At 40.7% G+C, this 125848-nt stretch overlaps 3 protein-coding genes across 11 annotated transcripts; 2 read left to right on the top strand and 1 right to left on the bottom strand.

Moving 5' to 3' along the window:
• The first annotated feature begins 28964 nt into the window (after window positions 1–28964).
• Window positions 28965–45095, top strand: LOC141948758 (epidermal retinol dehydrogenase 2-like). Of its 4 annotated transcripts, none has more exons than XR_012630545.1 (8): window positions 28965–29089; window positions 32046–32389; window positions 37705–37836; window positions 38843–38942; window positions 40110–40254; window positions 40807–40932; window positions 41465–43358; window positions 44406–45095. XR_012630545.1 is itself a non-coding variant. In XM_074881599.1 (8 exons), the coding sequence occupies exons 3-8, from the start codon at window positions 32069–32071 to the stop codon at window positions 41556–41558; spliced, it is 918 nt and encodes a 305-aa protein (XP_074737700.1). In that variant the 5' UTR covers window positions 29012–29089; window positions 30792–30910; window positions 32046–32068; the 3' UTR covers window positions 41559–45095. The 4 variants fall into 4 exon arrangements, 3 of the variants coding, with proteins under 3 accessions (XP_074737691.1, XP_074737700.1, XP_074737709.1); XM_074881599.1 differs by adding an exon at window positions 30792–30910 and having other exon boundaries at window positions 29012–29089; window positions 41465–45095; XM_074881590.1 differs by having other exon boundaries at window positions 41465–45095.
• A 20216-nt stretch (window positions 45096–65311) lies between these two features.
• On the bottom strand, window positions 65312–70155 carry CHCHD7 (coiled-coil-helix-coiled-coil-helix domain containing 7). Its single transcript, XM_074881578.1, has 4 exons — window positions 69950–70155; window positions 67035–67112; window positions 66374–66472; window positions 65312–65559 (listed from the first exon to the last, which is right to left on the bottom strand). The coding sequence occupies exons 2-4, from the start codon at window positions 67086–67088 to the stop codon at window positions 65458–65460; spliced, it is 255 nt and encodes an 84-aa protein (XP_074737679.1). The 5' UTR covers window positions 67089–67112; window positions 69950–70155; the 3' UTR covers window positions 65312–65457.
• Window positions 70156–70282: 127 nt separating this feature from the next.
• Window positions 70283–120497, top strand: PLAG1 (PLAG1 zinc finger). Of its 6 annotated transcripts, none has more exons than XM_074881547.1 (5): window positions 70283–70498; window positions 93646–93732; window positions 111621–111720; window positions 115587–115945; window positions 116530–120497. In XM_074881547.1, exons 4-5 carry the CDS (start codon window positions 115704–115706, stop codon window positions 117791–117793), a joined length of 1506 nt encoding a protein of 501 aa, XP_074737648.1. In that variant the 5' UTR covers window positions 70283–70498; window positions 93646–93732; window positions 111621–111720; window positions 115587–115703; the 3' UTR covers window positions 117794–120497. The 6 variants fall into 6 exon arrangements, with proteins under 6 accessions (XP_074737648.1, XP_074737623.1, XP_074737656.1 ...); XM_074881539.1 differs by lacking the exon at window positions 70283–70498 and adding an exon at window positions 89669–91626 and having other exon boundaries at window positions 93646–93718; XM_074881522.1 differs by lacking the exon at window positions 93646–93732.
• The last annotated feature ends 5351 nt before the right edge of the window (window positions 120498–125848 follow it).

Genomic DNA, 125848 nt, shown 5'->3' with positions numbered 1-125848 from the left:
GAAAATGTGACCTGCCAGGATGTGACGTCCGCATGGTATCTGAATAACCCGGCTAGAGCTCCCCCCCACTGCTGGGGAAACTTAACCCTATCCTGGTTAAACCAGGACAGTCCCACACCTGAGGAAGATGGGAAATCAAGATGGCATGCAAACATGGTGGAGTGAGTCAGTATGGGATAGTAGCTCCTGCAGGCTTCATACTGAGACCCTGTGGGAAAGGGTAAGAACATACAAAGAGTAAGAAAAGCTCCAGGAAAGATTCTGTGGCAACTCTGGAATTTACTTAGAGTCTAAAAGAAAATAAGCTTCAATTAACAGTAGCTAGACTCGATACCTTCTTTATTATCTAAGGTTACAGAAGTGTGATCTCCAGCCTGCCCTTTAGAGTTCAGTGAATCTCCATATGAGTTAAGCAACTGCAAATTAAGCTGTGAAGCTCTCAGTTGAACTGTGAATGCTTTAGGGGGGAGTGCTACAAAATTGTATTTCCATAGAGAAAAGGTGGTATATGTCAATTATAACTTGTGTTTGCATGGCAGTGTCTGCAATGGTCAAAATGACCAATGGCCAGTAAAAAAGGGGTTCCTGTACAGAGACAGAGTTCATGCTTATTTATTTATGATTGAAAATGAGGCATGGAAATTCACTTACTCTCCTAGGTCCTTCATGAAACTTTGACAGGAATCTCTGTCACTAGGTTTCCAAGATACTGATTCCGCTGCACACTTTTCTTTTAAGGGCACACAACTCTATTTATCACAAAAATGCCTTGCAACTTAAGTGTTAAATTTTTTTAAGTTTCTGCTGAATTCTCAAGAGGTAGAAGATGAAGGAAGATTAATTCTTATAAAAGGCAGAACATAAAAATATGGGCACTATCTTCATTTAGTTTTATTGCTTTATTAGTGTTCAGTTTTGCACTTTCTTATGAGAATGACACTTTTTTCGTTTGTGTATTCATGTGTTTTCCAAGTCTGCCTAAGAACTCTTGTCATGGATAACGAAGATGTAAGCTTGACAAAAAAAGTGGCATCTGGTAGAGAGAGTGGAGGCTGGAATTCACTGGGTAAGGAGTTTGGGGCTGAGGACAGAGGAGGACTAGGGGTGGTTTTGCAGGATTTAGGCCTCAATCATAAAATCTTCTCCAAGAGAAAAATTTTTACTATTTACAGTTTGTATGTCACGCCCTGTGGCAGTATTGCAAATGTTCAAATGGCAGAAACAAATATGTTTGAGGGAAAGGGTGCATTTACTTTCTAAACTCCATTTACATGTTGCTCAAAGAAGCGGATATCAAGGTTGCATCAGGACCAGCTTACAGCGTGGGAACTAGGCAACTTTCTGCTCAGCTTTGCGAGAGTTCTTTATACCTCACTCACCAGTGTGGCATTGGAGAGTCATTCCAAAATACATTAAGCAGCATGACTTCTTGCTTGTTGTATGCTGTTTGTTCTCTCATCTTCTTCCCAAGGGAAGATGCTTGAGCAGTGAAGCGTGGTCTTTTGATAGAGTAGGTTTTATTATAAATATGTATGGTGCCTCAGTGTTTTTGCTAGAGAAGGTCAAATAAATGTGACTTGTACTTTGAATGGAAGGTCAGGTTTGTGACTGTCCTTACATCCCAGGATATTTATTTCACAATCCCAGAGTGGTCTCCAAGAACATTCTGTCTCCTGGACAGACAACATTTATGACAGCATTTACCCCTACTGAGGTGGAGATAGAGAGCAAAGGGAATGGTCTGCAGGGACGGATGAGTGTAGTTGTCAACACTAAGCTGTAGATGCTTTTTGGCCATTGTGGGAAACCCTGCTGTGATGAGAAGGACCAAATCTTGCTTTTGACTTCTTTGTGGGAAGAGATTGTAGACAGCTGAGGACAGGTCTGATGATACAGTCAAAATAAACAGCACGGCTGAGGGCTTTTTATTCTAGGTGAATTGTTCTAAGTGCTGAAAAGCCTGGTGACCAAATACATTAGACTCTTGTAGTCCAGCCAGGAAGCAAGTGAAGCATGAATAACTGAGTAACATGTCACTGTCTGCCAGCATGGGATGGGGTCTTCTAGCCAATCAAAGATCATAGAAAGCATTACTCATGGGTAATGCTATGTCCGAACTTAGCACAATCAAGGAATGCACAATCAAGGAATGAAAAAAGACTTCTAAATTATAGATTCAGTTGATCAATTACAGATGTGGATCAGCTAACTCCAAAGTAGACTACATTTTGCACTCCTCAGAAAGGCTTTCCTCACATCATGATTCCTGCATGGGTTCTGTTTCACACAGCTGTTTTTCATCCTTGGGCTAACTTCGTCCAAGTACAGAGCCAACAAGACCGAAACAGCAGCATGGGTTGTACGGAGTAAGTAACAGACAGAGCAGTGTATCATTTACCTTTCTCTAGTACTTGACTTTATGCCACCCAATCAGTTTAGCATGATGATAAAAAAGATCCAAGAGATTGTTCTTGAACTCCACATGTGAACAGTCCCATAGTATCTAGCAATTATTCATCACTGCAAGCCTGCAGAAAGGACTTAAAGGAACTTAGTACATTCTCCAGCATCTTTCCCTTTCAGAGGAAACAACTTATTTTCATGGCTGACCATGTCAAGTGCTGCGCGAGGATATGGGAGGGTGTGAACGTGCTATAAGTAGTCATTTCTATTAATGTTAGTGACATTTAGCCACTCAAGCTAAATGGCTCTGTAGGTCAATGGCCAGGCCTGAGGTCAAGAATCCTATTTCTTCTGTAGAGTAAGTGCTTGCTTATTGGAACCCACAGGGGGCTGACATGTGGTCCACACCTGAGCTCTGTAATGTCTGCCATTCCATTTTCTTCAGTTAATTGACCATAATGAAAACTGAAGATTTAGTGACTGGAACAGTTAAATACAATGACCCTGTTTGAATTTTTTTTCCAATTCTTTTCAGCCATGAGAGTCCTTTACTTTCTTATTCACAGCACAGAACAAAGTAGCATTTGGTCAAAACAGATATTCTGTAGCATTGCTTTATATTTTGCACATCTTCATTGCAATGGAATAGAAAAAGTAATATCTGTTTACTAGTGGGTAGTTGTCTGCATAACTACTCAGGAATTTTTTGATAGGAAAATATAACTTGCATCAGCAATATTTCTTGACTGAAGATACTGTGAATGGTAAATGTGCAATGTACACATTGTTGCAATTCTGTCAGAAGATTATTAAAGCAATGCAAACAAAGCAAACAAATTCTATATTCCAGAAATATTGGAATATTTCTGGTTCAGTTGTCCATTTCCATTCATATCATTCAATATATCTCTGCCTATACTAAGCAGAGGCAATATCTGTTTCCTATAAATGACTGACACCAGAATAAAGATAGAATTTCATATGCTTTACAGAAACTACTACATTGTCTTACAGATCTGTTGTTCTTCGTTGAGGGAATCAAGAAGCCTACAGACAAGGGAGAAGTAGTTAACACAGTCTATATGGATTTAAAAAAGACATTTGACAAGATTTTAAAAATACACTCACAAGGGCTAGCAGGAAAAGCCCTTGTGTCATTACAATTGTTCAAAAAAATAGGAGTCATAGGAGTAAATGCCAACTGTCTCAGACTACACAGAGCATCTCTAGGACCTGTGCTCAGATCCAAAGTGTTCATCATATCTGAAATGACCACAAAAAGGTGTGACTCAGATATGGTGTGCTGCTGATGCTGTTATACGTGTAAGAATGAGGGCTGAAAATGAACTACAGAAGACCTTCAGGAGATTGAGTGACTAAGTATGAAGATAGCAGAGGAAGTTACATTTATATAAACAAATGTAAAATGATACACAAAACCACAATCCTAACTTTGCATACAAATCTAATGGTGGCCCTAAATTGGCTATTACTACTAAGGAGTGAGATTTTAAAGATATAGTAGGTAGTTACACAAAAATATCAACACAAACATCAAATATCAGTGCTGAATGATGATTTATTTTTAAATGAAAGGGAATGCTATTAATTATTAGGAAATTAATACTGAGCAAGACAAAAAAAGTCATTGTGCCACTGTGTAAGAACAATTATGTATATTATGAATACCAAGAGAATGACTGAAAGGACGTAGCAGAAATGAAAAGGTAGAGAGAAACCTAGCAAGGATAATTTTGAATGAGCGGCCTTCCTATAAAGAAGAGGTAGAATACGTTAAGATTACTAATCTGGGTGAGGAAACAGCTGAGAATATGATAAGAGATCCAGAAACCAAGGGTGGCATGAAGAAGGTGAATAGAGAATTTGTTCTAAAACATCTAGAAGACATCAAATGCTACTAGCAACAAAATGCACTGTAGATACAAACAATTAGTTGAGAACTGTCAGTGTTAGGTTAAGGGTTGGACTAGGTGATCTTCAAGGTCTTTTCCAACCTAGATGATTCTGTGATTCTGTGTATACCATTATAGCTTCTTTTTCATCAGAAGGACAGCTGCAAACTCATAAATAATCTTGGACCCTAGATGAGCAGTTTTTATGGTACTTGAATCTTGAAGCAACACTTCAATGTTTGCCACTGACCGAGTCTTCTTTATGTCTAGTGAGTCACCTGAGAAACCACATTCTCTTGACTCCTTGCAGATACATACAACTATGGACATTTTTGTGTTGCAACAAGCATGTGAATAATAAGTAGGATGTCAAGTTGCTGATGTCTACAAATTTAAATTCTCTTCTTCTCAAAAATGGGGTGGCCTCACAGAACCATCCCTGACCTGTACTGTCCTTGAAACCATGGCCATGCATTGTTTGGGACAATGCTGACTGGTAAGGACAAAAACCACTAATAATGCCACAGTGTAGATGGCCATGGGAGAATGCTCAGGCTCTGATGCTGTTTTCTTTACTAGTACAGATGCAGACACTGATAGATTAAGAGGAAAACCAAGGGTATGATGCATCTTTGCACAGTCCCAGGGGAGCCACGGAAGGCTGTGGTGACTGATCACTTCCTTCTTGTGATTCGTGTCCACTTGCTGTAGAACTTTTAAAAGACTCACAGTGCAGAGGTGGTTTCTATTCTTGTTTATGGAGCACCTATCCGCAAGTAAACTGGGATGAGGACTGTAGGGGCTTCACAGATATTTTTGTTTTAAATCTGTGCCATATAGACATCTATCAACAGCCAAAGAATGATAGCAGTGGTTCTTTGTAATCATTGTACAGTCCAGAACTGTGTGAATGATGTCACTGTGTTTGGAATTCCTAAATCACATGAAAAATATTCATGGGCTGTAGTAAGTGCAGCTGAACTTTGCCAGCTTTCATTTCAGGCAGGCAGAATTATCTTTTCTTTTTCACAGAACTTATCACAGAATCATAGACACGTTGACTGGAAGGTGTCTCTGGAGGTTTCTAACCCAACTTCCCACTCAACACAAACCTGGTCAGCCAGGGCTTTGGCTGTCTGAGCCTTGAAAATTGGAAGGAGATTCCTCCAGCTCCCTGGACTCACTCTGTAGTGCTGCACTATCAGTCTAATAAAGAAGTTTTTCTTAATGTGCACCCTGAACATCCCAGGCCACAGTCTGTTGTTATTGCACCTTGTTATTAGATGATTAGATGAGGGCAATAACTTCCCAGAATCTGCTGGCCATGCTCCTCCCAGCGTAGCCCACTATGCAGTTTGCCTCACTGTCTGCCAGAACAGTCTTGGCTCACATTTGACTCCTATTTATCCCCCGTAACACTCAGGTCTTTTCCAGCAGGGTTGCTACTCAGCCTGTAAGTATCCCTCTGCTGATAGAGGAGCATGTCTTTGTCTCCATAAAAATGGACATGTTGCATTTTCCACCACATATTCAAACACTGAACAGGATTCAGCCCTTTTGTGACACAGTTAATGTCAAAGTTCAGGTGAAAGGAATGTGAATTAACCAATGGGTCAGCAATTATGATTTTGTTTAGATAGGACATGCATCAGGAACCCAAAATGTGTCAACTTACTGTAGACCTCATCTGTCCTTGTTTTCAACTGATGACTGCACAGAAAATGGCTCAGAATAAGAAGCATAATTCTGTTTTCTTAACATGTCCTGTGGAAAAAAAAAAAAAAAAAAGTCGCTTTCTGACAATAAGGTTCCTAACAAGTTGAATATATTCATCCAGCTCTACTACCATCTTTTTAAACAGACAATTAATTTACCACATAAAATGTGTGAAGTGGGGTATTCTCCTGTGCTCAAGCATTGTATAAATTGCCAATCTTATGACAAGATGTCAGATAGTTCACTGCTATTACAATCTGTTCTTTACCTGATTCAGAATGGTAAAAGCCTCTCACCGAGCTTGTGAGTATATTTGGTTATACTGTATGAGGCTGTGACTGTGTAATCACTTTGATATTTGGTTTCAGTAAATACCAAGTAGCACATATGTTGACAGCTAGATTTGGTTTTGCAGACCAGTCGAAGACCAGCATCTTGTTTTCAGCAGGGAAGAAGACAGAAGAACTTAAACCTACAATCCATTCCCTAGGAACTGGAAACTCTTCTGAAGAAAAAATTGTACACAGAAGATCAGCAACATACAGAAGACAGAAAAAAATTTTAATACATCCCTATAATTCAGAAGCCAGGTTTACCGACTATAGATCTGCAGTGAAATGCCTAGAAAACCACACAGCAGACTTTCACCTTGACAGTGCCTTTCCTTCCTTCTGATGTTTCAGCATCAGGGCACTGTTCAGATGCTCTGAGTGAAAAATGGTGCCTCTCCCCTATCATTTGTCCAGACAGTATGTGTTTTGCTCAGACTTCTCCCCATCACTGTAGCCATGTCTACATCATGCCCGTGTTGTTCTTTTTTCATTGTGGAATAAGCTCTTGACCTCTGTATTCTACACTTCTATTTAGTTATGAAACAACCAGAAGCAGAAATCACGGCAACTGAGGCCAAAACTGACCAAGTTTTTGCTGGATAACCAGGCAGTGTCGTGCCCCGTCCTACTGGATAGAAAGTTTTTCTGGTGAATTGAGGTTTTTGGAGCCTGACTGAGCTGTGCATACAGGCTGAAAGGAGGGGATACACTGTGCTCCCTTCAACACCACTACCTGGGGCAGTCACACCAGTAGGCCTCAGCCATCCCTGTCAGGTAGGCTGAAATTTCTTCTTTTCCACTCAGTCCAGTTTTATCTCTTTTCTAAATTTCATAGCCCACTTTGTTTTAATGCATCCAGCAATGACTAAATCAGAGTTCTTCCTACAGTCCCTAAGAGGGCCAGCCTGGAGGTTAACCTTCTTTTCATCCCACTCAAAACCATTTCTCTCAGATGAGCCAAACCCCATACAGCATTGCCTGCTCCTACTTTACCCTCCGACACACTAAAGCCCATCTCTCATGCGTTTACAGCAGAGCACCACAACATCTTTCCTATACCATCATCTCCCACAGCATGCAAAGTCCTCATCCTACCAACCAGCCACACTAGGGCTCGTAGAGCAGGACGGGAACCATGGCACTGCTCTTGCCACCAGTGGGGGACCATTAGCAGGACCTTGTGTGGAGCCTGCTTCTACCTGCAGCCTATGGCACTACCCACAACACATTAGTGTCTAAATTATGCCACCTTCCACACTGAAATGAAGGAGAATCTTCCTCTGCCAAAGCCTTGATATTTTGCTCTTGATTCCTTTAAAATCTGGTGTTACCGTAAGACATTTAAGATAATTCATTGCTACAGATTGTGTTGATACAGGTGGTAGAATAAGAGTTTTCTGTTTAGATTATTATTGACTGTGAATTTGCACTGAAATCAGTGACCAAATTTCTACACATTCTTTAGTCATTCACACTTTTCCAAATCAGCTGAGGGAAGGGGCTGTGGAAAGGAAAAGGAATGGAGAAGTGCCTAAAAGGCAGGCATCTTCTGGTAATGGCATTCCATCTTCCCATTCTTAGCCAGGCTTTTGCAAGTCAAGTGATAGAAAAGATCAGGCATCAAGAACATTCAGCACTTGTAAATCTTTTGGTTTGACAGTCTGGCTACACCTCTATGAAGTTCTCCTCAAGATAGTGCTGAAAGTGTGTTACACCTCAGTCACACTCCCCTGACTCTGCACCTTATAAGGTCCAAAGAATTTCCTTGACTGATGACTTTTATTAGAGCACAAGGGACAATGTTAACATTGGAAAAAATTATAACATACCTTCGGAGACTGATAGCCACAAAAAAAACGAAGCCCCAAGAAATTCGGTTTCTTTTTCTGAAACTTCTTAAAGAATAAAAAAACATCTGAGTTTCCAGAACACAGATTTTATATCTTTCTTTCCTTGGGGTTTTTTGTTTGGTTTTCTTTTTCCTTGGGTTTTTGTTTGGTTGGTTGGTTTGTTGTTTGGGTTTTTTTTAAGAGGAAGATAGTTCTCTTATTTTGTTTTGGACTCTTGCCAACTGACTTCCAGTTTTTCTACCATTTGTTCTGCTAATTCAACAATGCCCAGTAGGTGGCCTCAGTGTATAATGTATTTCTTTACTCTTTTTTATTAATTCTGCATTGCTTTTTTCATTGCAACAATTTTATTTTAGTTAGAAGCTCCTGCTTTTGATCACTTATTTTCAACATTTCATCATCAGCTATTTGTTAAGGACTAATCCCTTTAAATATTACTCCTCTGTTGGTGAAAAAAAAAAATCATTTGATTTCTGGAGTGCAACTAATGCCTTGGAAAAAAGAACAAACAAGATCCATACAGTTCTTCTCTGGTTTAGCGATACCACCCATATATTTCTTGATCCTCCCTTTATCTCTCATTTTACATTCCTCAGGACTTAGAGAAACATTTTCTTCAGAGAATATGACATATTATCCAGGTCCAGACAGACATACACATATGGGCTGAGAAATATGGCAGACCCCTGGAGTCTTCTGCTCTGGATCTTTCGAAGAGCTATTGCTGACTCTTGTTCTCCCACATCTCCATCTTCAGAACTCAATTAACTTTTAGAATACAGTCAGCCCCCACTTACGAACACGGGTGTTACCTACATTCGTCATCCTGTGAGAATGCCCTTTCAGATAGAGGGAGGTTCTTTTGATATGAAAAGTGTGAAATGCATTCTTAACTGATTGAAGATCTTAATTATCTTATTTCTTGTTCTTGTGGGAAATGTTTCTTAGTTTCTAGGTGAGCAAGAATACCTATAGCTGTGATCACTAACAACATATTTGCAGCTTTTTGTATTTTCAAAGACCAGAATGAATTAAATGCAAGTATTTAAGACATATTCAAAGTCACGTAGCTACCCATTGACACAAAATAGGAAATTCTGATCTGTGCCAGTTAGTGGAGTCACTTCTATATTTTGTCTTGATGAGACTCTGTATTCATTGTACCTTGCCATACATTGTGCAGTAAATCCTGTAACACAAGATCAGTTGTCATTTTCTACAATGAAAGAAATGCCAGTAGTATATTTGTGAAATATATTTGCCCATGAAGTATATTTGTCTATCATGGACCCCTCCCCCCCAAACTTCCTGACCCTATTTTTTGTATATAATTGGTATGTAAACTCAGTCTTTGGCTACTGCCAGTAAGCTAATAAGACAGACAGTCTTATAGTTTCCCTACCATAATGAGGCCTGAAACCAATTTGGCTAGGATCAAGGAAATATGAAGCCTCCAAATATTTCTGGAATTGCCTCACTATAAACTTTTTCAAAAAGGCAGATTGAAATGTCCTATAATAGATGTGACTGTTTGCATCAAGAAGCAGATATTTTTAGATTCATGTTAACAAGGGCTTCCTATGGAGAAATTGGTGTCTGGTCCTATCGTACCCTAACACCACTCTCAGCTAAGCTTGGGATCTTCATTGCCCAACAATGTGGTCCCAGTATGGTCTTCACTTAAGGCTCTGTTTACATGGGGACACTAAGGAAAATGTCTGGTAAAGACAAAATAACTAGTCGATGTACATAAGTGAGGCTTTATTACATTTTCATTCATAAAAGGCAGTTTTATTTCACAGTAGGCTAAGATACGGTGACCCAAGTTACAATGAATGAGAGCATCCTCATAGAGGTTTAGTGCAACCTAGCATATGTGCATTAGTTTATTTCATTTTACATTCCTGAGTGTCCCAGTGCAGGCAAGTCCTAAGAAAACAACGTTAGCCGAAATGAAAACTTGGGTTTGCATTTGTCCCCTCCATAGCCTGCTCTGCTACCATGGAGACAGACAGCTCTGTCAGAATCTAGTAATCTCATCTTCAAAGAAACAAAAACATTCTTGGTGAAAGAGCCTGCAAAGCTATACTGGCCCTAAATGTGATCTTGCACCCTTCATTGAAATACCACTTCATCACAAAAGGAAACAGAACCACTCTCTGCCACCCTTGTTTTCTTCTTGTCTCTTTCTCTGAACGGTAATCAGAGCTCCTACATTGTAAATTGCTCCACGGGCAGCACAACTAATGAGTCCTGCAAAACCCCAGCAGCACTATCATAGCACCCCTGTCCTCTCTCCTGCATCCTTTCTGCTCCTCAGTGCAACTCTTGCAACTCTTCCCCAACAAGGCAGGACCCTGCAATACCTTCAGTCCACCTTTGCAATCCGAGCTCAGGCTACTTAGTTCACACTCTCGTTGTCTCCTCTCCATAGCTCCTGCTGGTTTGGCTGCGGACTGACAGCACCCTCTCCAGATAGCACTGGAGGACTGGCCAAGCCTTGGCTGCCTCTCGGAGCAGGCAGTGACTCAGTTCTTCCTGCATTTCCCTCAGTTCAACTCTCTTCTCTCCTACAACTCTTCACAAAAAGTATGGAAATGTAACTTCTATGTCCTTCTGCCAAGTATTCCTGACTGGATTACTGGCGGGGCAGCCAAAAGACAGCCTTGTTAGTAATGTGTCATCGTGCTCAGAAACCAGGCCTGTGAGATGAGAGTCCTGGGGTCTCAACCCATACAAAAACCAGCTTTCCCTGTGCTCCCCATGAAGGGACTTCACCTCACTCCTTGTTTCTTTGTCTGTGTAACAGAAACATGAAATAACTTATCAAAAATAATGTTCAGAAAGGTGTTGGGAGTTTAAGACACTGATTGTATATTGGGAGACTGCTATTCTCTAGCACCAAAGAAAGAACAGAGTAGGTCTTTGGACTCTCAAGAACATACTAAAATGAAGAAATTAAAACTACATTCAAGTGCTTGGCGATATTTGTATTTTGGGGGTATATTCTGAATACTGAACATAACTTAGAAGGAACTCCAACTATTTTTGAAGAGAGAAGAAGTGACACATGGAAGTTATTTTCATGTTAGCTGGAGAGACATCGAAGGAAATGCAGATTTAACCCTCAGACTGGGAAGGACAAAACTGCAGCACATTCCACTTTCATGAGATTTAAATAAAGTCTCCTCTTCACCACAGATGAGTAGACAGAGCTCTCAAAAGCAATCACAGATCTCAGCTCTGTTCCTTCCAGAAGCTGCTGCCAGAAAATTTTGACCTCCCTGAAGCGTTTTATACCCATAAGGTTATACATGATTTGGGTGACTATAGTGATCACAAGCTCTTTGTTAACATACCTGTGCTGTGCATAAATTACTGAGGAGTCACTGACCTGGGCTCATCTTCCACCCAACACACTGATCTATCCAATCAACGTAGTGATTTAACTACTGCAATGCATTTTCCTTTCGATCAGATCTTGGTACAAATTTGCTAGGCTGAACATGAGAAGAGTCTCACCCTTTCTTCTTCAAAGAAAAATAATCAAGCTAATCACCTCATTATAAAGAGGCATCTCCAGATGCAGCACCTCAGGTAACCCAGAACTAACGAACCCTAAAGTAAAATGGTGTCTATGGTGTGTCCAGCAACAGAAAATGTGAGATGGAAAGCACCAGCTTTTTACACACTTACAACTTTGCCACTTGCAACAGTTCAACGGCAATTAAAGAGGGTGAGCTGGGAATGCTGCCTGGCATAAGGATGACCTATTTGGGGGAAAGGTGAGCAGGTAAGTGGAAAGTAGAGGGATGTCCCCAATACACTGTCAGGGTTTGGCAGAGTTAGACCAAATTTTATTTCTCTCACTGGCCCTAACATATTTTAGCTATTTCAAAGTATGACCATTAGCCCTGTTCTACTATGGAGAGGTATACAGGGAGAGGAAGGATCAGACTAGGATCACATACCAGCTATGCACCACATTCAGTTTCACTCAATACTGAGTTAAGATACACACCAAAACCACCTAAATTCTGCTCTCTTTGAGCAACTGTAGTTTAATTCACATAAATATATTTTGTCTGTGACGATCGTAGATATTGTTCTGGAACTGAGGCTCCAACACTGACTCCATCTCATTGCTAAATCTAAGCACACATTTACATGAGACATATTAAACCAAAGCATCCCACACAGCTGTGAACTCAAACTTTTAGTCTGGTGCCCAGAATTAACCCTGTTAAATTTTGCAACTGTTTATTTTATTCTCAGCCACATAACTCTTACACAAAGTTATACTTTCACAGGCCTACCATGGACCCCCACAATCCCCTCGTCCCTGTACATCAGCAGCCCTTACAAGACCACATGACTTCACCACTGACACATGGTATAGAATTTGGCTTTGGACATTCTAGATCCCTTAGGGAATCTCTCTTGTCTTCTTTTGATCGTATAAATGGGGTGGATCATCTCATGCCCCAAATAACAGCTCCCTCAATATGCTTCAGCTAATCCTCTAACCCCTCAATTCAGTATCATCTAAAGATGGCGACACAGCTGGATACCAGCAGACAACTCCACGTGATTAATGCCTGTTCCAGGAGGCAGAGCTAAGGTTGCATTAGCATGTACCTTAATTCCTCACTCTGGTTTTCAGAGATCAGAGTGTTATTGAAAGAGTGTGAGACGTTACAGAGCAATTCTGACAATGTGTTAACGCATTTTTCTGCAGTGAAAACGGCAGGATTATTGACCTAATGGCCAAGCTTTTAAAATCACAAGCTCACCCACTTCCCCCTCACCCTTCCACATGCAATCCTCTCTTCCCTTCTGTCACCATCCCATTCAGAAAAATTGAAAGAGTTTATCTCTCATGAGTCTTTAATGCACTGCTGGCCCTGTTTTTCTGGTTTAGGGCTTATGCATGGTGTTCTTGTTTGCTGTAAACTGAGTCATAAGCCTACCAAGCTTGTATTTTACCTATGCAAACTATTCTGTAGAGTACAAAACATGTACATTTTTTCCATAAAATGAACCATGATTGTATTTGAAACTGATGTGGAATATTGGAAAATAACATCCTGCAAAGACTGTAGCCTCTTCCCGTTTCGACCTGCAACTGTGCTTCAAAGTGCTGCAAAACAGACAGTGAAATCTGAGCAGACATGGAGAAATGGGAGATGGATACCTTTATGACTCAGTTTGTGAGATTGTAATGTGCTTGTGCTCAGGACTTGTAAAAAGGTGTCTAATTTTTACAAGAAACACCTAGTACTGTGCTCTTGTCTTTATTGGAAAAATGAAAGCCCCCAAAAGTTGCATTTTCACAGTCAGTAAACAAAGAACAAGACTGTACAGAAAAGACGTAAGAAGTGCAAGTATTACAATAATATGGAGTGTAGTACATGCATGACTGGGGATAACAAACAAGGAAAATAAAGGGAAAAGGAACACATATTTAAATTAAAAATTAACATTTTACTTCAAGCACCAAGAGAAAGATAACCCATAAGGGAAGGAAATCTTCCCTTGCTAGTACACCTAGGTCTCAGAGAAGGTGTGCAACTCCAGTAGATGTGAACACGAGCTTAGGACTAGAGGAACATTGCCTTGGAAAGGAACATTTCTTTTCTCCTTTTAACAATAGTATAAAGTTATTTTACAGATGTATCTGTACAAGGTGATTTGATATGTTTTATTACTAAACTACATTGACCTATATGAGGTACATAAAACTATCTACTACTGATACAAAGTTATCTTATCCCATATGAGGTAATAAATACATACTGACTGTTTCAAATCTAAGGTGGCCTTTTGACTTCTGCCCACAGTGAGCTCCAGTTCGTATTTTACTCTGAGCCTTCTCATCTCAGGTGTCTTCCATTCACCTCCGGTTCCATCAGACCCTGAGAGACAGTCACCAGCAACTGGAACTCTAGCGAGGTTCGGTAAGGCTGAACACGGCATTATGACAACCTTGCCTGCTCCATTTCACACATGTTTAATTGCACAAATATGAAAGCCCAGGACTTCCTTATTACATTTGTCCCATTTTTCTTACATTTACATTTTGTTATGTATTAAATATCTTGGTGTAACCTTTTACTGTGGTTGCTACAGGTCCTAAACAAATGAAGGAATGCATCATTACATCTATGCACGGGGTGGCAGAACACACAAGATGAAGTTCACAGGATACATTGATAAAGAAGAAACAGGAGGAACCAAACAAAAGTGCAAATTTCTCGCAAGGACTTTCTACAAAGGGACATCAGAGACAAGATGCTGAGAACATATAAAACAAGTAATGGCTCCACTGGAAGGACTGATTAGTCTGGGAATTAGATCTGAAAACCAGACAGCACTGGGTCAGCTGTTCAGGACAGACAATTGCTGGTTCAACCGCTCAAGGAGCCACATGCCCTCCACTGCATAGATTTTTCACTTAAGATTTCACAGTCATAGGAGATTTAGATTTTAATATTAAAATTATGCACAGAGGAAATTCCTCTATGCTAGTACAAATGTATCTATCTTCTTTAAAATTAGATTGTTTTGTGAATCATATTAACCTATCAAATCTGAAACCTGTGTACTGCGCTGACCTCAGGTTTAGACATATCATGGACAGTTAAAGTAACAAGAATGTAAGTCTAAATATATAGGGATGAGATGAAACCTACCCTTTCCAATGTACTTCTTCATTCCCTGATATAGAATAGAATAGAATAGAATAGAATAGAATAGAATAGAATAGAATAGAATAGAATAGAATAGAATAGAATAGAATAGAATAGGATAAATTGGAAGGGACCTAAAACAATCATCTAGTCCAACTGCCTGACCACTTCAGGGCTGACCAAAAGTTAAAGCAAATTATTAAGGGCATTGTCCAAATGTCTCTTAAACACTGACAGGCTTGGGGCATTGACCACCTCTCTAGGAAGCCTGTTCCAGTGTTTGGCCACCCTCTCAGTGGTGAAGCACTGAAATGTTGTTCTTTTGCATGAAATGTGATTCATTTGTGGCTTTCTGTGACTCCACCCAGTATATGCTGTTAAAAGATAGGCATATGTAATTTCCAGCAACACTCAATGACCATCACCTCTTCAAACAGCCACTATATCTGAGTTATGGCACTCAAAAAGCTTTTTTTTTTTTTTTTTTATAGGGCCATCAGGAAATATTGTTCAGGATTATAAACTTGCTAGGGAATATGTTAAATGCTTCAGAGGAAAACTTAAAAAGACAAGCTAGTTTCAAAGTGTTTACAGTTCAATTTTCCATGTGGCAAAGCAAGTTTGCCAAACGTGAAGGAGGTTTACAGGGAAATACATGAAGTAAAAGCCAGTGGGACACCTGAACACTGTGAAGGTAGGATAAATATTTGACAGATGAAGAAACACAGGTCTCTTTCTCTTAAAAAAAAGGGGAAAAAAAAAAAAAAAAAAAGGCAAGCAAGCCACTGGGTGAATTGTTCTTGAGTACTTTGCCTCCTACCCAAATTTCATTCACGTTTCATTACACACAGAAACAGTCACATGAAAGTGAGATATACAACAAAAACAGGACTGATGAAGAGGTGGACAACAAACATTTGCAAATTGTGGAGACAGACCTAAATATTTGAATGTTCAGCAAGATGTACAAAGAGTAGATAAGTCAGCCATTATTTGTATGGGTTTGGAAAGAATTCTGCCTGTGGCCAAGGTACTCCCATAATTTCTTGTTAGAGGAGCTCTGCACTTTACAGTAACCTTTTAGTAAGTTTCAGTGGGTAACTTACTTAATGGTTGGCATCATTCAGGCCAGCACCCTCCCAGTGCCAAGGAAAAGAAATCAAAGAGGACTGATGCCAGTAAAATGTTGCTGCTCCCCACCAGCTCCTGTTCAGGTCCATGCAGCAGAAGGCTCTCTTATACTGCAGTCCTGACCTGTGTAAGTCAAGCTGGCAAAGCACGTTCCTATGTGCTTTATTATCCCAGCTTTGACTATGGTTGTTCTCCCTCCTCACTGAGGCTTCTCTGAGGGGGCAGCAGGCGTGTGCATCAGAGATCCTCCTGCCCATTTTCCAGACCTAACAAAAGGAATGAAGAAAGAAGCAGATCCTGCGGGTCATTAACACCACATTCTCCATTCTTATATCCCTGACATTTAAGAAGTTCTCTGGCTTTGCTGTACTGGGAACTGATCTGCTGCCAGCTTCTCATGATCTCCTACACATTTCATTGTCATGATATTCAAGCGTCTGGGCAACCTCCTCCGTGTAAAGTCTTTCCTTAGATTTCTGAAGTCAATGGGGAATAACTGAGACACAGATAACCATTTTAGCAATGGGACTGGCAAGTAAAGAATTGATTTTTAAGATTTAAAGAGGTGAAATTAAAAAAGTTGAAGAGGATAGTAAGGGGGAAAAGAATAAAGCAATACTCGGCTTCAGGAGTAGGAAGGACTGTTGAGTTTTGGGAGTGCTCAAGGTAGTAATGTGCAAAAAGGGAGTGGTGAGAAGAGCTGAGAACCCGTCCTTAAAAAGGTGTGCATGAGATACAGCCAAATGTCAAAGAGGTGATGCTTGGGAGACTGCTAGAATTACAACATGTAGTAAAATATGGATTGGCTAAGGATCTCCAAACTGTTTCACTGGAAGTAGATAGGATTCTCCTAAAGGAGGAGGGACCATGATCTGTTTCTGATACCAAAAGAGCTGAGGAAAGCATGACACCACCAAAGAAAGGTTGTGGGGAACACAAGGCAAGTCAGGAATTGTGGATGATTTAAGTCTTAAACATTACAGATGTGGAAAAAGAGATACCAGCCCTGGCAACATATAGAAGCAGGTCTGGTTGAAGTATCATAGAATCATAGCATGGTTTGGGTTGGAAGGGACCTTAAAGATCATCTAGTTCCAACCCCCTTGCCACAGGCAGGGACACCTTCCACTAGACCAGGTTACTTCAAGTCCCATCCAACCTGGCCTTGAACACTTCCAGGGAGGGGGCATCCACAACTTCTCTGGGCAACCTGTTCCAGTGCCTCACCACCCTCACAGAAAAGAATTTCTTTCTAGTATCTAATCTAACTCTACCCTCTTTCAGTTTAAAACCGTTACCCTTTGTTCTATCACTACACTCCCTGATCAAGAGTCCCTCCCCATCTTTCCTGTAGGCCCCCTTTAAGTACTGGGAGCTGCTATAAGGTCTCCCTGGAGCCTTCTCTTCTCCAGGCTGAACAACCCCAACTCACTCAGCCTGTTCTCATAGGGGAGGTGCTCCAGCCCCCTGATCATCTTCATGGCCCTCCTCTGGACCTGCTCAAGCAGGTCCATGTCCTTCTTGTGCTGGGGACCCCAGAGCTGGACACAGAACTGCAGGTGGGGTCTCATGAGAGCAGAGGGGGAGAATCACCTCCCTCGACCTGCTGGCCACACTTCTCTTGATGCAGCCCAAGATATGGTTGGCTTTCTCAGCTGTGAGTGCACATGGCTGGTTCATATTTGTAATATGGCCTGTAACATCGAATACCGGGCACTGTAAAACTGAGGGTGGAAACCTGCTTACATCTAAGCATCCAGGTGATTTTCTCACTCATGGAAATGTCTTCATCGGGGCACACCTAAGCTTTAGGCTCAGAAAAAACATTTCAGGACCCAAGTTACAGCATCAGATGCCTATAGCTTTACCAGGTGTCATTGCTCAGCTGCCATCGACGTACGCAAGTTTATCCACCCCCAGGTACGTGACGGAGCTTTGCGCCGAGATCGAACCGCCGGCGCCAAAACGCCCCACTCCCTCCGGCGCAGCCAGCAGGTGCCATTTTGTGGTACCAGAGGCCCGAACACCTCACGCAGCCTTCGCAGAGGCGCCCCCGGCGATGCCGAGCCTCCCGGCGCGCAGGCCAGCCTCCCGAGGGGCCGGCGAGCGGCGGGACGGCGGCGGCCGCCGTAGCCTGTGCCCGCGGCCGCCCTCGGCCCGCCATCGCCCCGCGAAACCACTCGCGCCCTCTCCCACGGCCCGCGCCCCGCCGGCCCACGGCCCGCGCCGCCACTATGTTTCCCAGCAGCCCCGGCGGGGAAGCGGCGCGGGGGCTGCTGGGAGCGCGCCCCAACGGCCGCCCGTGTAGGGGGGCTCGGGGCCGGGAGGGGGCGGTCTCCCGCCTTCCCCTGCCTGTGGGGGGGCGCCGTTTGCACTAACCGGTGCCGACCGGCACCTGCGGCTGCCGGCGAAAGTCGGCGGGTGGCAGATAACGTTGCGTAAGGGATTACGTGTGGGTTGAGGGGGGCTGGTGCGTGACAGCGAGACGCGACAAGGGGCTCAGCCCCCCTCCTCCGCCTCCTGGTTTTCCGGAGCATCAACGGCTTGATGCACCACAGGAAGGAAGGGGAGGGGTTTTCTCAGCTGTAGGTGCAGACCTACAGGAGGGGGAGAGCCCACCGCCTCAGGAAAGGCAGTCCGCTCGCCCAGTCCGCCTTCCGACTGGGACCAGTAACGGTAGCGCCAGTCAGTGCAGAGGAGGTTTTCAGCTGGCTCCCAGGTGGTTGTATGGGGGAAGCAGCTCCTTCCTTTTGAGGGCTGTGGTACTTCAGAGGTCGATTTTAAAAATCATTTATTAAATTTACGGTCTCTATAATCACTTCACAGACATCCTGGAGAGGAACGGCTGTTAGAGGATTGCCGTGCCAGTGTGCTGTCACTGCGTTTATGGGCATTTGTTCCAAAGACAGTTCAGGCCCTGGGAGGCAGATGCTATGGCTGTGCACCACTCTGCAGCGACTTGCAGCAGACCCTTGCCTGCTTCTTACGTGACCTGAGATTAGCCGATAAACCACACATCTTTTTGTTTCTCATGGCTTTTTGGTCTTTTCTAGGAAAGACCAGGAATGTGAGATTGGTAGCTGGGCTGCCTCTTTGGCAATAGCTTCCTGACCACCTGGTTTTCTCACCCAACTTTATGCCAAATATGAAAAGGCAGTTTAACAAATCACTGTAAACAAGAAAAAACTGTACCCACAAGTATTTGGGAGTGCAAATAAACAAATGCAGACAACATGAAAATAAGGCTGACATGAAACTTCAAAGCTATGTTTTGGTTGCTTCTAACTGGAAACCTTTGGGACAACACTGCACAAGCTGGCCTTTTTGCTTTGCTCACAAAGTTAGTAGATCACTGTTTTTCTTGAAGAAGTTTGGGTGGCCTGCCGAAGAAAAAAAAAAGATGGATGTCTCTGTTGGACATGATTGGAAGCTTTTTCCCACCTTCCTTACTGATCTTTCCTTCTTAATATATTTATCCATCTCAGTTTGCAGATGCCTAGAAATTTTCCAGTGGAGCTACATGTCCCCATGTGGCAAATTTAAGCCCAGTGAGAAGAGGTTTACTTTTTTAGTTACTGTTGTCATGATGTTATGCATGATCCACAGGTGACACAATCCATGGATCACAGTTTAAAATGCAGCAGATAGGCTAATATACATTGTTTTCCAATTCAGTGGTACCTTAAATAATTAACCAGTTCTCCTAATTGCACAGTATAAATATTATGTGCCTATACTCTAATGCCTACAAAGGCAGGTAAGTCAGATAAAACCCTGAGATTTTAACTGTACATGGGTGACATACTAATATGGGCAAACTGAAAACGTGAACTTTACATACAAAATGCATTTTTTAGGGGAAATTCACACAGATTGGCTCAAAAGGCAGAAAAGCAACATTTCTGTAGTTATTCAGAAGCCCCCATAATATGTGAGCACATCCACTGCATTTGCTCCATTTATCCTTTGGGACCATTAAACACAAAACTATTTTCTGTGGCTTCAGAAGTCCCTGAACTGAATGTGTCTCTATGCACCGGGGAACTAGCACTTGTATGCTTTCCCTGTTCATACACCATTTTCCTAAGTACGTGCTGCTGGTTACCTGAGAAGTAAAATACTAGGTTAAATAGATGTTTTGTCTAACACAGTATGGCTGTTCTTCTGTAAAGAACTATTTTACAGCCAGTACTGGATAGGTACATGAATCAGTCGTGTCGGATCAGCTATGTAATTTAGCCTTCTGAAATGAAACGCTTCTTTCTTTAAACTGCTGCTCTGAACAATAAGAACATTCTCCACAATCACCTTATAAAGTGTTCAATACTCATACATGACTTAGCTGACTGCTGAATCTCTGAAAAGGGGCTTCTAGTAAGCGATTACTAGAAACACTGGTTAATAAGTACACTTTTATGGGTATGTATTTGTTTTACAAACAACCTTCATAAAAACATTACAATTTGCAGCAGGAAAATCAGTCTGATTTCCAGGACTAAGGGTGCTGAGGAAAAGGGCCATTTCTTTCCTTCCATTTATAACTTGAGGATGTTGTTCGCTTGTTATCACCTACTTCTTTACTGTGAAAAACTGAATAATCATTCACTTCATCCACACCATTAGAGAGTTTATATTCCTCTATCACACCCACCCCCCTCAACTCTCTTCCAAGCTGTTGAAATGTCTTTTAAGCAAAAGTTATTGCATACTGTAAGCAGCCTTATCCCTCTTCTGCAGACCTTTCAAGTTCTACTAGATCTTTTCTGAGATGAGGGGAAGATGCAGGGGAAATAGTCTTCACTCAGCATTGAAGATGAGGGTGCACTATGGATTTAAGTCATAGCATGATTATTGCTTTCTATTTTCTTAGCCATTTGTTCCCTGACAAACTATTCACTTCACATGTTAGTCTGACTTCCCAATGCTCCCAGAGCTCTTTCCCTAATTCAGGGAAAATAATTTTGGGTTTAAAAGCAAGCAATTGTCAGCCTGACAGATTTTGAAACAAACTCCAGTCTAAAACCAGGTTCAGTGGTCATGTTTTGTCCAAGCGTAATTTTCAGGGAACGGGAAGGAGGCTGAGGAAAATAACGTTAGTGGAACTATCCTTCAACTACAGGAAGTTAAATGGGCAACAGTGAAGCTTTTTAAAAATGGTTTTGTTTGGCTTTGAGCTATGGAATTAACACATTATAGATTTCAAGTCTAGCACAGAAAAATATTTCAGAAATTAAAATGAGCAATAGAAAGTACAGACATTTCAGAAAATATAAGGAACCTACCTCATATTCAGATAGATGAGAAATGCCACAGTGAGTGCTAAGATCATATCCTGCATTCAAAAGTAACCAAAAGAAAAGGGAAAAAAAAATCCGCCTCTGTAATATTGAGCTGATCTCATAGGATTCTCTGTGGGTGATGTTCCACACTTAGCTAGGTGAAGTCTGAAAAAAACCCCAAAACATCACAGAAGTCAAAATCTCCTGCATCTATTCAAAGTCAGCTGTGGAAAAGGTTTTAATTGAGCACTGTTTTTCCAGGTTTTCTAGTATAAAATACAGTAAAAGATAAAGGGCCACAAAAGCAGTGACCAGCTTTTTCCTTAGAGTTAGCTGAGAGTAAAGGTGTTCTGGACAGGTTTCCTTTCTTCATAACTTCGTTGAGATTTTTTTATCATAGCACTTTGTGTTGCTGTGGTATCCCATGCATCAGCCCTTTGTCACCTAACAACATGATGCTCAGTTTCATGCATCAAAACCCAGGTACAGACATTAAAATCAGAGCTGAAGTGTGACAACAGTGACTTTTTAAAATGTGAATCTTATATATTATACACAAAGATACAACAGTTTATTGTAGGAAGAATGTATTAACAAATGCAGTGGATGCATTTCAAACAAATGTAGGCAAATTGATGTAACAAAATCATCAAAGTGTAAATATAGTAACTAATATTCACCAAAATGTAGTACAACTTAAGAAATAGTTGGGAAATGCATCTAAAAGATCCAGACAGGATTCTTTTTCCCCTGCTTTTTATTTGAAATGTTTTTTTCTTTATACTCTCTAACTTTCTAACTCACAGAGCACTACATAGGCCAACAGTCTTGTTAGTACTCAAGACCTCAAAGTCCTGAACACAAATCATCTCCCTGGTTTAGATCAGAATTTTAAATCATGAAAACAGTCTCTTGCACTGCATGTAGTATCGTGTGTACCATGCAGCATAAGCATGTACCACGAAGGCACATCCGGAACAAGCTGGTGGAAATCAGGCCTGTACACCCTTATCTTCGTTTGGGAAGCTGTTCAACTTAAATAGACTATTAAGTGGGCCATAGGAATTCAAATCTGTAGATGTGGGAGAGTGACATTTAAGTTCAAAGCAAAGCTGGCAAAGCAAAGGTGATTTAAGCTCTGTTTCCTCAGATACCAGCTGGATCACTCAGAAAGTAGCAGGTTTGGGGCTCTTCTGAAGTAATCAGGGGAATGAAGTGAAACCTTGTCCAAGCCAGTACATTCCTGAAAATACTTCATGACCAATGTTCATGAATTTACAAAACAGTTTGGACAAAGCAGTTCCACCAGAAATTTTTATGTGTGGATTTTCTGCGCAGCTGAAGCCCCTAGTCATTTAGAAATGATAAAAGGGCAAGTTAAAATCCAAAAGCACCAGTGCTGGGATTCTGCAAATAGCAGAGACTCAAGGGTTAATGTCATTGCAGCTGGTAACTAAGTATGATATCATGGACATAAAAGTTAATATAAAAATATCAGCAGTTTGTCCCTTCATAGCATTTTTCTTCAGTTTACAGACCAATTAATGCAGAGAAATGTAGCAGCCTTTACTCCTCTCACAGCCATTCGCAGCATTACCTCAACTTCTGAGAAATACACAGTAAGCCAGAATTGACCATCACAAGATACACAGTATGTTCTGGCTTTCACGAAGTTTCACTGAGGGACAGAGGGTACTTTTTTCTTGTTGAGAGGCATTTAGTTCAGAATAGCTAAAAAACCTGATGCTTAATAATCACATCAGCTGGTATTCCAGAAAGCATGGTGCAGACCTGGAAACTCCGATCTCCTTGAGGCCTGTAAAACACAGAATAATAAAAGGACAGGGGAGCAAGGAACAAGTTTCCTTTTTTTTACGGTAGCTTACAGTGATACAAGTATGGAATGAGGCTGAACACTCAGAGAATTAGTGGCCACATGTTACAGAGTACATTAGAGTACTCTAAAAGTTCTGCACATCGCTGCCTCCAGGCTGTTTACCAGACAAAGAGCAACTGATTTTGAAAAGAAGGAAAAGCAGAGAAATGAAGGTTATGTCTGGCACAATATGATTTTTTCTTCATTTGATTATTTCTTCATTTTCTTCTCCCCCTATCATTTATCTCCACCTGCAGCTCCTACCTACCTGCAAGGCTGCCCCGACTTTCCATCAGGGCACAGATCTGCAAGCCCAGATGAGGTATTGGTTGTGGCTTCACCTGGAGTCTTCCCTCCAGTGCATGGAGGTTTAAATAAGATCTTTGATTTGTTATACTCTGCTGTTTCCATCCCATGTTCTCCTCCAATCCCTGCTTATTCCTGTATTAGAACACACGCTCCCACCCACTGCTTTCATATATACTCAATTAAAACCTTGCTAAGCTTTCTGTTAGCTGGCTATCAGCCTTGCTGCCTCATTTCCCAAACATCACTACAGACTTTGGATCTCTTTTGCGAGTTTTGCTTCCCTGCTGCGTCTCTAATTTTTCCATGTCAGAAAGCTTGCGTTATTCTTTATTAGGAAGAAATTTTTCCAAGTCCCAAATGGTAGGAAGCTGTCTCGCTCTGTTTACTATTCAGTGAGGATTATATTATTATGAATTACCTTTTTTTTTTTTTTCCAACTGGTCCCTTTAAATCCACCCTCATAGCCTGTACAGATCTGTATTGTAAATTATGTTTTAGCCCAAACTCCCCAAGTAACCACTCACATTCTTTTCATGGAAAAAGGAGATAAATCTCTTGTGGGCCACTTCTTCCTGCAGTACAGGCAGGTTCTATTAGTAGTAAAGATACTATGAGGAATATATACCATGGGCACCTAGGGGAGCATGCAAAACAGTGAGCAAAGAGCTACAAAGCAGCAGTCTCTTTGCAGCTGACCATGGCAGGCTACTGATCACTTGTGTTCGTTGTGCATCAAAGTTACAGCTTGTGCATTTGCTTGCAAATAAAATCCTAGCGGAGGGATCGGAAAATGTGACACTGCTAGACAAGGCCCTGATTAATAACACCACTTGGACACATACTTAATATTTGAGTATATGCTTTAACACTTCTGGATCACACTAGAATTACTTGCACCTTTTCTTTCATTTGTCTTGCTTTTCTGAATAAAGTGGGTCAGCTCTGGAGGCAGACGAGAGCTCAGCCAACGCTGTCTGCTTACCCGAGCGAGCCCTCAGCTGCCACTCCCAGCTAGTTTGTGCCAATGCATGTTTGGGATCAATAGACTGAGCACTTCTGCACCCAGAGGGGACCAGAGTGCGCCAATTCCATCCCCATTGTAGGGAGTTGGACTAGATGATCTTCAAGGTCTTTTCCAACCTAGACAATTCTGTGATTCTGTGAAAGAGGTGATGCTGCTGCTGCCATCCACTTCTATACTGCTGGGCAAGGGTAGGTAGGTATCGGCAAGGCCAGATACCTAAGCTGTACCCACTTGTCCAGCATGACTCAAAGCTCTGCAGATCTGATAAATAAATTATAACCAGGTATTTTCCATGTCCTCCTAGGGAGTGGAAAAATGTGGTTTTAGGACCTTCACACCATCATCGTCATAACCCTACTATAACAGAGGCTGGCACACGTTTCCATGACTGAGGGGCATACACCACTTTTACCAACAGCAAACACCAGTTACTTGTAAGCACTGATGTAGTTGCCTACACCCACAAGGAATAATTGGACTTTGTCATTAGATGACTACCGTAACAAGTATTCCTCTCTGAGTAAAGAACATAATTTCAGACACACCCCTGTCTATAATGCTACCTGTTGCCAAGGTTAGAGGGTTCTGCCCATGCCACACTTTCATGTCCCATGGGAACTTCAATTAAGTTAGTCTTGCCTTTCAGGCTTTCACGCCTCTTCCCATGCAACCCTCTGGGCTGTGTGGACATACAGTGAATTTGATCACAGAGCTGACCCAGATGAAGAAGCAAACCCCAGATATTTTCTTGCAAGGTTTTACTCATCAGTTCTGATGAGGTCCACCACACCGCAGTAAAATGCTCAGGGAATGAAAGACAAAGTGTCAGATCCTGACACCAACCATCATAATATAAACACAGCTTAACAGGCTGTGAACTCTGGTATCTGAGCATCCAATGGCCAAGTCATGATGATACTAAGTGCTGGCATGTTCCTCTTAGGAATTGTCCCTTCCTTAATTTGATTTGCAAGGGATAGAAGCATGCTATTCAGTGCAAGTAAATACCTTGAACAGATGTTAGTGCAGCACATCTCACCCCCCCACCCTCACTAAACAGGACTTGGCACTCTTCACAGATGTAGTGAATGGGGCACCAGTGGGTAATAGTTTGTCACTTCTACAATTCCTGTATTTTCAATCTGCTGATAGAAGGAACTAGAATTCAGTAAACTCCTGTTAGAGGGTAAATATGACTCAAAGGAAATGCATATGGTAAGTGAAAACTCAGAATGCAACTCAGTCTTCTGGGTTCTGGATGATCCTTCCTTTTACTGGAATCTCCTTTGCCCCAGCTGTTTTTCTTCTGCTGGAGTAAGAAAAAGTCAATTTTAAAGAATTCTGGCTAAGTGGTGTTTGCCCTACTCCCTTCACAGGCGACACGGGAGACATTTGACTTCTATTAGCAAGGCACTAGTTTTCCAACTAAGACCCACTTGCAATATGTGACTTAAGAACAAGTTTGCGTAGGCTGCAGTTGCAATGATGTACCTGCAATTGCTAAAGCAGCTGACACTGCCACTGGAAAGTTACTAGGATTCTACAAGTTTCACAGCAGATGTATAGAATGAATCACAGTATATAGGCACCAGTGGTATCGCCTGTACTTCCTTTCCCACTTCTTGCCAGTTAAAAAAAAGCAGAAAGATCAGACTATTTACAAGCATATTACACTACTCCACTTTAACAGATGGGGTGGGGGGAATAATTAATGCCTTAATAGCAAAATATTTATCACATTTTGAGTACTCTGATAGAAATAAATTTTTTTTTAAAAAAAAGCCACAATATGAGAGAGCTTTTAAGAGAATATGGCTCCAACAGCATGCCAGGCTGTTGTTTATTATTCTAAAGTGAGGATGAGTATCCTAGTCACCCATCAGTTGCATTCAGTTGCATTTATCCAGCTTAGACCAACCCTTACTCTCTGTTTGCTTTATCCTCATCTGTTGTGACACATCCATAACCAAGATGAAATGGTGGTGAAGTCAGGTCCATGTAATAAAGAATCTACTACAGATTCACATGAAGCATAAATAGCAATTTAGTGTGCTACTGGTTACACTGTTCCACTAGACGTGCCAATACCTACCCGGCAACAAGTCCCAAGAACTTTCTGGAAATTAAGGTAGGGCAAAATACAGCACAGCCCTTGGTAAAAAACTGCTACAGACTAGCAGTACACTTACGCAGCACAAATACTACAGACAAGCAAAAGTGAGAACACTAACAAAGTTCTTCAAACTTGTTCTTATGACTTGAATGATCTTGGTTGCCTTTGAAAACTTCCAGCACAATGTTACACAAAATGCACAAGCAATGCCAATCCCAGTTCTGCACTCCTGGGATTTTACCAGCACTCACAAATTGGTCCAAAAATAATGTGTGGCAAGACGGAGACATCCTCATCTAATACAAATTAAGGTAGTTCCATTTCTGGACTTGAATCAAGAGTAATGATTCTGCTTGGGTCTTCTCTGACCCCAGACTGTGGAAGACACTAATTTGACAGTCTTAAAAAGGGTTTCTTTACCTTAAAGCTAATTTTAGCCTTTTATCATACAGACTAGTAAACTCAAGGTATTTGGTGAGTTTTATTTCAGCAAATTTTATTCAGTGAGTTTATTACTTGCAGGAAATCTTTGTACAAGCTAGGGAAAGGAGCCAGGTCTCCCACCTTCTAGCCTCCAACTCCCATCATAAGGTCAGTCTCAATGTTAAATGTTATTGATTTTCAAGTATTACTACAAAGCATATATTTTATTTAATCCTTTTTAAAATTAATAGGGTTTTTTTACACTTCCTTGTTTTAAGCAAGCCACTGTAAACAATACAATCCATGAAAAAATCCAAATTTCATTAGTGTAACTGTTTAGCTAGCATTAGCCTCCTGAATTTACTGTATTAATACAATAATACATTAACTCCCACTAAAATATTCTAATCCAGCAGTTAATTTATCTTCTGTGAATAGCTCTTGAGGGCACACCAGAGTCTATAGTCAAGAGCCTAGACTCTGACCCAAAACTGAAAGACCTTTCAACCTCTTTCTACCATACTTTAAGTAGAATGTGCAGGGGAAGCAAGAAAAGTATTTATTTAAACAGCACAAGCACCTTTCAAACCCCTGCTCTTTTTGACTGTAGGGAACCATTTGTTCCAAGACAAGCAAGTAAAGTAGCTTGCTCCCTCACCAGTATGTATTGACAAGTGTGCTCTCCATCCTTTCTCTTTGAGCATGTTTGTGCGCAGGGAGTTCTCAAAATTTCATTGGAGATTACTGGATCAAACAGCAGATTTTTAAAGCTGCTTAAAGAAGCTCACATTACAAATTGCCATTTCATATTCTTTATTATGCAGTATATTAAATCTAGTTTTTCATAAGAACATGTTTGCTTAAATCATCAGATGAAAGTAATTCAGAAAGCTGTGTTCTCATACTGCTACAGAAGTGTAACAACAACACGAACACATCAACCTGGAAAGGAGGCATATTAATGATCTCAGTGCCAAGAAAAAACCTTCAGTCATTTTTTTTTTTTCTGGTGATAGCAAGCCTCCTCTCCTCATATGGACTTTCCTTGAAGTTGTGAACATTCAGTGTCTTACAGTTTCAGAGTTCTGCTGCCTAAGGATGAGCTCTCAGAGGTGAAAGGAGCTATAGCAGTAAATACAGAACACTTCACTGGATTAGCAGACTCAAGACTCTGTTCTTACTACAGCTAGCTTTTGCAAGCCCAAGTCTCGTTCATCCCCTTGAAAAGGCACCACCCTGGAAGGGCCACGCTCACCCTGGCAAAACCCTTTCCATGCCTCACAGCTTCACGCGGGGTTTGACCCCACAGCCCAGGTAACCTCTGCACACCCAGGTGTACCCTCAGATGTCCGACAACCACACCAAGTGTAGTGGCTTCTTCGCACGGGCTTCTCTAAACCCTACATGTCCCCGAAGCCCACTTCTGCCCAAACTTCCTCGGAAGCCAAACTGGGCACCCTCCTCTCCCTCAGTACTACCCCCAGCACCCACACCCCTTTCCCGGCTCCCCCCGCAGCCCACCTGGGCTCATTCCTGCATCAGCCCGCACGACATCCACCTTCTCCCAGCCAATCACCTCTCCAACAGAAGTTATTTCCTCCCTCATAAAAATCAAAAGCACGTTATAAATACGGGTTTTTTTAAAAGGAAACTAAGGGAAAGCGGCGGGGAGCCGCCCCGGGAGCCCCCTCCCAACAAGCTCCTCCGTCCTTAGAGCCCCTCGCCCTACCCCCGGCCCCAGACGAGGAGCTGAGGGGTCCGGGGGTCATGACCGCCCCCTCCCCGGGCCGCAGCTTTTCGCCGCCGCCGGGCTGCCCCCAGCCCCGCTCCCCGCCGTGGAGCGCGGAGCCCCTTCCGCCCCGCCCCCGGGCATCCGGTCAGCCCCGCGCCGGGGCGGGCTGCTGGCATAAAGGCCGCGCTGCCTGCCCCCACCCCGCTCGGCCTAGCTCTCCCTCACCCGCCCTAGAGCCGCTGGTCGCCGCGCCGGGCGGGCGGAGGTGCCGTCTCTGTCCTTCAGCCCGGCAGACGGAGGTACCACCCCGCGGGGTCCCGGTGGTGGCCGGGCGGGCGCGTCATGGGGAACAGGACGCGGTGTGCGGCCGCTCGGCGCGGGGGGGCCGCGGTTCCTGCCGGTGCGAGGACAGGTCCCGCTCTCGGGGCGGGAGCGATGAGGTGATCACCGCAGCGGGAAACTGCCCGTGGAGGCTTTTTTATGATGCTCTTTGGGTGGCAGGCGAGGCGTGCCCAGCGAGAGTAGAATGGCCCAGCGTCTTCCAGGGGGTGAGGAAGGTGTTGCTACACCTCGGTCCTTGGACTGTCTTGGCCACTATGTTTTTTGGGGGGGGCCTCACAACCCTGTAGATGCAGTGAGCAAATTCACGCTTGCTAAGCTGCTCAGGTGATGGTGTTATCAGCCTTTATTTAATCCCTTTGGCTTGCAGAGGTGTTTTGCGGTTCAGGTGCCAGCCTCAATTCTGTCCTTGTGCTTCATGACCACTGACAGTCTGCAAGAGCTGCTCGGTTGCGAGCGTTGTTAGCACATGCACTGAAAAGTCTGTGTTGGCAAAGTCGTCTGCACTTGAAATCTGAAAAGCCTTTTAAAAATCTTTGATACTTCACTACAATATAAATGCCCCTCCACACTTCTGTCTGTGTGGATGTAGGAATATTAAAAAACAATTCATGGTACCAGAATGGATCTGAGATTTTATGTGTGCTAAAGGTACCCTTGGTTAATTCACCTGTAAATACATCCCTGCTCACTTTAGTTGAGCAGCCAAAATCAGCCAAGTGTGTTGCCTGATTTAATTGTGTGAATGGATGCGCTTGATTACGGTAGCTGGTGTAATTAGCAGTAGTAATGCAGTGAGCCTGTGAGAATGGAGGACTCCTGGCATGGTCAGAGCTGGGTTAGGCAAGAGACATGTCAGTGGAGGTTAAGTGTCTCATTGAAGGATGTGGCGGTGGTGTTCTAGCAGAGTCTCCTATGCCTAAACTGTACTTCTCCAAGAGGCAGCCAGTACTTCTCTAAGATCTGATGTGCCTCTGTCCTATGAAAGCCTAATACATGATAATTTTACTTAATAAATTACTGACATAAGTTCTAAACTGGGTTTAGGTCAAATTGTGTATTACCTTTTGAAGGCAATTGCCTCTCTTGTTTTCCCATAGGGATTAACTGTAACATCCTTATCCACTCCAGAAATACCAATCCCCTTTCATGCAAATGGGGGATGTTAAGTGCATTAAGTTAGTGTAATCAAGTTAAATTCAGCAACTGCATTTATTTTAAAGATTTGTTGCTTCTGTTTTAGACCCAGCAGAGAATTTGTGTTTCAGAAAAATTGCTGGGTTTTGATGTACATGAAATTTAATAACACTTTTACTGCATGAGTCTGGTTTTGCTTATATCTGTAGTAGCTCTGTAACTATAAGAGCCTACTATAGGAAATGTCAATATTGGCTCTAGAAAAATGTTCCTGTGCTGTTTCGGTATTTCTTCCATTTCTTACTGGTGTTACTGCCAGTAAGGTTGCTAGAACCTCTGCACACACTTTGCCCCGTTCTAAAGGGAATGAAGAACAGAAAATGTTTTTCTTTCTGAAGGAGTCAAGGTGAACTTGTTTCCCTACCTGCTATGTTTTTGACAAATGTTTTTCTGTTATCGGACTAGTTTTAAGATGTCCTAATCTTTCTGCCAGAAAACTTTCTGAAATAACTTGCTCTGTTCTAGTAGTGGCCTACTCCTTTTCAGAACCGGCCTTGTTTCCCATGTACAAAACATGAGACTCGTGATAACACGTGTATGTCCAGATGCTAAATTTCACGAACTTTGCTCAGAGTAGCAGAGATGTAAGTAACTTATCTCTTGGCACTTGTCAAACATGATTACCTATACACATAGATAGCAATGCTAACAAAGAGATGTGATCAAACTGGACATGTAGTGCTAAAGGTTGAAGTGTAAGTGCCAGCGTGCTCTACCTTTAGCTGAGAAGGAAGATACTAATCCTTCATATCGTAGTTAGTAAAAGATTAAAACCTGCTTTGACCAAGGGTGCATTTTTTTGCATAGCATTTGTATACTGGGAATTAAATAGCATTCTTTTAAGGACTTAAATGCCTGCTCGGTGTCAGCATTACTGTGATGAGTACAGACTTTGAAGTTAAACACATACCTGAGATGGTATGATTCAAGCCCATGACATTTGCTTCATGCAGGGAGGTGAAGAGAAGAAAGTCAGCAGCTTTGCAATGCATTCCTAACAAAACACTCTGTTCAATTGCAAAAGCAGATTCTCCTCAATAATGGTAGTACTGGTAGTTGTAAAGCTAGTTGTGACAGCCAGTAATGTGTACCTGGTGTGTTTTGGAGATTTCTGAGCCTATAGCACTCTGAAGCTCCCTATGCTGGCAGTTTTTCAGCAGCTTGAGACTGTGACTTGGTCTGCATATGACTTCTTGATGACAAGGATTGCCTACATAGCAAAAAAATTTGTGGTCCTAAAAGGAGAATTTTTCCTGACCTAAAGTACTAGCTTGTGAGCACTAAAGTAATTTGATCAAGCCAGGAGTTATGATTTGTAATTGCCATGCATTTCTGCTGAAGATGCTCAAGAGGCAACTATAAATTTCTTGATTCTAGTTTTTGAGTCCACATTCTGTCAGGGCAGAGATGGAAACCTGTGACATAAAGGGTGGGGAATTTCTAAAGCAGATGAGGGCAGGTGTTTCCTGCCTCTGCCAAATGGTAAATCAGTTGGGTGCTGCGTTCTGGAGGAGAGTAGGAACAACCTGGAGATAATACATAAACAGGATAAATGGTTCAGATGTAAGCCTATACATTTTTTTGGAACAACATTCAGAAGCAGGCTAGAGAAAATACTTAGAATGGATCCAAAAATGCTTTTTTCAATTTTGAAATGCTGATGTTTGCATTTTCTGTCTTTATGGTTTATTCTATCTGGTGAACATTTTCTTTTATCAGGTATCTGAAGAAATAGTCTTAAGATGAACTTCTTCCTGGAAACATTGAAAGTCATCGTACTTTTTGTTTATTATGTGCTGGAGTCTCTAGTGCTCTGGGTTGTGCCTAGACGGAAGAAGAATGTTAGTGGTGAAATAGTATTAATAACAGGAGCGGGAAGTGGCCTTGGAAGAGCCTTATCTTTGAAGTTTGCCAGCCTTGGAGCCACACTGGTTCTCTGGGACATTAATCAAGAGGGGCTCAAGGAGACAAGTAGGCTGGCCAGAGAAAATGGAGGAGTAAGAGTACACTGTTACATCTGTGACTGTAGCAAAAGGCAGGACATCTACAGAGTAGCTGATCAGGTAAAGTATCTTATTTGTGGCTTTGACACTATTCTGAGTGGGTGCATGAGTGTATGATGTATGATAATTTTTAGTGACTTCAAAGTAAGAGAATAAAATTAATTTATTCAGAATGTATTGTGCATGCTACCTATTTAAAGAATAATGTTTTTTAAAGCTGACTTGTGTACCTCTGCTCCTTTAAAAATACAAAGAGCTGGTTCTCTCTTTCAGTAGCTCATTTCAACTGGGTAGCTTCTCATTCATTCAATTACTGAGCAAGCGCTTACTGGTGAAGTGGAGAAAATCAATTTATTGAAGCTAAAGCAGTATTTTAAGTTCTGACAGCCTTTTACTAAAAGTAAACCCTAAAGACCATATATTGTAAAAAGGATTAACTGCTCAGGCAATTTTCAGATAATTCCATGACTGTGAATAGATTTCTGTGGACTTTATCAGAATTAATAAATGTATCTTGAAGTCTTAAATATTTCTTACTTTCTTTTCTGAAGAGCTTTATAAATATAGTATGTGGTTAGATATTTTGGGCAGACTAGTAGAATTGCCAAAAGCTAAAATTGCTTAACAGTTTCCATTATAACAACCTGTTCTCATTTGCTTAAAATGTTGCTAAACTTAACTGTTGGACTAGAAAGTTTCCACTGTGAGTGTTTGCCTGAGGATGAATTCTTAAAAAAAAGTCCAGCTGTCTTCAGGAACATTTGTTGGCTGAAATAATGTTCCTCTTCTGGTGCTGTTTAAGAAGCTCTATCCTTCTGCATTTTTCTATCTGTGCAAAAATGACTAGAGCAAACTTTCTGATAAGTGACGTTTGTGCATGACTTGCAGCTTTTTAGAGGCTGGTACTACTGGTTTTGTATTCTGGTAATGCTGATCACCCTTGGTCCCCCTTGCAGCTCTGTTACACCAGGTAAGTTGCACATCTGCCATCCGCACAGAGCAGTTACACATGTCTCACTGCAGACCTGTAACTGTGCTTCCCACTGAACTGGGAGGAGTGGAGGAGGAGGGATTATTGTAGTGTGAAGGACACTGGAATGAAGATGGAAACTAACCTTCTATTTTGAGGACTCAAGGGCTAACACTTCAGTCCCATGGAGAAAAGCAGTAGCAGAGCCTTTCTGGCCAAGTATAAAAAGGAGAAGAGTGTGTAGATGTGTGTGACACAGGTTAAGGATGATAAAAACAGAGGTAGACAGGAGCGAAGAAGTGGTAAGAGGGTCTCGGTGCATGATTCCTTGCTTATAATCTTCTGTCAGCAGTTCACTAACAGCTGATCCACAAACAGTCCTCCTGCTGATCCACATAGAAGGAAATACCCTACTACTGTTATTTCAGAAATGTCATGTCCTGCTGACAACTGATGTAGAACCATGCTGACAACTTTTCCATCTTATTAATGACAAAGAAACTTTAGTATTAGTTAGTGCCTGGTGCCACTGTTTACTTAATGCAGTGTAGTAGACTTGCAGTTTGCAAGATGAGGCAGCACAGTTCCAGGTTTTGGTTTTTTCCCCCTGGTGATTCAGTGTCATGCAGTGACTTGGAGTTTTGCAAGACTACAGTGAACTAAACTCATGCAGGCAGAGCAGGATATGGTTGAAAACTTTGCCCAGTAAAACAATCTCAAAGCCAAAATGAAACGTATGTGAACCTTAAATACCTGCTTCTGGTACTTCATCAGCCACACAGAGAGACCAGGAAAAAGTCACTTCAGTAGGAAGAAAACCAAAAAGCCAGGCACATGTGGTGTCCCTGTTGGTACAGGAAAGGAACAAGATGAAGGACAGCTTTTGGCTATCTAAGCTATAGCTTAAAATTTATTTCTGAAGTCCCTGTTCCAGAAGTATCCAACCCCCAAAGGAGTGTGGCCTTTTCTGAGCTACCCCTGCCTCCCTTGAGTCCAGCTAAACTTTAAGAATCTAGGGCTTTGAAAGAGGGAAGTAACTCTGTTTTTTGATCTTCCTACTTGTGAGGAAATGGAAGCCTTTTCCTCATTATCATGTTGCAAAATTGCATCTGGGCTCACATTTACTTCCAGGACCTCTCTTGCATGGTACTTTTGCTTATCCACTGGGGTTTTTTCTTGCTTGTTAGTCAAGATGACAGTTTGCAGCCGGTTTTCCACTTTTCTGAGTGAGAATCCTCTTTCCTGTGCAGAGGAGCAACAGTAGAAACACATTTCCTGGTGGTATTTCATGCTGCCTATAATTCATCCAGTGCTTTCTTCCACCTCTTGTAGGCATTTATGGAGTGGTTCGTGGTTCTTAAAAAGTAGACACTTCGGGATGCTGTTTGGGAGTCATGGGAATTGCTCACTACTAAACTTCAATATAAAAGCATAAAAATAAATGCAGAAACAAACAAGAAATAGTGTTTATACCTGAAAAAGATGTTTAACCAGATCAGCTGTTTGCATAATGCTTGCCTTACTTAGGGCTAAAACAAATACCTGGAACATACTTTCCTGCACTGCACAAATGGAGAGGTTTAGGGCTCTGCAAAGTTAACATTATCCCCACCCCCCTTAATAGCTAGGAAAAAGGCTTGGTAAAGGTCTTCTGTACTTGGCCTCAAAGCAGAGTGTGGAATCCTGGGCTGAGTGTCTTGGCGCTGTCATGCACAGGGGAGAGCTGAGAGAAGGGAATTAAAACAGCCAATTTGCCGAGGAAAGAGCTGCCACATCTAGTTATAGGGAGGCAGCATGAACAAAGATGATGTAAAGCTGGAATCATTTGTCTGGGTTGCAAGAAGGCACTTGAATCTGCTTTGAATTCCATTCGAAGTGTGAATATATTTTGGAGGACTGAGTAGAGACAGGTGGCAAAGGAAGAGGTGGTTCAGGTTTTTGCCACTAGTTGGAAATGGGATGATCAAGGTTCTGTTACTATTTCCCTTATCCCATCTAACCTAAATGCACCAGTCACCAAGTTATAAACTGTATGTAGCACATTCCCTCACCTCTGTCTGTCTTTTGTTTGCACAAAAGAAGCATGAACACTTATTCAGGTATGTTATTTGCCCCAAAGGGTAGACTTGGTGTACTGGTCCAGACTTCCAGAGTGGCTAGATCATCTGACACGAGGCAGTATTAAAGCATCATTTACTAATGATTACATTTATGTCTCTGAACACATACTATTTTTAACTTGTGATGAGGGGTACATATTCAGGTTGGTGACTAGAACAACTTGTCTCATGGTGCCTATGGAGATCATGTGGTGCTGCTTCAGAAATATTTAAATTGTTACATGACAACTTTTTGAGAGGGGAGTAGACAGGCAAGAATGTGTGAGCAATGACTGAGGTGGAAAGGGGCTCTGGCTGATGAATTTATTATAAAAGCTGTTCTGTATAATGCTACCGAGGCTGCTTTCTGTTTTTTAAATCCTTACTTAGTTAACAAACATGGACAAGATTGCAACAAGTTTAAGGAAGATGAGGAATTTAAGCTAGAGAAAGGATAGGTGGTAAATTATCCTTTAATTCTTTACTATCATACAGGCTAGCCTACCAGATCTGCTTTTGCTTTCCTCAGTCACTGTAGGCACCTAGCAAAGGAAACCCCATTAAGAAATGAGGTTCTGTGATCTGCAACTGTATGGCAAGATGGCACAAAACCAACATGGCTTCCCAAAGCTGTTGATCAGCACATTTAGCACTTGATCCAGAAATCACAAATTAAACAACATATAGAGTACCTATTTCCTTTTTCCCAGATAGCTCAGATTAACGAACTGTACTTCAAATACTGCATTAAATATTTTCATTCTACTTTTGAGAGCTGACACAGTATCTTGATATCAGCTGGCCTATAGTTGTTCTCTCAAGTGAGTCTGTTCATGAAAGTTCTTCTTGGTCTGGAGCTAAGAGGAGAACTATGCTTCCTTTTACTGAACTAAATGTGTAGATATTCTTTAGCCAACTTCTTTTCCAGGAACCATCTTACAAGAATTCTGGTACAGTGTTAGAATTGAAGTAAATACAATAGAAACAAGCTTCTGTGCTGTGAGCCCCAGAAGCTCATAAGGCTTCCACCTTCTGTGAATGCACACATCCTAAAAGTCTTCCTTTATTCAGAACCCCACAGCTTTTCTTTCATCTTCATAACAAACTATTGCCCTTCCCACAGCTTTTTCATTTCTTGTGTTGTCCTAAGAGCTAATGTCAATGGAGACGTGGTGTTCTTTCAGGCTGTCTTCATGAGAAATAAACTTGTCTTACCAAGCAAAAAGGGCTTTTTTACAAGCTCTTAAGTTCCTGACCTGTAAAGCTGCTTGAAATATTCAAGATATTTGAATAAATAAAAAGGTTGTAAGGAAGAAATTAATTTTACAGGTGGTCTTTCTCACTGCCTCTGTATATGAGGAATACTTATTATCAAAAGTGACCATTTGCCCATTCTAATTCCAACGTGCTGAGAGCAGAAAACTCCATTTGCTCCCCCAGAAAGCTGTAGGGAAGTCTGGTTTAATGCATGTGCTGTGGAATGCAAGTGGTTACCACTAGTGGGAAAACTACTGTGTAATACATGTCAGTGTTTAACAGTTGCAGTCAGGAGTAGTGGAACATGGAGAATCTTGACAATACCTGGAATATTAAGATCCTACTAAGTAGCTGCTGCCCTGTACAGTGGGAGAGATGAACCTCTGTCTGGACTGTTGGGATGAAGGCAATTAATGTTGCCAGCAGGGAATCCAGTTTTCCTTCTGCTCATCAAAAGACTCAAGTACTTTGCAATCTGGCTTCAGGCTTCAAGCTGTATGGCAGCACGGCTGCTGTACTCAAGTTGTGCTGTGGAAAACAAGAGGATTTAAGTATAACACAAGGAATGTCACAAGTGAAAGTTTAGGTATTGCGGCCCTCGCCTAGATTTGATGTACCTGACTCTGGTGAGCTTACCTGAGGAGCTGTGTACTGTGCCTCACTGCATGGCATAGAAATGGCCCTACAAACAGAATTGCTCATTGGTTTTAAGATGGATTTGCTGTAGCAAAATACTTGTTGCATTAGTTAAGCTCTCTGCAATAGAGACTTATCTGGAACAGTCGCAGCAAGAACCAGAGGTGCTGAAAGCAGAAGCTTGTGTGGAGCTGTTGGGCTCCACGCCTCCAAAGAAAGTCTAGCTGTAAGCTCAGCAATAAAAAGGCATCAGGTAAGAATGTTCAAGAACCTGAGGTGTTTGGATCCATAACAAGCATAATAAGTTCAACTTAGTTGAAATGTGCAATATTTCTACTTCTTATATTTTCATATATAAAACTTGGAAAGCATGTTTTGTATTTATTGCATAATATCTTGAGGCTTTTTTTTAGGTTAAAAAAGAGGTTGGTGATGTTAACATCCTAGTCAACAATGCTGGTGTCGTAACTGGAAAGAGGTTTATTGATTGTCCAGATTCACTTGTTGAAAAAACCATGGAAGTCAACATAATGGCACACTTCTGGGTAATACTTATACTTCGCATTTATGTACTAAAACATCCTTTTAACATGTTTTCAGTGTTAATTTTGCCTTTTGGAATTGAGGAAAATATACAAGAATATGTAGCTCATTCTAAGTTCAGTCAGAAATTATACAAGAACTTACTTTCTATGCCTGGGAGTCTGTAAAATAAAAAGAAGGTCCTTTGGAAGGAAGAGAGGGTCCTTTGGGAACTTCTGGGCTAGGTAGGGAGAAGCAAAATTGCTTCATATTTTGAAATGTTCTTAACTGAAGTTTACCATCTGCTAAATTCTGAAGCTGTTCATATGTTATAATCTCTCAATATTAATTGACATGAAGCAGGCCCAGCCTAAAAGCTGCTGCTCTAGTAACAGAGAATTGTTCAGTTCTGTTAGTGTTCTAGTTGCTTTGTGGTTGTGATAGTTTCAGTAAGAAGTACATGTTCAGACAGTGCTCTTAATAAGTGAGACTTTTGTCCAAAATGAGTAGTTTAATGTGCTCATCTATATGGGCATCTATATTTCCTATTGTAAAGAATGGCAAAGGGGATGTTAAAACATGCTTCAGTTTCTTCATATATATTTAATCCCAATGATTAGATTAAGTTAATAGAAGGAAGACATGAAATTCAAATTTTTGCCATTTTACAAAATTTGCAGTGAACACTTAATTCTCAGTTGAAACATTGCACTGCTGAGCTTTAGACTGAGAGAAATTTAACAGCTAGCTGAACCTGTATCTTCAACTTTCAGCAAGTTACCATTTGTCTTTGAGGAGAAAGTGGTACTGGTGGGACCTGGAAAGTCCCAGCTTAGCTGAAGGTTAGAGTTCAAACAACAAACTTTTTTCTTTTTTTCTTTTCCTTTTTCTCCACTCTCTTCCATAATGGAAGGGGAGGAAGCTTATTTAAACTGTAGGGAGAATTTCTTTAAAAACAAAACCTTCAAAATATTATAACATGGCTTACTTGGTAAAATGTTTCATTGCAACTTTGACTTACGTTTGCAGACTTACAAAGCCTTCCTCCCAGCAATGATGGCTTCTAACCGTGGACACTTGGTTAGTATTGCAAGTTCAGCAGGACTAGTTGGAACCAATCATCTTGCAGGTAGTGTATTAAAGCTGATGTTCACTTAAGACAGTTTGATTTGAACTCTGCAATCAATACTCATAAAAATCCTAATTTTGAGTTTCTGGGTCTTTGCATATGGGTAAAGCAAATGGTCATACTTTCATACCAGCTGACTTTAAATAGACCATTTCTTTCAAAGGAGTTTTCTAGATGCTCAGCAGTGCTGTGAAACAGGTTCTTCTGCTGAGGCAGTTAGAGGATCTAGAAGCCATATAGAACTTTGGAAACTGGGAACTTCAATGTTGTTGAAGTTAACCTGCAGGTATTTGGTGTGGAAGAGGCAATTTTTTTTTTTCCCCAGGTATATTAAGCAGAGTCCTGTACAAGTTTCCCTAACTCAAAGAACTACTAAAATCCAGATATGGTGCAGAGGCAGAGGTGTGATATCTCATTTTGCATTCTGTCTCTCAGCCATTCATTCAAGAGGACCCATACAGTGATGGAAAGAAAATGTTGATATTAGGGCAAACTCCGAAGGCATTTCTGGAAAACATATGCAAAGGGGGAGGAAAATGAAATAATGTGACATAGCAGTAAAAGAAATCTAGTTTCAAAGCAGTGATAACAAAGACAAATTGAGTTTCAAGTTGAAACCACATTAGAGAGTATTGAAAGCTTGAGTTTGCATGAGAAGCTAGTACATGGATTCAAAGATAAGGTCTGGTATGAAAAGATAACTTCATTTGCTATTGTTCAGTAGAGAGTGGAAAGGTGATGGCAGGGATTCAATGAAAAACCCTCTGTCTGCCAGGTTAGAACAACAGTTAACTTAGGAAAGGGAAAGTAAAGGAGTGAATAACATAAAAGGCAAATTTGATTAGTAACCTAATCCTGAAAATGGTTCCTACTCTATTGTAAAGTATTTTATTATTGGACAGCAATTTCCTGCAGGTACTGTGTATATATCATTTCTATACTACAGTGCTGTTGTACACTGTAAAAAAAAAAAAAGGCAAAACAAACAAAAAACCCAAACCACAAAAAACAAAAGCAAAACCGAACCAAACCTGTGACTAGTTAGTTTACTTTCTGTCAAAAACTGTTACTGCTCATCTGTACAGTGGTAGGACTCACTGAACCTGTTTAGTAAAGTTTAATTAGTAAATTAAAATGTTTAACTGCAATTAATGTTTTATTTTACAGATTACTCTGCAAGTAAATTTGCAGCAGTTGGTTTTGCAGAGTCAATTGATTTAGAGATGAGAAATATGGGAAAGACTGGTGTTAAAACCACAACTGTGTGTCCTTACATTATGAACACAGGAATGTTTGATGGCTGTAGCACCAAGTGAGTAAACTCTTGAGGTATTTATGCAACCTGCATGTTTAGCATCTTACATACTCTTATTTCCTTTATGAAAATGAACTAGACTTTTCTGTGTTATTTTTAGGGCCTCAGATGGGTGTTAACAGTGCTACCCAGTGACTGAGCAACCCAAATAGCAAAGTCCTCGGTACTTTACTATGCATTTAAGCTGAAATGTGAAACATAATTGGTCCTTTCCTCTGGCTCCAGTTATTCTCTCTGGTTTCTAAACCCTCATTGCCTCCTGAAATCAGTGGCATAGCTTTGCCCAGTATGCTTGTATAATGACGAAATTTAGGAGCTGAATAAAAGCCTAGTGTGTCTTAATATGAGGACTATGTGGATTTGTCTTATGAGACATCACACAAAGGGAAAATAACAATGGTCACTCTCTAACATAATGAAGGTTCTGTTGTTCATAGAATTTGTGGTATTTATTTCTTTTTAGTTGAATAACTGCAGAATGGAGACTTATTTTGAGTAAAATGTTAATCCAAAGCAATTTCTATTATAGTAAGAATTCTTCTCTTCCAGGTGGCCAACTCTGCTTCCTGATCTGGAGACAGAGTATGTGGCCGAGAGGATAATCACTGCTATTCGGCAAGACCAAGAGATGTTGATACTACCACGCCTTACTTATTTTTTATTAGCTCTGAAAAGGTAAGTTACGCCTTCCCTTCTTTTCCTCTCTCTCTTTCTGTCCAGGGCTATGTTAGCTGGATGTTTGACTAAAAGTGCGAACTAGGCTTCTACTTGTTGGTGTGAGTTTTCATTGTTATGCATGTTTCTGGAGCTTTCTTGTTTTGTTTCCAGGGGTTCAGTCTATCCTTGGACCACAGAACAATGACAGAAATGTCTTAACTGTGACTTGGTGACTCCATCAGGGTGCAGTTTTACTGTGGGCTATAGAGACTGGGCCTGCTCCTCAGGAACTGCATATCTGGTGTCTTGCCCCAGCATTAGGGTGCTTCTGACTCTGTTGCAAGCCAGGTTGGGAAACTGATCTGCCTAATAACTCAGACTGCCAAGTGAGTGTAATGGGTATTTTGAGAGGACCAGTGGTACTGTATTCTAGAGAGTATACTGTCTTTGCCAGTATTAGCCAGGTAAAACTAATTCTGTGATAAAACTATACAACTCTTCTGATGTCTGTTTTGGTTTTTTTCTCTTCTTCAACTCCCCTACCTTGCAGTGTGATACCAGTGAAAGCAGCTGTTGCCCTTGCAGACTATTTTGGAGTCTTTCGTGTCATGGCTGGCTTCAAAGGTCGAGCAAAGAAGGCCTGAAAAAGTGCAAAATCCAGAGACCAGCAACTCTAAAGTTGATCTTATTAAAGGTGGTGGTGGGAAAGGTCTGCTTCTCTAGCAGCTGTGAACTTAAGGTGCCTCACTTCTCATTAGTAACAATTTTTAAGGAAATTGCTTTTTAATTGGCTCTTAATCAACAGCTTTCACTCAAACTGTATTTTTAATCCAGTGAACTTTTTTCACATCCTTACGGAAATACATTAATTGAAATTAATTCCTTTGGTTATGTCTGTTACAATGCCTTAAATATGACCATGCATTGCAAACTAATAATTGGCAACTTTTGGGGGAGAAGGGACCGAGAAACCACATGTATTTGGCAGGGAGCAAAGGAAAGCCTCTAGTAGACCTGACTTCTTGCTGCCATTCGCTGAACCATGAGGAGGGGTGTACTGCTGGTGCCATTACCATTGCCTGGTAAACTGAGGAATTCAAGAGTTTCCTGAAGCAATGGATTCGGATTTATACAAATGGAAGTTTTGTGAAGTGAAAATATGTGCTGTGTCGGTGTAAAACCAGTGAAATATTTTAATTTCTGGAGGTGCTAATCTCAGGATTTACAGATGACTATGGATGTTGGGGTGGGGAGGAGGAAGGATGTAAATTATACGTTTGTGCTGCTAATCTACTTTTTTGTCTAATTTATTTTAAAAGCTAATACTATGACTGCAACTTTGTGGTAGAAGTCTTTGTATCTTCTAAGTGCAATATTTTAAGAAAAATTCTAAATTTTTGTCTCCTAAGCAGAATAAACTTCTAGTTATAAAGCATAAGACTGCCAGTCTAGGTGGGCTATCAAATATCTTGCCAAGTAAGACAATCAGCTACTAAAAGTAAAGGTATTACATGGTATAATCAGGGTTTCTTTTGGGATTATTTCAGAATGGAGTGATGCTGATAAAACTGAAGTGAATGGGATCATGACAGCCATAGCTTGACTAACAGCATTATGTTTTGCTTCTTTGAATTGGATGGCAGGTTGCCTTGTCTACAGAGATTTGTTTTATTTTCCCTTTACTCTTAGGACTATCCATTTATTTTGGACATGTGCTGAGGAGACCTTGCCCTTTTTGACAATGACCACTTAGAAAACTGAAAGCCCCCCTGACTCTTGGTAAATCCAAAACAAAAAAAAGAAAGGAAGATTATACCTTGAATGGATGTCATTTATGCACATGCTAGCTAAGCCCACTTATGTCACAGTACTCTACTGGAAATTGGTAACACTTGCAAACTAAGACTAAAATGCATTACAATGCAATTAATTGAAGGACAGTATGGAGAAAAGGGTGATTTTTTTTAATGTTTTTTTTCCATGATGGTCTAGAAGCTACCTTCATTTCCCTTGTCTATATAGTTAATGAGATTTACCAGCGGAAAAAGGTTTGCTTTACTACTTATGAAGGAGAAACACTGAGTAAAACAAGTGTGTTAAAAATAGCCTTACCTTTAGGATGGATGGATGAGAGTTAGAATTCAGACTGATGAAGAAAAGGTTTGTCTTACTGTCCTTTCAGATCTGCAGCTTTTCTACCTCAAATTCTGCTCATTTTACAGTAGATTTCAAGAAATGAAAGTTACTAATTAAAAAACAGATATTGCCTGATATGCTGTCCATATGTACATTGCACTGTTCACAAAGTCAACCACTAGTAACTGTGGTGTGTCTGTCTTGCAGACTCTTCATCTTTTTATACTGACAGAGCACATTTTTCCTCCTAACTGAAATACTAGGTGTGCAGGATTCTAGAGGAAAGAAGGGGATTATGCATACGAACAGTATGTATCAAACTCCAGTTCTTGTGAGAGCAAGTAGATTTTCATTCTTAGTGTCTCTGAGAACGTGTTCTGCTGAGAGAAATGGAAAGCAATGGGTCTGGCTGTGGGATTTGTGGATTCTTAGGTTTATTACACCACTAGGAGGATTTTACCTGATAATCTATGCCACATAAGTACATCTCTCTAGGGCTTTTACTACTTCACAGACTCATTGAGCTTGGAAAGGACCTCTACTCAGAGCAAGGTCAATTAGAGCAGGTTTCTCAGTACTGTGTCCAGTCAAGTTTTGAATATCTTTAAGGCTGGAGACTCTACAACCTCTCTCAGCATCCTGTTCCAGTGTTTGTCCACACTCAGTTTAAAAACAAATGTAAATTATGTTTAAATTGAATGTACTTTTTTCCAGTTTGTGTCTGCTGCCTCTTGTCCTTTCAGTGGATACCACTAAGAGTCTGGCTCTGTGTTTTACACTTTCCCTTCAGGTACTTATGCATGCTGAGCCTGAGCCTTTTCTTCTCTAGACTGGGCAGTCCCAGCTCTCTCAACCTCTCCTTGTATGACAGGTGTTCCAGTACCTTAATCTTTGCAGCCCTTCACTGGACTCACTCCAGTATGTTCATATCTTTTAGAGACCAAGTTCTATAGTAGGTGCATAATCTGTCATACGCAGCTTTGCTAGAAAATCTCTGCTAGCTAGCTGTCCTGGTAGGAGTACACAAAACTGCTTTTATGCAAGTGTGCTGCTACTGCTTTGAATGCTACAGTCACTGTCAAATTTTTGTGTGGCTGGAGGACAATAGCCTATCTTGGTGGTGGTGTTGATCTTCCACATCTCCTGAGATGGCATGGCAGATATGTAGAGCTGTATCCTGGAGGTCAAGCAGCACAAATCCTTCCCCTGTGTGTAGGAGGTGGTATGGAGTGAGTGTTTGGATCTTCAAGTGACATACGAACTTCTTGAGATAAGATGGCTTACTTCCAGAATAACAATGATCTTGATTGATTACTTTCCTGATGCCAGGAAGGACTCTTTCTTCCTTCTCTCAGCAAGAAAACTCCTCACAGAAGGACTGCTGTGAGACCCAAACAAGAAGATAGAACATGAAATGGAAGAGCATCTCAGTTGTGACAGCATCATGTTTGGCAACAGCAGAGGACTCTGTTCTGAAGCACATCAGGCAGCTCCCACTAAGGAATTCTTGGTTCCATGACCATTGCTCGAAACTTTAAATAGTCTCTAACAAAATGTTTGGATCCCAAATTTGACTGAGGTGGCTGCATTGGCTTGACAATCACCAATACAATGATTCAAAAACAGTCTAGAACATGGTCTTTTGTTGCCTGTTGTGTTTCTTTTCCATCTGAGTTCCTGTGGTAGCAGAAGTCTTAATATCCTGTAAGTACAGAGAACATAATTATTCTTGGCACTGACTTGATCCTCTGAACAAGACTGAGGAGGAAAACAACAACAAAAAAATAGCAGCTGAGATACAGGTTCTATTATTATTATTTATTTCATGAATTGAGAAACTATACCCAAGAGTGCTATGCAGTTGATTTGGAAGCTGGTCTTCATGGTGGTCTGATGTAACTTCAGCATGGAACCAAGCAGATACTCTCTTCTGGTAACTTTTCCTAGTGGCAGTTGTGTTCTGAAGACACCTTTTGGACTGCATGCTTTGCTAAGCAGCTGTCCAAAACCACAGATTTTGTAAAATAAAGCTTTTAACAAAATAACTTAGGTTCTCTGACTGAATTCTTTGCTGTGAGTCAGTAGAGACAGGTTTGGATCCACAGTTATCAGATCTTCCAGGTGAATGCAGAACTGCTGTGTTCCTGGTGAGACTTAGTGGGGTCATTGATTCTTCAACAGGTTGGGGAAGCATTACAGGCAGTGATTTGTCCACTCAGTGTATAACACACTTTCTCAGTAGCCCTCAGTGTCTCCAGCTTGACAGATCTTTTCTCTGCTTGCCAAAGCCACCAAGCTCACAGCCTGAAGTTGTGTGGATAGCATATACCTGAGGAAAACATAGCTTTGGGGAAGAAGGGTTAAAAAAAAACCAAACCACCTTCACACCTTCTTCCCTTGCCCTTAGCAATATTCACACTAGGAATAAGAGTGTCCTCATGATCAGGACACAGATGTACAAGAAAAGGGTATGACAAAGGCATAGGCTATAAGCCAAGGTGCCTTGCAGTGTTAGGTCTGCTGGGTAGTTACTGCTTGATAAAACAAACCTTGATTATTGGTATAGTTGTGTTGAGAAATGTCACCCTTATCCAAGGTGGTAAATAACTACATCTGTCTAAGGAAACATGGTTTTGCAGGACTTGTATTGGGATAGTCTTCCAGGCTCCCTGCCCAGGAGGGAAGAACTACAGAAGAGACTCAGGAGAGGCAGAGCCCTAAGACGGGGTCTGGCATATTCTGACACTTCCTCAACAACATGTCTTGAGGTCTAGAGGCAGCATCCCTGGTTGTGGTACAGAAAGAAGAATCAACAGAGCCAGAACATGAGCAGCAAACAACAGCACTGTCAGCAGCTGCAGCCAACAGCAAAAAAAGACCTTCTTGCCAAACAAGTTTTGTCTGTTGGCACCATAAATTTCATGTTGTGAAGGTGCTATGATCTAGTCTATGAAACCTACATGATGGTGCAGCCCCACTGGAGCAGAATCTGCATCACCTGTATTAAGTGCATCACTGTAAATACAGCTTGCTGAGAGATTAATGCAGAGTGAGATGTGGTAGCTGAGGAATCTGTTGAGCATGCAATCCTCAATGATTATTGCCCGTAACTGGGAATTCTTGGTGGAGGGCTAACATGGAGGGTCTTCTCTATATTCATTTTAGAAAATACACTTTGCATTACTTGTTCTGTTTGCGTATTTCTGGCATGATAATGATTGACCCTGAAGCATGCTTATACAATGCACTATGCACAGGTAATTAAATTCCCGAACTGATTCAAGTCATGCTACAGTTATTGCGAAATAGCCTATGTGTGTTTTGGGAAGCTTCTAACAATGTCAGAGAGAGCTGTCAGTTTGAAGTAGTCACATCTGTAAAGGGTGTGTATCCAGAAGGAACAAATCTCACCAGAACAGCCAGATGAGGTGCTTGTTGGAAGTGTTTCCTTCAGGAAGTACTTTATTTCCATGCTGTCAATCTGTAGCAGAAGATGGGAGTAAAATGACAAGGTTGAAATTTTGTGTGTTAAAACTCCCTAAAAGAGTGAATACCAAATTAATTTCACAAAAAATTAAATACTTGAAGCAGGTAAAGCTTGCTTGTAGAAATTATCTCCACCTGCAGCAACAGGCAGAAATCTGTTTTGAGCATTGCTTCTGAGCTGAGGACTTGGGAGACAGCTATGAAGCTAGTTTCTTCATCTTTTTTGTTTACATTGCCAATGAGATGGCTGACTGCCTTCACTCATGCTTTTAGATGCAGATAATTTTATCTACAATAATATTTATATTAACACTTTAAAGATTATGAATTGGTCCTTAGCATTCAGATAATTAAAAAAACCCAAAGTATCTTTGCTTTTAGCAATTTGTGTGTGCTTGTAATGCTGCCCATCTAAAATGAGTCAGGTTTTCAGATTCTCTTCAAAGGGGAGAGAGCACTTAAACAATCACTTCATGTTCAAGAAATGATGTTCTGTCGTCTGCTTCCTCCTAGATTTGGAGAGCGGCAGCTAGGTCTGATGGAAGAGAGCTACAGTTTCCAAAGTGGAAAACCACTTTAGAGAAGAAGGATGGATGAAAAAGTAGCGAGGAAGTTTAATTCACCAGTTCAAATGGGAGTCCGCTAAATATGTGGAGGGGTGCAAGAAAAGAGGGAAGGGTGATATCAGTGGTATTGGTGATGCGTAATTAGTTGGTACATGGTCTCCTTATGAGACGTACCAGAAGACATCCTTTTGGTCCACAGGATTCTTGAAGGCTGGATCTGTTTATACTGTTTTGGAGAATTTCATGAGCTAAAAAAGGGGTAGGTAGGCATTGTGTCTTAAAGTCTCAAACAAGGTGTCTTGTAAAGAGTATAAACAGGGGGTTAGGCACTAGAGTGTGTGGGGGGTGTCTGTATATTTATACACATTTATACACATATGAAGTATAATATTTAAGTTTGGTTTGGATTCTGCCTGGACAGAGGTAAAAAGAAGTAGATCAGAGTTGTTGAGAGTGAAGGAGTAACATGCCTTCTTCCTGGGGCAGACAGGAGGGCTTCCAAATCCACCCCCTTTTCAAAGTGCTTTTAACTAGTTTTTGCAATTTGGTATGCCATAGCAGGCTCAAGCTTTGTATCTGAGGCCATGTGGTAACTTGCCTGTGCAATGCTTTCCCTCCTGGATTAAATAATCTCTTTAAAAATAGCAGGTATTTTATGGGATAGCACCCTGACTGCTAAGAACCCAGACAAAGGAGACACTGGCATGTTCACATCTTTTTTTCTTTAATTTACCCAGCCACAAGGCTAGCCTTTTTTTGCCATTATTTTTTTAGAACATGACACAGAAATAATGTTTTTTTCACATCCAAAGAGTGAGTTGTTGCATTATTTCCACTGTGGAGGCCTGTCCTGTGTTCTGTTGTATAAATATGCTTTTTGTCTCATTGTATTACAGCAAACTAAGCCACAGAGATGTACCATGAATGCCCATCCATGTTCTCTGAGTTATAGGTTGGTTTGGGTTTTTTTTTCTCTTTAATAGTGTTCCCTTAATATCCAGAAAGGAGCACTAAAATTACACATAGATCAAGGCAACAAGCTAGGAGAGGTGTTCAGGGATCACACCATTCCTTGGCTGAGGATTTTGCAGGAGATATAGTAGAACAACAAATTATGCCTTTACAAACCAAATGCGAATTCTCTTAATTATTTTGAAGCACCTGATCTAGCCACTTTGAAATCCAGGAAATCACCCTGAAGAAATCTACAATGTCTGTTCTTACATTCCTATGTGTAAACCATTAGAGCTTCTGTGGTGACTAATGAAGTTCTGCATTCGTTAGGGCTTCATGCCCATGATTTCCATGAAATCTCTTTTGGAAGACACCCTTTGCCACAGGACTGGTATCCAGATTTTATACACCTACAAATATTTTTAAAGTACATTTTCACACCAATAGATCTGTTAATCTTTAAGCTGTAAAACAAATGGAGCCTAAATGAAGAATGACTTGAGCTAAGGAAAGGTCTCAAAAAAGGCAGTAGCTAAAATAGTCTGTTGCAGAGACTGAGGTCAGAGAGTGCTGAAAGGTTGTGTTTGTTCCTAATTGGGGAAGTAACTACCCTTCTTCTTTCCCTACTACATGTAAGCAAGCAAGAAGCTTTGACTTTTGTTGGGATGCATTGATAATATCTGCTAATCAGGGGCAGAATGGCCCTGCATCTAACTTTCATCAACCAAATATTCATGGCACTGTGTCAGTAATGACTTACTAGCACTTCAAGATTTCTGGAAATTCCTTGGCTCTCATCCTGTTACCACTCCCAAGTTGGACTGTAGGGAGACTTGGATGGAAAATATTAAGAACCTTTGTATTTTGTCTGCATAGAGAAAGGACTGCTATAAATTGACTGCTGTTATCTTAGAGCTTTTTTTAAGAAGACTAGCAAAATGGATTGATTGTAAATAGAGTATAATCCCTTAGGAAATAAGATCCCTCTTAACAAAAGCAATTATGAGAAAAAATATAATACCTGTAAACTTACATACACATACATTATGCTTAACTTTAGACTAATGTTAATAGAATGGTAAATAGTTTGCTTCACTAGTCTGGAGACTTCCAACACTAAAATGGCTGATGGTTTGAAAATGAATTGAGGTAGAAAAAAGGGTAAATCGCAGTCAGTACAATGCTGATAATACTCATTTGGCTCTAAGATTTGTGTGTGCTGTCATGCAACTAAGCACACAGCAGTGGCTTTCTACTGAGTTTGGAATGGTATTAGAGTACACAGTATTACATGCCACTTAGAGATGCATGTGTACCCTCGCATTTGTTTTTCTGCAGATATTTGGATATCTGCATTCTGCATGCGGTGATGTTTTGGAACATTACCTCTGTATGTAAGAACCTCAAATTGCATCAAGTCCAATGTCTGCTATTCCAGACAGTGCAATGCTGTTTAATATTAAAGATGTGAGATGATCATGGAAAAATATGTGAAGGAATGCCTTTAAGTAAATCTCGTATTTGTTTCTCAAACATGCTTGTCATAAGACTAATTTGAAGGCTTATTGAGAGACAGTAAGCATGATTATCGGAGCAAACCTGGCTCATATTGGGATTCTGCCACATCCTTGGACCTTCCCCCACAAAAATGTTAACAACAATCAGACTTGTTCCAAAAATAAGAATTGATAGAATTACACTTGTTCATTTAGCTTGGTCCTGCCAGGTGATAAACCCTCTGGCTTTGCTATAATGAGGAGTTAGACAGATGCATAACTCTGAATAATCCTTTCTGGCACTGTTTTCTCTATCCTACATGACTGAGAATTTAACCATCATTGTGCAACCATTGGTTTGCAGGAGGATTTTGGCTCAGAGGACCCTGACAAAGACGATAAGAAATACCTGTTGGGGAAGGGTGATCTGGTCATGATATTGCTGCTCTCCATAGGGGAGGGAGGAGAGCTGAAGATGTGCTTTTCTTGAGGAAGGAGCCAATCCCCCAAAACATATTAAGTCATACAACAAAAAGGCCAAAGTAAACAACATCCATCAAAATAATTGCCATTGTAGATAAAGCTTAGTTTTTTTCCTTTGCACTTACTAAATTCTATCCTCTTTGGTGGTGGGCAGCCAAGGTAACTAGCTGTAACTATATTTTCATCAAACTTCAGCCACTCAAGGAACTATTGCTGGTTAGATTAAGTAGTACAAATCTGTACCACAGCAGGTGGAGAACCAAATGTATGCTGGTTCTTGTCAAGGTTCACAGCAGAGACTTGGAGATGATCTTCTCACGATGTCCACTTGCTTGTCAGCAGGGGCAGTTGGTGCCAGTGTCGCTGAGAACAGGCAGCTGCCTTATACACTACTGTTCTTTGACTATTAAGGGGAAGAAGGTACCAACACTGAAAGAAATAGTCCAAAAGGCCCATTGATCACATTAGTTAAAAATTACTGTGGTAAACTAGTGTTGTTTTATATCTCAAACAGCCTTGGTTTGTAAAGGACATTTAGACTCACCACACAGTGACAACAGGTTCTCCATGTTTTTTTCCCTAGCAGCTGGTTGGACATGTGCGGTCCCATGGGGATGTAGAGCCTGGCAAAGTTTTCCAAGCAGTTTTTAGTTTTCCTCCTGTCCTTCTCTACTATTACCAATCCAGAAAACAGTAATTTGAAATAGCAAGATTTCAGAAGGCTTTTCTAGATCTCATCTCTTCAGAAACAATCTCTCTGGTTGGAAATACTCCATTACTTGCCATGTTGCCAACTGGAGAACAGTAAAACATCCCTGACCGGTATTTCTCCAGTTACATTGTACATGAACTATTCACTGATTGGTTTTCTACTAAAGAGAAAGCTTCACAGCACTGCCTGTGAAAAGTCCTCTCATGAACGGGCAGTTGCACAAGGCAGCTTTTATTAAGCAAGATCTCAACAGGGATTGTTGAAGTCCCAGTAAAATCTGTGCAACTGCCTCTGATTGCAGCAAATCTGGATGTGCAAGCAGGAAAATTCTCCCAGCTGCAGAAGACAATTTTCTTGCTAGTCTGCCTTGACAGCTCACTGTTGCTCGAGGAAATGGAGCCAAGCTATCACTTTTAGCACTTCAGCAGGTGATTCACCAGCAGCTGAGTCATCCCTGTCCAAGGCTAGCACATCCAAAACCCAGGGAGGGGTGGATGGCTGGGAAAAGGAAGCACAACAAACCTTCCTCCACTAATTGATGCCATCTGGGAGTGACAGCCCATAGGCCTGCAGCTTTATGTGCAAAATATTGTTTACAATTTTTATTACAAAGTCAATAGGAAAAAAGACAATTTTATTTAACAGTTCATCATCATTACACAAACTGTTGTTCTGTATTCAGCTTCAGAAAACAGGAAAAAATACTCAAAAGCTTGGTTTGTCAGGCTTTTTTTTGCAGACTTTTGTTGTTAAGAAGTCAAACAATTAGATGGGAAAGTTGGAATTGAACCCACTGTCATGCATTTGGAGTCTTTTGGTGTTAGCGGTCTCTCTGGTGAGCCACAGAGGATATGAGCTGTTGCAGTCTTGACTCATCACTTTGGTTGGTGGTAACCCAGGCTTACACAGGTCTCTTGGCCTAAATGTTCATAACTGAATCAAAGGGCAGCAGTCACAAATGGTTATCTGTGAGCAGATGCTGTGTGGTGCCTGTAGCTCACCTGTCCCAGTGCTTGCACAATCACTTTGTTTAGGTGTAAAATTACGTAAGACTAGTCATTAACCCCACAGACGCAGTTCCCTTTAACCTGCTGGGTTAGCAAATTTGATCAGCTCAGTGAAGGATCCAGCAAGTGTGAGAACTGGCAGAAGGTTGAAGATGAGACTGTCCCTAGGCAAGGGTATGGGGTAAGGGGAACAGGGTCTCCCATTCGAAAATGGTGAGCTGTTAGGTAGCTCAGCCCTACTGTTTAACTCACATCGGTTTGTTTACTGATCTCAGATACCACTTTAAAAAAAAAAAAGGAAAAACAGTAATAATTAGTTGTTTTCCATCTGCTGCAACCAACAATGCAAGATAAAGCTACACAGTTGATTATTCATTAACCCATGGTGCAAGAAAAGCAAATTCACAGACTATGTAATGCTTTAAAACTCTTGGCTACAGTCAAAATATGTCTTGAAAATCACTTTTGACCTGTAGTTTCCATGGAGAAGGAGAATCCACTGCACTTCCACTCTGACCATGCAGCCTGGGTTGAAAACAGTTTCTACCATCAAAGGTGGGAGTGAATGGAGTGGACACACTTGTCTTCTCAAAGGAAAGGCAAACTTTGGCTCTAACTCAGGACAAGAAAACTGGACTAGAACTAGGCTCCAGGTTCCCAAATCAGCTCAGTTTCTGTAAGGGAGCACGAGTGGAGGCAAAATATTCCCATATCTTCTCTCCATTTTTGCCCCCACTTCCACAGACAGGAGGAGGAGTCGCGAATTTAGCATGTGGTGCAGGTTCTTGAGGAACTTCAGTGAAGGTGTAAAAACATCAGGAGTGTTATGTGAACAGTTAAAGGTCAGGATCTGAGATGTATTCAAGTGGTTGGGCATTTCCGTACTATGAGTATAGCCTGAGACATACCCATAGGGCCAACAGTCAGAGAGAAGAAACACTGCCTAAAATCACAGCTTTCCATTCTGAAAACCTCGTAAGAAACTCATAATGTTTGGGCCTGGGTCTATGAATACAAGAGTCCTGTGGGGATGCCACAGGTCTACAACGAACAGGGCACAGACTACAGTGTTCCCCATCCACGTGCTCTAATGAAACATATCATCAGTGATTGAGACTCTAGTCTTTGACATTTGCTGACTTGGGAACTTTGGTACTACAAAGAGTGAAGTACCTATGGCCTAGGTCTGCATTTTCTCTTAAAAAGCCAGATTTTACACGAACACCAAAACCCCTCTTCTGGAGGATTTATTGGGGGTTTTTTATATAAAAACATAGTTCTATTATTAAATACCAAAACAAGTCTGCAAATACTCTTAAATTTTTTTTTTCCATTCTGTTTCCCCTTGCTTGAATTATCCTCACAAGTGATAGTTAGCTAACATACAAATAGTTTAAACACATCTTAAAGAAAGGGGGAAAAATACACTTCTAGTTTTGAGAGGTAAAATGCAATTGCTTCATGCACATGATCATACACATGCAGTGAACACTGACATGTAAATGCCTACTTAGATGTGTGCTGTTTTCCTCTCTGGTTGTTGTGGGTAGTGTTGGTTGGTTGGTTGGTTTTTAGGGGAATGAGACCTAGAAGTTTGAACAATGAAACCATGGGCATAGGTTTACCTGGGAAACAACCTGTGTTCATAATAGGGTTAGAGATAGCCTCTTCAGAGGTGCCATTAGCTGCCATTCCCTGCATCATTTATTTCAGCACAGCTGGTACAATATGGTCTGTGTGAAGAATTTGGAAGGGTTTTTTTCTGCTCTTGGTTAATAACATCTTAGCTGTCCTTGATAGCAGGGTAAAATTCAGGGCAGACATAAGGAACAAAGAGCTACGATCAATCAGATGTAATTTTCTTTTTCCTCTCAAAAATTAGGTTTTTGCAGTACCTGAGGGAAAGAAGTACCAGTTACATGATTTGGCTTCTTAGGAATGGAAAAAATTACTTTGGTTTCCTACTGCTGTCTTTACTGAATCAGAATGCATTTTAACTCTGCTGGCTGGCCAGATCTTGTGGACACTTTCAAAGTTTAGAGGTGAAGCTAATCTTCAGCAATGGTGTTTGCTACGCCCCCAGATAAGCAGGGTATCACACTTGCATCTCCAACAGCTCTGATTCTGTTTAGCAAAGAGGGAACATTTCAAAAGGCCGTTATCCTCATTTACAGCAACTCGTGACATTCTGAGGTTCGTTTAGAAGAATAACGCCTAAACGCCTTGGCACAAGCAATGCATTTTCTTATATGTAACTAGTATTTGATAGTTTAAGTGCTTCTCATCCATCTCACAGAAGTAAACTTGCTACCAGCCACCCAGAAACATTCAAGGCTGCAGCTCAGTCCTTACAGTCTAACAGCTTCTCTCAGATCTACCAGTGAAATTAATGAGCATTCACATGCATGTAAGTTGCTGGCTCAGATATTTAGGACAGATTGTGTGAATTTGGATGTTTCTCAGTAAGTAAGGACTAGCTTCTGGACACAATCACTGAAATATCTTTATTGGGTTATATTAGTGGATAATACTGTTAAAAGAAATAGAAGATAAATTAAAATACAATGAGGTTATTGAAGGACAACTAGTTGGCATTGTTTCATTTATTTTGAAGTGTCCAGATTTTTTTTTAAGAAATTGCTTTTAGAAGTTTTTTTCTGTTGTCAGAGTTGCTAAACTTCAAAAATAATCGAATCAAAATATGCTTCTAATTTTAAAAGAACCAAATCAAAACTCCTTCTTAACAAAAAACACGTGACTAGGAAGAAAACCAATATTGTTTCAGCTTCAGAAATCAGGAAATGATGGCACACTCTACAGAGTATGTATATTAAGAAAAATAAATTAACTTGGCAAACAGATACCCTCACAACCAAATGCTACTATTTCAAAATAAAATTAATTTCTATCTCACTTTGCTAACAAAACTTAGTCCAGTGGCTGAAGTCGTGACATCTAATATTGGTTTGCCTGATTATTTCACATAACATCAAGAAAGACTTATTAAATCCTACCTAACAGAGTAGTCAGCATATGCTGACTAATGAAGGTAGAAGTGATAGGTTAAAGTGGGATCATAGGCCATGAAACAAAAGACTTGTAGATGCCTTACTCTAAGAAAAGCCATGCTAATGACCTGCCTTCATAATGCAGTGTGAAACTGTCATTCTGGCAGTCTAGTAAGCTGTGTTTCACACTCAGAAAGTGCTACCTACCCAGAAACAGCAGGACATATTAAACAATTGCTGTAATGTAAATAACAGGAATATAAACAAAGTCTTCTTCCTATCTCTCAGATAAATCTGATCTTTATGCAACTCCTCAGGGGTTTAAGGTGGTGAAGGGAAGGCTATAACCTTTTTTTTTTTTTCTCATTAAGTCATTTTAAGGTCATTTGGATAAATACTGTGGAAGTCAACGTTATCTGTGAGCTGCCTGACAGGCTCTGTGTGGGACAAAAATCAAAAGCATGTGATCCATAATGTCTCATCCAAGACCCACCGTGAAGATACAGGGTATCCTGAATCCCTCACACATCTTTATCTACTGAAAGTGATATAAGGAGGCAATTTCTGGGGGGGAAAAAAAAAAAAAAAAAAAAATCCTTCCTCATGGTGCAATCATTTGTCTTTGGAGAAGTCACACTTAACTATAAAAAGCACGTAACTTTCATGGTTCTCAGTCTTTGGGGATACAAAGATGACTTCCAGTCCAGAAGTGTTGAAATCTGTATTGAATATGGACTTTTGAAAGAAGAACTTTGCATATGCCAAAGTATTCACTACCCACAAAAGGGTTTATGCGTGTGAATTTAACACAGTGAATGGTTCTCCTTGTTAGAAAACCCAAGAAATTACTGTGAGAGAGGAAGCAGAGTCCTAGAACACTTTCTGGTGTCATTACAACTTCCTACTCCAGCCCCTCTCAGGTTTTTGGTTTTGGTTTTTTTTTTTTTGTTTGTTTGTTTTTTTTAAATCGCTGATGAAATGGAAAGCAGTGAAGCAGACATATGAAATAGCTAACCTTTCTTTGGCTTTTGTTTCAAATTACGATTTTTTTTCAAGTTTCAGGGATGGGTTGTGTAGCACAGTATCAATCCCTTCTTTAAAAACCCGGAGGAGGAGCAGCTCTGCAGTAAGGGCAGCTGCTGTGCCCCCAGCCGAGCCGCCCTCTTTCAGCGGGAAACCTCCCAACACCACCGACCCTGCACCTTCCCCTCCAAAACACTGCATGACCCAGATAGCTTAGTAAGCACCAAATTATACTGCACTAATAAAAATAAATTTCTTGGCAAAGTACTTGATTTGTCTCCAACTAGTTCGATGAAAAGTGTTTTAAGTCATTTTGCTTACCTAAAATTTGCTGAATATGTTCTTGCAACGCCACATGTCAAATGTCCTTTTAAAGGCTTGTGCAAGAACATCTGTGAACCTCCTGTGTCAGAAACATCTCATCAAGAGTATTTATCCCTTACTGAACAGAAAAATGTTATTTCTCTTGGGTTGGTGCAGAATCTAGCAATGTGAAAGCTGAAATGGAAATAAATCATGAGGAAAAACTTGCACATAAAATCATTCTCTACAAGTGAACAGCAACTCTAGACCTGATAGAGGATGCAAACAAAACCATAAATGAATCCATTAACCTTTTAAATTAGCAAGTTGCTCTGGTTTTAAAAGGTGTCAACTCCTTGCTTCTATACAGAGGCCTACAGGTAGCAATAATCAGCAACTAGCACATTCAGAAATGACCAGCCCGTATTTCCAGAGCAGTACAAAATCAGGCAGATCTGTACCCATTTGGGTCAAACTGAGATTGAGGTTTCCCTGACACAAGGAGCAGCTGGCTGTTTGCAAACATCCAGCTTTACAGCAGCTTTTCCAGCAGGCTGATCTCCCACAGCTGCCAACTGGAAGAGACCAAGAGAGATACTGATGCTCTCTGCCAACTCCTGGCTGGCAATTTTTCTACACCACAGAAAATGAAAGCATTTTGTGAACTCTTCTTGTCCCATGGCAACCCTAAAAGAGCTGAGGTGTTAAAGTATTTATTAACATAATTGATTCTCAGGGTTTTGAACATTAAAATTTAAAGGGCAGAAGCCTGAAAATCGCTTTTCATGCACAGGTAGGTAAAACCTACCACTGAGCCTTTTCAGTGCTTTTCTACTCCTCATCCGTGTGTGCCTGCAGCACTTAATTGCAGTGCAATCACATCTAGGGCTAAAAAGACTGGCACACTGTCAAGACGACTATTTACGCTGCCCAGCTGGAGATGCTAGGAAATCGTGGCTCCTTCTAGGTTTTATCTGCTTTTAGCTGCCTGCCACCTCGAGAATCACAGCCCCTGTGTACTCACAGCGTTGGATACCTAAGCCCCTTTTTCAAGCACAGAAAGCCTTGCGTGACCTGTGACAGCAGCTGTGGCTTCAGCATTTGCTCCCTGTCTTTTGCTGCTTACTCAGACACCCTACGTTGTCCCTTCCAGCCCAGGGGCACAAGTGTGGCTGCAGCTGCACAGTGAGGTGCCCAGGGGTCCAGCTGGGCTGACAAGCAACAGTCCTCCCATTCTCCCCATTTTCCCTTCTCTATTTTGCAGCTGGATATGTTGCCCAGGCTAGAGCCCTGAACCAGCACTGACAGTGGGGATCACAAAGAGGCACCAGCTGGAGAGCAGGAACAAGGGACTTAGAATGACAGTTGTTGAAGGGAATCACTGAAAATATGACCGTCAAGTAACACGCTGCAAAAAGATTAAATTTCCTTCTGCTCACCCACACACTAGCAGTCTTCACGATCACTCTGCAGGGCTGATGAAGTGAAATGTGTATTCCATAAATTGCAGCAGTGCCAAGGTGGGGAGAGACACCCAGTCCATCAGCACTGCTGGGTGAAAAGCAGAGCATGAAGCATCAGGGACTTCTGATATCAAAGTGTTTGGCACCCACAGGCTCTAGATGTCTGCACACAGAGACAGCCAACAGGTGAAGAGGCCCTTAGGGATCTACATTTTGAGAGTCAAAGTGATTCTTCCATCCTGTATAGGACCAGCCCAGGATCTTAAACTGTCATCTTTAACTTATTTAACAGTCTGCCTTTATCTGTCAAGCAGAATAGTGCTAGAACGCATCATTTCTTAGGCCATCGGTAACGTCTGTTTGAATCCATTCACCCCTAGGAAACCTACTGCCAAAGCCAAGAAGACTGATACTGCAGGATATGACAATTCATAGCACAGACCCTACTTTAAAATCTGTTCCTTATCTTCATTCCATCCTTTTGTTACTTATGTATTGAAGCAAGCACTGTATCGCTATCATATTCCAGTGCAGCAACTTCATTCAATTCCACTATTTAAGAAAAATCAGGAGAAAAATACCACAAAACTCCTGTCACCCTACTTTTCATATGCAGCCACATTCACTGATCGCTTCAACAGCTGCATGCAACTCCAGAGCCAAAGACTGCTCAGGGGTCCACATGTTTCAAGGCAAGAAAAATTGAGATTCACATGTGGCTCAATAAAAAAATATTACCAGCAGGCTATTTCTGCAAAAGCATTGCAAAATCCTTTTCGACAAAACAATTGCAATGAAAAATGTTTAGATTCTTCACATACTTACATTTTAAAGCTTGAGCTCATGCCCCCTATTTGTGTTAGTCTTTGTCTTACAGCTGTGAATTGCTTTTAGTACATTCAGTGAGTACCTCTTATCTTGAGCATAACCTTTCTTGTTTGTCATTATATCTTCTTATTCATCTTACAATTGTTTTCCATTTCAGAACTCTGAAGTATAAGTGCAGTTTTTAACCCACTGAAATAACAGTGCAGTATTATCTATACACAGAATGCTGATTTTTGATATACTAGTTCAATTTTGTTGTATGCATATACAACAAAAATCTGACCCAACCCATAGTTCCCAAACTGTATAGTTTGCAGCTATTTTTAGCATCATCCAGCATTTATATTCAACTGCTTTTACTGAAAAGCAGTTAAATCTTTTATTTTTATCCCTTCCAGTAACAGTAAATTTAAAAAGAGGGTTGCTTTTTTAAAAAATTGTTTTGTTGATTTTTCTACTTTCTATTTTAAATCTACTGATCCATAGCACACATGAAATGGTGTTTTGCAATGACTGAGTATGACTAATTTTACAGGGCAACAAACCGGTTTTATGCCAGGAAACAGCCACATGAAGTGTTAAAAAACACCAAACAAACATGGCAAAGTTAAGGTGCTGAAATACAGGGATTTAACAGTGTCTTTCCAAAAGCAAAGGCTGAATTTAAAAACCTTTAGTAAAAAAAATATAAAGTATATTGGAGAAGGTGTAAATTTAAAAAACTGAGCAGTGAGAGATACACATAAAGAACAGGTAGTCCAAGACACATGCATTTCTGTTCCACTGAAGATGTTAGATACAAGACGACGAGAACAAAATATGTAGTACAGATAAAAAGCTAAAAATAGAGGTAATAATTGTGGCAGTGTTTACCATAGAAGGGTAAAAATGTTTTCCATGTAAAATAGGAGTTTGGCATTAACAGAAAATGTTTGTTACATAGCAGCTTCAGAAGGTGGCTCATAGCTTATATCCACCAATGGGACCCAGAAGAAATATGAAAGAGGAGGCAAGATCGTTTTGAAACTGTCTGAAAATGAAAACGTTAAACAACATCGCAGAGATTGAGCAATTTTCATTTTTGTTTCAAGTCTGTGTTCTGCTGAAGTCACTTAAGTATCAGGAAGTTTGTGCAATGCATAGCTGTTTATCACAGTAAAATGGGTAAAGAGGTAGCCCAGGGGTAGTGGGACTTCTAAGAGAGTAATGGTTGGAAGAATAGTGCAATGCAAAAACCTAATTCACCCACAATTAATATTTGAGTTTAAAGAAAACTCAAACAACAATAGCAGGTTGTGGAATAGCTCCAGATAAATTTAAATAGATTAAGTTTGGGGCTCTAGGCAGAATCTGCTCCAATTGAATGCTGCAAAAAAACCATGCAGCACCTGAAATAGGGAGGCTGTGAATATTAGTAAACTTTTGGGGTATAAAGGACCTAGAAGTTAATGCAAATATCACAATTTACTAAGCAAAAAGAGAAAAAAGCCTAGACATAGAAAATTATTCTCAAAATTGTTTTTTAAAATAATGTTCTTAGACAAAAATAGATGTATGCCTAGCTTGACCATGAAGACTTTATTAGCTTTAAAAAAAAACACCACCAAAAGAAACTTCAGTCCTACTGATGGAAGAGCCATGCCACCCAACATGTCTGATTTTGTTAGATATTATATAATTAAGGAATTTCTCCTGATGCTGTGTGTGGGAGTGTTTCATACTAAATGGCCCTCATGTCTCTCCTCGGAAGAGATTTGCTAGGGAAGGAACTGCTAATAATAATTAGGCCATCTGCCATGTTCCTTCAATATCAGAAAGACATGAAAATCTGTCATAGCTCTCAGCCTAACCAATTTCAGTATTATTTTTACTGTTTCTCCAGTGCCACAGCTGTGTACAACATTCTACAGACTAATAAGAAGTGGCAGGTTACTGCTCAAGGAGCTGACAGCCCGAATTAAACATGATGCACCACCATACAACAAATTAACCTGGAAAGCTTTTTTGAGAAAGGGCTACCAGAATTTAAAAAATAAGGGACATTATTTCACTAGCTACCTAATTAACATTTTATATAGATACACATGTTGCCTTAGAGTTTGCTGCTAGAGTAGCCTTTTTTTTTTTTAAAATCACAGGGAGTTAGCTACAGAAGTAGATTTTTGGGTTGAAGGGGAAGATAGTGTAAAAAACAGACACTTAGGGGAAAAAAAAAAGTCAGTTGTATAATGCATATATGAGCAGGAAAGTACTTCAGCCACATCTAATGGCAATTAGCTTGTGAAAGAGATGACTACACGAAAGCCAATTAGGGAGGATAAAGCTGTAGAATGAAACCTCCAAGATGAACTCTGAACCTCAGGCATGGATGGTGATCACAAAGTTACAAGACAGGATGGAAAGCAGTGTAATTGATAAAAGCAACAAGGCAATAGAGAAATCAGGAGATGAAGTGGTAACGTACCCAAGTAGAAAAATTTTTTAAAAATAACATAATAGGAGAATGGTGTCCACAGGGCAGAATATAACATCAATGTGAGGAAAACAAGAGGCTAAGCTTATTGAAAGGGATGCTGAAGGGAGAGACAGGGAAGTTGCAAAGGAATTTCAAGTAAGCTGCACTCAGTTTAGTAGCTCAGTTGTCAAAAGGGAAACAATCGTGTGATTTAAGGACTGTTACATTGAAGGCCTTAAAACTGAAAATCCTCAGAAAAGGATTTTGATCGATAGGCGGCATCAAGACAGAAACCTAAAGGATGGAGAGAAATTACTTACTCAAAATCTAATGAGTCTTAGTTACTATATACATGGCATCATACGTATAAAAACCATACTAAGGTTTTAATGACTTACTGCATTTAGTCTGTATAAATACTCCAACATTTTTCCTATCAAATAGGCTGCAACAAAAATAAAAAACCCCTGTAGTAGTATGATTGATTTACTTTTTACTACTTTAATACTTACAGAACTATTTCCTCCAGTTGCCTCAAACTCTTGCAAGAGAATAAAAGCCTGCAATAGCGTACTGTTTTTCCAAACTTTTTACATACCACGATTACTTTTTTCATAGCTATTTTGGAAGACTGACTGAAGATGCAGGGCTGCCTCCAAAGGCATTACAGCAGAGTAAATCTGTTCTGCAGGAGTTTTAGGGAAGCCTCCCCTATATGCATACCCTTGGTCACACATGACTGCAAAGGTTTTATTAGAAGCCCATGAAATAGACCCAGAGCTGCAGCACATGCAACTCCCTGCCTTTCAAAGCTTCAGCTATTAAACCTCAAGTTTTCAGGACTCTAGAGCTAGATTACTTCTAACACCTTCAAGAGCACAGACTCATCCCAGTTACGGCAGCAGCAAATTTCCAGAGCCAAAGGCCCTGCACTGTAAGGTAATAGGAAAGGTAAGATTGTAAAATGTGCAGATGGGAGTTTGGGCACAGACCTGGGCCCAGCAGAGAGCCTGTAGCTGGTGCTCCGCTGCAATCAAATGACCACAGTGAAAAAATACTCTTTCAAGGACCATATTCCAAAGTCTCTCAGGCTGCACAGAAACCGCCTATTTTCCAGCAGTGATTTAGACTCCTGTCCTTCTCTTCTGTTTATAATGTGGAGACAACACCAATCTTCCCCTTCTCCTGCGTGAGTTCTACTCTCTGTGGGAAGAGGCTAAAAAAAACCTGAAAGAGCCAGTAGTGGGTGGAGTGATTCTGTTTTCATACAGACTGTTGTGCAACAGCACCATCCAGCTGTCGAACAAAAAAAAAAAACCCACGTTAACACCACTATCCAGATTTGGTCCTTGTACCACAAGCAAAATAAAGAATTGCACCTATTAAACAAAAACAAACCCACAGGTCTTTTCCCTGCTTCTGAATTAATTATATTGGTCCACTGTGTTATGTGTTCTGGGCCGGTACACAAGAGCATGCTTTAGCAAAACTAAGAATTCAGCCCAGTATATTTGTGCCTGATAAGACTGGCAGGCTACAGCTTACCTCAGTGTTTCAGCGAAGTGTGGAATATAAGCTCTCAGGTATGAGGAAAAGACCATTATCTTTGGCTCACAACCAAAGACAGTTAATCACACTACAAAAATTAATGGAAAAAACTCAATCATTTCATACATAAGAGCCTATGTTTTAGCTATCATAACTTACCACTCGAGCTTCAGTAGTGAAAGCAAGAACAGCAACCTCCAATGAGGGGGAAAAATGATGAAAACTCAGACTTAACAGATTACTCTTGAGAGGCATTAGAACATGAGGAATAAAACTTCTTGATTTCCCAGATTTTTCATAAATTTGTGTTATTTAACAGTAAGGCACATGTAATGGAAATAAGTGAATAAATGGCATTCCCTACAATGGATGGCAGATTACCCAAAGTAAGTCTACAAGGTCACTGCTTAATTGCCCTCAATTCTTCACTAAATTCAACTTTGTCATAAACAGCCACAGGGAGCTTACCATGTGCATCCACTGATGATCAGGAAGTCTAATATTAGAATACTCTTCTTGCATTACATGTGCCTTAGCCTGTCCTGTGATCCCACATTCTTGCACTGATACTTGAAAGCAGGGAACGCATCTCCTTTTCTGACTTCCTGAAGTCCAGTACTAGTTCTTTGCAAACACTCTACAAAGCAGTGCAGGGTACCTATTGAAGTCTAAAGATAAGTCAGACATCCTTTACAAGAAAACAAAAACAGTGGAAACTTTCCAAGTAAATATTGGCTGAAAAAACCCTGTAAATGCAACAATTAACCTAGGACAAAGGCCATTTCCACACTCAAAGAAAACTTGAAAGGAAAATGTAGGATAAATGAGATGACTTTAAGGAACCTGAGCTTATGCAAAGAAGAATCAGCATAATCACATCAAGAGAAGATGCTCTTTTCCTTGCATAGAACTAAAACACACAGTAGATTTTAATGTAAGCCCAGAACATAAGAGCACAGCAACAGGAAAACAGCAAGCACTAGAATAGTAGCTAAAGCCATAGGAGCAAAGAACGTGCCCAAAGATACAGCAGAGGTGCCAAATGACAAACCTGTGCCAAGTGGGAGAGAAGGTGCCCTTAGACAAGCAAGGCAACAAAACCAAAAGAGTTGAGAGACACAGCCCTAAGGAAAAGGGGACAATCAGCTCCCCCAAAACTGCAGAAGAACAGGAAGATCAGAGGCATGGCCAATGAAGCATTACAGCTAAGATTGACTAATGAAAGCAAGGAGTTCTCCTCTCACTAAGGGGGAGAACAGAACACAGTACCTTCAAGAGGAGCTCCATTAGAAAGTCATTGCAGAACTACATCATTAGATCAGAGACAGAACAAAGCTACTAGGAAAAAAATGTTGGAGTGAGAACAGACCAAAATGCTCGAATCAATAAAAAAGAATTAGTGCCAAATGGGTAAAAAAGGAAAGACTGGTATGTAAGAGGGTATTGGAAGAAGGCGGCAAGGAGGTGGCGGACAAGGAAGCGCCTTTGAATCTATCATGAAAGGTTCTTCTCTGTTCCACACCAAAAAAAAACAGTCAGCAAAGTTTGAACTGTAAGTGCAGAGAAAGTAATTTAAAATAAAGAATCTGATCATCTTGATTGAAGAAAGTCTACTTTCCTTGCCAGAACTGACTAGAAAACTTGTGATACGGCTTGGAGGCTGCCCAGCTATGCTCAGAGAACTGCATACTCAAATGGCATAGAGTTACACACTCATTTCAGTAACAGAAAGGGGTATGATCAATCCATTTCAAAACTCAGATGTATAAGAAGAACAGACAAAGAAGAGGAAGAGGAAAAGCAGATCTCCATTAGTTTCTAGTCAGGTCAAATAACAAGGGGGAAGCTGGAAACAGCATGAAAATCCCACTAAGCATAGAAATAGGCCTCCCATGGAAAGAAACAAGACAAGCCAGACAGAAGGAGAAACAGGAAGCCATGAAGTCTTTCCAAAACAGTCTAAATAGAGACAACACTTTTCCACCATCCTCCATGAGGTCAGCCAGAGTTCTGCCAGCTTGATCGCAATAAGTTCTAAAGGATTTCACATGGAACTTGAGCTCATGACAGTGGTTTTTCTCTTTTACCACAGGGTGCAAGCTTTTAAGCCAAGACACCAGAAGGTCCTAGAGGTAACAAAACAGCGTTTCCACTGGACAGCAACCCCTTTACACTTATTAGTTATTCAGTTTAGTTAAGGAATCAGTCTTACTTAAGATTAGAGTACCTGTTCAAACCGAGCTTTGTAGTCTTGTATGAGTAAGCATTTCCAAACCCAGGGCTTCAGCTGTCCAGAGTCTTAGATAGACATACTATAGTTAAACCTGCCATGTCACTCAGAGTATATGTTTACATGTCTACAAGTTCCCCCCCTCCGCCTCCCCACCAGTAAAGTATCTATTTACTATCCACAGAGGGTACTATTCAGTTCAGACCTGGGGAGTCAGCCTCTCTAACCTTGTAACAAGCAAGGCTTGGGATCTGATTTATTGCAAGCTTCTGCTGTCACTGACAAGTGCAGTGGCAGACCTAACGACAAGCTTGTTGGATTTGGAATTTTAGTTTATGAACAGTCTTATTTAAACTAGGGACACAGAATACAACTCACATGAACAGAGTGATAAGATCACACGTGGTAAATCCATACTATTAGGCAGAATAGCTGGATACAAGAAACACGGTGCACATATCAGTCTCTCAACCCGCTCCATCCCTAGAACTACACTGCAACACTCACCAGCCCCCTCTTTTCAAACAGGCTGTGAGTCCCAGTCACTTTATATTTAGCATTTCACAGCAAATTAGTTTCTACTTCCAAAGTGTCTAGACGTAAGTTGTGTTGATACCCATGTCTTCCAGTGAGAGGCCTAGTTCCCATGACAGGGAGTATGAGTAAAACCAAGAAGTTCTATCCTAGAAAGCTCACACATTTCAAAATTTAAGAGCTTATTTTAATCCAAGATATGGCAGCTGTAAAATCCAGTTCATAAAAGGGCAACTTGTTGCTGATAAGTCTTCAGTGAAAACAGTCAATTAAATGTACAGTGAAAACAGTCAATCAGTGCAAGTTTCTAGTCAGTAGGGCTTCCCCATTGTTTCCAACATTTTCTTTCTCTCTTCTGCTGAGGGCATCTCTGGTTTCACACCATTTCTCTTCCTTTGCATCATAATGTCATGCTGAAAATAGAAGAAAGTGACCATGAGAACACAGATTTCTCAGAATTCTCTACCTCTGAGCTCTGAATGAATAAGATTTAATAGAAGTGCCTTTTATATATCACGAGCCAGATACTCTAAGTCTGATTAGCTGATAGCTAAATGTACCAGTATTTAATTGAAGATATCTGATAGTTTACCTTGCTGCTTCAGAACACAGTGAAGTTACAGTATTCCCATTACACTATGTCAGACTAATGTGCCATTGTCTGTAAATAGTTTTTTGGTGGTTTGTGCAAGTATCTAAAAGCTAAGCTAAGACTCTTTACTACTATGGCAAAAGAAAAGCAAATAGCAGAGACCAGTTTAACTACACGTAGTTTCTCATGACACTTCTCTACCACAAGAGAAAGAAATAAGGACACCACCAAATATGAATGAACTCTTCCTAAGCTTTATCTTAGGTTAAACATGACCCAAACCAATGGAAAAACAGATTAACTTACCCTACCTCAGAATTTTTGCATTATATCCATTTAAAACAGAACTTATTACTAAAAACAGCCAACTCAAATTCAGTGGGAAACATACCGGGTACTGCCAGAACACTGACTCACAATCTAAGAGGGTAAGCTTAGGAAAACCAAGTGAAGTACTTTGAAGTGCATCTGCTTAAGTCTTCCAGCAACGCATACCGAGACTACCTAGGCCTGTAAGTCACTGCAAAAACAGTAGCAGTCATCACTAAGTCTGAAGAGTTCAGAAAGCAGTGTGTCAGAAGTAGTGTACTTAAAGCAAAGCATGGAGCACAATTTAGAAAAGCTACTGTGCTTACCCAAAATTTTCTGCAGCTTTTGTACTTCAAAAAATAAGCAGTACACATATCCTTGTTATAATTGTTGTCATCCATACATCTTCTAGAGGCATCTGTTTCCTTTAATAGGGAAAAGATAATTCAGAGCTGAGGGAATATACTGTACTCAGCGTCTAAAAATTCTAACAAGTCCCAGAATATCTATGAAGATAGAAGGCAGCTTCTCACATGAAAGAATACTATCAAAGAGAGCAGAGGAACATCTATCACAAAGGATAATCAGTAATTCCAAGCAATGACTTCATTTAGAGATAACAGACATTTGTACTCTTTAAATAGGAAGGATAGAGTTCACAGAATAATTGTTTACAAAGATGCTTGTTATAACCCACAAAAAACCCCACTTTTAAGCATCAACCAAGCTTGTCTAACCAGGATTTCAGGCTCTGGTTTTAAGGACAGAAAATTGGATATTGCCACCAGCTGAATTACTCCTATTTATGAGGAATTACTCACTATTCCATGTTTACTATAATGGATGATTTTCAGCTTTTCCCGTCTTCAGACTCTTTAAGAAAGTTTTAATGCAAAATGCCAATGCAGGAATGCCATCCAATAAAACAAATCCTCTAGAAATAACATTATTCAACACTGAAACATATAAACAGATCGATCATCTTACCGCTACACATGGATTTATATCATGGTCTCTAAGTTGCTGTGCATGCCTGGACATTCTAGACAGACACTTGTACCTTGGCTAGAAACAGAAAAGAAACAGGTTAAGTATCTACTTTGAATAGTAACTCAGGACTAAGTCTGAACTTCAGCATGTAATAAAGGTCTTCCAATAACACACAGAGTTTGGCTGTCTTAAAAAAAACACGCCACCACAAAACTTTTGCAAAATGTTACTTCAAAAGCACAACTCAGGCGAGTTTAGCCTGTCACTGAGACTGCTTACTCCGATAAAGTCCCGCAGAGAATAGAGCCACTGCAGACACTATCATACCAGCCTGTCATATCGCTGAGGAAGTGACCGTGTCTAGGAGAAAGAGCTCCACAGAAGCCGTTCACAGCCAACGACACTTAATAGTGTGGGGGAGCAGTGTACAAGTAAACTTTTCCAGACTTGTGCCTAGTCCTTAGCTGGATCACATCTTTATCTTCACTGAGCTTTCCCAGGTGTAACAAGCACCCAACCATCTCCTGCGTTGCTCTATCAGGTATTTAACAGAAGAAATGGTTTCACTGCAAGGACAGACCAGACCCCCTTACACTGTATATGACAGCTTGAATCACATTTTTCACCAATTTAGTTTGATACCGACTCTAGGAACTGCAAACTTGAGAGACACAGAGTTCAGTGCCAAGATCCTCCACTGAACCAAGATGATGACATCAAGATGAACAGCAGACCCTCATTCTCTTTACAACTTCCCATACATTGCCTCTGGCACACATATGGCCATGCAGGTATTTGTTCCAAACAAATACTAAATCTAACCAAAAATAAATTAATATTGACCAGATGACTGTTTGAGCCCATGCAAGCAGAAACACAGGACTGAGGAAGACAGAACTCCGTGCAGCAAATTAAAGTACAGCTGATGAAGAGAAGGAAAGATGTTCTGTGAAAGAACATCCTTGCTTGATCTTGTTTTTTTTTTTTTTTCCCCCTAAAAACATTGCCGCTAATTCTAAACTTAAATCTGCTTCTGTCCACATTAGAGATTGATAACTGCAAGTTTACAATAAAAAGCCAGTTTTGCTTGATATCAGTAAACAAAAATCAAATACTCCTCTTACTAGCTCACAGACAGAAAACGATGTTTTAGATGAAGGTTCTTCTTTGGGCAAGAGTAAGCTATTCCAGCTGAGTAAGTCCTAGATTTTACATCCTGTGCAAGTGTACTCTACCGGTGCTTGGAGTAATTTTTGCGTTCAACACAATCGTTTACTGCAAATGGGCCTTTTAAAGAACAGCATCAGGAAACCCTTACACTTTCCTTTGAGAACTATCCAGTGCTTAAGTTAACTTTACAAGCTAGGCAAACATTTGCTTTTTTGTGGGTGCAAGAGGATTTCTGATCAGGCACTTCCAACTCAAATGGAAACACAAGCATGTAGAACATACAGCAGCATCCCAGACTTCAAGGAAGGAGGGGGGAGAAAGAAAACAAAAGCAGCATATCACAATGCCTCATCTAAGTCAGTACGACAGACTCAATGTTTTTTAGAGGTTTGTTTGTGTCCATGTTATAACTCTGTGTTTCACTGATACTAGAGGTGTAAGTACCACCTAAGCAGACATGCCTCAAGGTATACAGTATTAGACTGACTTCAGACTTACTCTCTAAAAAAGCTTTCATGAGTTGTAGGATGTGTCATCAGTGTTCATTACACAAACTGCAATTAACATTTTCAGTTTGATTACACTACCAGAGTCTGCAACCGTGCCCAGTTTAAGGAACAATGCACACAATGCATTAAATACCTACTTAATGAACAGGCAGTTCAGGTTCTCATGAAGCTGCTTAGTTCGGAGTAGGCAAATTCTTAAACATACTCAGTACTATGGAAAAGGTCTGGTAGCTCAGGCACATGCTCCCCCTCTGCGAAGCACTTCAGGATTTGAAACCCTATCAGCCAGAAGGGCAGGCAGGTCACACCGAAATGCTGCTGTGTGATTGAATGAGCAGTTGGGCAGGAAGCGAGCGTTCCCCCCCCCCAGTTTCTGCACACGCACAGGCTTCCCTTCCTGCTTTCAGATTACAGGTCTGAGCCCAACCACAACCAAAGGCTTGTCTATTCCGCAGCTCTTAATTACGCTTTAACACATTAACAGTTGTAAACTGTACCACAGAGAAATACATTTGTTGCTAGCACTCTTTAACCCTAGGGCTTTTTCAGTTCATAAACCATGAGGATATTTTTCCACAGGCTGCCTCCCATTTGCAAAGTGTTTGGGTTTTTTAAATGCATATACGCATACAAAATTGCTAATTACGCTGCAATACGGACCAGCTTATTAAACCTTAAACCCTGGAGCGAAGGCCGTATAGAAACCCTACGCTTTTTATCGCTGTTACAGCGGGACGAGCGGGGGGCGGGAGGAGGCAGCCGGCGGGCTCGGACGCTCGGCACGGGGGGGGATGCCCTGCCCGCCTCAGCCTCCCGAAGAGGGCTGGGGGGCAAGTCAGGTGCAGAGGGGGCGGGCAGGCGGCCGCGGGGCCGGGGAGACGCCGGCGCCCCTACCTTTCCTCACCCGTTGGGGGGGGGGTGGCGCGGAGGATCCCGGCGCCCCCTTCCCCCCTCCCCGCCGGTCCCTCTCCCCGCCTCGCGCGGGTAACGGCCACCGGCGCCCCAGGGCCGCGCCGCGCGCGCGCAGCCTTCCCTCAGCACCACCTGCCGCCGCGCCGCAGCCCGCCGCCGCTGGGGCCCCCCGCGCCGTCTCCCGGCCAGGCGAGGGCTTCCCCCCAGCCCGCGGGGAAGGAGAAACCTTCCCTCCCGCGGCGGGGAAGGAGAGGCGGCGGCCGGGCGCAGGCACGGTAGGCGGGCGGGCAGGCAGCGCGGGTCGCCGGCGGCAGCACTCACCTCCGTCCCCGGCCGTGTCCGCGGGAGCCCGGGGCGGGAGGGGGCAGCCCGTCTCCAATTCGAAAGACGTCAGCGGCTCGGGCAGCCCGCTTAAGTACGGGCGCAGCCTACCCCGCTCCCGGCCTCGCGGCTCCCCCCGGCCCAGCGCCGCCGCCGCCCACGCCCCGGCGGCGCTGAGTGGCAGGGCCGGGCCGCCAATGGCGGCGGCGGCGGGCCCGCCCCGGCCTTGAGCGGCGCCTCCTTCCACCAACGGGGCGGGCGGTGCGGGCCGCAGGCGCCGGCGGCGGGGCGCGGCCGCGGCCCTGACTGACTGGGGGAGGCGTCCAACCCGCGGTGCGTGTGGGCGGCGGGCGGTGTGGGCGCGGCGTGTGCGGCAGGCTGGGCTGCACCGCAGCGCATACACTACAATGGCTGCTGGAAAGACGGGAAAGCAAACAATTTCCAGGCCCGCCGCGTCCAGCCCGAAATATGGGGAAAAAATTACAGAAAAATCGGAGAACACTGTAAAGGGTGGAAACGGGGCGCAGAGGGGATGCTGAGGCTCCCGCGGTGAGTCTGCTGCGGGTTTGGGGGGCAGGCGCCGGGGTTTAGCAGGGAAATATCAGGGTTATTTAAATTATGAAGGGGGAGGAGGAGAAGGAGGGGGGAGAGGAGAGAGGAGCAGCGAGCAGTGAGGAAAAGTTTGTGTTAACCATCCCTCCCTTCCATCCCTCTCCCCCCATCTCCCGCAGCCCCCCACCGCCCCGCGTCGGACCCCCCCGGAGGGGCAAAGCAGGGGAGGGGAGGCGAGGCGAGCGGTGCCCCCCCCTTCCCCTCCCTCGCAGGGAGAAGGAGATGATTTTCAGAAAAACCTCTCTCAGGAGTTTCCTCCACTCCTCCCCTCCCTCCCCGCGGCGCTATGTTGGTTCGCGAGCGAGCGGGCGAGGCAGCGGGCTGCCCGGGGGACGGCAGGAGGGCGCGGGGTGCCCGCCGCCGACCCCCGCGGCGGGCCGGGGCCGGGGCCGCAGCGGCGGCGCGGGGCAGGGGCAGGAGCGGGAGCTGCGCGGCCGCCCCCTCCCCTCCTCGCCTCTCCGGAGCCTGTGCTGTGAATGCAGTGACAGCGGCGAGAGCGGCGAGAGGGAGCGGAAGACATTAGAGACCGCGGTGCCGAAAAATGAGGGAAAAAATTAATATAAATTCGCCCCCCGCCTCAAACCGGCCGAATTTCGCACAGAAATTTCCCCCGTGGACCCGGCTACCCGTGGGGTGTCCCCCGGACCTGGCGGCTGCGTCTTTGGGGGGATCCGGAGTGACTTTGGGGCACTCGACCCCCCTTTCCCGTCGTTTTTTGGACAAAAGTTTTTTTTTTCGTAATAAAGAAACGAATTTGCCTGCTCTCCCCCTCCGAGTGGCCCAGAAGCTTTTCCCTTCCCCATCGGTGTGTGTTTAGAGAAAAGTGTGAACCCAAGTAAGTGCTGAGTCGTGTTGCATTGGGGAGGGGGGTTTGCTAACTGAAAGCAGGAGAGATCCGGAGAGAGAGAGAGAGAGAGAGAGCAGGGACAGCTTGTTGTCAGTATCATAAACAACCAAAATGGAGGGAGAACTGAGGCATATAACAAAATAAAAATCAGAAAAAAATGCCAAAAAATACCTAAAAATCGGGGCTGCTCCCCCTTTTCTTCCTCAAGGTAACAGAATAAAACCCGTGTCTTCCCGAGGCCGTTTTAAGGTTTCAGGGAGCAAGGAGTTAATATTTATTATTTTTTTTTGTTGATGAATTCTTTGGAAAGGCAAAAGCCTCTTATAACTCGCCACCGACAATGAGAAAACGTGAAAATCCCTTTCAGGAGAGAGAGGTAGGGGGAGATGATAGTGCAGAAAGTGCATAACTTGGGGGTTATGTGGAGTGATCCTAGATAAGATAAATGCTGTATGTGCTGCTTTATAACTTCCTTTTTAAATGCTTTTTTGTATGTTGGGGGGGTTTGGGGAGATGGGGGCTCCTTTCTTTTCCTCTGTCCTTTTTTTTTTTTTCTTTTTTTTTTTTTTTTTTTTTTTCGGACCGGAATGTAATGCCTTTGTAGTGTCACTTTCCTGATCTAATTAGGATGTGTGAGGCAAAGAGTAAACCTTTCCGGTTTATAAAGTGCATTTTCGTTCCCTTTGAATTTCAAGTTTTCCTGGTGGCTCCCTCCTCTATTTAAACTGGATTCTTCAGAGTAGTGTGGGGTTGAGGTAATGCTCCACAGGGAAAGCAGAGAGGGCTCAGGGGCAGGGCACCTCTTCTGCGGGTGATTGCTGATTTCCCTGGCACGTTCAGTTCACCTGTTTGTCTCCTACAAAGAATGTATTCTACAGTTTCCTCGTTTTATTTATATAAAATAATGATGCCTCATCTCGCCTCACATTGAAGTTAATGCGAAAGTGCTGCTGATGTTGGTTCCACGTGGGATCAGGGACATAGCAGGGCATTTTAAAGAGACAGCTTCTCTTTTTGTAGGGTTATCAGCACCTCTGCAGCACCTCTGCCCATAGCAGAGGGATGGTTCGTTGTTTTTTTTTTTTAGTGGAAAGGTATCAAATCGGCCCTGGTCTGATAAGTTAAGGCAGGATAATAAGGGAAAACGTGCAGATTCGTTTGGATCAAAGCAGTTCTTTTGTGTGTAGCAGGTCTTCAGGGGAGTTTTCTTGGTGTGTTAATTAAAATGCTGTGTTTTGGAGAGCGTTTTTTTGGAATGGGTGTTGCAGAAATGAAATAGTCTTAAGTTGTTTAATACTAAAATCTAGTGCTGTTCCGCTAGTTATGAATTCCCTGGGAGGAGACCTGTGTGCATAGGGCAGTTTCACAGACATTTTGTAGATGTTGTGGAGTGCTTTATTTGTACTTAGAATAAATTCAGTTTTGTTGGCGACACCTGAGTTTGTTGAAAAGTATTGTAGAGCTTGTTCTATATTTAAATCTTCTGAACAGTCCCAAAAGGTTTTGAAAATAGTGAAAATAACTATAGGTTTTAATTGGCCAAAGTAGGGGCTTTTTATAAGTACACCTTAGCTGTGTAATTATAACATCACTTGGAAGAATTGCCTCTGGCTTTGTTTAAAAAAAGAAAAATCATCCTAACTGTGGTCTAGTTTCGTGTATATGTGTGCATGTGTGTGTGCATGCATGCTTTTAGCATGAGTTCTGGCTGATACAGTTTTTTGCTTAATTTTTAACTTGTAAATGTTTGACTGTAATGATGTGAAATCCTCTGCTTGTCCCAACTACCCCCTATGTATTTTAATTTTCAGTGAAATATCCTATTTAAAAAAATAGCATTGCCTCTTAACATGGCAATTTGATATCTTTATGAGGAGTTATGATGTTCCCTTTGCACATGCCTTGTTTTTGTAGTCTTTGTATTTAATTCTAGATTAAAAGTTGAATACAGGTATGTGGTTCTCAGGGGGGAAGATGGAGTACTGAACTTTTAGGGAGGCTATTTCAGCAAAGTTGAGTTGAGTTGTGTATCAGTTGTGATAGCCCTCCGTGTTGAATAGAATGTGTTCTCAAATGATCTGTACCTTTTCTGCCAGTGTGACCAAAGAAACTGTTGTACAGTAGTTGTTGACTAGGATAGTCTTGTGGTTAGAGATTTTAGAGGAAATTTCAAAGTTTTCCAGTGACTCACAGTTGTGAAAATTAAATCACATTAACTACTCTTAGGCTAGAAAAAAAAGACTCATTAAGGAAGAGAGATTAATCAGTTTGTATAAAGGAATGAAAATGAACATTTTTCCAAAAGTGTCTTTTTATGGTTTAGAGATCCCTTTTATAGTTAGTAAGAACTCATACTTCAGAGTTCCTTTCCAAATATTTCTTACACTGATATCTTCTTTTTATTGACTGAAGTAACATTATCCTGAAATGCATATAAATTTGATCAATTAATAGCAGTGGAGCATGTGTTGGTGTTTTTAATGTACCAGGGTAGATAGATAGTAGTAGATGTGCAGAACTAACTTTATTAAACTAGTTTATGGTACTGAGAACAGTATTTAAGAACTCTTGAAATACTGTGTCTGTGACCATCGGTGTGAAGAGTTTTATGTGTTACTACATTTTTACCTAATTAAGAATTTCTAAATCATTAATATTGTAATGCTGAAAATAGGTATAGGCACTGCTAATAACAACATGGAAGAAGCACATGTTGTGGAGTATCTTTCTTGACTTACTGTTATGTATCACAAAGTAAATTCAGTGTATCCAACCATAGTACAAAATTCAGGGCATAGGGAGGAGGAAGAGGAAAGGGTGTTCTCACAGAATTTGATACTCTTCTAAACTGGGTTTAATTTTAAGGTATAATCCAGATGGTGAAAACAATAGCAGAAGATAAATGTTGTTTAGGACTGTTTTTTACAAACTTACTCTCTTTTTGTAGAAAACTGAATTCTTCTTTATAGGGATGATGTGGTGTTTAATAAAAATAGAAGTAACTTTCAAAGCTTCCTTTTAGGAGCTAAAATAATCTTCTCTGTTATATGTTGCTCTGATTCTAAACATGATTCAGTATGATTTTTCCAAGATTTTCTAACATTAAAACACCTGAGGAAACAAATAGTATGGGCTGTTGCTGGTAAAGTTACCCTACTTTTTGTAGGTAAACTGGAGACCTGTAAATGTATTAAAATCCTTCTTAGATGCTTACCAATCCTATTCAATAATGTTTAAAAGTTAATAACTACAGTATTCTACACCAGTAAAGCAACTACAGGAATCTAAATTGACATGCATTCAGCTTTTCTTGAATGCTTAGTTCAAGTGTGTCTCTTGGTGTATACTTTTCATTTAGTGATTATCCTGAAAAATTAGTTTCCCAATGTAGAACTTTGAGATTTAAATCAAGAAACTTCTAAAAAGTTTGTGTAATTCCAAAAGGCACTGCATACAAAGCACAGCCACTTCTGATGGTAGTCCATCTCTGCAGCTAGTCAGTCAAAATGGTGCCCTTAAGTCTCCTCCTTGCAGGGTAGTGCATGTGTTTTAAAATTAATGGGTTAAAGAGGGCACTGCTCATGTTCTAAATAAACCACTGTTTGCAACTGTTCAAGGTTATTTTGTTAAAAGAGATGTTTTACTTCAGAGTCTAAAACATAAGTTTTTAAATGTTGTATCTATAACCTCTTACATCTTTAAAACCAGTTTTTGTCAGCAAACACCTTTTGGGAGGGTTCTTGAACACGTTTATCTGTTTACCAAGGAGAGAGATTCTGGAAAATGTGAAATATGTTAGAGCAATTAGACCATTCTCAAATCACTATAGAGTTAAAAGGAGCTAGCAGCCACCACCACCAAAGTGATAGAGCACTTGCTTTCAAGGAGATATTCTCCAAATATCTGCTACTAGTGAGGATTTAGCTTGCATTGCTTTTGAAAGAAATGTGCAGTATCTATCCACTGAACTGTGAAGCATCTTTAACCAATTACCAAATGTTTAGGTAGCCTTAAAAAACTATTTAAAAATTATTCAAATATTAGAACAAAGTAACAGTTTGTATTGATCAAATGTAAAATGTTTAATTTCTGAAGTGTAGGGGATTTTTTTTTTGCATTTATCTGAGCATTTTGATAATAGAGAGTTGTGTATTTTTCCTGCTAATCAAAAAAATCACATCTAGAATTTAATTAAATTTATATTGATTTTTAAATTGTGCAAACTTGTAAGTTGAATGTGAAACATTGATTAGCTCTCAATGTAATCAGTTATATGGTTGCTTATATTTTATTTTTAATTTTTCAAGGAATATACTGACCCTTTATCTGAAATTGAATAGATTTCAGTTGCTCATGCATTTTAAATGAACAGTTGTCCAGCAAACATCAAATGCGAAAAATTCTAATACTACGCAAGTTACGAAAACCTAACATGGAACAGAAGTGCATTACTGCAAGTTCAGTTTTACTTTTATTTAGAATGGATTGTTAAAGTGTTTTTTGTCTACTTCAGTGCCAGGTTTCACCTGTTATTGTCTCATCTTAGAAGGATGAATTAGCAAAAATGAATAGAATTAAGAGAGGGTTTTTAAATTTCTGACAAAGTATAATATGCTTTTAAAAATAGTTATGTGATAACAGTTATAAAGGATGGGGCCTTCTCATAGGGTATCTTAAAATTGTTAATATTTAAATGGACCCCGCATGTCTTGTAAACAGTTACTGTAGGATCATGGCATTAAAATTAACGACCGTACATAGCAGGGTTTTGAGATGACTGCCTAAGTACATGCTTGACAATGAAGACTGGGAAAGCTTATATAGTTAGTCTCATGTTGAAGGAATAAATCGGTTTTTATTACAGCCTTCTTTGTAACAGCTTCTGTCCCTTTCCTAATTCACTGTCCAGAGTGTAGAGATACCTTGTCAAATTAAAATACATGGCCAGAGTGATGGGCTATTTTACGCATGCCCAACCCTGGCAGTTTTGTTAGACTTACAAGGGGACATGAAGAGAGTAGAATGTGGCCCGGTGGGCATAATTTTATTTTATTTGCTTAAAGGAAAGGAAAGAGAAGAAAAACAAACAAGGCTGAACTAGTATAAAACCAAAAAGTGAGATAGATAAAACAAATGAATGTAGACAAGTGTGGCCATAATACACACAACAGTAACTTAAAATTCCAAAGTAAAATAGCTCAAATCAGCTTTGAGAAGTCAAGTGGGAATCAGGAAAGTAAAACCTAGAATTGCCATCGGATGCAATTAAGAAATAACTATGTAAAGGAACTTGGAAAAATGCAAAAAAAGTGTCTGTTACAGTAAACTGAATTGCTATAATCTTCTTTTGCACTTAATGTGCTAAATTCCTCTCTCAAAGGAGAATATCCCTAGAAATCAGATTAGAAAGTGTTTAAAGGGAATTATTTGTCAAAGTTGTTTTTTTACTGGTTAGGATAACTAATAATAATCTCTTCCATGTTGCTGTAAATAGTACTTTATTTGATATCATTTAACCATGCAGATTGCATATTGACTTACTTACGTATTGTGCAGGTAATTTACCTGGTATTACACTGTGTATTGCTAACTTTCACCCTAAAAGTTTTCTTTATGGTTGTGGGTCACGTTGTACATTGGAGACTGTCAAATCTGAGGTATTGCTCATGAAATAAGTTGTAGATGGTTGATTTTGTCTTGTGCACATTTACTGTGAATTACCAAGTAATCAAAAAGCAAGGAGAATGTCAGAAAACTTATCTTCCCTCTTCATTTGTTAGGTATGTATTTGTATACTACAGGGTATCAGATTTACTAGTGCATGAGTTCTCTAAATAGCCCTGCAAATCATCTGATTCTGAATTAATGAGATCTCATTACACTAAATGTTTGAACAGCAGACAGACCTTGTGTATGCAAATCAGATTTTACTGTCCCAAGTGCTTGTCACTTCTAATAAAACTGGTTATTGTATGGTATATGTATTTATCATGAATGTTACATTTATATGCAATAGAGATAACACACATTTTAAGGAAACATCTGGCTGTTTAGGGAGAATGTCATGTCTTTTGAATCAGTTGTGATACAGGATTTCTTAAAAAAAAGAAGACCTTTTTGAAGAAAAGGCAGAAAGAGAGATTCTGGCAGCTTACTATTAAATTTCAATCAAGCCTGTATAATTAGTAATAAAACATTTACAAGTTTGTAAATGTTAAGTTTCTTCAAACTCTTACTGTCACGTGTGGAATTTTCATTTATACTAATTGTGCATTTGCTACAGCTACCTACATGCAAGACTTAGTAATAATACTGTATTTATCCCATAGAAGTATAGATACAATATAAATATGTAAAAGTAGAAATTGCCTACAGCCATTCTTATGTTTTCATAAGATGATACAATACAAAGGTGTAAATTTATGATGTTAACTACCTGTTATCAGTTACTGGTGCTCTTCCCCTCACAAGCTTTAAGAAGAGTGAATATTAAACTAAAATAAAACAAATGTAAAATCCTGTCAGGGTTTTGTGCTCTTTTTAAAAGCTAAACACAGACATTGGTCAAGCATATTTTGTTCACTGGAAGATATTGTGGTCAATACATGCATAATTTGTTGTTTCATTTAGGACACTAGGAAACGGTGAACCATGTAGATTAGAGAAGAGCTTAGACATAGCTGATTACAGTAAATGCCAGTTAATTTGAATCTGTAGATTTTTTTTCCTCTGTGACTTGACAGTTTTCTTTAATTCTTTTGAATACTGGGATTGTGTTTAGACTAAACCACTTCTAATTATACCCCAGCACAAACATATAGCTTATGGCTATATTTTAATCAGTTTCAGAAAAAGTAATAAAAATATTATTGCATCTGTCAAAGGATGGTGTTGCTACATGCTAGTTTAAATGGTGTTTAAGAACAGTTATAAGCATACCAGTACAATGAAATCAGCTCTATTCCCAAACAACAAAGTTACATTATTTGTTACTTAAAAAGTTAACCGAGAATCATAATATGTTAATTATCCAAATTATTCAGGCTGATTTTAATATGTGTTGAAATTGCTTTAAAAAGTATATATGAAATATTTATATCAAACTTGTTTAATTTCTCATTACTTGTAAAATATAATGTTTTCCCAGTTGTAATTTTAAAGGGTTTTTGTCTTGGCTGCACGAGTGTATCCTTTTCTTTTGGATACACTCTTTTCTGAACCCAACAGTTCATTCACTTATTTAAAACTCTTCCCTTCTCTCAAAATGAATTTGTGTCCCATTAAGTGTTGAAATTGATAATTTCTGTACTACAAAAATTGTGCTGAAGAGTCCTGTGGAATTAACTTGTGCTGATGATGCTACAAGTATAAAAATGGAGTGTAGAGTAACATGGGAAACTTAATCATAATGGTATTTGGATGATGGGAATAGTCCCAAACTGCGTGAGTGTTAAACTAGCCTATGAGGGAAAGATGTCAGGTTTTGCAGCCTTGTAGCATTAATCAAATATCTGGTATCACTATGCCTCATAAGAAATACTCAAACACACTCCTAGCATCAATTGCTGTAGAAGGCAAACAAAAATCTAGATTACACTTTCAGAAATGATAAACTATGACATAAGTTTCTTGGAAAAAAACCTGGGTTTAGAGGTCTCCCCTGTAGTATAATATTATTTTGCCTTTGAAAACTTGACCACTTCAGAATATTTGAGAACAAGTAAGTTAAGTCCATCTTGAGTAATACATTTCAGTGTCTAGTACAGTTTTTATCTATGCATCATGTAAAACAAACTTGTTACTCTTCATTATACTTAAATATTTGTACTGAAAGGAAAGTGCATTTAAGCAGTTTTTAACTGCATTGGTTACTCATTCGATTGTAGTAGAAAGGTGCTTTAGTGGGGAGGTTGAATAGGTGTTTTTTATTTTTCTGTAGTTTGCTGAATAAAAATATTGAATATAAAAGGAGACTGGATCTTTCTTCCAGCCTTGAGTGAAAAGGGAGGTGTGGTCAGGAAGGGGCTCTGATGACTTAAATCACTGCCCCTCAGTCCCTCAAGATATTTAAATCCTATGAATTTGTGATTTCAGTCACATGGTAATGTTGCAACCTTGAAACTGATAATATATTCAGTTATCTTGAGATGAACTGCACAGTTCTTCATTAGGCAGATTGAATTCCCTAAAGACTTTGTCTGAATAAGTCCTTGAGTATTGTGCTGTTTGTTCCAGTTTTCATCAGGAATCAAGCCGTAGAGTCTCTCAACTCTGAGCAAACCCTTAAAAGACTTTCTGGATGCCCTGAACCTCCCCTATTCCTGTTATAGTGTTAGTTACTAAACTGTGGTTGAAGGTCTTTTCTGCTAAGCATCCGACTTCTACCGTAAAGGAGATGGTTTGATATTTGGTGGTAGTTTTAGCATAAAGGTTTTATGTGAGTAGCTTAACAAAAAAGCTTAACAGCTGGCAGAAATTTGATGTCAGGTTGCAAGCGCTCTGTAATTATGTGAAGTAGTACTGAAATTGCATTTGTTTCATTGAAATAGTAAGACTCATAGTTTGAAGAAGACAGCTTAACTGGTTTGTTAATTCTTCCTTCTGAAATATATGTAAAAATTTGCCACCCCTTTTTCTGCCAGCAGTGCTCTGAAGATTACCTACCTACCTGCTATCTCCTAACTTTTTGTAACTTAGGCCCTTGTAGGAAGATTAGGAGGTCTAATGGATGGAGATCATAATGTAGTTGTATCCCTCTTAAGAATGAACTGTTACTTAAACTCATGATGTGATTTTGTGTTTGGGAGTACAGCTGAGAGCATATGTAGTCAAAAATACATATACTCCCTCCTGTGCATGGCAGAGCTCAGGCCTCAAGAGTAAGTATTCTGTCTTCTTGCTTTGTGAATTTTTAGACTGGTTATGTGGAGATAAGTTTATGCTCTCTTCACCTCCACTTGTTGCATTCATCAGTTGTTTAGGAAATCTGTTTCTTGATATTTTTTTGAGTATGTTGCAGTGGCTGGCAAAGTTATTAAATGGCCTGAACTACAGAACTTGTAGATGGGAGGGAGACTTTTTTTTTTCTGCCTGATCTGGACCAGATTATTTGATAGTTTCCTTGGCTTCTTCAACAGTGCTTTGCTATAAATCAAAACAAATTAAATTGAACAAACAGTCAATAAAAATGCATGTCCTAGGTTCCTTTGGCAAAGCTCATTAAAGTCCAGTTGGATGCTGACAATTTTTTTCACTGTGACCTTCAAGATACTCAGCCTCTACTTTATGCTTTCCAAATACCATCATTTCCATCTTTCAAATTCTAGGTAGGTCATTAGTAAATGTACAGTAGTAACTGTATAGTCTGTAATGTTAACATTTTAAGCCTGTGTCAGAATGAGAGGTCTATGTTAAAGTTGAAATATTTCTCAGGGAGCAACTGGTATTTCCCCATCTGTTTTTTTTTATTGTAACATGCTTTTGAGATTGTTTCAGGTGGCACTCATGAAAAGCTAAAAGCTAAAACCAGTATTTTTTTTTTAGCATCATTCGGAAACTGGTGGTCATAGAGGGTACATCATGGAACAGTAGAGTCATGTGCTTCTCAGCAGGGGATACTGCTTAATGATGAAACTGCAATGTCCTGAATGTGGAAGGAAGGACCTGCAGTGAAGGATCGGTCTCTTTCTACCGTCTGAACAGGGAACTGCTTTACTCTGGCATTTACAAATAAATTAATTATTTGGAATAACGTACTTCTTCACTTACTGACATTTTCATTTTTATCAGAAATGGATACTTCAGGACGATTTTTACAAGTCTGTCAACTTGAAAGGGCAATTAAAAGTAACCACATATGAAGTTAAGAGTGTTTGAAAAGGACAAAAATCCTTTTACTAAAGATCTTTGAAAAATATGTAACTGTGTTGAAAGCAAAGACAAATAACTACTATACTACTCTGATGATATTTTTCAACCAAGTAAATAATCCTTAGATGTCGTGGGAGATTTATTTAGCAATATCTTGGATCTCTCAGTGAGGGAATGTGTGTTATATTGATATATTTATGAAGATAATACATAACGTACATTTAGAAGAATGAGGTTTTCAGTAACAAAACCATCAGAATTTGATCAAAGCAAAGAAAACTTTACACTGAGTCCATGTACATCCATAACTTTTTCTTGAGGTAAAAAGGTTAGGTACCTAGACATACATAGGTATTCAGAACTCTGACATGATTATTTCTGGGAGCTGTACAAACACAGAGCCCTTCTACCACATTCAGATAGTGCATGATAAAGTGCTTTCTAAGGTTAGTGAGTTTGTTGATTTTGTGGGTTTGAATTCAGAATGAAAAGCGATATATAGAAAAGTGATATGGTACTGACAGTAGCACACAGTATTTAAGTCCAGTGTGGGAAGTATGTATTATAAAACCTGAATGTAAATGTTACATGGCTTTGGAGTTGACTTTCTAGTAATGTGGGCTGTACCTAAGAAAAGAAGTGTTTTGTTGTCAGAATTACTGTTTCTCTCTGATGTATTTCCCTCTGATTGAATTGTGCTCTGTGACTTTTTTTTTTCTTGTTATTTGCATGGAATTGTGCTCATGCTTTTTCTTCCAAACAAATGCAAATAGCATTGTACTCCTGCTGTGATTATTGTGCATAACACCTCTGACTCAGCAGATCAAAAGTTATGTTTATTGGAAAACAGAATTAACATTTTATACTTTTTTTTAAGACCACTTAAAAATAGCTGTGTCAAAAGAGATTATGCTTTTAACATGCTAATCCACTAAGCCATCATACATCATTCTGTAGGCAAGGTTTTTATTCCAGGCAGCTACCTCTTACTAGAGTCCATCTGAAAGGTTTCAGGTTATCACAGAAATATACTCATAAACTTGAATTCTTAAGGAGAGAGGCTTCTTTAATAGAATGTATAATACGTGCATTATCAAATTGCAGCCTTTTTTCCAAGAATTGTTTTATATGTCAGCGTGGTTTGGCCTGCTTTAAGGCATTCTGGTTATTCGAGACAAATTGTTGATTAGAAACGGCATATGCAAAAACCTTTTCTCAGGGTGGGGGGTAGCGATTCCTAATTTTGATGTAGAATATTATGTTGTGATAGTCATATACCTGAATGGAAAGCTATTCTGATTATGGGAAAGAGAGAGTCAAGGATAATGAGAATTTATGCCAGCTGGATTGGAGACTCTGAGATTCATCTGGATTAGTAGTTTCAATTGCTAATCTTCCCCCATGTTCCTGTGCCACTTTGTTTTCTGAAATTGCATTTTCCTCATTCAATTTTTGTAATTGTATACTGTTGCTGTGTAAAGAGTCATACAAATGTGGAAAATACTGACTTGGCAGAGAATTCTATGAACTGCAAAAAATACAACAGAAAAATATAGTTCTGCCTTATCTTTTGACTTCAGAAATCTTCTGTGTTACTTGTAAACACAGAAGATATGTGTGTGTTAGTCTGAAATTTGACTGTAGATTGACTGCCACTGTGTACATCAGTGACTAGAATTTTTTAGCTATTAAATACCAATACCAGGGATTTGCTTGTATTTAGTTGAATTACAGTGTAAAGTTTGCTGAAATGGCTTAGAAATAACCATTTTCATTTACTTTTACAAATACTAATTCAAAATGGTACAACATGAGTGGAAAGTTGAGTTAGTTGTTTCTACTTGATACTCTATTCTGGTTAGTTATGGAGCCCAATTTAATGTTATCTGACAGATTAGAGTATTTAACTTGAAAATGTGCTGCTGCTCGACTGGCGAGTTGGGACACTGCTGTGATTTCCTACTGGCAAGAAGTCTGTAAAGACCATTTTAAGGCAAGCTTGGCCATACTTGAAACTGATAGAGTTAGGTACAGTTTGACACACTGCTGTCTTTTTAGGCACACTAAAACACCTTTTGCAATTTGGGCCAATATATTTTTGAACTGGAGAAGTGTGTTTCACGTAATCTAAAAGACTCCTCGGGTTTGGAGACGTTAGTCCTGTACCTTGAAGTATGATTCTGTGGGGTTTTTGTTATGCTGGTAGTCTATGAACACATACGACCAGAGCATAATACATTGTATTGTTGATTGCTCCCATGTACAACCATCTGCAAAGAACAGTGCCATGATGAGACACAGGGAGAATATGGGAAAGAAGGTAGTATGTGATATAAAGTGAAACATCACAGGGCCTACACTGAGGATGCAGTGACAGTCCAAAGAAGATTATCCGCACGGTGTCTTGCTGTAAGGCTGTGTACTATTTGTATGTGATAGTACTTCCTACGTAGTGCCTATAGATGATGTTAATAAATATTTTCAACAAGGAGTTTTATGTATCAGTAGACTGAAGTGCTGCATGGAAGTAACTATGCCAGTCTTCATGTAAATTGTTTTTAAATAGACTGTTGAATAAGGTGGTGTTCCAGACAGTCACAGTTTAAAGTCCTGGTAAGGAATGGGTTGTTGCAGAGTGTTTTGTTCGGAAGCTGTAGACTGAATTGTCCTGGCAGATAGAGTTATTCATTCTTCCAGGGCTGGATTTTCACTGAACAATTAGATGAAATTACCTACATTTGAACTGATTTCCTGAAGTTAGCCTAACTGGAGTGAAAACGATAATGCTGAAAACAGGTATATAAATCACTTTGTGGAGCTGAGTTGTTAACTGCATTGGTAAAAGACATGTTCTTTGACTCACTAGTTTAAATTAAAAAGCACAACAACAACACCTAGAGAGTTTTGTGTGTGATTAGGATAGGGTATTACTCAATTTATATGTATGGCCAGTGCAGAAACAGAGAATGTCTCTAAATTCAGCAAGTGGTGTGTGTTGCTCTAAAGGCAGCAAGTGACTCATGTGACTGTCTTAGCAGCTGGGCAGCAAGATTAGAGAGCTACTATACACATATTCCCTTACTGAGGGGTCCAAGCTATTGCTAAATGAAGTTGTATTACTGCCAACAACTGAAAAACGGGCATAAGAGAATATAGTAAATAAGTGTGTCATCAGGTTAGTGCAGTAGTTATTTCCGACAGTCGTTAAAGTGAAGAAAAAAACGAAAAACTTTTCCAAGATCCATATTTAAAAGATTTTTATCCTTTTTTAAAATACTTTAATTTCATATGAGATTACATGGTAATTGTCTCTTTCAGTTTGCAGATTTGCAAAAATCATCTTGAAATGGCTGTTTCTGACACTACAGGAAAAAAACGAGAATGTTAGTGAGTGAAGAATCTTATTCCAAAGAACTCATGTATTTCTAAAAGTACTAAAAATGTGCTTGTATCATGAAGTATTTTGATTTGAACTGAAATTGGCAAAGCGTATACTTCTTGGTCACTTGCTAATTTGAAGTCTTATTCATGATGTTATTCCTCATGTATTTCCTAATTGTAAGAATTTGTGAAGTTTGTTCCAAATTGTCTTTAAGTTTTCCTGGCATGCCAGTATGGATTAGTGGAATATGTATTCTTTTTATTTTTTTCTTATGCTTCCCTAATCTAATTTTTTTTTTTTACTCAGATACTTGCTTTTCTTAAGTAAGTTGCTAAACGTTTGTGAATGCTTTGTCCTTTATATATGTGTATTTACAGTTACAAATTGATATTTCAACTATTATTTGTGGATTTAAATTCAAAAGTGTCACTCTGTCAAACACCTCTTTAGGACTAACCCTCATAAGAACTCCTTTCAGGCTTGAGGACCAGAGGGCATATGCTTGACTGTTGCAATCAAGTAAATTGATACAGAAATCAAGAAGACATGAATATGAAGCTTCTTAGTGCTATTTTTAGTGTCAACTTTCAGACCATAATTATGTTTTAAAGATGAGAATGTATTTACCGGAGGAGCTTTTATTTAAAAAGCCAAGACAGACAAGAGGTCAAGACCATTCCTTATAATAAAAGAGGACCAGAAGAGTGTGTGTTCCTAGCCATCATCACTGTGTCCCACTGCCCTCAGAAAGACGAAACTGTTTGTTATTCTGCCTCAGGTTTTCTGGATTTCTGCTTTCTCTCTTTTCCTGTCCAGCAATGACTTGTTTCCCATCTTGTTCCTCTTTCATGATTATTCCAAGTTTGTGCAGTTTTCCTCAACAACAGTTTTCCTTTATATCTCTAATAAAAAATGGAGAGCATAAAATAAGGTTGTCCAGAATTGTCAGTGCATCGGAAAACTACCTTCTCAAAGTCAACCATCATTTTAATACTTCAAAACATCTTTTGATCTGGCTGTTTTATTTTTGCATGTGTTTAGATTTCTTCATAATCAAGTCTCTCATTGTTTAGTATTTTGAAATGTTTGATTTATAGGAAATATTCAGTTTGGGTTTTGTTTTCGATTCATTCTCTCCTGAATGTTTCATTACTACTTTTTTTTAATGTGCCATTTTCCGATACTAGATTGCTTTTCTGCTCTGCTTTCATCATTTTTGAGTCACATATTACTCATCAGTTGCAAAAGAAAAATGTTTGTGTTCTTATTTCTGCACCGCTTAGTCTGATGGTTCTCTGTGACATAGGAGCACTAGGAAACAGAGAGATATTTGTGTAATGGTAAGCAATTTATAGATAAAGCACTAGCAGATGTGGCCGAGGATATACCTGCAAAATACGTTGATCCTCTGACTACTTGAATGCTTCAGTGGATTCTTGTGTGCTGTTCTTAACACATTCCTTGAGATGAACCATCAGAAATGTCCATCTGTCAACAGAGTTTCAGGTTCTGGGTCTTGCTGCCCTGTGTTGTGTGCTGCAGCAGCTTCCTGGGCTCAGACTTCTTGGCCCCCAGAGAAGAACTGCTGCAGTGCAGGTTGTGTTGAGTTGCTTCCCTTTCTTCTGCAACATGCTCTGTTTGTTTAGAGCACCTTTTGCACAGCTGGAAGAATTATAGAAAATAAACAGCTGTCCTGAGAGGATATTTGTGTGAACTTGGACTTTGGCTTGTTTGTTTGTTCCTTCCAGAATTACACCCAAAATTTCATAGCCACAAATTTGTGCTGCTCCACTGAACTGAAGAGAGGAGTATCTTCTCATGGATTCTAAGGAGGAAAGCTCTTAAGCTACCTCTAGCCAAAAATACAGTATTTTTGTTAATAAATTTGATTTCCAAATGGTTAAGGAGAAACAGCCCCACAAGATCAGCCAAAAATACCTCATGTTTGTGTGGGATTGACTCATGTAAGCAGGCATGGTTTAAGAAAGGAATAGGAAGGATTCTTGCTTGGTATAGTCCTCCTCCCCCTGCTCCCTCATGCCATTCTGTTCTTAGGATGGCGAATTGTTGTGGTGTTTGCTTCTTACAGCTGTTAGAAAATCATGGATATTTTGAAGGAAATTTAGGTGCTGTTTCTGATGCTATTTCTGTCCTTTTGGTGAGAGTTTTGCGATGTTACTGTGGTGGTGTGTGCCACCTGCCCAATATGCTTTCCTTTGACAGGAAGATCTATAACTAAGAAAAAATGTTTTGAGGGAAGTTGGTGGCTCTTTTTTTAAAAAGCTGAGCCTGTGCTCTCTGACAGCATTTCTTAGAGCTAGAGTTGCAGTCTCACCACTTTCCTTGCACCTGGGGAGGCCTGACAAATTGGCTGGAAGTTGTAAGTAGATCAGAAGTGATTCTTTAGCTCTTCAGTTTCAGATGTGATCTTGGTATACGGTTCTTTTAAGGAGTGATGAGCTTCCCAGTGATGAGAGGATTTTAGTTAGCTGCCTTTGGAAGGAGAGAAATCTTGGTTCTGGTATCCTCTGAGAAAGCAAGCCTTCTGGGGCAAGCTGAAAAGTAAAGCATGGGAAGGATTGGAGCCTAGATAACTGAAGCACTCTTCTCCAGTAACTATAGATACTGTGGTCTTTCACAGGAGAGCAGTGGACAGGAAGAATGTTTGTTTCTAAGCACTGATGACCGGGTAAGAATAAATAGAACTAAAGGAGGCTTTGGGAGTTGTGTTGCTTTGTTCATGTCTTTAAAAAAAAAAAAAAAAAAGTAGCATCCATTTTTAGGATTCAGTGTGCTAGAGGCTGAAAAGGAAAACACAGCAGGCATCTGTCCTTCCCCTGACAAGCTTACAGTGTTACTCGAGGGAGGAGAACTGAGACATGTGGAAAGGAATGGGGAAAAAGCAGTTAAAGTACTTGTGGTTGCATATATGCACCCTGTTTAATTTCTGTGTTAATTTAACAACAGTGGCTGACGTTACTCTTTTTGAATAAAATAGTAAATTTAGCTGTCCCTCATTTACATAAAGCCAAATTATGTTCCTCTCAGTCATTGCCATGGGCTCTCCTATGCTATCCTACTTTTCAGGCCCTGGATCACTGAAGGCAAATACCCAGTGGGATGCTAGTTCTCTGTATGTATCCCGCAGATGGAAGTTCACAAGCCAGTTTGCTGGCTGGAAATTTATACATGGATCTTGACAATGGAACATATTTATACAGAGTTCTGGTATGCTCTCTAGCACGTTTGATGTTTTGCCTCAGGCTCTGGATACTTTGAGAAATCCTGCCCTACAGCCACAGTCCATACCCTCGTGAAATACCTAGCTGCTTGTACACTCTTTATGACTCTTGTGATAGACAGACACTACTTACCCAACCTGCATCATGAGACTGGTACTGTAAGCACCTTGATACTAAAGGAGAAGAGCCTGCAGTGCATGCATAGGATAAAATGCAGAGTGAGAATAAAGCAAGTGGCTCTTGTGGTTCTTCTGAGGGTTGTTTTTTCAAGAATCAAGTTTCTGTGGCATTTTTTGGGAGAACCTGTTTTGAGATTACTATGCTGAGTTTTTCAAAACCATTGTCTTCATAATGTTTAGAACGCAGCTTTCGCTGCCTTCCACTGCAGCTGCAGGCACTAAGTATTTCTGCAAATCACTCCTTGTAGACCCATGCCAAGGACCTGGAAAATTAATGACCTCTTCTGTAGCATACAATTAAAATGACACAGAGATCTCTAGTAGAATCTGAGTCCTCTAGGACAGCATTCAGTTATCTGACTCAAAAGATTGGTTTCTGAATGACTAAAGGGCTTGTGAAATTGGCCAAATTTGGGTAGAGTTCACAGGAATGACAGCTCTACCACTATCCCTGTCTAATTTCAAGTGTCCATCCCAAAGGACAGGGGTTCAAAACTCTAGGAAAATGGAAAAGTAGGAAAAGTCTGCCAAAATATTTTGACACAGACAAAACTTTTTTTACGTTAACTTTTTTTTTTTTTTTAATGGCTGTACTGTTTTGAATGAATAAAAAGTAAAGAAACAAAACGCTGAAGCAGACACTAACTTGGAAAATTTCAGCCCAAACAATGGCAGTTTGGCAAAGTTGTAAGTTGTCTTATGTAGAGGAGTGTGTCTTATAATGGCAAGTGTTTGGCAGCATGGTGAAATGTGATCCTACTCATTCTGCCAATAGTAAAATATGCTGGATTTGAGTTAGCATTTGTACCTACTGACAGCAGTGTCAGCTCTTGTGTAAATTGACAGAGGGATTCCTGCTTCCAAATCAGGAGTTAGAGAAATATTATCAGAGGTCTTACCAGCCCAAGCAAGGCCTGAGATGACAAATACTACTATTGATCAACCTGATAAATGCTGATCAAATTCTATGTTTGCATTTTATTTAGTAAGAATAATTGCACTTGAGTGCATATTGTAGCCTGGTGTTCTGTTTCTGACAGTGACAAAACCAAAGCTGTGGTGAAAGGCGCAGGAGCAGGGCAAGCATGTAGAGACGGCTTTCCCAGAGTATTCTCCTGATCTTCAACAATTTACTTGTCAGATGCTTCCTGAACAAGACATGGTGGGTTTGTATTTATTAACCTTTACTGGACTTTTTCCATAACTTCTTCCTGTGACCCCTTGAGCCTTTGTAAACTCTTTTAAGTGTCTAAACACCCTGTTGCAAGGAGTTCCACTGCAGAAACGTGTGAAGAACAGGTACATTTCCTTCTTGACTCTGTCTTCTCATCACTTCATTTCATGTCTCCACCTCTTTTAATGGAAGAGGCAGTAACTACCAGTCTGTTCAGCTTCATCTGTGTCTCCAGCCACTTCAGTGCAGGTATATATACATGCCGTTCAGTTGCATCTCCCTTATCTACATGTTTATTGATTCCTTCAGAGAACTCCACTTGCTTTATGGAGCTTGATTTCCTTTTCCAACCTTCCTTCCCCCCCCGCCCCCCCCCCCCAGTTGTTATTCAAGTTGATGCTGGCTTGCCTGATGTAGATGCCAAGATTTACTGTAGTACTTTTGTGGACATTAGGAGTTAATTGTTAAATTAATTGTTAGATTAAAAGAAATAAACCAGGCAGCAATCCATGGTGTGTCTGTCTTCTGAATACTGTACAAAAGATATATGTAGAATGGTGAAAATACAGGACGAGGGATGAACATGAAAAAAGTCATGAAACAGCTTCCATGCAAGGAAGGCCTAAGTAGGCTTAGACTTTTCCACCTGGTAAGAGACTACAAAAGGGATAATACAATAGAGGTGTCATATCACAGACAGGGGACCATAAAGGAATCATGAGTGGCATAGAGGGGATAAAGTGGGAGCAAAATCATTAGCTGAGAGAAAAGAAATAGTGGGAGATAGGTTCAGAACAAGCTCAAATAAAGCAGTCATTAGTAAAATGTGAAATTAAGCTGTAAAAAAGCTTACATGGGTGCAAGATGGGGCTGCCAAATTAGTGGAAAAGGGGGCTGTTAAATCCATCTAGCTCAGGAAGTCCCTAAATCACAAATGGTGATACTTCCCCAAAATACTACGTGCTTTCCTTCCTCATGATCTGCTGTTGGCTGTGCTGGAGCAAGGATGCTGGGCTGGATGGGCTTCTGCTCTGACCCACTAGGCCCATCGATGTGTTCTATTCAGGGACCCAAAACTGGAGCAAACGACCCTGGCTGAGCCAAGTGCCTTGCTGTCACAGAAACCGTGTCTGTCTCTGTGAACCTATATAGATCCACTTGTGAACTAGTTACATTTTTTGTTCTATTCACATCCATATTTTCTGACATGCAATCTTAAAGCCAGTGTTTTGTTGTCTAGGAACCCTTTTAATTTCCAGCCTAAACTTTTGATAAGCTTACACTTATTCTTTATGCTAGCCTCTCTCATTTGTGTACTTAAGACCTTTTGTCTTTTTGGGTTTTTTTGTGAGATGTTTTGTTGTGCTATCCCAAATACATTTTTTTGTAAATATATATTACCAGATTTATACATGGTGTTCCCAGCAAGATCTTGGTAGTCCATTATAGTGGCATCTGTATGTCCCTTTCTGCACTGGAAATAGAGCTGTTTTTTTGAATCATTATATTTTCTTTCTTCTGAACCAGCTCTCTTTAGTGACTTACTAGCTGCTTATAGGATGGTTGTACACAAACTTTGCCCTTCTCTTCTACGTCCAACTAATGATTCGTCACTTTTCAGCAGAAGCCACTAGTCTCTAGGTGCATTATTCTGTCCTTTGTTGTTACTTTTCATCCCATTTCTGTGGAGGCTGCCATTAAGATTTGTTGCAGTTTTTCTTGTGTGTTGTTTCAGTCCGCACTGTAGTTCTGGTACCTTGCTAGTTTCTTATTTTCTACATGTTTTGGTAGTGCTCACTTAAAGGCATTAAAAAAAATTCTAAATTAAAATGTTGAATCAAAAAAGACTGAAGACCAGTTTTGGCAGAAGTCCGTAAGTAACATCCTTCTACCTTTCAGAAAGAAATCTGTTGTCATCTCCTCTTGATCTGCTGCTTTTTCCTGCCATACTGTTCTTGAACTAACCCCTCTCTTCTCAGCTCAACAAACTACTGCTCAGGTGATAGTATATCAGATTTCTTACTGAGCAAAGCTAGAACTGTTGCAGTTCCTTTATATAAAGACTATTTTGTCATGTTGAAGAAAAGTTGGATGTTTGACATGGTTCAGCTTTTTAAAATCGTGTTATGTTTTATTCAATTTTCTCTTTACCTTCATGTTTTCGTTCTTTCTTTGAAAACATGCTCCAAGCAAGAGGCCATACTATCATCATGAATTTTATGTCCAGATAACTTTTCTCCACCTTTTCTTCAATTCTGAAATGAGACAAAATGTGTTTATTTGGATTTGATGCTGTTCTGAGACACTTCCATCTCATCACAGGGCAGCCTTGCTTCCTGTTAAATCAGAAGATAGTATTTCAATGTGAAAGGTAAGGTTATATAAGTGTAGTAGATACTTTCCTTTTAATTCACCTTTTAGAATCCCCTGTGTTGGTCTCTGTGGTTGGTAGCCATCTCTGGTGCAGAGGACTCTAAAATTCTACCTTATTTTCACTGTGGTGGGAATAGTGAGTTGAAATAGTTGCCCAGTGCTGCTCTCTGTTGTGATTGTAGATGTTTGGCAATTCTGACAAAGTTTATTCAAGGAAATATATGCACTGCCAATAATAGGAACTTAGTCATTTAGTACCTCTCGCCACCTCTGCTGAGATGAGAGCATCTCATACTGCTGTAATACTCGATTAGTCTGTTGTGCTCAATCTGTTCTGCCAGGTTGGTTCCCCTTGCTGCCCTCTTGCATGTTGGGTCTGCAAGATGGAGGTTCTGCCAAATCCCCTTGTTTAGCAGGTTGCTGAAATTTCTGCTGTTCCTGCTGCTCAATCCAATTAGTGCCAAGAAACTATAGGAAATCTGTGGGTGCAGTTTCTCAGTGATTTGCAGTTTGGGCTAGAGCTGTGGGAATACCAACCTGCTCGTTGCTGTACCTGAGATGGCTCTTTGCCTGCTCTTGTGCTGGCATTAAGCCACTCCAAAGACTTAAACTGCATGGAAATGGTCAGCATTTCTTCTGTAGAGTTAATTTGACTGTTTTAGCTCTCTGACCTGGTACACTGTATGGCCAGACGAGCACCAGTGCGAGAAGGAAAGGGAAGGAGGAAGAAGCACTGTACCTTGTACTGTTTCAGTGTGGAGGTACACTCAAAATAACTAAGCTCTGGACAGGCTGACAGAGTGCTGTCCTGTGCTCTCTTCAGTGTGATAGCTGGACGGATGTGTCCATCTCCAGTCCCAAAGCATTAGCCAAGGTGCTGTGCCAGAGCTGTTACCTGCTGCCTCCAAGCTGCTCATGGGCTCTTGAGCCTGGCACTGCTTTTGCCACACAGCCTGGCCTCCAGCGAGGAGGTGGCTTGTGTCCGGCCAGCTTGCGGTCTTGGCTAGGCACGGTTGCCTCTGCCTGTGGTCAACCCATAAACAAGGCGCTTGCTTAGGTGGAGTTACCTAATTCTGGAGGTAGCTGCTTTGCTTTTGGGATTGGGTCCAGAGATGAGAAGGTAACTGCTGAAGCTGCTTGCCAGGGCAGCTATCAAATCTGATGAGGGATCAGGCCTTGAGGTTAACTGGCAGCAACTATCTGTACCATAGCTATATCCCTGCTGAGTGATTCTTCAGTGTTTTGTTTTGTGTTATATTGTTGTGGTGTTTGGTTTTTTTTTTTAAAAAAAATGATGTCTCACAGTGTTGGTTTCTGTGGCCGTGTAATTCAAGGGAAGTATCAACCCTCATCTTTGCAAGTACAGCCTTTTGGGTACAAACCCTAAAGTTTTGGTGTCGACTGTGGTAGCGGAGTGAAATACAGATGTATGACACATTCTCATGTTCCCATTTGGGATACAGGCTCCTCTGAAAGCACCCCTCTGCTTTGGTAAGGAAACATGATTTCAGAAGGGGACATGTTGAAATCACCAGGCCTTTGTACCTGTTTTGGTAGCATTGTGTCATTTTTCTTAGCTGTTCCTTTGTATAACCCTAACTCTTTTTAACCATTTTGTTCCTGGCCCTTTAGCAGATGTTTCCTCCCAGCACTAATTGTGGTGACAGCTTGTGCTGAGTGGCAGGGCTGGGAGAGAGTGGTAGGTTTGGGGAGACAGATCAAAGATTATCATAGCTACAGGTCAGAAATAAGTGTATTGAGTGTGATTGATAATATGTAACAAGTGTGGTTTAATACCAGCTCTCCCTGCAGGAGAAGGGGTACATACCTTTCTTTACACTGTGATAGGAGGCAAGAGAGAAATGTAATTTCTACAGCCAAGTTTCTGTGTTGCTTTCTCATGTGTTCTTAATGATAGAAAGCTTGGGTGGATGCCGTGCTGTCAGACTATATTACCCAGCGTTAGCTGGTCATGAATCTGCACTTCATGTTCACAAGTATTTCTTTTTTCTTAAAGATTGCTCGTTTGTGCAGTTACAAACACTGATGACACGGACACGAGTCTCCACATCTCACTTGCCTGCCCACTGGTATGCAGATTTGGGTAAGCAGGGCAGCTGCAGTTTGTAATTTGTAGTTGTAATATTATCTGTTAGAAGTAAAGAAAAAAAAAATAATCCTGCTAAAACAAGTAGTGTAGCCCACACTAGATCTGCTTCAGATAAGTCTGCCCATTATTGTGTGCAATTAGACCAAGTGTTTTGAAGGATTAGTAGATACTGTATTTTAAGAGATTGGTTAGTGGTAGGAAGTAAGGCTGCCAGTGAAATTTTTCTTCTAGAGTCCAAATGCAAATCACTTATTAAAATTTATCCAGTTGTTTAGCTTTTCTTAATGGAAGGTTCATAGGTCATAGAAACAAGTGTGGTATGAAATTTCAAACCCAATAGTCACCTGCTTTTAAAGAAAAATAATAATATTCCCGCATTTTAGAAGGCAATGCAGTTATTTAACTACTGCTTTGTGCTGTCAAAATATGTCCGTTTGTTTACATTCATGTGTATCCTAAACTGTTTTGGCTTTTATTTTGTTAATTTTACTTTTAACTGTAGAAGCCCATACAGGCTCCGAAGGATTTCATTGGCTTCCTTTCTAGACACTTTACCTAAGAAAAGGTGACCTAAGAAAAGGCTGTGAATAATCCTCTCTGTATTCAAATCTGTTGGACAGTGAACGTTGCCTTGCAATTTGTTAACACTGCTGCTTTGCCCTTGTTTTGCTTCATTTCACTTTTTAGTCCCCCTTCTCCTTTTCATGGGAGTCTTCATTTTTTTACCAAGTTGTCACCTGCGAGATAAAATGGGGGGTGGGAGGAAGAGATTTCTTTCTTATAACTGTTTTATTAAGAGAGGCTTGTTGTTCCTAATCCACCTATAATTTGTCTCTTGTTTCCTTTTCTTTAATCTCCTTTTGCCCCTATCTCCGAACCTCCGAACCTTCATCCTCATCACTCCGCCTTCCCTGATCTTTGGTTTTGGAAGAAGCCAGGAGGTGTAGTTAGGTGCCAGAAGAGTTCAGTTATTACTTACACAGGGAAACTTCATCCTGTCCAACAAGTATGCTATTCGTAGCCTTGAGGGATCTATCTAAAGGGCACAGAGTTTCCACTCAAAATTTAAGTAGATTAGATTATGTATACATATTTGTTGTGACTTGGCAGGTATCCCAGTGCCCGAGGTCTTAAAACGTATATTTTGCTATGCTCAAGGCAAGCTCAACTGTGTGTTTGAAAAGATGCTCTGGAGAGGTGGGAGGCTGCTGTTTGGAGTTCACAAAAGTGTTATCCTCTCTAGATGTGATACGACACAGGAATTCTGATTACTGTTCTCTCGAGTCCTGTATTTTGTCTTGATATTAGCTACTATCAGATGCTTCAAGGGGTGGTATAACTATAAGGTACAGAGGAGAAGATCCTCTCCAACTCTCTGCTGGTTTGGATTTTGTCCTGATAAAAGAGGGTTAGTATTACTTTTTCTGAAACTCTCTTGAAATCGTATTGTAATTCTGGATGATCCAGTTATCTGTGTAAGTTTTGCCTGTCTAACTGTATGCTACCTTCTGGCAGTAAACCTCACAGGCTAATACTTTGATGTTGAAAAATAAAGTATTGGTGTTTATTAGTTTAAAATTTGCTATGCTGTGATTTTATTGAATGTCTCTCACTGTTCTAAGAACAGATGAAACCATCTGATAAAGTTACTGCTAATTATTTTAATAGTATTATCTTGTTGTCTTGTTTAAAAAAAAAAAAATAAAAATGCAGCTCCAAAATTCAGGTGCTGTAGATATGCTGGAGGGAACCCTGAAGTTAAAACAGCTGTATTTTATGAAATTCTGTTTGGTATGGCACTTTTCCTTATAAGGTCCAATGACCAATTGTTTTGATTATTTAGAAGGAAAAAATTCCATGAGAACTGTTACTGAAAATGACTAACTTGGCATTAGTGATCTGTCGCTCTCTTACAGCATTTGATGCAATACTGAAGTTAATTAAGATAGCTGAAATATCCAGTTAGCCACTCAGTGCTTCAGCTGTTCATATGTGACCTGTTTATTACATTTTCTTGTAAATTGCTAATGATATCTGTAAATAAATACTCCTTCTGTTTGTAGTGGTGTCTTCTTAACATCCAGTCCTTTGTAAATAAAGAACAGCCTGTGTATCTAATAGAAAGCTGGAACACTTGATTCACAGTGCACAGTGACCTACGGGCTTTTGCAGTGAGCAGCTGAAGTGATTCCTCAGGTTTTGCTATTAGAGCAGTGAAACCTTCGAAGGAGGAGTGTGACACTGCGATTGCCAATGGATGGTGTAGGATCTGCAAGAGCGGAGTGGCTAGGGCTGCACGTTAGAAATGGGGATGGTCAGGTCAGGTTGCAACTCTTGGACGTGCTTGACAGAGAGGTAGGCTGGATTTTGTTAAGTGGCCTTGTTTCTTTATTTCAGCAATGATTGGAGGTTGATAAAAATGCTGATGGGCAGTAGATAGGAGCTGCTTTTGCTCAAAATTGCAGACGGGTCCGTGAGAGAGATGGGACTGGGACTTGGCAGGTCTGAAATGTGTGTCCAGCTGACCTGTTCTTTTGGCATCTCAGTGGCTTAAAGAAGATGTGCTTGAAAACAGTTACTACAGTTGCTCAAACCCATTTGTGTTATCTATTAGAGTAGTCTCTTACAGGCAGAGGATGAGGAATAATCGGGGTGGGGGGGGGTGGGGTGTTTACCTTCTGCATGACATTCTTCCTGTAGGTTGAAAAAAAGATTTGCCCTAACAAACAGAAACTGCATGCAAAATTTACTGCATTTTCTTTTTTTTTTTTTTTTTTTTTTTTTACTTCTGTTTTGCTTTCCTAAGTATGGAAACATAGGATTCACTCAAGCAGATAATAGGTAGAATTGTGCCTTTGTGAACCTTAAAATGGTGGTAGTGAGAAAGAATGTCTAGGCTGTTGATCACTGGGAAATAATTAACAAAACCAATTTACTATGGCTTAGTCCACAGTAGGATGTTACCTTGAACATACTTCAGTTCCTCTTTACAGCATCATGTGTCCTTGCTGAACAATTCTCAAAGTTATATCAAAAAGGACTACTTACTGTAGTAAAGTGCAGTAAATGCTTGTTGCAGTGAGTTAGTTTCCACTCTAAGGTTTCTTTGGGTTAATTGCTTATAAGGTGCTAGATTTTGTATTTCTTCCCACCTGGCTCACTATCCGTGTCCTTCTTTACTCCAGGATCATCCTGACTGGAGGTAAATGCTCCATACGTGTTGGCAGGTAGCCAAGAATGCTGCTCTTTGTGGTGGGGGTTGTAATCAAGTTGGTTGTAACAATTGATTAGTTTTGAAGAGTCTGCCAAGGCTCTGGTGGCCTCCGGTTCATGTATGTCTGACCCTACTCAGTTATGAATCGTTATGGGATGGACAGGTACAAGTCACTGCCCACATAAATGAAAGCAAGGGAGCACACCTGGACCTGGCGTCGGGGATGAATCACCACAAGGGACCAGAAAGGATGTAGCAGAAGACAAAGAAACACAACCTGATTCTTGATCAGTGCTCTCATACGTGCTCTGGGCTGTGGTTTTGCAAGTGACATTGCCACCGAATCCAGGCATGATTGATTTTGTTTCCCTCCGGATGGTGCACAATGCCACAGCAGAGGCCTGAGGTAACCAGGTAAAAACCCAGCAAATAAAGGTCAGTAGCCTCACCTATGCCATAGTGTCCAGCTGGGCCTGGGCCTGCTGCAAGCACTGTGACTCATCAGACGTGAACAATACCCAAGAAACGGCTACAGGATCCTGCAGAAGCTGGAGGAGGAAACCGATCCAGTAAGTATTGCATGCCCAATTGCACAATAACTTCACAGGAGGGTTTAAACTACTTTTTCTGGAGTGGAGCGCTCTCACTCAGGTAGCAGCCTTTCCCCTTGCCATTTAACTCAGTCATTCTCAAACTTAGATCAGACTCGTGTTTTATTTGTTTGCTGTGGGCTCCTTATCCACACAGATGCACTGTCACTCACTAGCCATCTCTGAACTTCTGCACTCCAGCTACTGTCCCTACATCCCTTCATTGCTCTTAACCTCTCACCCAGAGTACAACCTTTACTGTTTGATTTCCCTACCCCAAAATTTTGCATGTCAAAATTTTGCAGCAAACTTTGTTCAGTCTTCACTCAGCTACCCTTACCTAGTTATCAGTCCTGCTGTACTGGAGGACTTCTCTGAAACTTTACTGTATCAGCTCCCTTGTACCTCCATGTCTTCTTCCCCTCATTCTGTGCTCTCTCTATCCTCTGTGTAAAAGATCCATCCCATGAGGAGTGGCATCAAGTTATCTTCACTGCCCAAGTCTTTGCAACTCTGCCCCGTAGCTACCTTGCCCTCTTTGGGAAACCTGGAGATCTCTAGGAGAGAGGTGACCCTGCTCTTGGTGCTGATGTCACCACAGAGCACCCACTTGTTCCCTGCCTGCCCTGGGGCTGTGGGGAAGGCACGAAGCAGCCCCAGCCCAGCTAGACACAGCAAGGAGCATGCCTGTCCCAGCTGAGCCGGAGCTGTGGCACAGCTCACCTCCACGTTCCCCTATGCTCATCTCCTTGCATGGGTGTAAGGGGAGACAGTTTGAAGGCTGGAGAGAACAGTTTCTTCTGGGGGATGCGCAGACATAGAGGATGGATGGCATTACCTGAGTGTCTGTGTTTCCTCCTGCTGCCTACAGCCCTGCCCATGTGACATGTCCTTCAGTTTAACAAGTGTTGGTTTGCCTTCCTCCCAGTCAGTGTCATCTGTCACATCTATGCTGCTGACTCAGGGCTTTGTACTTTCTCCAGTACCTGACTCCCCAAATATAAGAGCTCTTGATCACACTTCTTGATGCTTTTGCATTTTTCATATTGGGGCCGTTTGTCTTTTTGAACTGTTGCTCCCCTCCCTGAATTGGCATCATCTCATCAGTCTCACTTTAAGGCTTTAATGGTATATTTGCTGTGCCAAGTCTCAAACATGAGTTGCACTTTTCTACCTCCTTTCTCAGCTGATTTGATCTCCTCTCATTTCCTCCTCACTAATCACAGCCTTCCCCAGCTTTGGTTATGCTGCCCCCCTGCTCCAGACCTTAGTCATGCTCAGAGTGTTTATAAATGTTAATGCAGTCTCAAATATAAAGCTATGCTGTCAGAGTTTCATTAGCATGCTCAATCTTTGCTCAGGGTGAAGTACACAAGGAATTTTGAACTGCGTCGCTGTTCTAAAACTTTTATTTAGTAGAGTGAGCTTGTGTGTATCTTAACAACTGTTACAGCATTTTCTTAAGTTTGGCGTGTATTTTACAGTAGTGTGTAGGAGCCATAAAAAGAGTGAAAAGAGTGTGCGGGAGGGAGGTTTGACACCAACATTGCACGTGAAGCAGGTGTTTGGGTTTTTTCCTCTTTTTTTTTTTTTTTTTTTCTTTAAGGAAATGCTCCTCTAGCACTCCTGGGTGAAGCTCGTTGATAGATAGCCTTGCAGTGTATTATCACAGTTTGCCTGTTGTCTTTATAAAAGAGGCCCTTAAGTCTCTGAGGAATTTGCTAGGGAGTAATATCCTTCAGCATAAGGACAGCTAGTTGCACATGTGTGGAGTTACAAAAGTAATGCCTACTGTTTTTGTCTTCAAAAAAAACCAAAAGCAGAACCCTTTATATTCAAATGCCTATGCAACAGTGTCTGACCATTTCAAGTTTTGAAACAATAGCAACCAACTTACCCCATTACGTATGTCCCAGAAAAACCTACAACAGCATATGTAGTATGTGGAAGTAATTTGGAAGGCATCTTGCAGTTTTGAAGGGAACACGGTGAAAAGAAAAGTTGGGGGAAAAGAATTTGAATGTGGTCATGAGGGAAGAAACTAGTTAGCAGTATTAAAATAGAGTTTGTAATGAGTGGGGTGACAAGTAACATCTTTATTTTTTCTGATTTCTCTTAGCACATAAAAAAGCTGCAGCCCATATGAAGAGGGGAATTATTAGCTAAAAGATAGCCATCAGATTTCAGAAGATAAACAAAAGGTGGATCTGAACCTTGAAATTGTCAGCTCAGCTCAGCAGGAGGTTGCAAAGGCAGAGTGGTGAAAGGAGGGTTTCCTGGAGAACTCTCAGAAGATTGAAATGGATTATGTGTTTCTGGAAGGGGACAAGAAACAGGCAATACAAAGGTGCTAAACATAAACAGTTGTAACAAAACACTGGTCAAGCCCTTTACCTCCAACACCCTGCAAAGTGTAGAAGATGTTTGATGTTGAGACCGCTATGTCAGTTGAGCTAATTAGAAATGTTTCCTGACAGTATTCAGGATCTTGTGTACATCATCTAGAGGAGCACTCCTTGCATGACCTACTTTGCTTTTAAGGTCGTTATTTTTTCACTGAAAAAGCACCATCAGCTAAATCAGTAAATAAATCCATTTTTATAAACACCTGTCTGAGAAATTAATTGAACACATGAATATTGTAAAATTTGTCTCTTCACAACTTTTTAAAAATAAAATTAAACTAAAACATACCTTTTTGATTGCAAATTTTTTGCTAGCTTACAGCTACTTTCCCACAGTGTGAAAATTGCTCAAGCATCTTGTTGGAGAGCACTTTAGAGGAATACATTCTCTGGGACTCAAAAAAGCATCTCCATTTCATGTTTCCATCTGCCCTCCAGGATTTTTTCCCATAACATGCATGAAACATTGCATACTGTACAGTCATAGACTATTCCATATTTTTTGTCACCACCTTCCTTCCACCTTTCTGGAAGCCTGACCCCCTGGCAGTCTGCAGCTGTTCAAGGCAAAGTCTTGCATGTGTTTTTCTCCCATCACTTAATGTAGGCTTGGAAGTCAGGGAAGCAGAGTCTACTAAGTTGCTTTAAAAAAAAGAGGAAAGCTCTTACATGCTCTGGTGTCTTGGACTGTGGAGAACAAAAATTACCTTGCAGGACACAAGTCTTTCATTGTAGAGCACCCATTAATAGTATTGGTGAATGCTTACTGTGATAAACTGTGTCCAGCAGGACTGTGAAGGAATATGCCATCATGTTGATCAAGTCTTAAGCCTGTGTGTTTGGGAGGTGGAGCAGGGATAGGGTAGGGCAACAGATACGCATCTCGGAACCTGCTTCTGTGCCAGTAGGGAACTCTATCTCTTCAGAGCTATCTCTGACCTCCTGTGCATTGACGTGACATGGAGAAACCTCCTCGTGCTACTCTCAGCCTTCCTGACTTGGTTACCCTGCCAATAACAAGCTGATTACCTTGTGATTTAATGGTAAAGTTGTTTGGTGACTACGTCATTATGACATTTCATCAGGTTGACAGGAGCTCCCTGATGGGTTTTCTGTTGGTGCAGCTCCAGGGCAGAATCTGTGCAGACTTTTGTCAGGTTCTGCCTTTGCTGCCTGAAACTGAACCCAGTAGTTGTTGTCATCCAAAAACTGTACTCCAGGTGACTCTTCTGGATACTAACTGCTTGGCTTCATCTCCCTCTGCTACGTTCAGTTGTGTAGCTCTGAATTATGCATGACTGCTTTTAATTGTTCATTAATCTGGCATCAAATCTCAGAATTCTTATAGATTCAAATGTGCATCCCAAAACGCACTTCATGACAAACGGAAGCAGAGCACTGTAAATGAACCGCTCAGTGTGCCAAATGGGAGATGGGAACAAATGCAGAGCTATGTACTTACCTCGTTAACAAGGATGCTGTCATAGCAAAATGTCATGCAAACACTCTGTGAAGTCACTCTAATCAGTAAGCTGTTTACGTGTATGCTGGCATCATTGCATAGACACAGTTGGTACATGAACACAGTCAGAAATACATTCAGTGTTTGCACTGTGCAGGTTCTGAGAGGCTTGCTGATTACATCTTTGAAGAGGGATTTGCTTTGGTATTACCCTAAGTATTCTGCATCTTTAGTTATCCTTTCCTAAAGCTTTTGTGGTTTAGCTCATAAGGTCATTGACACAAGCATCCAGCATCACAGCTGTAGCAGCAGTAGCAAAAGGCCATTGTGACTAAACATGACACTTTTTATTTAATGTAAAGTTATAATAATCTATGAAGTATTTTCAGATGTAACAGCAGTTCCTTGACTGTAGGGTGTACTGGAAGACTAGCAGCTTCTTGGAAGTTGGGTGCTCTTTCTTACTTGTTGCCTTTCTTTGGAGGCTGGGATAAGAGGCAGAAGAGGTGGGGCAACCAGGATCAGCATTTTAATTGGAATAGCTCCAATAAATCACATGAAAATCCAAGGTTACGAAAAAAGCAATGCTAAACCCTGTCACAGCTTTTGCCCCCAGGCAATGTTGTTCAGGCAGTGTGGTTCAGAGCAGGACAGGGCTTCCACTACATTCTTTGGACTACTGCGTAGTTACCACCTACACCCAGGATGCAGTGTGTGTACTACCCTTTCTCTCAGTCACTTTATTTCTGTTCTTCGTGAGTTGGTTTTTTTTGTCCCAAATGTGAGCTTCCCAACCATCTAACCTAACCTCATGAGGGAAATCTAACTCCTGTGAAAGGTCTTGGCCTAGTACAGTCCTTGCAACTTCTGTGTGGTATCACAATTTTTTCAAATACCACCACCTTGCCCCTCTTATCTGAGCTTGTGTTAGCTAGATGTGTATTACCTTTTTTATTTTTATTTTTTCTTTTCTTTCTTTTTTTTTTTTTTTAAGAGCAGACAGAAATTGAGGTAGGGTAGAGGGTGAATCACTGTTTGGATTATTGTAATCCTGTGTTTTCTGATTTATAGTCCATGCTTATTTTACAGACTTTGCTATTTAAAACCTGTCCCTGCCTTCTGGCACCCGGTTAATTTCCCCAGCACAGCCAGTTTCTTTTGTTCTATCTGCCTAGCAGACCTTCAAGTGAAATCACTGAGCTCTTTGGTAAATTTTACTTTTTCAGTTTAAATGAGGAGCACAGCACAAAGGGGGAGTGACTGGTGGCTGCTTTTTTCTGTGCTATTTCAGTTCAGACCATCTCTCTCTGACAGAGCAGAGATCACTAGCTGCACAGGATTGTCTTGTGTGGTGATATATGTGAGCAGAGTTTATCGTGAGTTCACTAATGTCATTGTGATTTCCACCTAGCAGACTAGAGCACCAGAAACCCTTTTACTTGACCGATTACTGAAACTGTTAAAAAAAATCTTGCGTTACAATTCAAGTTAGATGACTGTCTCAAAAAGCAAAACTGTAACTTCCTATCCTATCTAGTTGTGCTCTGCAACCTGATTATGTTGTTTAAATGGTACATCCTAAAGCATTAAGGTATAGAAAAATCTTCTGAAATGTAACTATGTAAAATCATGGTTTCAGGGTGGTCTGGGCCAGGCAGGCCTGCACCAGGCAAGTCTGAAATCTGTGCCAGACAATTTTGGTAGGTGCTACAATAAAGCATAGAATTGGTGGTCAGGTGGGTGTGAACTGTGATTATTTGGGAAGAGTCAAAGCAGCATTTGTAAGAGTCCTGTTCTAGAGAGTTGGAATTTTCTGAAGGCATCGGCAAAAATTAAAGATGTTGTGGTTCAGAGATCAAAGTCAACTTTATCAAAAAGGCTTTTTAAGGAAACTAAGGAGCCATAATGTAAGAAGGAAGGTCTTTGCACAAGTAAATGACAGATTAAAAGATAGGATCAAAGGGTAGATGGTCAATTCCCAATGAAAGGAGGGTTCCAGTTGCGTTCCACAGAGATCTGTGCTGTTCAACACGTTCATAAATGGTATCAGTAAGGGGATGAGCAATTGTGTGAGCAAGTTTGCTATAAAGAAGAGAGCCAGTTGTGGAGAACAGTAGAAGAACATTAAAGCGCTGAGGACTGTGCAACAAAATGGGTAGTGAAATTCAGTGTAGATAAGTGAGGATAACTGAGGAGCACTGGGCAAAACAATCCTGATTCTGTATAAGATTAGGAGTTTGAGCTGAGTATTACCATTGAGGTGTAAGATTTGGGGATTGTGGTTGGTGATTCTGTGAGATCGTGAACCCACTGGTCACCAAAACACAACCCAAATGTTAGAGGAGGAAAGAAGTATAGAAAAAAATTGAGAACATCATTACAAGAGTGTATGGTCCAGTTGCCTCCTGAGTGCTGTGTGCACTTCTGGAGCCTTCATCTCAGAAAGGATTTATTAGAACTGGAAGAGACTTAGAGAAGGTCAGCAAGGATGATGAGCTACATGGGGTGGCTTCCACCTGAAGAACATTTCTATAAACTGGGACTTTGGTCTGGGAAAGGAATGAATTGAGGTCAATGTCATGGAGATCTGCAGAGGATGGAAGAGGCAGACTAACCACTGCCTTTCAAAACAAGACCATACACAGTTAGGAGGGAAGGGAGATTCAGAGCCTTCAAAAGGAAGAGGTTCTCCATAAAATCAGTAGTGGGAGAGACTTGTGGGATGACTTTTCAAAAGTATGCTGATACAGTTTTCCAAGGGGAGCACAGACTATTGCTTGGAAGGGTGTTGTGCTGAAAGTTGCTAAACTAACAGAAACCACATATGGTTCAGGAAGTCCCTGACATCAAAGTAGTTGGAGGTCAGAAGAGTATTGGTGAGAAATATCACACATTCGTGACCTGTTCTGTACTTTTGCCTATTACTGGAGACAGAATACTGGCCTAGATGTACTGTTAATCTGGCCCGCACACCTAGTCTCATTTGAAGATGTTTTGGGACAAAGGAAAATAATGTTCCTTACAAACATCAATTAATTCCTGATCCTGTTTGTGTATAATCTCTTACACACCTTTAAGATGTGTGTTTGTGTTTACTTGTACATATACAGGATTTGCTTTTGGTTAGGGTTTATTATAAAAATGACATGGTCCTGTATGCAGATTAAATAGTAACCAAAGTTTGCTTTCACAGAAGCATCATCACTTTAAAAATGGATGCAGTTTATTCTTGGGAAGGGTGGTGGTGTAATTCCAAAATACATGAAAGCACTTTTGCAGGTTTTAAACATTCTAACAGTAATTACAGTATCAACATTATTTGCATCACAGCCACTCCAAAGTTTTCAGAAAAACATCTATGCAGTGCCATAGATATTCTTAAAAAGCCCATAAACCCACAATCATCAGATGGGTTAACTCTAGGCAGCTCTTGTTTCCTTTAATTTAGTATATAATCAGGAATCCTTTGGAACATTCAGTAACCAAAACTGAGCTCTCAAGATTTAAAGTGGACCTAAGTAATTTGAAACATGGAAAGCCCACAAAGAGATGCTGGATAGTATTGTAATTTTTTTTTTCTCTTTAAATTACAGACTATTAGGTCATGATAAAATAAAAGTTGGTGAGTTCATGTTCTACTTTTCCAGAAACTTAAGAAGAAAAAAAAAAAGTCAGGAATGGTAGAATTTTGTTCTATATTCTGAAAGAGATTATGTAATACTCTTCCTAGTGTAGCATATTATAAAAATTAGTTATTTTCTAAAATTAAGAAGCTGGTTGTCCACATTTCATGACTGTAGTACAGCTTTCAAGAATTGCAAATAGTCTTATGATCATGAAAAAAAACCCCAAACATTTTGTACTTAATAGTCAAAACTGTATAAATACCTATTTTTGTATGATGGTTACTGTCCCACAGCAATCTAGTGGTTTTTTCCTCCAAATTCTTGCTTTATTAATTAATAAAAGGTATGTGTATTTAACATACCTTTACTTGTAGAATCTGTGTATTTACTGCCCAGAAGAAAATAAATGGGTTTAATCATTTTAGTGCATTTGTTCCCCTTGCTACTCATATTTCACGTTAGTGAAAGGATCAGGGTTTTTTCCCTGCTCAACTTTACGCATAAGTTTCTCAGTTTTGTGGATGTTTTCCAAAAAAACCCAACAAAGACTTTGTAAAAATTTTGAATTGATGAGATGTCTTAATTCTTGTATTTTTCTACCTTCTATTTAATACTCTTTGCGGCATAATCATTGTTCTGCACACAGTAGAAACTAGTAATGTGCTGTCACTAACAGTAGACTACAATGGTTGCCTGGTTTTATTTTCAGTGCTCATGTTAATTCATTATGTTCTAGATGTTAGGCTGTTACCCTGAGGGGTAAAGTCTTATGTGTTACTATCTCTAAGTCAATCTTGTGTTTATACCTAAGATTGCTGGATAGATATTTTTACTGTTTTGCCCACATCATTCAATTTTCCTGCAGCAGCTTTCGTGGGCAGATCTCCTGCTGCATGCTTGGATTTGGTTGTGTCTTCCTGCGGCCTGTGCATGCGCTTGCTGCTGTCCTACCACGCTCCCTTGGCCACTCCTTTATACTGTAGGCTAGAGCTTGAATCCATGGAGAAGGATTTCTCTGAGGTCAGATGCCTGTTATAAGAAGTCCTGAAGTTCAAGATAAGATAAATACAGCCTTGTATATATTTTTAAAAAACCGCAACCAACCAAACTATCTGTTCTTTTGTGATTAGTTTGCATCGATGTGTGTGCTCCCCTTACATGAAACACTGCTGTATGGTAGGGCCAGTGCCTACATCTTTGAATGGTTATTTACAATATCTGTTGTCCAAAAATGCAGAAGGCCAAGTGGCTTCACCCATCTCTTAATGTCATCTCGTCCCCCCAGGGCCTCAGCACTGGACCTCTTTGTCTTTTCACATCTCTCCATCAGATTGTTAGAGAACAGGAGCTGTAAAACTCTGGCTGATTCCTGTCTGCTGTCAGGTAGTGTACCCGTTGGCTCTCCTCTCGCTGCCTACCATATGAAGGGCCACGATGGCCAGAGGCAAGGTTCTGGGGGTTGAGATCTGTCCCTCCTGCCGTTTAGCAGTGCCAGTGTTTATAGAAAGTCGTGCCAGGTGTCTTCATTGCTTAGGGCAGAAACATGTGTGTACACGTTGCTTGCTGTTCAAATCTCTTCCAAATTACACTATAAACCAGGCAGAAAATTAAACGAAGTATTGCTTTGTGAAAGTGCAGACACAAGTTCCTCCTGGCCTAGGCAGGGTCCCTGGTCAAACCCACTTTCTGGTTAACAATCTCACCCCAGCAATGCCCATTCTTCCTCCTTCTTGTCCTCCAGCATCAAAGCCTTAGCTTGAACTTCCAGATGTAGGAGAACTCAGGCCACACTCTTTGTTGCCTGCTTCCCCCTCCAGCCCCATCCAGCCTAGAACAAGTGGGGGAGAAGCAGCATCTTCCTACCAAAGACAGGATTCTCCTTCTAAACATGGCCAAGGGTGAACAGGCTTCACTGTCTGTCTCCCTTAAAGAGTGACGTGCTGTCCAAATAAATGTGGCCTGCCAAATCAGATGGCCTGCCAAGAACAGTGATGCAGACCCCTGCATCAGTCAGAAGACATTTTAATTCAACACGGAGAAAGGCACCCCTGAAGTCATCCATACTCCAATATCTTTGCCAGTTAAGCATGGATTTTTCTTACCTGCTTGACTGTTTCCATTGGTGGGATCAACTTCTCCAGCTGAGATGCTCCCTTACTGAAAGTTAATTCTCTGTAAGAGGGACCTCTGGAAGTCCTGGGTTGGCAGCTAGATTTTACGCTACCTGCAGATGTGCTCTGTCTAGCATTTTTCTACAAAGTCAGTCAGACCTACTGCTCGCCTTGAGGTCAGTGCAAGTGTGCAGTAGGCACGTTGATCCTTATTGATCCAGGAAGAATGGCTGAGCCTTGCAGGGCTGCAGGTCCCAGTGTGCCGTCCTGGAGCAGCACAGGCGCTTTGCCACTTATGCCCTCAGCCCCTTTCAACAACTGTCCCAGCAGAGGTGTCTGAAGGAAGGCAGGTTAAATCTGCACCTCCACAAACTGAACTGCCTAGTGAGAGGCTTGTGTGTAAGCTGACAGCACAAGGAAAGCAGGAGGTGCTTCTTCTTCAGTTGCCCTAACCCAGGGGTGGAGTCCTTCATCTTCAGGAGCTCTGGCAACATTGGTGCAGTTTTAACAGCCCTGGCTGAGGGGGGCAGAAGTGGCAAGATTTGTAGTTCGGTTCTGCCACTCTGTAGTGGAGGTGCTGTCTGACTGTCACTTTGGCTCTTCTGAGCCACAGTAAGTGGCTATGTTGACTGTCTCTTGCTGACGCTTCCTCGAGCTCATCTCCCCCAGCTGTCCCTGACTGCTCAGACAGAGCAGGTTTCCTCTGTCAGTACTTTTTTTTTAGTCAGGTGAGATACAGAAAAGAAGAAAAATGGTTAATTTTGCTCCGGTAATTGTGACTCTTCCAGGCACGTTCTCCATAGAGGCACCACAAGCAATCTCTTGTCCTTCACTCTGAAGGAGTCTTTACTGTTGGCAAGCCTGAGAGGTCAGACTGTGCTTAGTTTGCTCTATTACCACCCTGAGCAGCAGCAGCTCCTGGCTTCCTTGGGCTGCACGTGTTCATCCTCCTTCTTCCCAAACCAGGATGCCAGTCTGTGTTTCAGCTCCCCAGTCCTCACATCGTGCTCCCACCTAGGACATCCACTCTTGCCCACGTATTTCTCTCCCGTGGCCCTGGTCCCTTTCATCAACCACAGCAAACCTTGCCAGTTCCTTCACATCAACATGTAAAACCCTGAGATGGGAGCACAGGTTTGGGAGCAGCAGGGCTACAGCAGCCACTGAAGAGGGAGGTTGCCACTTCTCAAAGCCGCACGTTGATGGCAGTGGCGGAGGTAATGGCTCTTGCCCCACGTGTGAGTGAAGAGCAGAAGTGGGAGCTGTTGTTGCGGCAGAACACATTAGGTGGTGCGATGACGTGCGTGGCACTGTTCAAGAGCCCTTTGCCGGTGGCAGTTGAGAGGGTGCACAGGCACAGCCTGGATGGACATTACTGTCTTCAGAGAACTTGATCCTGTTCATGTGAGTACATGCTCACCTGGGATCTGTGTGGACAGCACTTCTTAAAGAATCACAGTTTCCATAGGGTAAGTAACTGCTTTTCATTTTGTTTCCTTACAGAAATATTTAAAACCCAGGATGACTCTGATTATACTATTAAATCCTTAATCAGGTCCACCATTATTATGACTCTAATGTTTCTAGGACACTTGCTCTGGTTTAAAACTGATTAATTTCAGGAATTGAAGCTCAATTCACTGTTCAGTATACAAGGCGCAATGACAGATGATGTGTTTTCAATACTGTGTTCTCATTATTGCTCTCCTGTTTTGAAAGAAAATAACCATGAAACTGGTGTTTTCCTTTACTGTGGTTGCACACTCTTGAGAAAAGTAAGAAATGCAAGTTAGGGGGAAGATTATTGGTTGTATTCATGTAATGTCTTCATTATCCTTTTAGTTTAGATATCAGATAATGTTTTAAAATATTTTCAAGTGCAGCTATTGTTTCAGATTTTTAAAGATGAACTGTGAATTTTGAAAAAAAAGTATATTACTCTTCAATACTAAAGACAGGAATAAATTATTTAGCTTAAGGTTTGAGGGCGCTTTTTTTCTCTTTGACGCCTTAGATGGTAGAAATTCAAATATTGTCTAACCTGGAATTATCTGGTTTGTTGGAGATTTAGCAAAGTTAGTGTCTGGTGGATACTGGAAGATATGATAAATTCTAAGAATTATAATGTGACAAATTATAGAAGTTGTATTTTGTTACTAGTTCCAAGTGGGTTTTAGGCCATGTGCATGTGACAGTGCTTTTTGCAGTGTGATGCTTCTCTACTTCATGTGGAGAATAATTTGAACTTTGTTATTCATTAAAAATTATTCTTAACTCATGTAGTTGAGAAGAAAAGTTGTAGCTAAAGAAAACACTGTAACTATAAGCAGTTACTAGAAGAATGTTACATCTTTGTTCAGTACTCTGCCTCAGAGATTTTCTAGCACCAAAAGCTTCTAAGATAGGTAGTCTAAAAGTCAGCATTATCATGGACAACTTTCGTATTCTGTGCATAAGAAAAAAGTCTTTTATCCAATAGCTGATTTATTGTTGCAAAACATAGGAATTATTTTATTTTCTGTTTTCACTTAATCCTGTCAAATGTAGCAGATGTTTTCATTATTCATACAAACTTACCATTTCTTGTGTGTATGTGTTAAGCTCTTTGCTTAGTAACGGTCTTGTAGAAGTTGAGATCCCAGCTAAATGTAGGTATAGCATTGCCCTCATCTGGATCCACTGCATTGTGATTTTGCTATATTCATAAGGTAATGAATAAGAGTACCTGACTTTCCTCTTCCATTCTCTTCAGCATTTTACCTACATCTGGTGTTTATCCTATTTACTTGTTCCAGTTGCTTCAGTTTCCCCTGATACAATAATCTTTCCATGCCTCTAATGGCCCATCTCTGAGGGCATCTGCTTTTTGCTAGAGTGACTTAGATGTGTGGTGAGATTGAGTACCATGAGCATTTAAGAGAAAACGTTGAATACTATTTGAGAGGGCATTATAATATTTTAGATAGAATTTGGGGGTTTTTTTGAACAGCAAAATCTGTAAATACCACTACTGGAGAGAGTAAGTCCTCATGGACTTAGTCCATTACCTTTATGTGGCTGTGTTAACTACTGTCTACTTATTGTGAGCTACGTTATTAGAAACATCTGGATAATGAAGCTCTTCCTTTCTGCTGCGATAATGGAAGATGTTGAGATAGGCATCGCAGGGTGACTAATTTATAAGGGTCTTGCTGGGAGAAGGAGTGAGGAGTCATCAGCATTTTTTCCCTGAAACAAGGTGATTTGGAGACCTCCTAAAGAGGAGGTGAGGGTTTTGCCCTCTTTCTGGCTCATTAGTTGAAAGCAAAGCTTTCACTTTTTCTTTGGGTACTGGAGCTGTTTCTACCTCCTGCCTGTGTGTACAAAGCCCCAGATAAACGCTCCTCAGCTGTCAGAGAGATTTCAATCAATTGCTTTGAAGCACTTTTGCCTTCAGTGGGTGTTCAAGGACACCGGTTTGCTCACATTTGTGCTTACCAGCAGAGGAGACTGGGACTGTGTGAAGCTCAACTTGGTACCAAAAGGAAGGATACTTCACTGGGGTGAATGGGAAGTGAGAAGGGAAAATGCTTTGTGTGTGCGAAAATGTTACATTACACTGGGGCTCCTGCCAAATACCTTCAGCTTGCTATGCCACGTGGGGTATGTGCACTGTATAGGGCTTGGCTCTTACATATCTGGAAGAGTTGGAGGGGATAAACCTCCCCATTACAATGAGGTGCTGAACATGTTTTCCACACATACCTGTGTCATCCGGGAGGCCTTCTAGCAAGAAAAGGAAGACATGCTGCAAATTTATAAAAGGATGGTGGCAGGGAAAAGGGAGATATAAGGGAAATTCCAGAAAAGCCCTCTGGATTTGCTCAGGCACACCTAGACTTGCCCTCTATTGGGATTTACCTGTAGCATGTACATTATTAAGAGGCTTTATTATTTTTTTAAAATTAATTTTATTTTCCTTTGCAGGTCACCTTTTAAGCTGCTATTTCCTGTATAATTAAGCAGAATGAAGGCATTAGGTTCTAGTAAAGTTGGCCCTAATCCAGAAATCTTCTCTTATTCAGTCCTTTCTGAGTAAGAAACTCGAGTCTGGGCCCAGCATTTCATGTGTTTTGTTGTTATTTCTAAATTATTTCTGGTCTGTGGATTTTTTTTGTTTTGTTTTTAACTTTATTGAAAACTTCTTTTCTCTTGTCTAATTTTATCTCCTTATGTGTTACTGTCCAGTGTAGCGTTAGTTGAAATGATGTAAGTATGCTGCAAATTGAAGTGCATAATTGCTACTGATAATGCAAGAACAATTGATTCCTACAGTTTATAATTAACAGTACATAATGTTCTGTGCATGGGTTGGATCTATCCCTTTCAACTTTTCCTTTCCAATTCTTTCCAACCCCCAGTCTTGCCACATCCCAGCCTTTCTGAATATACTGGTTTTGCTGGAGTCTAGTCCATTCTTCCTTTTGTTTTTCAGACCAGTAAAAATGGGAAGTACTGGATTCTGGTTTCCTCCAAGAAGAGTCAGCGGAACTGGTTAAGACCAAAATCTGAGGACTTTAGTGGGCAAACATCAGGTGTGCATTGAACAGAGGCTGCTTTAATCCTGCTTTAAGTATATGCTTCTTTAAAAATAGAATTATATATGAGCTTTTGTGTAATGTGTTTGTTATATTTGATACTGCATATAATCATTCATCCTGCAGTTGTGAAAGCACCAGTAAGAATGAGGATTTTAAGTGATAATATGTTGAGACACAAACAGGGAATATTACTCATAAAATTCTTTCAGCTGGTCTTTGGAAAGTGTAATATTTGAGGATCAGTGTTTTTTTAAATTTTATCTCCATTGCTCAGTCTATATATCCACAAGAAAAAAAGAAAGTGGTTATTTGCTATTCAGAGATCAATACTGAAGTTCTTAATTGTCTCATCTGTTGAGAAATGGTACTGAGATAATAGTGCATACATGCTTTTTAATAAAACACTGTCATTGTCAAAGATTGGATCCACACTTTGTTCTAATGATGCATTTTTAAGGACACTTAAACACAGTTCAAAGTCAGCTTAATTAGTTTTGATCATAGAGGAACAAAACTTGAATTCTTCATCCATGTGAATGTTCTGAGTTACTTCGGGTACAGCAACTAGGTTACCTGAAGTTTTGGAGAAGGTAACAGTAATGTTATATTGGCCTGACTATAGGATGGCCTCCAGCCTGAGGTGTGATCTTTTCATTGAGAAAAGGAGTGAGAAGTTGTCAGAGTTGTTAATTTAACAGTTAAGCCTCATATGCTGTTCCACAACAAACACTGCTTTTGGCCTCAAATCAGACCCTGTATATCACCCTTCTGCATGGCCTAACATCCTGCATCTCCCCAGCTTGATGCACGTTCAGTTCCTCTGCACCTGCCTCCAGCATTACCAGCTCACCCCTATCCTCGTGTCCTTAGATATTCCCAACCCCTGTGCAGTGCTCCCTGCGCCTCCCTGGCCCCACAGCCCCATCCTAGTTCTGGCCGTTGTCCTTCCCTGTATCCTGCCAGCTGTGCCTGCTTCCCTTGTCAGTGACTGGGCACAGAGGCCACTTGCTGCTGAGCTCTGGACCCAGCATGGTCGAATTAACCACACTCCCCTGCAGCACACTGCGGAGGCAGTTCCCTTGCCCTTTGCCGCTAATGCTGCCTGCCCTGTCCCAGGCTAGGTGTGGATTTGGTGGGGAGGTGAAAGGGGTTGTAGCCCTTTCTTACCCCACTGAGACTGTAGGTGCCCTAGCCACATGTGAGGGCCACGGCTCCTGCACTGTTAGCTCTGTGTGGCAGGTCTCATATAGGTGCCTCTGTGCTATAGATACACCCTATGTAAGTGTAGATTGGGTTGGATTTTTTTTCTCCCCCCAAACGTCATTTGTCAGGAGAGATTAGGCTAAAACAAGATTTCATTCTGTATTCAGGCCAATATGCTTAGAAGACCAGTGTGTTCATTTACAGGAAAGCAAAATTAATTTTATTACCAGATTCTGATTGAAGCATATATTGAAAAAAATCTTTCAATCCACGGATATATCACCACTTTGATGTGAATCAGACCCTCCTTTTGATTACATTGGTGGCTTCACTGAAATCTTTGGAACTGGTCTTCATTTACTTTTACTGCAGAAAATTATTGCTCCCAAGTCTCCAAACAACTGATTCATTTTTTCACTTATGAACTAGATAGTTGATTATGAGACAGAAAATAAAATTAAGCTGATACTTTGAAGACCTGTGCATGTTCCCACTCATGGAACTGATGTCTCTAGGCTTTGTTCCATGAGCGGGAATGAGTCCGAGACAAATCTGAAATCATGAGAGTCCTTAAAGAAACACCTTTTCTGTCACTGGGTATCTTTGAAGAGGTTAGTGGTTCCATATAAAATTTGAGGGAGTAAAGGTGGTCTTACCAAACTTGTTGCTTAAAGAATGTAGCATAGTTTAACCTGCCATTCAAGAACTTGAGAGTTGAAAGGCAGCAGATTTCCATCTTGGTGTGCCAGTACTTCTCTCCTCTTGTAAAGACAAAGGAAGAGTTATGGGGAGGAGGGAGGAAGAGGCATAGACAAAGACATACTCTGTGTACACGTTTCAAATGGAGATCTCAGTCTGAAGATTTCATAAAATGCAGACATTAAAGAGGTGCATCCCCTGCTCCCCCTCACTGCCCCTCCAGCCCTCCAGTCCTGCCATGCATTGAGAAGAACACAGGCTCTGCTTCTTCCTTGCTTTCTTCCAGGACTACACTGGGGCTCTTGCAAGGACTGTTTAGATTTGCCCCCATCACACCTGGGTGCTGCTCTCCACTCCCCTCTGGAGTGCTTGGCTCCCTCCATTTCTGCTGAGCCTCAGCAGGGGAGAGAAGACAGCTGAGACCCGGCCCAGGCCGCTCCAAGCTATCCAGCCTCCCCTTGCTGCCAGCGGGGAAGAGTCCGTTTTGTTTGTCGGGGAGGTGGTGTTAGGTTGGAGCAGCTGCGGCCTGGTGCTCCCTGCCCTGCTCCCGGCCGGCCGCCCGGCTCCACCTGTCCCAGCAGCTGCTGGTTTCCCCTGCCCTGCTGCTGGGGGCTGTGGGGGCGGCCGGCCGCCGAGCCCCCGGCCTGGCCGCTGCCCTGGCCTCAGCGCCGCCCGGCCCAGCCGCCTCTTGTGCAGCTGCCCCAGCAGAGAGGCTGGAGTGGGCAGCAGCTGCGAGCTGCGATGGAGGGGCCAGGGGCTGGGGGGGGTGGGGGTGGGGGGTTGCCACTTTTGAGGGAGAAAGGCCAAATTTGGGGGCTTTCGGGTCCTGCCAAATGCTTGTGTTGAGTGCCATTCTCCCGCCATCCTCCTCCTTGCCCCAGATGCCGCAGGCCTCACACTCGACCCTTCCTACAACGGGTAGCACTGAATTTTGGTATCTGTAGTAGCAACTGTGCTCCGATGATGAAGAAAAGCTGTCAGCTACCTCTGACAAAGGAGGGCTGTTGAGTGCCCTGTCATGGCAGGCGCCCAGTTGCTACTAGACATTACCAAATGATGAATTTAAAGCTGTTCGCCCGCAAGTCAGACATGAGTGTCACGCACCTCCTCTAGCTGATAGCCTCTGGTTTAGTCCACGGTTTGCAGTGCCCCAGCAGGACTAAGAGCCTCCATCCTGAGCTAGCCTAAATCTGAACACTTACAGCCCCTACGTGTTGCAGGATAGTGTGAGGAGGGTGGGGGTCTCCAGCACTGGGTTGATAAAACCCTAATCTATCTAATCTACCCCTAATCCCTGGGATTTCTGTTGTTAATACATCAAGTCTCTGTTAGCAGAGGGTAAATTGACAGGCGAATTTCACCTGGCACTAGCAATCATTGGCAATGTGTACATTTTACTAGAGGAGATGCATGTATGTGTAGTAATCACAGCAAGGAGGTACAACTAAGAATATGAGCTTTGCCTCCCAGACTGTCAGCGTGGGTACTGCCACTTTTCATGCTGGTTTTCAAACATTTCGAGGCTTACAGATTTTTGCTTTGATAACTGTGTGTGTGCATGTGCGCGCGCGTGTGTGTGTGTGCGTGTGTGTGTGTGCGTATGTCTGTGCAAACACCACAGGCGCGGCTTTAATTCCTTTGAAATCCGAAGCTGCCAAAAGCTGTCTGGGTAGGTAGGCTCTTTGCCTGATGCCTCCCGTAATCTGACAGAAACTTCGCTGTTCTCCATCAGTGCTTGAGGGGAAGGTTGTGAGGTGTGATTTCAGGGCATATGTGGATCTGTTCATCCTGAGCAATGCATTTTAAGAGTTGCAGCAAATAGTGTAAAGAAACCTGCAGGTATTACATTAGACCAGCTGAACCTAATTTTAAGTTTTATTCAGAAGCATCACATAGCAAGTAAACTTCAAAATCTAAGTTTAGTTACAAACTAGTTGTTTCTTATTTTTTTTTTCCAGTCCCCTTTTGCTTTCTTTTACGACCACATGAAACTTGAGAAGCCATCTAAAGCTAAATCATTTAGTGGAGTTGGGCAATTCCCAAGTGTCCAACAAGAAGGCCTGGTTTAGGCTGCGATGGCCACTGTCATTCCTGGTGATTTGTCAGAAGTAAGAGATACCCAGAAAGTCCCTTCAGGGAAACGTAAGCGTGGTGAAACCAAACCAAGAAAAAACTTTCCTTGCCAACTGTGTGACAAGGCCTTTAACAGTGTTGAGAAATTAAAGGTTCACTCATACTCTCACACAGGAGAGAGGCCCTACAAGTGCACACAACAAGACTGCACCAAGGCCTTTGTTTCTAAGTACAAATTACTAAGGTATTAAACTCTATTTATCTTTCAGATTATATTATCTATTTTATGTTGGCCGTGTTAAGCCGTGTAAAAGTATATATTTGTGTACGCCTTCAGCTGATTGCAGAGAGGATGTGTTAATTAAAGTAGCCATTGGATTGTTTCTAGAATTCTAAATTACCTAAGTTTGCAAGCTAATGTCTTTGATTTTGTTTCTTAATTTGTTTTCTGCTTTTGTTTTCTGTTTGTTTGTTGTTTTTTTTTTTTAATGAGCATAGAATTTTCATTTGTATAAGGAATTGTCACAAGAAAAAGAGTATGGACTGAAAATTCTTTGGCTATGGACTTTTACATGAGTACTTTCATACTTGCCCATATACCCCTCTTACAGTAGCTAAAACCCACCAAAACTAAAGTGTTGATTTAAGAGAAATGGCTCGCGTTTTGCTATATTTAAATTTGTCAAACTGTCTTTGTAGTGTCATGCTTTCAGTTAAAAGGTTCTGTTGCAAAGCAGCCCTTAGTGTAGTATTTAGCTGCCATTAAAAAATGAGCACGTGTGTTTTTTGATCAAAATAATTACTTACAGAATATATCTGTGTTTAAAGGCATATGGCTACTCATTCTCCTGAGAAAACCCACAAGTGTAATTATTGTGAGAAAATGTTTCACCGAAAAGATCACCTAAAGAATCACCTACATACACACAATCCCAACAAAGAGGCCTTTAAGTGTGAAGAATGTGGAAAGAACTACAATACCAAGCTTGGGTTCAAACGTCACCTGGCTTTGCATGCTGCAACAAGCGGTGACCTCACCTGTAAGGTATGTTTGCAGACTTTTGAAAGCACAGGAGTGCTGCTGGAGCACCTAAAAACTCACGCAGGCAAGTCATCGGGTGGAGTGAAGGAGAAAAAACACCAGTGTGAACACTGTGATCGTCGGTTCTACACCCGAAAGGATGTCCGTAGACACATGGTAGTGCACACTGGAAGAAAGGACTTCCTCTGTCAGTACTGTGCACAGAGATTTGGGCGGAAGGATCACCTCACGCGCCACATGAAGAAAAGTCACAACCAGGAACTTTTGAAGGTCAAAACAGAGCCAATGGACCTTCTAGATCCCTTTACCTGCAATGTTTCTGTGCCTATTAAGGATGAGCTGCTTCCAGTGATGTCTTTACCTTCCAGTGAACTGACATCAAAGCCATTTACAAACACTTTGCAATTAAATCTCTACAACACTCAGATTCAGTCCATGCAGAGTTCTGCATCTGCACACCAAATGGTTGCCACATCATTACCATTGGGAATGCCTTGTCCAATAGATATGGAGTCTGTCCACCCTTCTCACCAGCTATCGTTGAAATATCCGCTCGGTACTACCTCATATGCAATTTCTATGCCTGAAAAAGAACAGCCATTGAAAGGGGAAATCGAAAGTTACTTAATGGAGTTGCAAAGTGGTATGCCTTCTTCATCCCAGGATTCTCAAGCATCTTCATCAAAACTAGGGTTGGATCCACAAGTAGGGCCACTAGATGATGGGTCTGGGGAGGTTTCTCTTTCCAAGGGCTCCGTTCCGATTAGCGAACCTCTAAACACCCCATCATTGGACTTTTCTCAGCTGTTCAACTTCATACCTGTAAATGGTCCTCCCTATAATCCTTCTGTTTCAGTGGGAAACCTCGGAATGAGTTATACGCAAGAGGAGGCACATTCTTCTATGACTCAACTTCCACCACAAACCCAGGATCCACAAGATCCTAGCAATAGTATAGGTCTTGGGTCTCTGCACTCGTTGTCAGCAGCGTTCACAAGCAGTCTAAGCACAACCACCACCCTACCGCGATTTCATCAAGCTTTCCAATAGGATGTACAAAGCTGGCTTTTACTGTCTATTTGTAGAAATGCCTTAGGTGACCATTTTTAACTTAGTGCCTACTATAAGACATTATAAATTCTCTGCTTTTGTACAGTACCAATCTCATGAAGCCAGTAAGAAATTTAAATTAACTTTTTAAAAATGTTTTGAAAGTGTTTATTCTCAGCTGTGTTTACTTTCTTGGGTTTTTTTTTAAAGCAGTCTCATTGTATTGTTTTCATTTTCACTGCCAATTGATACATTTAAAATGTTCAGTAGAAAGTCATCCCAAGCAAACTCTCAACACTCATCCCTTTTTGAAAACTTCTTCAACCATAGCAGCTATTCTGTTTTATTGATGTCAGTGGTAGAACTACCACTTTTACCTTTTAATATGTTTTACTGTTTGCAAAGAATCCAGTTAAAATGTTTCACAAAGATTCCTGAAGATTTGGGAAAAAAGTTCTCCAATCCATTTCCAAACAAATCCTCTTCCCAAATGGTGACACATCTGATCTGTTCTATAATGAAAAATCTAATTTTTTAAAATAAATATAGAATTCAGATTTTTCTGAAAACTTGTGTGTGTATATATATAAGTCCATATATACACATGTACATATATATAGCATTTTGACTTGTATTGAAGTCATTATAAAAGGTGTTAAGAATTTTGCCATTTTCTGGCTTAAATTTTTGTGGCCTGTTATGGATAGCGGAAGAAAAAAATTTAGTTTAATTCTCTAAAATCATGGCTGAACAGAATTTCAACAGAGAATCTCTGCTTGCCTAAATGACAAACGTTTCAAGTTGAATTTGGAACTGTGTTGTGCTTTCATGACTCTGGTAGAGGGAAACAGGCAAAATTAATGGCTGATCTTGAAATATAAAGGTGTTGTAATGTAGTAATGCAGAATATTTTGTCGCAGTTTTTGTTTTAATTCTTAACTTGCTGTTTTTTTCTCTTTAGTAGCATAGAAAGAGTACTGCATAGGAATCTTCCAGTAGCGTATTCACATTTGTAGACATCAGTCTTCTCCCAGATACCACCGCCAAAGGGTGGATCAAGTCCAGCCAGAAAGTGTGTATCTATTTTCAGTTCAAAACTAGTGTGCAGTCAGAGAGTGAATGTAAATTTGCAAATACCATTTTTTTGGGTTTTTTTTATTGGAATGATCTTTTCAGTTGTGTTACATGGTGTGTTATGTCCTCCTAAGCAACAAGTTAGATGTTAATCACACTTTCTACACCTGGGTACTTGGTTAGGGACTTTTTGCCCATTGCCAAGATTTAAAGACAGGACTCTTAGGAGTGAAGTAAAAGCATATTGCTTACACCACTTTTACCTAATGCAATATATTCTATTCCCCAACCCCTAATAACCAAAAGAGGAAAAAAAAAAAAAAAAAACCAACCCTGTGATGCATGGAAGCAAACTAGATTTGCTGTAATTCAACAATAACATTCTTTTCCTTGTCATTTTTGTACAAGGAATTAAAAAATAGAAATCGAGTACATTAGTATCTCTCAAACAATAATGAGGATTCATACAAGGTTTTAAGTGGTTAAACTAAATACACTTCACAGAAACAAAAGTTGCTCCCATTTAAGGAGCTCATGCTCCGGATGTTTTATCAGTAGCTCCTACTTTTTTTTTTAATTCTAGGAGCAATATGCAGGTGTAGTTTTACTATTTTATACATATGTGTATTTAAATTTTATTACTGAAAGATAACATTTTTATAAATGTGTTTGTGTTCCAAAGGCATTAAAATAAGGATGTATTAATAAGGAAAATACCTTTTGAAATTCTGCAAACTACTCCTAGATTTTGGGTTTAGGAGCGCATTATCTCAAAGTGGGCTTTTAGCTCTGCTTCATGACTGCTTCCTCTGGTTTCTGTGAAACAGATTGCTCGCTTACTTACATCTTTAGTTGAATGATTTGTTCAATATTGCTTTTTTTCTCTTCAACTTTCTAAAGGAAAGAAAAACACAGATGAACAGAGCACAAGTTGAATGCAACCGAATGTAACTCTAGTTTAAATCAGCAACCATAACGCATCTAGGAGGAACTCGGGTTTATTCTCAATCCTTTGAATTAATCAGAGATGAAGATAAATGGACTTAATTCCTCCAATGGGTTATGTCCCGCATGGAGCCAAGCATCTGCAACTCCCCCTGCAGCAGAGGAAAGTTGTGAGTGCTCGGCATCCTGCAGCTGGCCCAGCAGCACAGCCAGGCAGTGCTGCCTGTCGTGGGCAGCCTCTGGCACTCAAATTTCCAGTCTATAGTGACTGTTTATCAGTCTCAGTTGCCGATGAGGTTTCACTGAAAAAACAAAACCCAACAGATACTTCGCCAACACCCGTTTCTTAGTGCGTAGCCAGAATCCTTACCACTTTGTTTGTGCCTTAGCTTCCTGTAAAGGGATTGACATTTCACTTTGGAGTTAGACGTACATTTCATTTGAGAAATAGGGACCTCAGACAAGATATTGAACCTCATTCAGTCAGGATTTCAATGGGTGGCTGCACCGAGTGCATTTGCCACTGAACTAGGATGTACAGTAACGTGGAAGCAGACTGACATTGTAAGCAATACTACCACCGCCGGAGTGCTTTTGAGTATCACTTAGGCAGAGTCAATACTGGCCACTACTAAACCATCAGTTTTTAAACCCCGTTTTCTCAATTTCAGATGGATTCTTGGCGGGAGGGGGGGAGGGCTGGCTGATCATGCACCACTCTTTGTGCAACTTCTAAACTTCTAGTAAGTTGTTTTTTTTTTTTAAATATATATATTTTTGTGTACTTGTTGCTTGTGCTTTATTTAGTAGTAAATTGTGGAATAGAGTGATTTATTGTTAATTTGGCAGTAGCGGTTTTTAAAAACCATATACTGACTGAAACATGAGCCAGAGCTGATTGCTTTATTAAGCTAATAATGAATGTTAAGAGTACATATTTTCAGGATCATTTGCCTAGTGAGCTAAACTTGTATTATAGGCCAATATTTTTTAAAATAAAGCTTGGTCAACCTCTTATGTTACACATATTACAAGATATAGCACTTTCAAAAAGAAAACCTAAACCTTTTAAGAAAATTTCTTACAGGTTATGCTTTTTATTATAAAACCTTTTATTATAATTTGTTTCAAGTGCCATTAGATTACATATATGTAGGCCTTTGGTATAATGCTTTGTGTACAAAATGGTAGACATTGTAATTTTAAACAGGTACATTTTTACAGTGTTTTCTTATCAATTTGCTATATTGCACAGAACCAGTGTGTCTTTCTTAAGGGTTTTACAATGGTTTTTACTAGGTTTACATGTTTCAAACTACACTGTCTTCTACTGCCATTTTGAATACCAGTCAAAAAAAAATTAGGAGTTTGTCCTCACCAATTGCAAACTGTGTCCTCTGGAGTTCTGGATGGTAAACTATGGCAAAAATGTTTAATATGCAGTATCTGATACAGATTTTTTTTTTATCATATCCTATCATCTCTATGCTGCTGTCTGAAGTTAACTTAGGGCCTGATCCTGCATCCGTAAAGGTCGAGGGGAGCAGGATTGCATCCTTTGTTATGTCTGTCTCATACACTGGTTTAGCAGCTCATCCTGTATTCTTCTCAGTCTATGGATAAGCCTCTGAAATAAATGTACGTACCTGGTATGTAGTAAACCGTATAGGCTTAGCTGCCCATCCTGCATTCTCCCAGTGTACAGTTAAAACCACAGCCTACTTAGCATCACGCTCAACATACAAATAACACCACAGTAGTGCAAAATGTGTTTGGATAGTCCCAGAGCTTTTATGCAATAAGGGTGTCTTACTTTTGTTGGAAGGCAGTGTCTTTTGATAACAGTTATCTAGCCCTGGAAGTGACACAGAACTATTGCTAATCATATGTAAACACTTTTCAGTATAAGCTTCAGTGGTACAGTTGAACCAGAGTGAATGTTTATCTCCTCAGAAACACTCCTGCAATATTGTTATATTGGATCATGCTGCTAATGTAACTTGGGATACAACTCCTCTCATGGTGCTACAAACCTCCCTGTCTCATTCAGATGTATTTTTACCCGTAGAAAAAAAGGACTATACTAGACCTATAGTTGTATGATATATTTTTATACTGTGACTTAATTTGTCATTAATGAACTTTTGTGCAACACCACAATGTATTCATATGCACTTGCAAAAGTAAAATTTTGGACATGCAAATTTAAACGCTGACAAGCCCAGCTCTTGTTCACAAAAATAGGTGACTGCTAGTTAAAATTAAATGTGGGCTTTTATATGGTGTGGAGTGAAGAACATACTATATATTACTAAAAGCCTTTGAATTTAGACAAAAAATGGGAAAAGAATATTGGGGAATGATGACACACCCAAACCTGACTCAGATTGCTGAAATTATATTTTTAGCTAGTGGAAAAATTGTTTGGACTTGTGTGCTAAAATGTTTTTAAGATAAAGGTTTTGAGTCAAAAATAGAGAAAAAAAAAGAACACAGAAAACCCTGCATTCCAGACTGAATTTGTATATGTTTCTTGCATTTAAAATTTGCTATCCTGTGATATGGGAAATTGAGTTGCTTATCATGTATATGTACTTTAAAATGTATTCACAAACTACTGTTGTATTTGTATAAAATATAGACAAAAAGATTGCATATATATTTTTGTGTATAAGCTCTGTAAAATAGCAATCACATTATGAAGCTGCAGCAGAACTTCATTTTAAACATTCACATCCAAAGAAACAGACTATTTATTGTCCACATACCCTGATTATAAAATATACCTTGCTGCTATTAAACAATAGTGCTGCAGCTTCTTGTGGCCTACAGTGTTATGTTTGCTGTACAAAAATATGTGAACTCCACAAAATATATCAATAAAACTTACAGAATGGTTTTAGTTAATGAATAACTTATGCCTGGCATTTCAATAGATAGTCTTGTTCTGCATGTTTGGGATTACAAAGAGTAATTACAGCATACATCCAGTTTTGCTGGGTGTAGTTATTCCGAGTTTGAAAAGGTGTAACTGTCTTTCTAATTTGTGACTGGTAAAATGTCAGTTTTTCAGAAGAACTTAAGCATAAGTATCTCCGTTTCATGATTTCACCAAGGAACAAATTGGATGATGCTACTGTGTCTGTGACAAGACAGATCTGAACTGAAGGAAGCAATTGAGTTTGCCATCAAATTGCACTTGAAACACAGTGAGACACTGGAAGGTGAGTTTGGGGTTTCCATAGTGGGACTGCTCGTGTGGGAGATGTAGGTGAGTGATTCTCCATCATTTCAGATTAATGCAAGTCATGTACTTTGATTGTTCTAGTTTGCAGGATAAACTGTAAGTGTATGGCATGTGCTAGACACAGTATGTGGATTGTCTCCAAAATATTTCCAGGAGAAACTCTGTTGCTTTGCTCCTATAGATCCTCCTTCTGCCCATGACTCTGCCGAAGAAGTCTGACTAATGCCTGGGGGGAAGAGGTGCTGCGCAGCCAGACGAGCAGCCTGCTCACAACTGCAGAAAGTTGCCTCTCCACTCGTTCCACACAGTTGTTCCCTAGCATAGACTGTTTGCCAGGAAAGTAAAAGAGTAGCATTTCACATTTCATTGCTTTTCGGAACATATTTTATTAACATCCTCAGCGTTGTCTGTGTTTTTCTCCTTTTGGGTTCCTTTCTTTTCCAAATCTTGACTTTTTAGATTTCTTGCTGTAACCCAGTCTGAGAGAAACGATTGTTGCAGAGTTGTTGGCTTTCACCTTCTCTGTTCATGGACACTTTCCCTTTCTTGTGATCCCTACCCCTTTCCTCTGAGCTGACTTACCACTTCTGTGTCACAGGTTTCTAACTTGCTTAGAGAGTTGGCCATGTTATATTGAGCATCAAAAGCTCTACAGATGCTCTACGGTATAAAATACTCTGCAAAACCATTTATTCACCCCCCTACCCTGAGAGAAAACCACCCCATTGTGTTGCTATCTGGCTGGTCTCACCCACTGTTACTGAATTAACATGTCCTCCTTCCAAACAGACACCCTCTAGAAACTCCGTCAGCCTCTGTAATAAGTGGAATGTGATTGCATGGATGATACCTGTTATATCCAGAGATTTCTTGTTAAATTGAGAGCCACAGGTGTCTTCCCTTCTCTCTCTCCTGTAACCACCCCTTTCCAAAACTTGCAGAAGGAAGTACAGAAAAATGGTCTTGCATACCTGGTCCCGCTGTTCTCCAGGAGTGGAATACGTATAAGCATGCCCTAGGATAAAGCATGTTTTTTTGACAGAGAAATCCTAAACTGTGATGCAGAGCTGCTGCTGGACTAGCAAGAACTGAGCAGCTAAATGCTGTTGACTTCCTCACTCTGCATATCAAAACACTGTATTAAATTGGATAGAAATTAAGTTTTCCAAAGTGGCAGTTGCCATAGTTGGCACAGCAAGGGTTGGTGATCACAAACGGGAAGCAAGTAGAACAGCAGGATAAGCTCTATTACAAAATTTAGTCTGTGCTTAAAAGTTTCAGAAGTGTATTGGAGGATAAACTGCTGTTTATCATTATGAGTTGGGGCCTTTAGCAAATAAACAGCAACACTGTATTTCTGTGTTTTGAACAACAGTGGAGATAGTGGTGTTGAAAATGACAGACCCCAGCAGTAGTGTGAAGTTTCAAGTTCCTGCTGGCATGCTATATCCCAGGTATTTCAGTATAAACTTTCTCTACTCCTAAAGGTGTAACATCTTGCCCAGTAGTTTTATTTTTATATAATTATTTGTTGTAATGGTCTGTGTGGCCTCGAGAAATGAACATTTTCAGAGAAAGAAGTATTTTTAAAAATACAATTAACAGTTGTGTTCTTCAGTGTCATCGTCTCCTTCAGGGACCGTTGTGTCATAAAACCACCAGCTACAAAGCTAGTTTGCCTCAGAGGGGACTGATGATACATCAGCTGAGCACTCTGAAAACAGGACTATAGTAGTGCACACTGGCTGGGCTGGAAATCGTTTGAATTGATCCTTGATAGTTTGCTCATGGCGCTGATTTTCACTGTTGCACTAAACTCTGTACAAAGAAGAAGAATGGTTTAGTGTCATTGTCATACAAGTCAGTGAGATCTCTGCGTGGTGTGTGTAAAATAATGCAGAGAATCTGAATAGTCACAGTTTCTGAAAATTGGTACATTGCTTAAACTTTTGTATATATGTGTGTGTGTATATATATGTATGTGTGTACATGTAGATATGTATGTGTACATGTATGTATGCATGGGAGGGAGCAATCAAACCTGGAAAAGTTAAGTGAGTTTTATTTTGGTTTGGTTTACTTCAAAAAGTTTAAAGTGTTTGTGTTTTACAAGTCCAAAATTAATCATGCAGTTTGTAAAGGTATCACCTGGTTAACACTGTGTGGTTTCCCAGGCAAGTTGGAAGAGTTTCTTCCAAATACTTGATTAATCTAAGAGAGACAGCAATTTATCTTAGGGGTGCACAGACTCCCACGAGGAAGGTGTTTGTCAGCTATCCTTGTGTAGTATTAGATACAATTTCAGCAGAAAAGTGCTGTAGGCTGTGCCTCTGAAATTAAGCTGAACTCTGGCTTACTGCCTTTGTGTTAAATTGTTACACACAGAGTCATGGGTAAATCCTTAAATTCCCTCACAAGTACTTACATTGAAAATTAAAATAAAATACAGGCTCTGTATGGTTAAGGGGCATGCCATAAATGAGCAACATCTGAGCTCTAACATAGGAATATCAAATATCAAACATTAATGACAAAAAAACACACTAAACTCCCAAACTCACTGAAGTCTGTCCTCACCTGAAAATTGTCTCCTTTTATTTTGTCAGTGTCTGGCTCCTTATGCCAGTCAAGTGTTGCAGGAATCCCTCATGGTTTGTGTTCTGTTCAGCTTAGGCATATTCTTCTTCAGCAGTATTTTTACAAGAAGCTTCTGCTTATTCACTGATGCAAACCTTGTAACAACACACTTGGACTGTATGACCGATTTTAATAAGGCAGGTTTAAAACCC

Source organism: Strix uralensis, chromosome 1 (assembly GCF_047716275.1).
Source record: "Strix uralensis isolate ZFMK-TIS-50842 chromosome 1, bStrUra1, whole genome shotgun sequence".
NCBI classification, from domain to species: Eukaryota; Metazoa; Chordata; class Aves; order Strigiformes; family Strigidae; genus Strix; species Strix uralensis.
The sequence above is the reverse complement of the archived record's forward strand: the minus strand, read 5'-3'. Positions and strand labels throughout refer to the sequence as shown.

Coding starts and splice junctions, on each gene's coding strand:
- CHCHD7 (XM_074881578.1), bottom strand. CDS start 67,088: ATGTCCAGGCATGCACAGCAACTTAGAGACCATGATATAAATCCATGT. Junction 66,473..67,034: donor ATATAAATCCATGTGTAGCG/GTAAGATGATCG, acceptor TCCCTATTAAAG/GAAACAGATGCCTCTAGAAG. Junction 65,560..66,373: donor AAAGCTGCAGAAAATTTTGG/GTAAGCACAGTA, acceptor TTCTATTTTCAG/CATGACATTATGATGCAAAG.
- PLAG1 (XM_074881522.1), top strand. CDS start 115,704: ATGGCCACTGTCATTCCTGGTGATTTGTCAGAAGTAAGAGATACCCAG. Junction 115,946..116,529: donor TCTAAGTACAAATTACTAAG/GTATTAAACTCT, acceptor CTGTGTTTAAAG/GCATATGGCTACTCATTCTC.
- LOC141948758 (XM_074881590.1), top strand. CDS start 32,069: ATGAACTTCTTCCTGGAAACATTGAAAGTCATCGTACTTTTTGTTTAT. Junction 37,837..38,842: donor ACATAATGGCACACTTCTGG/GTAATACTTATA, acceptor TTACGTTTGCAG/ACTTACAAAGCCTTCCTCCC. Junction 40,255..40,806: donor TTTGATGGCTGTAGCACCAA/GTGAGTAAACTC, acceptor CTTCTCTTCCAG/GTGGCCAACTCTGCTTCCTG.